Source organism: Perca flavescens, chromosome 2 (genome assembly GCF_004354835.1).
Source record: "Perca flavescens isolate YP-PL-M2 chromosome 2, PFLA_1.0, whole genome shotgun sequence".
Classification (NCBI taxonomy): domain Eukaryota; kingdom Metazoa; phylum Chordata; class Actinopteri; order Perciformes; family Percidae; genus Perca; species Perca flavescens.
The window spans coordinates 37,599,211-37,716,704 of NC_041332.1; the positions used below are offsets into that span (position 1 = coordinate 37,599,211).

Below are 117,494 nucleotides of genomic sequence, written 5' to 3' on the forward strand. Positions count from 1 at the left end.
CAAACGTGAAAAGAAAAAAACAATAGGGGCATTGCTAAAAGGGATGACTTGAGACAGTAGGAGTGATGATCATCAAATGATGAAATGTTTCCGCCAAAACCCCCACACACACATCAGCAGCCTATTTGTGTCACTTAGGGCATGCAGTGCAAACACATAAAATATGGCTTTTCAAACACATTAAGTACACCCACTGCAGTACTGGGGCAGGGTGCAAACACATTCAATCTCCGTCTGTGTCACACACACTGCCTCCTCCACGCCTTACTGCTCCGGTAACGCCAAGCAGGAATGGACATATATAAACTCTATTTAACATCAACCTGGGGAAGAGCAGCATAAAAAAATAAACGTATGATGCTGTAGAGGGGAAGAACGATTTAAAAGCATCAATACAGATGAGATATATATATAAATATATATATACCTGACTGCAAATTGCAGCATTTGCTTTTTTTCTGTTTTCTGAGTTTCAGTTAACAAAACGCTTTACACAAAATGCTGTGTTATTAGTTCTACCCTCAAAAGCACACACAATTAATTACTGTAATTATTTACACAAATGTATTACTGTATTGATCATGCATGGTACAGCATGATTCAGTAAGTGTATCAGAGCCTCACAATATATTTACTTATTTCAGTGGATTTTAATCATGGTTGAAATATTAAATAGAATATCAAAAAATAGTGTTAAACAATAACAGGACAGAAACAGTATTAAGTAGTAACTCACAAAAACAGTATGCAGTGGTCATTTTCTTGTGTGATACCACAAGACAACTATTATTTGAAATGATGTAGAGTAAGAATGATCTTTGAAAATCTCCATTTCATTAATTGAATATGCATTGTTGTAAATTTAATGAAATCTAGAGTCTGACTTTACACCACAGAAAAATCATAAATTTACAAAAGTCGAATTGTGATTGTACTTCAATGCATCACTTGACTTTTTCTGTTCTGTATTTACCACAACGTAGAAGGACAACCCAATGTAATGGATATTTCAGTCGCTTGTGATACTGGAAATCATCATTACTGTAAACCACAATTCACACTGTTATAACAGACAATAGATAGAACATGTTGACAGAAATTGCATTTTTACAGTCCTTTTTTCTTTCGCAGTGCTGAGAAAGTAATTAGTAATTATATATGCTGCACCAAGGTAATAATAAATATTAATGGCATAAGTAAAATAAGAAGAAATGCTTGATACCACATCGCATTGATTCACATTGTATGTAAGGCAAGCTTTTGGGGTTTATTGGTAAGAACTTAGCAAGATATTTTGGCTCTTTGTATTATGGGTTTTGTACACTGAAACTTGTAAAAAACTGTTATCATGTAAAATTCTAATATGGTTAAATAAAATAGTTACGTGTGGTTTATACATCATGAAGCTGAAAGGGGAAAAAATTAGTCATGACAAGTTTGACCAATGTTTGACCAACTTTTTTCTGAGCTTTTAACTGATTTCCCATTTACACTCATTCACTTTCGCGCTACCTGTGTCTATGTCCTTCACTGACTGTCCCACAGTGCACTTTGGTTATTAGACTAACTTACTCTGTTTTTTAGCAGGATTGGAATTTTCAGCAGAGACAATTGTGTTACTGGTTATGCAAAGGCTTCCCTAAAGCTGTAAATGGTGATGAGTTGTCGGGCTTTGCAGGGGCTTTTAAGTACACATCAGGACATGTCCGCTCAAAGGTGAAACCTTTATCATTTATTTATCTCACCTTCATACAGATTTAATCACAGACAGTGAAAACTGACAGATTTGACTTGCTGCACCTGAAAGTTTCTGCACTAAAAACAAATCCTGCATAATCCAGTTTAATTCAGTCAACTAGTGCATACACAGTGACTGCACAAATTACTTCACACATGCATGGCTTTGTATCAACAAAGCAACATTCACTGACCTCCTAACCTCCTTTTTTAACCATCATTCTCCTGACCTCCTCCAATCCAATCATTTTATCAATCAAGATTATGCACTATGAATAACTGTGCATGTACTGTACTGCTGTTACATGAGGAGTCTTGATGAAGAGGGAGGGAAAGGATCGGAGGAGTAAATGAAATTGTATGCCCCAGTCACTCTAAAACCAGATTAACAATGTATTATCATCACAAAAACACACACAAACACACACAAATACTTCCGGATGGATTAAGTCAAGAGGGAAGAGAACATGGCTAATGTTTGAAACAGATGGGTCTAAAAAAAATGGGGGGAAGAAAAGGAGGCAAAGAGATTAAAAAAAATGTGTAAAGCAAATAGATTGTTCAGTTTCATCAGTTGATGAAAACAGCTCTAGGACAATGAGGACAGCTGTTAACCTGAATATTTGGTAACTAATTAATAGTGGCCTTGTACTCTCACTGGAGTGATTTGTAATCATGACAAACAGACATTTAAGTTATTCAATGCTGATGATTTATTTCAAAGTTCTGTGGAGAGAGGTCTGTGAGACTATCACAATAGTGACTTTTTGGCTAATGAGAATATCGAAACCACCCTTGTGTCTGAGAGAGTGGTATCAATCTTCTCATCTATGTCTTGGCAAGAAAGTGAAGAAGACCTAAATCATTTTTAATAATGGCTTCTGGATTATTTTATAGTAATATTCCAAAACATTCCAGTGTTTCTGACTACAGAAGAATTAGGTTCCATGGTGCTCTATTTAGATGTAATGATTTAGAATCATATTCCGGTTTTGTGTGCAGAACAAGAAACTAAATGATAAGACTGAGCTTACAATATACAGTTCAGAGTGAACAGTAACGAGGCTGTGACCGTGCAAAGGCTTTCCACCTCAGTCATGCAGAGGTATAATAGTGCATTCCATTTACCTCGGAAGCCGAAGCTGGGAATGATGTCACACCCGAGTTGAATGCATACCATTTACAAGTCAGATTATTATTGTATTGCTTTGTATTCTACAAAGCAAACAGCAATATAGATCTCACAGAAGGGGCATGTGTGTGGCCTTTACATTACACTAACTTCACAAAGTCTGCAGAGATCTATTCCAGCTGACCTGGCACCAACAGTGCCAACAAACAGAGCAAACTATATACACCGGGATTGCATAACTCCCCCCACCTACCACTCATGTGGTCTCTTCCACCTCAGGACCAGAAAAAGCGGAGCAGCTCTGGGACAGTCTGCAGGGGGAAGGGGTGAGGACTGGGGGCAATGTGGGGACACTGTCTTTGTCAGATTGGCCTGTTGACAAATGGAAGGTGTGAGTGTGTGTGTGTGTGTGTGTGTGTGATGCAGTGTGGTACAATTACAGCCACCAACAGCTGTGTGTAGTGAAGCCTGAGATTAGATTTGACAATTTGAACATGTCATCACTCTGCTGAGTGCATGTGTGATTATGTTTGTGTGTGTGAACTGCATGAACGTCTTAACTAATATCGTTATGAGATTGGATCCCTCTTGACTTGGCTCACAGTATCTCAGTCATCCATTCCTGCTGGGAAATGAAGTTTTCTGAGCCCTGCTGTGGACTCACTCTTACATTTTCTCATCTGAGCTCATGTTCACCTATCAGCTATGGGTGCAGAGAATCTTAAAAACTTGGTGCAGTAGTCTAAAACTTGTCCTTAAAATGTAATACCACTATATTTAGCCACATGCAACTACACCTAAAAAGGAAATCAATGATGGAACATACACACACACACACACACACACACACACCTTTTAAAAAATGCTGTTCCCAAGACACAGGGAACCCCCTGAATGTTTCGATTTAGTGTATATGAAATGTAAATATAGCCTGGGAAAACCCTGACAAACTTCTGGCCAATTTGAGATTTGCTCTGCAAATCATCTGGCCGAGAGCCCATTCAAACCCATTTCCAATTTTTCCAAATCGAGGCACCAATCACAACCGTTGAGGCGGGCTTTACACGATGACGATAGCGCAGCGACGATCCGTCGACAATCCGTCGATGCCGCTGTCGCTGCTACGTCACCCAGATTGTTGGTCTGATTGGTTGAAGGACTATCCAATTGCGCCCAGAGGCATTTGAGCGCCGTCCGTTGGTGACGCCCCTTTGGAAATGGGCTGTGAAAATGGGCCTTCCCCAGACCCACTCTCAGTTACAACTGAGAGTGGGTCTGGTGTCAACCAGGCTAATGTACAGTAAATATTTAGCTAGAACCAAATGTTTAGTTAGTAGTATACTTCCCTTTAAATAAGAATGAGACAGTGTCGAAAATGGGAAAATATGTCAGTCATTGTTTCTCAATCCAAAAAAAGGAACAAAATATTGATTAATACAGAGAGCCTGGTATTATAAATCAACAGATGATGGGCTCAGTTGCTGATGTTTATATCTCACTCAATGTGTCATTTTGCAACAAACTATTGTGGATGGCCTAGGGGAGGGGAGGTCATTCTGTCAGGCAGGAAACTTCTATCAGGATGGCCCAGTCCCTCTGGGGTTAAGGGGAAGATAGCTTATTCAGTAATTATCACATTTCTCCTTTATTTTACACCTTTTAAAAAATGCTGTTCCCAAGACACAGGGAACCCCCTGAATATTTCGATTTAGTGTATATGAAATGTAAATACAGTATAGCCTGGGAAAACCCTGACGAACTTCTGGCCAATTTGAGATTTGCTCTGCAAATCATCTGGCCGAGAGCCCATTCAAACCCCTTTCCAATTTTTCCAAATCGAGGCACCAATCACAACCGTTGAGGCGGGCTTTACACGATGACGATAGCGCAGCGACGGCAAGCAGCTTTTTGTTTACATTCAACCTAACGGCAACCGAAGCGCAGCAATTTTTTTATTTTTTTATTTGCAAAACTTTACAAAACAAGTTACACACTTTCTGAACAATAGCATAAATCTTTGATAAAAAAAATAAATATCAATAAAATAAAATATAAAAATAAAAGCTATGTATATATAATATCGAGATGGTCACTTAATACATAATGAGAAGAAAAAACAAATATAGATATAAACATAGAAAACAATATAATGGCAATATGAAGAGGAATCAAGGCTATAGATCACATTTCCTTGAAAAAGTCTTGCAGTAGATCAGCTATATAAATAGTTTTCTTATTATTAATAATTTGGATAGACTCAAAAAAGTTCCGGTATTCAATTCTGAAGTGAGCAAAAGCTGGTCGAGATTTAGAAAATTTTGATTTATGGATATGAAATTTACCTTGTAGAATCAAAAGGTTGACAATTCTGTGTATTGTTTTGTTTCTGTTGTCATAATTAAAAATAACATCTTTTGCTTCCAATTTAATTTCATGGTTCTGTTGAATATTTAAATAGTTTTCAACTTTTTTCCAGAACACCACAGAATATTGACACTCCCAGAATAGATGTATAATAGTTTCTTCTTCAATTTTACAAAATTCACATTTATTATCCACAGCCACAAATCTTGAAACAAATTTGTTTGTGGGATAAATATTATGCAGTATTTTAAAATGTAATTCTTTCATTTTATTGGGGATAACAAATTTATACGGTAGAAGCCATGTTGATTCCCATTGAATGTTAGAATATAAAGAGTTCCAAACAAATTTCCCACTTGGAGTGATTTTCCTTTTGCTATAAAAGTAATTCCTTATATGTTTATTTGTACATTTATGACTTTTAATATTTATTCCATTAACAAAGAGGATCGGATCCAATTCTTGCAATTCTTGTCTCTCAGAATGACATTTCATTAGTTGAAGAATTTCACTAGGTATAGCATTTATTACCATTTGGTATTCTTTGTGGGTGATAGGAAAAATTTTAGATCTAAGAAATTCCTCATAACTAAGAAGTTGAGCTTCATCATTTTGTAAGTCTGCAAGAAAAATTATATTCCTATCAACCCAATGTTGTAGATATAAAGACTTATTCTTTCTGGTTATGAACTCATTGTTCCATATAATAGTTCTGTGTGGAGAAAAGTTGTGTATGAAACATAATTTTGCAGCGTTAAGCACCTGTTGATGAAATTTAGATAACTTTTGTGATAACTTAATTTCATTATAACTGCATTGTAATATAAATTGGAGGCCTCCCATTTTTCCAAAAATGGTTTGTGGAATAAAGAACCAAAGAGATTTTGAAGCTTTTAAACATGCTTTTATCCATTTAATTCTTAAGGTATTGATCATATCCATAAAGTCTATTACTTCCATGCCACCTGCATTTCTCGGGGCTGCTAAAATCTCCTTTTTTAAATGATGGCATTTGTTTTTCCAAATAAAATTTATTAAAATGTTATTTATTTCTTTACAGAGGGATAGATGGATAAACAAAGATTGGATAGGGTAAATAAATCTAGAGATACCGTTCGCTTTACTCTACCTAACATGGACAGATCTCTCTGAAGCCACATATTGAATATATTTTTAGTTTTTTGGGCTTGAAATTCTTTTCTTGTCGTTCCTTTAGGTCTTTAGAGATCTGAATTCCAAGGTATTTAATACTAGACTTCACTGGTATATCATACATAAGAGTTTCATCATTGTTATACAGACATAAAATTTCACACTTCCAAACATTTAGTCTTAAACCCGATGCCAGAGAAAAGGACTGTATTTCTTTAAGTGAGTTTCCAATTTGTTGTTTATCCTTTAAAAAGAGAACTGTGTCATCTGCTAATTGAGAAATTTTGATCTCTCTTTCAAAAATCCTTAATCCTTGTAAATCATTACAGTGTAAAATATGTATTGAAAGCATTTCAACAACAATAAGAAACAGAAATGGAGAACAAAGGCAGCCTTGGCGGACTGATCTATAAACTGAGAAACTTTGGGTGGTATTCGGATATAGCATGACACAGCTACTGATGTTTTTATAAAGCATTTTAACACCGGAGGTAACATTTTCCCCAAAACCAAAAGATTGAAGTGAACTAAATAAGAATTGGTGCTCTACTGTGTCAAATGCCTTATAAAAATCCAACGATAATATCACAGCATCAGATTCTACATATTCAGAATAATCTATTAAGTCAAGAATCAGCCTAATGTTACAACTTATATGCCGATTAGCCATAAAGCCAGTTTGAGTTTCATTTATGATTTGACTTAAACCTTTTTTTAAACATCTGGCAAAAATTAGTGAAAGTATTTTATAATCTACATTTAGCAACGTTATAGGTCTCCAATTTTCTAACAGAAGATGATCTTTATCTGGTTTCGGAAGCAATGTTATTACACCTTGCTTCATAGTAGTAGTCATATCCTCACTATCAATACAATCTTTTAACATGTTAAAAAATGGAGTTTCAATTATGTTCCAAAAACATATATAAAATTCAACAGGAAGACCATCCATTCCTGGAGATTTACCTTTTTTCATTTTATTTACAGCTTCAAGAATTTCAGTTTTTGAGATAGGTTTATCACAATCTGCTTTAAATTCATTCGAAATTTGAGGGATACATTTTCTAATTTTGTTGATCAATTTCTCATCCTCTGTTTGGTTATAGTGGGAGCAATATAGATCAGAATAGAAACTAGAGGTATAATTTGCTATATCAGACGGATTGGAATTTATAGAGTTATTTATCTTTAAAGAAGTAATATTATTTCTCTAATAATTTCTTTTTTCCAGTGCAAAGAAATAGCTTGTATTTCTCTCACCTTCCTCCAACCATTTTGCTCTAGAGCGTATAAAGGCTCCTTTGGTCATATTTCTGTACAATTGGTCAACCTCTTCCTTCAGACTTGACAGTTTTAAATCTTCCTCTTCAGTAAGAGTTCCTTTATTTAATAAGGAGTTCAGTTCTGCCATAGTTTTGAGTTCTCTAATAGTGTTACGTTTTTTCATTTCCTTACTATATGTAATGGTCATTTCTCTGATTTTAAATTTAAAAAACTCCCATTTTTGAACATTATTAAGGTCATTGCAAGAAAATATATCAGATGCAATAGCTTCCACTGACTTACAAAAGACTTCATCATTCAATAGATTACAGTTACATTTCCAGAAACCACGAGATTTCCTGGTTTGTTCTTGTGGATTAGCAAAAGTGACAGCTATCACTTTGTGATCTGAAAAAGGGGCGTAACTATGTAATGTTTCCGAAACAAATTGTAAAGTAAAGGAGGATAATAACCATAGATCAATTCGAGATTGTAGAGTACCACTAACATTGCTCCATGTATATTCTTTTTGATGAGGATACAAATAACACCAGACATCAATAACATTAAGTTGTTCACACAAATGAGATATAGGTTTAAATTTTGAGTTAGGGGAAATCCTTGCTGGTAATCTATCCATTTGATCATCTGCTGTATCATTTAAATCACCACCAATAATTGATCCCCCCATTGACTTCTCCAGAATTTCCTATCATCATCACATGAGTGAGTCTCTTGTAGAAAAATTAAATCTGCATTAGAGCGTCTACAGAATAGAAAAATAGCCTTCCTTTTGGAAATGTTTCGTATGCCTTTGACATTTAAAGAAATAACTTTAAGGTTAATAAAAGTAGTGTTTGCCATACAACCAGTAACGTATGTATAAATAAATAAAAAAAAAGGTTTGATGCCTACAAACAAAGTAAACAGAAGATAAGAGCTAATAGGAACCCTTAACCTTTGGTAGTTATTAGAAATACCCTGAACACTGGGAGTACCAAAAAAACAAGATACTGACCTGTCTTAAGGCCTTATTAACGTCATATTATTTAATTGTCCACTTGTCAAACATTGACTTGCCTGGTTATCATATCTAGACGACTACACTTGGTGAAGATTTTATGCAACAAATTTCACCCCATCGATGAAGGCGACTGGTCCTTGCCATCTGGTTTTCTTTCCGTCCTTACGAGCTTGCTCGACCAGGGACCACAGTTTGTTTCTGCATTCTCTCTCAGAGCGGGTCAGATCCTCGGCGATACGGAGATTCAGATTCTTCATAATTTCAGCATTGCGCGTGTCCTTCCAAAACCTTGTACCTAAAGGTGCGCATGTTGAACTGGATAATAATTGGACGCGGTGTCTTATCATCTCTGGGGCACCCAACTCTGTGTACTGTGTCGATCAAGAAACCGAGCTTGCTTTTGTCATCAGGTGTGATCTGACTCAGTATCTTCATAACTTCCTCTCTTACATTTTCCTTCACCTTTTCAGGAAGGTTGAGGAGTCGCAGATTCCATCTTCTGCTGTAGCGCTCGCCTTCTTCAGTTTTCTCTTTTAGTTCTTTAATGCTCTTATCTAGCTTTTTCACTTTGTCTTCCATCTCCTTTACTTGAAAACCCAGGCCTTTCACCTCTTCTTTTAACAGGAGATGTCGGCAGAGTTGTTATTTATCCATTGTTCAAAGGCGGAAAAGCGCTCCTTCAGCTCAAAAATGGCTTTAAGAATGTCGGCGTTAGAGACCTCGTTCTTGCTGGCACATACTTTCTTTGGGTTTGGACTATTAATCGGAGAGTCTGGAAGAGGCGAACACAAACCTAAAAAGGTGTCTTCCGGTTCCACATCTATTATCAGACCTCCTTTTATGCCTTTTTTTGCGTCTCTCTTTGCCATTGTGGTTCACAAGTCCTGTGTTATTAGCTTGATATGCTATATCGGTTTTTGCACTTGTCGTCAATAAAGGGTTGTTTCTGGTCGTCAAAGTTCTTATATTGGTAGCTAACCCTTACTTGTCGGTTCGTCGTCTTTCAAAATCTGATAGTTCAGCAAGTTGCAAAATAATTAGCCTTATCATAAAGCATAAGTACTCAGCTGGTGTTGCAGAGCTTAGCACATGTCAACCACCATGGTCGCTATCTTGCGCAACCCCTCCCGAAGCGCAGCAATCCGGATCGTTGGTCTGATTGGTTGAAGGACTATCCAATTGCGCCCAGAGGCATTTGAGTGCCGTCCGTTGGTGACGCCCCTTTGGAAATGGGCTGTGAAAATGGGCCTTCCCCAGACCCACTCTCAGTTACAACTGAGAGTGGGTCTGGTGTCAACCAGGCTAATGTACAGTAAATATTTAGCTAGAATCAAATGTTTAGTTAGTAGTATACTTCCCTTTAAATAAGAATGAGACAGTGTCAAAAATGGGAAAATATGTCAGTCATTGTTTCTCAATCCAAAAAAAGGAACAAAAAATTGATTAATAAAGAGAGCCTGGTATTATAAATCAACAGATGATGGGCTCAGTTGCTGATGTTTATATCTCACTCAATGTGTCATTTTGCAACAAACTATTGTGGATGGCCTAGGGGAGGGGAGGTCATTCTGTCAGGCAGGAAACTTCTATCAGGATGGCCCAGTCCCTCTGGGGTTAAGGGGAGGATAGCTTATTCAGTAATTATCACATTTCTCCTTTATTTTACACACAACTATTTTTTCTGTAGATTTATAGGAATAGTTTGAAATTTGGAAAACGTGATCATTTGCTTTCTTCCCAATGGTTATATGTTCCTTTAAATCTGAAATTTTATAGTAAGAAAAATGGACATTTCCTGTTTGTATGGGAACAATATTATGGCAATCACATACTGAGACAAGCTGCCATTACACTGTCTGTCCAGTTAGACTGACAACAGCAACTCTGTCATAATCCAGTCGCTTCAAGAAAGGAATGAGGATGGTCTGACAACTTTGGTGAGTGAAAGCATTTTTAAATGTATGATTTAGTGAATGTGTTAAATGTCGGTCACTCAAATGCCAGTAATTATCACATTTCTCCTTTATTTTACACACAACTATTTTTGCTGTAGATTTAAAGGAATAGTTTGACATTTGGGAAACATGCTCATTTGCTTTCTTGCCAATGGTTATATGTTCCTTTTAAAATCTGAAATTTTATAGTAAGAAAAATGGACATTTCCTGTTTTGTGTCGGTTTTATTCTTTCAAGCTGCATGTCACATTTTATATAACTACGTTGTATGGGAACAATATTATGGCAATCACATGCTGTGACAAGCTGCCAGTACACTGTTTGTCCAGTTAGATTGACAACAGCAACTCTGTCATAATCCAGTCGCTTCAAGAAAGGAATGAGGATTGTCTGACAACTTTGGTGACAACATTTTTAAATGTATGATTTAGTGAATGTGTTAAATGTTAGTCACTCAAATGCCAGTAATTATCACATTTCTCCTTTATTTTTCACAAAATAGTCATGTACAGTGAATTTATGTAAGGTACAGTATATCCTTCAAAGGAGAATGAATCATACTGAGCAGAGAGGCACAGACCATAAAGAAAAAGCCACTCAAGTTGACCCAAAATACAACACTGGTGATTAAAAAAAATTCCTGTGATAGCATGGCCAAAGCAGACGGTCACACCCTCATTTCAAATATCAGTCAACAGTTTCACATTTTGCAACATTGCTATTTGAGACAGTGGTATGGTTGCAGCTTTAATATAGCTTTGACTTGTCAATTTCAAAATGTCTTCTAGCCAGAATAACTAATTCACTTTTCATATTTTTAGTACAGTCAAATTAACATTTCCATCATTCTTCATTTGACAGACTTTGAACATTTTCCATGCCATAAATCCTTCTCACATGAAACACATATGCTGAATACAAATCAACATGAGTGAGTAACAATAGAAGTATGTAAGGTTATCCCACAAAGTATCCACATAAGTCAGTCCAAATTACATGTAGGCTATGTAGAAGACACGGTCCCCTTCCACATCTCATATGAGTCAATATATCTCCACTATTCATATTCTCCATTATGAGTCAGTGATCAAGGTCTTGTAATTTTCCTCTACCTATTATGTAAGACCCTCTTCCCATCTATGTCCACATGACCTTTGACAGGCAAAATAACAAAAAAAAAAAAATTGTTCTCTCAGATTATCAGTGCCCTGCTTTCAGTCTTCATCTGCAGTAACCCCTCCAACATATAATCTACCATCTACACAATGTGCAATGACAAGCGGACCAATATTAGAGAAATACTACATTTTGGGAAATACACTTTCTTGCCAAGAGTTAGACGAGAAGATTTATACCACTTTCATGTCTGTCCATTAAATATGAAGCTACGGCCAGCTGCCTGTTAGAAACAGGGGGAAACAACTGAAAGATAAGAAAATCCACTTTCCAGCACCTCTAAAGCTCACTAATTAGAGTTAAACTATAGGGAAATACTAATTAACACTTTTATTTTTGTTTTTACACTTCTGATTTTGTATGGATTAAACGAAAGAAATATAACATGTTATTTAATGAGCACAGCAATGAAGCTTCAGCCAGAAGCTTGTCAGCATAGAGAGTTTAGATGTTAACTGGCTGCTGGCTGAAGCTTCATATGCCATTCAGACATGAGAGTGGTATCAATCAGTCTCCTCATCTTACTCTAAACAAGAAACCCAAAACGTTGAGCTATTCCTTTAACAATACAACAATGGCACCTCTAATACCATTACATAAAAAAAAAACATATTATTAATGGTTAAACTAAATATGTCATTCCTAGTTAGACTTAAAAAAGGAGTGTAACATTTTTTGAATCTTGATTGAATCTTAAAACTACATAGATACAAATGAGGGAACACAAAGAGTACTGCAAAGATGCCAAAAATTGGCGTCATCCGTTCCTGTCAGTCTATTTTAAGTGGATATGACATATACATGCTTTACAGTCTTGGAGTCATAGAGTCATCAATGGGTGGCAGCTGCCTACACTTGGCCCAGTGATTAACTGTAACAGCATGAATTCCATGTCTGCAGCAGTCACACAATGTACTTTTCTTCCTAAAAACCCACTTAAAATGCAAGTGCTAAGTTGGAGAAGAGTTCATTTGCGTGCATAAAAGTGGGAATTCACGCATGTCTTGTACAACTGAGGATCAGAGAGACGCTCGGATGGTGAGAAGGTTGAACACAAATCTGTTACATAAGCTCACCCAGTAATCCTTGTTGCATGTTGTTGCTAGAGATTAGAGAAGAATGTGTTTGCCTTTCGCTGAGTATTAGAAAGTAAAAACACAGAGCACTCAGCCACACAATACCAGAGATTAGTTCCAAATGCATCTCTACTGGGGTGATTTTCCTTCAGAATCCATTAAAAAATCCTGCAGAAGAACAAATATTGTCTTTCAGTCACTACTTTCTTCTTTTTTAATTGTGTTTTTCGCAGAAACAGCAACATTAGCACACAAGTCAGATAAACATTAAATTGATCTCAAAAGAAAAATACATTGTGTATTAATGTGATTGACTTACAAATAGCCAGAGTGTATCAACTGCTAACTAAATATATTGTTTAGCACAAGGGATGGAGGCAAGAAGAAATGACTTCACGCTTTAATAAACTTGAAAAGAGCAAAATGGTAAATGTCTCTGATGTCACAGTTAAGTATGATTTTTATACTGACAACAGTAAAACTTTATCTATTTACATTTATAGATATATAACCTGGGTGTAAACTATGCAAGAAAGAAATGAGAAGATTGGTGCAAGGGTATAATGAGGATGACTTAAAAGACAAGAAAGAGGCGAGTAAGGACAAATCCAATACTTACAACGGATTAGTCACTCAAGAGAAAGTTAACCGGCAACCACTTTGATTATTATATAACCGTTTTAGTAATTTTTCTAGCAAAAATGCCAAACATTTGCTGTTTCCAGCTCCTCAAAAGTGAGGAATTGATGCTTTTCTTTCTCATATATTATTGTAAATTAATAATTTCCTTGAGTTTTGAACTTTTGATTAGATAAAATAAGCAATCTGAATACGTCACCTTGGGGTCATACAAATTATTTTCACTATTTTCTGACCTTTTATATACAAAATGCGAAATCGAATAATCAAGAAAATTATTGGCTTATCATCTAAAATTAAAATTATTATTGGCAGCCTTAGTTAAAACAGAAGTGACATGAACAATGCTACAAGTCAACGTGTCAGTATCTCTCAGTGAATCCTACAACTTAAGAAAGATTGAATCTCTTTCTTTTCCTTTCTTTAATCTTTATAAAGTATGATGTACGATTTATTTACAAAATACAAATGAAATAGCATTCTTAGAAGCCTGAGCCCAAGCCTATAAAAAACTGTTCCTAAAACTGTTTATTGAACTCTATTGACTGTACTGTATGTAACTGCTGAAGACATTAAGACATTTGTAGAAGATGAGAAGCGCTACAGTTGGGAAAAGAAGTGGACAAAAGTAGCAGAAAAGAAAGAGGGGGAAAATGTTAAAAACAATATATTCTGATGAGGCTTGAAGCCCAGGTGGTGGCAACGAGGTAAAATGATTTGGTACAGCAGGGATACAGATGAAAAGTGCATTAGTGTGAGTTTCTACATCATTACCTACTGCATGTAGCCTCAACCTCCTATGTGGCATACTGTAGGTACAGTGTTAGCGAGGAGAGCCACCTTGAAAAGGAAAAATCACATCATCTACTGACTGAAATGTGTAAAGATAGAGGAAAAGGTTTGCTTCTGGTGTACTGTGACTGGTAACAACACTTTTGAAATAACAAACGTGTGGGGCTTCACATCGTTGTAGCAGGGAGGCTTTTGTGGTACAGTTCTAATTGTGTCAGGATTTTTTATGTTCGCATTTCCTCTTTTTTTCCTCTCAGAAAGGGAGGAAATCAGCCTTATGTGAAGTCTTTGGACACAGCCTCAATGAAATTGGGAGCTGCCATGAGGATCGTGAAGGTGCAAATGATGGAGAAGAGTGAGAAAGCCACCAGGCATAACCGATCCACCACCGCCGCCGCAAACTTCCACTCGCTGCAGATCGCCTCGCCCTCGTCCTGCTCTCGGAAGCGACTGGCAATGTAGTGCACTTCCTCCAGGATCCGGGAAATTTCTGGAACCTGCTCCAGCAGCAAAGTCCGCGCCTGTTCTGAGTGGATGTCATGTGGAGAGGAGCCGTTAGGATGGCTGCCTCCCCCACCGCCGCACACCACCACACCTGAATCAGTGCTCGGTGGGAAAGCAGGGTTGTCTGTGCCCATCGAGTGGTAGCCAAAGTACAGGTTCATGTTTCCATTGGTCGTGGTTGACTGGGTGGATGCCTGCCCTGGTATAGTGCTCATCTGAATGCTATTGGTGCTGGTATGGTGAGGAGGAGCAGGGTTGGAGTACTTGTAGTTTGGGAGGCTAGTGGAGCTCACAGCTGTTTTTCTTTCCTCACCAGGTTTCTTCATGCGTAGAAACCAAGCACACCAGTTTAGCAGGATAACTCGGACCTGGATGAAGCGATGAGATAAGGCACAGAGATGATTGACAGAGGAAGGACGGGGAGGAGAGATCAGTGAGTCATAAACCGAGAAATGCAGAGGACAAATATAACTGTTACTCCCTTTCTTACTTATTCTTATTCTTATGATGAACAATGTGCCATGGGATTACACAATAATAATATATGTATGAGGGTTTCCTTACATAGAGTGCATTATTATTTGATAACTGTATGATTCAAAGTGGATAATCTTTTGGGGGAAACCCACATTTAATCAAGAGCTTTATTAACCGTAAAATAAATAAAACTATATATATATATATAACTGCCCGGTTATCACAACAATAACGACGAATGTTTGTGGACACTCCTGATTAAAAAACTTCCAATACACTTCACTGTATTACTCCAACAAATGGGAGCCATAGCCTAGATGAACAGTAGAGTTCACCAAATGTATAAGTTGTGTGGTTATTTGAAAATAATGCACTGCCTGGCTAGGGAAATCAGAATTGGCATATGAATAACTATTGGGTTTGAAAATGAATAATTGTTAACCTACCCATTTAGGCATCTTCCCTCCATGGGGGTCATGGTGGTGGAACTGTAGTACCAGCACTGTTACCACCACAGACAAGCCCACAATCATCATGGTGCTAGCAAAGTACTGAGCTAAAGAGGAAAAGAGCACATAAGTATAGCACAGCAATTTCTAATTTGAATTAGAGAACAATTAATACAGTGTAAAAGTAATATTCTCAATCAAAAGCTCATGTATCTACATACAGTACAAGAAGAAACGTGAGTTAAGTATAGTATTTTGGCAGGACTATATCGGGGAGTTTACCCCTGTCAACAAACCCGAGGTTATAACACTGCAGGGGCTGGTGGGAGGATGACTAACATTTGACCAACCAAAACAGCCACCGAAACATGGAAATGCATAACATATGAATGTAGACAAGCACACGACCTTCACAAAAATGAGAATATATTCCCCTCTAAAAGAGTCTTTTTTTATTTGATTTTATTTGTATCCGGCTGTTATGTCAACGACCTCACAGAAAAGGTTGACCAATCAAATGCCTCCGTTTAAATTTCCATGTCAAAGTATAATGGGGGCTGTATAATGGGGGGCTGTACGAAAAGCTTGTGTTGAGTTAAAGTTGAGGAGTATTATATTTGTCTTCAATCTATTTGTTCTGCTCCACCTACAATGTGTTAATAGGTCTATTCCAATAAAGGTGATTTTTGCTAATGGCTTCGTTTTACATCACTGAGCAGCATCTCTGCCTGCAGCTTCCCCTCCCATCTCACGGCCGGCTGACCTGTCTCTTCTGGTCAGTATCAGTATGGTCTTACACAATGCAACTATTGTTGCTATTGGTCTTCTAGTCTGAGAATAATCTTCACATTCTGTATCAGCATCGCCCCACGTCCAGCCGCTACAGGCTGCTCTGCAGTGAATATGGGGGTGTGAATATCTCGGCAGTAAGTCATTCAGCTGTTTTATGACACCTAATCTATAGTTAATGACGAACAATGTCCACCAGCCTTGCTGTACTGTGTAGACTGTGCCTACAGCTCCCTGATGAAAGTCAGATTCCGTTGCAAGGTGAACACTTCCCCATATTCTGTATGGTCTCATTCTAATTTACCAAACTGGTTTGCAACCTTAAAGGAATCCTTTAACATTTTGGGAAATATACATCTTCACATTCTTGCAGGAAATTAGATGAAGAGATCAATATTACTCTGAAGTTGTGTTCAGACAGAACACAACTTCAGTGTTTATCCCGGGGCTTCATGTCTCATAAATATACAGAAACGAGGAAAAAAAGAAAAGACACTGGAGGAAAATAACAGAAAGATCTGAAGGTTCTGGTGAGTTGAACACACACACACACACACACACACACACACACACACACACACACACACACACACACACACACACACACACACACACACACACCCCCCCGCTACATTAGGTGTCTCCAGGGGTACATTTTTGCCATGATTACACACGCACGCACGCACACACACACACACACACACACACACACACACACACACACACACACACACACACACACACACACACACACACACACACACACACACACAGACACAGACACAGAAGGTGAAATCAATACCAGCTTCGCTGTCATGGCTGGTAACAATGAGCAATAATGACAGTAGAAAAGTATCTTACCAATCAAGGGAACAGAGTCTGAAGTGGCAGGCATGATCTCTGCTACCAGTAACATGAACACTGTTAGAGACAGCAGCACTGTGATGCCTGGAGAAAGACAGTAGAGCAGAAGCACAGAGGATACATTCTTTCATCACAGCGTTGTTTTCTTTTAAATAGTAGCTTGAGAGTACTCAAAATAAATGCAGCTGGTTGCTTCAAAATAGGTGTGAACAGCTGTGAAAATATTTTTGAAATATTCACTCTCTTTGCTACCCTCGAGGGATTATGTGCGGTCATATATTTACTCCGACCCTGTCTCACTGAATGGCATTTTGAAACGAGCTGACATTTTCAGGTCCAGGTGATTATCCTTGCTGTGTTTATAATGGAGCTTTTCTTCAATTGCTAATAAGTCAAATCCAACTGAAATGCTAATTCACTGCCTAATGTCAGCATTTGCATGAAGCAATGACAATTAAATGGGTTAGCAAAAGTGTTTGGCCCTGGTGGGCTGATATCACCAAGGCAGGGGAGAGAAATACATTATTGTCAGCATGTATGATTATAATCAAGAATCATTGTGTGTGTGTGTGTGTGTGTGTGTGTGTGTGTGTGTGTGTGTGTGTGTGTGTGTGTGTGTGTGTGTGTGTGTGTGCGTGTGCGTGCAGGGATGTACTGATGTGTGTGTGTCCTGCCCTGTACCGAGTGAGATCTTCTCTCCAGAGTCAGCAGGGAGCAGGAAGACCAGCAATGCCAGACCAGAGATGAGCACGCAGGGGATGAGCAGGTTGAGGCCGTAGTAAAGTGTCCTGCGGCGCATGGTGACTGTGAATGTCACATCGGGGTAGGGCTCCTTACAGCAGTCGTAGTACAGCTCATTACGCTTAGCAGGCACACCTGCGGGAGAAATGAAGAGGTGCGAAGTCAATTAGATGTCAAACACACAGAACTATAAAACAGAATAAAGGTTCGTTCTTAGTTCTGCTTGGCTGAATACGATCCTGTAAAAAGAGCCGTTAATGCGCAGCTACCGGTTGAGTGCTTGGCAGAGAGGATCAATTAACAATCATTTTTAGTACATTTTTATTGGGATCATTTAAATTTGAAAGTGTAGATTTGTAGTCAGAAGATCACTAGTTTGAATCCTTGGTCAAAAAGGAAAAACCGTGAGTCAAGAATTCAAAACATTTTATGATTAATGCTCAACCGTCCCATGGTCAATGTGGGTTTAACCCTTGTGTTGTCAGATTTGACCCATTTTCAAAATTTCTATATCCGAAATATAGGTTTCTTTTTAACTACCCAGTTTTACAACAAGCTTCGCAAGTACAACAAAAGATCGGATCTCTACTTTCGTTCACAATTTTGGGTGTTTTGTTCAGTTTTTTAACATTTAAAAAAAATACAAAATTAAATGTTTCAAAACGGAACCCGACTGAACGTTGACATATACCCTTCTTTGATTATCCTTCCTTTAATATTAGTCTAAATATTTCATAATTCCTGCTTTTTTAACTAAAGAATTGGGTACAATTTCCTAAAAAGGAGGTTTATTGACCATGAATTCCAAAAATAAGTGTAAAACTATATAAGGTGGTGATGGTGTTCATACATGGTAGTGAAAATAAGAGTTATATGTTAAAAAACAAAAAACAATCTGCCAAAAACATTGAAAAAAGAGATAAAGATCTGGGAGGATGATGCATGGTCAAATGGAAGACAACACAAGGGTTAAGCAAGGAAACATGTAATTGTATCATACAGGTCAGTAAGTTATAGACTTATTGTCCGTTTCTCCCAAATCACTAAACAAAGATGTCACTAAATCCACAAAATGCTAATCTAAACGTCCAGACTTTAACCAAGCACATATATAGCAGATGTTCATATAGCGTATATATGACGTCATGTTATAATCTTTTAGATAAACTAATAATACTCTCAACATGGTTTTCACCTTGTGTATAACACATTCAAAATTCTAAAATCACTATGTAGCACTGCTTGTTGTGATTTGTTGTCCAAACAGACAGTAGACAGACAGGTCCTGGGTCAAGTGGTTTAATTCATAAATAAATAAATGTGCATTGGCTTTATATTCCATGCATTCTTCCTCCTTGTCAAAACATGGTGCCTATATTACCCAGTGAAAAAATGCACCCCATATTTTGTGTTTATCTGACAAACAATTAGTACACTTGAGGCACAAGACCTAAATGCTTGTATGTGGAATGAGCATTGGTTGGGCAGGAGAAACTTTCAAGATCTGTCATCAAACTCTGTGTCAACTTCAAATTACCCCACTAACCCTAAAAAAAATTATACTTAATCATTTATTAATCCCTAAAGCTCATCGCCGTGGCCTTATCTGTCCTGTTGGCAAGTTAACATTTACACAATTAATCTGCCTTGTTCATCAAATCAACAGAAAACAACTTCACCTTGGTCAGGTCAGACTACAGAGAGGTGTATAAGAGCCATTGTGTAATTAGTGTGATTTCATATGCATATACATTTCAAATCGGACTTGATTCAGTCTGGGATCTGTGTGTGTGTGTGTGTGTGTGTGTGTGTGTGTGTGTGTGTGTGTGTACCATATAGTACATGTATAGAAGTGACATATAGATGGAGGCATTATTGTACAGCTGTGTCAATCCCTTATACCTTTAAGTGTACAATGTAGTCAGCAACATATTCACAATCTACAAATCATTTTGTGATCACAAAGTTACAAAGTTACAAAGTTACCACCCCACCCCAAAGAACTTGGTGTGTGTCTGTGTGTGGAAACAGAAATGCTATTTAAATGAATTGCACGGATTTCATTTCATTTCATTTAAACTGTCACCTAAACGCTGAAGAAAAATAGCCTTTGTTAGCCATCTATTAATTTGATGGATTGCAGATCTGCAGATGCATCCACCACACCCTGTGTGTGTGTGTGTGTGTGTGTGTGTGTGTGTGTGTGTGTGTGTGTGTGTGTGTGTGTGTGTGTGTGCGTGCGTGCGTGCCTGCGTGCGTGTGCGTGCGCGTGTGTGCCAGTGTGTGTGCATGGGAATGTTCTGAGGCACCAGGACAGAGTGTGTTCCTGGCCAGCTTGCTGCCTGGCTGTGCCTGAATTAAGTGAACCATCGTAAGGCCAGCTGTCATCACACACACCCATGCCCCCCTTTATACCCCCAGACAGCTGGGTACACTCACTTTGCATTTAAGTATGTTTGTGTTTGTGTGTGTGGATGTGTGTTTGTGTGTGTGTGTGTGTGTGTGTGTGTGTGTGTGTGTGTGTGTGTGTGTGTGTGTGTGTGTGTGTGTGTGTGTATTATTCTGTTGGCCTCTGATTAACACCCAAGCTTGAGTTAGAGATGATGTGGGCTCTTCATTTCCACTCCAAAAGGGGAGGAAAAAAGGAGAAGAACTATTTTTTTCCCTTCCTTTGTTTCTTTGGAAGAGAGAGACAGACTAACCAAGAACCAAGGTACTGTAACAGACACAAATAAATAGAGGAAAATCCTGGTTTGTAAAGCTGTAATATTAAATTAATTATTTCACACTTTGGTAAATATGCTTGTTTGCTCTCTTGCAGAAATAAATGAGAAAATGAATTTGATACCACTCTATCTGTGCTGTAAATATGATGCTGGAGCCAGAAGACAGTCAGCTAAGATAAGCAGGAAGACTGGCTCTGTCCAAATCTGCTTACCAGCACCTCAACACAATTAATACATATCTTGTTTGTTCAATTTGTACAAAAAACAAAGTTGTGTTGTGTTTTAATAGGGGGATTATGTGCCAGACTATTTATTTCCTTTGATCAATGACTTCCCGGACAACCAGAAAAAACTTTAGGAAGTTACTGAGGCTGACCCCATAAAAACAGGAATTGACGTTTTCACTTCAGCCAGGGCAATTCAGTTCAGTTCAGTTATATATATGTATATATATACAGTATCTCACAAAAGTAAATATTTCATTATATCTTTTAATGGGACAACACTGAAGAAATTACACTTTGCTACAATTGAAAGTATTAAGTGTACAGCTTGTATAACTTGTAAATGTGCTGTCCCCTCAAAATAACTCAACACACAGCCATTAATGTCTAAACTGCTGGCAACAAAAGTGAGTACACCATCCATCCATCTTCGTCCGCTTATCCGGTATCGGGTCGCGGGGGGAGCAGCTCTAGCAGGGGACCCCAAACTTCCCTTTCCCGAGCAACATTAACCAGCTCCGACTGGGGGATCCCGAGGCGTTCCCAGGCCAGGTTGGAGATATAATCCCTCCACCTAGTCCTGGGTCTTCCCCGAGGCCTCCTCCCAGATGGACGTGCCTGGAACACCTCCCTGGGGAGGCGCCCAGGGGGCATCCTTACCAGATGCCCGAACCACCTCAACTGGCTCCTTTCGACGCGAAGGAGCAGCGGGTCTACTCCGAGCTCCTCACGGATGACTGAGCTTCTCACCCTATCTCTAAGGGAGACGCCAGCCACCCTCCTGAGGAAACCCATTTCGGCCGCTTGTACCCTGGATCTCGTTCTTTCGGTCATGACCCAGCCTTCATGACCATAGGTGAGGGTAGGAACAAAAACTGACCGGTGACCAGAGCTTTGCCTTCTGGCTCAGCTCTCTTTTCGTCACAACGGTGCGATAAATTGAATGTAATACCGCACCCGCTGCGCTGATTCTCCGACCAATCTCCCGCTCCATTGTCCCCTCCCTCGCGAACAAAACCCCAAGGACTCATTCCCTACCTGGAGTAGGCACTCCATCGGTTTCCTGCTGAGAACCATGGCCTCAGATTTAGAGGTGCTGATCCTCATCCCAACCGCTTCACACTCGGCTGCAAACCGATCTAGTGAGTGCTGAAGGTCACAGGCCGATGATGCCATCAGGACCACATCATCTGCAAAGAGCAGCGATGAGATCCCTAGCCCACCAAACTGCAACCCCTCTCCAAGACTACGCCTTGATATCCTGTCCATAAATGTTACAAACAGGATTGGTGACAAAGCGCAGCCCTGGCGGAGGCCAACCCTCACCTGAAACGAGTCCGACTTACTGCCGAGAACCCGGACACAGCTCTCGCTTTGGTTGTACAGAGATTGGATGGCCCTGAGAAGAGACCCCCTCACCCCATACTCCCGCAGCATCTCCCACAGTATCTCCCGGGGGACCCGGTCATACGCCTTTTCCAGATCCACAAAACACATGTAGACCGGTTGGGCATACTCCCAGGCTCCCTCCAGGATCCTTGCGAGAGTAAAGATCTGGTCCATTGTTCCACGACCAAGACGGAATCCGCATTGTTCTTCCTCAACCCGAGGTTCGACTATCGGCCGAAGCCTCCTTTCCAGCACCTTGGAGTAGACTTTACCAGGGAGGCTGAGAAGTGTGATACCCCTGTAATTGGTACACACCCTCTGGTCTCCCTTTTTAAAAAGGGGAACCACCACCCCGGTCTGCCACTCCTTTGGCACCGTCCCAGACTTCCACGCAATGTTGAAGAGGCGTGTCAACCAGGACAGCCCCTCCACACCCAGAGCCTTGAGCATTTCTGGACGGATCTCATCAATCCCTGTGGCTTTGCCACTGTGGAGTTGTTTGACTACATCAGTGACCTCCGCCTGGGAAATTGACAATGATCCCCCATCATCCTCCAGCTCTGCCTCTAACATAGAGGGCGTATTAGTCAGATTCAGGAGTTCCTCAAAGTGCTCCTTCCACCGCCCTATTACCTCCTCAGTTGAGGTCAACAGTGGCCCATCCTTACTGTACACAGCTTGGATGGTTCACCGCTTCCCCCTCCTGAGGTGGCGAACAGTTTTCCAGAAGCACCTTGGTGCCGACCGTCCTTCTCCATGTCTTCTCCAAACTTCTCCCACACCCGCTGCTTTGCCTCTTTCACGGCAGAGGCTGCAGCCCTTCGGGCCCTTTGGTACCCTGCAACCGCCTCCGGAGTCCTCTGGGATAACATATCCCGGAAAGACTCCTTCTTCAGTCGGACGGCTTCCCTGACCACCGTTGTCCACCACTGTGTTCGTGGATTACCGCCCCTTGAGGCACCTAAGACCCTAAGACCACAGCTCCTCGCCGCAGCTTCAGCAAGGGAAACTTTGAACATTGTCCACTCGGGTTCAAAGCCCCCAGCCTCCACAGGGATGCACGAAAAGCTCCGCCTGAGGTGTGAGTTGAAAGTCTGTCGGACAGGGGCCTCCTCCAAACGTTCCCAATTTACCCGCACTACCCGTTTGGGCTTACCAGGTCTGTCCAGAGTCTTCCCCCACCCCCTGACCCAACTCACCACCAGATGGTGATCAGTTGACAGCTCCGCCCCTCTCTTCACCCGAGTGTCCAAAACACACGGCCTCAGATCAGATGAAACAACATCGATCATTGACCTTTGGCCTAGGGTGCTCTGGTACCAAGTACACTTATGAGTATCCCTATGTTCGAACATGGTGTTTGTTATAGACAATCCATGACTAGCACAGAAGTCCAACAACAAACAACCACTCTGGTTTAGATCAGGGAGGCCGTTCCTCCCAATCAGGCCTCTCCATGTGTCTCCATCATTGCCCACGTGCGCGTTGACGTCCCCCAGCAGAACAATGGAGTTCCCCACTAGAGCCCCATGCAGGACTCCAGTCAAGGTCTCCAAGAAGGCTGAATACTCTGAACTCCTGTTTGGTGCATATGCACAAACAACAGTCAGAGTTTTCCCCCCCACAACCCGCAGGCGTAGGGAGGCGACCCTCTCGTCCACAGGGGTAAACTCCAACGTAGCGGCGCTCAGCCGGGGGCTTGTGAGTATCCCCACACCCGCCCGGCGCCTCACACCCTGGGCAACTCCGGAGAAGAAAAGAGTCCAACCCCTATCCAGGAGTATGGTTCCAGAACCGAGACTATGCGTAGAGGTAAGCCCCACCAGATCTAACCGGTAGCGCTCCACCTCCCGCACCAGTTCCGGCTCCTCCCCCCACAGAGAGGTGACGTTCCACGTCCCCAAAGCCAGCGTCTGCTGCCCGGGTCTGGTCCGTTGAGGCCCCTGACCTTCACTCCCACCCGTGTGACAACGCACCCGACCCCAGCGGTTCCTCCCACAGGTGGTGGGCCCATGGGCTGGAGAGATGGGAGCCACGTAGCTTTTTCGGGCTGTGCCCGGCCGGGCTCCGTGGCAAACCCGGCCACCAGGCGCTCGCCGACGAGCACGCCATCTGGGCATGGCTCCAGACGGGGGCCCCGGGCTTCCTCCGGGCAGGGTCACTCCATCTCTACCTCGTTTATTCACCACTATGTTAAATTCCCATAGAGGCAGGCAGATTCTTTATTTTTAAAGGCCAGTTATTTCATGGATCCAGGATACTATGCATCCTGATAAAGTTCCCTTGGCCTTTGGAATTAAAATAGCCCCCCCACATCACATACCCTTCACCATACCTAGAGATTGGCATGGGGTACTTTCCATAAAATCATCTCTCAGTGCAAATCAAACCAGCTATTAGCCTAACCTAACATAAAACCATGCCAATCTCTAGGTATGGTGAAGGGTATGTAATGATGTGGGGCTGTCTGTTGAGTTATTTTGAGGGGACAGCACATTTACACTGTTATACAAGCTGTACACTTAATACTTTACATTGTAGCAAAGTGTAATTTCTTCAGTGTTGTCCCATTGATGAGATATAATGAAATATTTACTAAAATGTGAGGGGTGTACTCACTTTTGTGAGATACTGTGTATATATATATATATATATATATATATATATATATATATATATATATATATATATATATATAAATAAAATAAATAAATACTGCTGTGCTTAACATCTGCAATATTCTCCATGTTTTCTGCAGTGTGGCACTCTTTAACCAGGACTCATAGACAGGAAAATGTCGGTGAGAAAGGGATCTCACAAGAAAGTCGACAAAAACACCTGCTGTCAGAGCGGTGTCATTATGACTGCTGTCTAACTCCGTGGAATATGACATAAAGGCCCTAGTGGATGTTGAACATCTGTTTCTGTCAGAGTCTTTCAGAGTCCCTGAAAGAGTCTACAATGTACTACCTAAACATATCCCACAGATGTTGGGAGTGCTGTCAGTCAATCATGTCAGTTCTCATAACTCATCTTTACCCCTCTTATGTTACAAAGCAAGTTCTTATATTTTTTAATTTATTTTAATTTATTTTTGTATTCAGAGTTTCAGGTTTATTCATACCAAATGATCACCAAAATAGTGAATGATTGACAACACTTAATTGAGGTCTACTGTAATAAAAAACATGCTACAAGCTCTTTTCATTTAGCAGGTGATAAATTGTTCTCAATGAATCCTGTCAGAAAACATTTTGAGAAAAGCAATGTAAGTAAATGTTTTCTTATAGCCATACAGAAATGTGAGGAACATCTCAGATTTCCTTTTATCTAGTTTTGGTAACACTTTACTTGAAGATATCGACATAATTGTGACATGACACTGTCATAACTATGACATGACACTCTCATAAACGTGTTATAAACAACTCATAAACGTTTATGACTTCTGACATTTGTTTTTTCTCATGACAAGTTGACATAATGTCATCCTGTTTAATGTCAAGTTGTCTTAATAAGGACAATCTAAAGAAATTGAATGTCAAGTTGTCATAACCAAGACAACTTCTGGTAATGTCACTTTGATTAATGTCAACTTGTCATAATCAAAGACAACCCAAACAATGTCAACTTGTCATGACAAAAACCGAATGACACTTAATGACAGAAGTCATAAACTTGTCATGTCACGATTATGTCGATACCTTCAAGTAAAGTGTTACCCTAGTTTTACTGTTGTTATTCACCTGAAAGTGTGCTTGTCTGTTTTTCTTCTTACCTACGAGATCCCATTCCCCGTTGGGTATGTAGGTGGAGATGTCCACGTCCATCATCTGGAGGTCCAGCAGCCAGCCGTTGTGGGTCCAGGAGCCAAACTTTAGGTCACACTTCTGCACATCGAATGGGAACCACCGCACATCGATGTAGCAGGTACTTTTCAGGATCCCTGCAAAGAAGTGTTTGAGGAAAGTTACTTTTGGCACTAAACACTTACATTATTTTGTTATGTGATTAGCATAATTTGTTTAAAATCTAAAGTAACTACTGCATTTCAATATTTCCAAGTCATTTCACTCTTTCAAGCCTCAGTTTGGAGGAAAACATGCCAACCACCCTCATACGAAAGGGTTTGTGATGCAAAATACTATAACAGTCCCGGGATAAGTGTAAGTTCTGTTGATCAAGAAACACTTCAATGTCATGTAATGCCAAATTATACACCAAAATAACTTTTTTTCTACTTTTAGTTTTTAGTAACAAAACTCACCATTTCAAAAGTAAAAAAAAAAAAAGATTAAAAAGTTGCTTAGTAAGGTGCTCCTTCAGAACGTTAGCATGTACGAGATTTACTGTCCCTCTCGCTCCCACAGATTTCTTCCTCATATATCCATATGCACAAACAGAATAGTTTGTCTTGTCTGGCTTAGTACGACCCACTTTGTTTATTTCCCATTTACAGAGCCTGTGCTGTGTATGAAAAATCAGATTTCTTTTTTAGCACACACAGAACAGACAGCTAGCGGACCATGAGGAGATATTCACTGAATTTTACAAAAAGTGTATTAGATTAGAATTACAGACTCCACCTTTAAATGAACTGAAAAATGAAAACATTAATATACGCATTTCCAAAAAAAAAAAATCATCTGAGGAAGCAGCGATGTATAGGTCACTTAACTGTTGTTTCAATAGTGTTCACCTTGTGGCAGATCCTACAATAAGAGACGCATTCAAGTTGACACGCTGCTAAAGTGGTTGTATCTAACCTTGGTGTCTAAAAACCTTTTACTTTTACTCAATATTTTGCCTGGTTTTAACTTTGGCTTTGTCTTTACACCAGCTAAACATCAAAACTGTAATGTCTCTTAAGATGATGATTATCTCAACAGTTTTGATGTGAAACGATACTGTACAGAACAAGAACATGAATGAAACATGAATAGTGGCAATGCAGTGACAAGATATAGTTGACAAAATTAAATTGAAAAGTGGGTTATTTTATGATGTTTTATTTTTTTATTGTTATTATGGGTGAAATGTGACACAGTTAGAAAGAGAATATTTTGAATGTCTCACCTGGTGGGATGTACTGGCAGGATCCTGAAGCATTTACCAGCACATTTGTATGGAATGTAGCATCAAACCTCTCATCAGCACTAAAGGGAAAGAAGTGTGGATACTGTAACAACAGTATTTAAAGAAAATGTCCTCAAAACAAGGACAATAGTAAGACTTCGACATTAAAAACCAGATGGGGAATGAAAGGGCCAGAGGTAATAATGGTAATTGGGAGCTAAGTACAAATACAAAGAAAAACCCAGACAATAAACAATAAGTGAGAATGAAGGTGACAGAGTAGGTCGAGACAAGAGGGATTAGAGACAGACAGTTTTTAATTTTACTGATCATCTTAAACAAACATTGTTGCCCCCTATCAAGACGTCCTTCAAACAGACAGGGATTATGTACAACCAAAAAAACAGACATAATAACAAAATCACACATTTCACACAAGAACTGATGAAAAACACATGACACATGAAAAATCATCCCTGGAACATAACAATGATTATATTTTTCTTTCAGATAGTAAAACTAAAGGACTCTACATATCTGAAAACATTGTCATTCTTAGACTATGATTATAAATCTTGGGGACTTTTTTTTCTTAGATATAAAGTGTCTGTCTGCATTTATTGCAGTCAAAAGCCTGTATTAGCTAACTTAATACCTTGAAGAAGAGTTTTTAATTGCGTAGTATTTGTTAACTATAAAGCACTCAGAGAGCACATCTCTTCATCAAGGCTAAAAAGCACTCAGAGAGCACATATCTCCATCGAGGCTACAAATCTACATTTGCCACACCTCCAAGAATTTGGCAACCGAACCATTACAAAAACATAATAACACTGTATGTATGATGCCAGAAACAAATCAAAATTTCACTAAAATATGTGTTGTACTTTTTAGCCATGCAAGTGGCATTGGTCTAAGGACGGCATTGTACGTATGTATATAATGTATGTATAATGTATGTCAGCCTGGTCTCACAGAATTCCGTGAAATGATCACGAACTGTTAACACTGCATTACGTGGTGGTGGTGGCACGGAATGTGTGAAAATTCTGTGTGGCCACCACGGAAAACAATGCCAAAGTAAAGTCAATGAGAAGATGATGTAGCATTAGGAGCGACTACGGTAGCGAGTAGTATGAAAGCCCGAAAATCCGCGTAGGGAGGTTGGTTGGGGTGTTGGATGGGTCAAACAACACAGGACTTTCACCCAGGAGACCGGGATTGTGTCCCGCATGTCACGTTTCCTAAACCCAACCATAACCATCCCGTTCTTCTTTTCCTAAACCCAACCGCCCCGTTGTTGGCCCGCCTGTCATGGAAACGTAAGCCCAACCACAACTTTTTCCTTAACTTAAGGGTCCATGTTCATTTCACAGAATTCTTCCGTGGGCCCATCACGGAATTTTTGGCGATCCATGTTCATTTCACGGAATTCTTCCGTGGGCCCATCACAGATTTTTTTGCAATTCCGTGAAACTGCCACAGATTTTGAGTTAATGGGCCGTGTTCATTTCACGGAATTCTGTGAGATCAGGTTGATACATGTATGTCTTTTAAAGGGGTGATATAATGATTATATATGGTATTTCACACTGTTCCTTAGGGTCTCCTAATAGGGTATGTAACATTGGTTGGGCTGAAAATGGCCCGGGTGCTGTTCTATGCTCCCTAATGCAACCCTGTGAAATAGCCCTAGAAAGAAAGGAGAGGTTTTCTCCATTATATGGTATGCTCATGAATATTTAGATGAGCTGCGCGCTGATTAGTTGGTTTACAACAAGTAAAGCGCGCACACGCACGCACACGCACGCACACACACACACACACACACACACACACACACACACACACACACACACACACACACACACACACACACACACACACACACACACACACACACACACACACACACACACACACACACACAGCCCCTCCCGTCCGTGCACACCGCATCTCGCCCCCACAAGTCCGTTGTACAGTCTGGAACACTGCATTTACGACCGTGGTTCATTTTCAATATCCCTGAAAAACTTCCAAGCTTTCTTCTTTCTAAAGTACACAGCGCAGCTCACAGCTAAACTCTCTCTAGATCTATGTGACCTACATTCAGAACACCAGCTGGTCTCAGACCACTGGTCTGTAGCTTTGTACATTTTGGGGCGTGACAAAGGTACAGACCAGAGCCAATTAAGGTACAGCCACCGAGTTGACGTCAACTATTAGCTTCATTGGGTTTTGCCCGTTTTCAGAGGCAGTTTCAAATTGTGAGATTTGCATAGGAAAGAGGTGTCAATGGGACTTTGAGGTTCTATGTATGCCTATTTTACCCACCAAACTGTTGTTATTCAACTATGACAAGGTAAACTCGGTTTTCCATTCTATCACCCCTTTAATTCACCACTTTTAATTCACCAGACTGAAATATCTCAACAACTATTAAATGTATTGCAATGGCATTTTGTACAGACATTTGTGGTCCTCATGCACAGGATGAATCCCCCTCACTTTGGAGATCCCCTGACTTTTCCTCTTGCGCCACCAGCAGGTTGACATTTGTAGTTTTAAGTTGAATTTATTGTCTACTATTGGATGGATTTCTACAGACATTCATGTTTTACTATAATAATAATAATAATAATATATTAATAACTGTTGATCCCTAACCTTTCCTCTATCGTAATCAACAGTGTAGCTTAAAGCACAGCTGTACCTCAGTACAACCTTACAGTTGCTGGAATGGCAGACAACAGCAAACCAACAAATGGACATAAAAATTAAACAGGACTATAAATATAACCTCCTTTACATTATTAATGAAGCAGTAAAATGTTTCCTGTGATGGCAACAAAGCATTTATCGATTTATTCATAACTAGTATAAAATGTAGTTATACCTTTCAGTATGCTGAGCTCCCCATAAGTCTCTGACAGACAGACTGAATGAAACTCATTTTAAACAATAAATGAGTGCTCATCCAGAGCCAGACAAAACAGTGTGACTCATACCATCATCTATCATTGTCCTTTACATTTCTACCACTTACAGTATGAGATTGGGAGCAGTGAGAGAATGTGAGGGGCATGCCTAAACTCTTCCTGAAGGCTTTTTGTGGGACAAGTATTACATAAATTTTAGCTAAGTGTGCTGGGAACGAGTCCAGGAGGCCTAAAACAGGACAAGGCAGATTTATGGCCACCTACATCAATTATCTAAATCTCTTTTTACTTAGCAGAGGGTAGAAAAACAAAGAGTCTGAGAGAATACTTTGGAACAGCTGTAATCACTCTTATTCATTGCCGATAATAAATTAGCTAAATTAGCATTTAGCCTTGTAATGGTATTTGGAATACATCTACCTAACATATAAATTAATTGGCAGCATAAGCATTTTGGGGAACATTATAGAAATGTGGCGACTTATACTATACCTAAACATGGTAGCACACATGAGCATCACAAGAGATTATTTGATGCATAATCTTTATCACATTTTAATTAGATCACTACGTAATTGAAACATGTTTTAAAAAGGTCATGACATGAAAAAGATAAGGCCATGATAAAGGTGTTGAATCCCAATGGAGTCCGTTTGCCTGCAATGGGATTCTTCAAAAATGTAATATTTTTTTATTAGCCCTTGAATGGAGAAACAAAAGATACATTTGAAATAAAATGGCTTGCTATTTAATTACCCTAGTTACCCTTTAAACATCATCATCAAGATATACGGCTAAGGAAAGAACATTGTACTGTTTAGATTCACAAGTGAAATCATCTTTACATTTAAAGAAAACATCTCAACAGCGAAATGGCTTACATCATTTACACAAAAAAATGAAATGAAAGCTCAAAACTCAGTACCTTTGTATCCCAGCTTCCCAAGTGTCTATAGATAGTGAAATATACAAAATCCTGTCTGGAATGGGACACATTGTTCATAAATTATTCATCTGAAATGGGTTTAGGTTTGTTGCAGTGCTGACACGGGAACATACGAAACATACAGCTGTCTGCCTTTTAGATCCTCCACCAGTCTGGCTTTACAGCGCTTCACTTTTAGATAAACAAAGAACAGCATATAAGACTCTAAATCAGTGGTGGAAGAAGTATTAAGATCCTTTATTTAAGTAAAAGAACTAGTACCACACTGTAAAAATACTCTGTTACAAGTAACACCACCACAGCCACACATTCAAATGTTGCTTCAAATTAAATTAAATTTTATTTTGTATTGAGCTACAATGTAAGTTAATGGGGGCAATTGTGCAGCTTGTATTAACGTTCACAAAAGTGCTTGTTTTGACATTGTCAGGCTCAGATTATTATTTAACTCCGCATTTCCACTTGATGCAGAAAGTCTGCGGACCAGCTCCGCTGCGTGCCGGCTGCTTGCTCCGCTGTCCGTCAATACCCACCAGGTCTGGATTTGTTGCAGCATGGCTGCGGCCATGACTGACAGCTGTAGTCACGAGGACCAACAAGATCTCGCGAATTCACGTAGAATAGAACCACAAAACCAACAACGGTTAGTTTCCATCCAGGGGAGTAGAGGGGAAACAACTCTGTGCTGTGTTTTCAAGGTGTAGCTTGAAATAGAAGCTCTGCGTATCTGCTCCGGAGGGCTGCGGATCGCCGGAGCTGGGATGGAGTCGGAATGCAGCCGTTCTGCAGTCAGTGGAAATACACACATTGACTTTAATGGAAACCTAATGACTCCGCCGTTGTTCCGCAGCCGGTGGAAAGTGTCTGACAACTGACGATTTGCCCCATAGGTTTACATTGCAGCCTGCTCTGTGGCTGCCGGTTACAGCGTTCATACTTGATACTGGACCAACTTACACACAAAAACAGGAAAATAGGGTCCAGGGGAAAAAAAAGCGGTAGATACCCTTTAATAAAGTCTATCTATCTATCTACACTATACTTTCAATAAAACATTTGTTTCTCATAGTATGTACACACTCGCCAATTGCAAATATATAAAGAAAGCTTGTACAGAAAAAAAGATACAACAGCTAAATAACCAGGAACCACTATACAATATGTGAAAGAAAGAAGAAAAAAATTCTACACTCAATTGTGCCTCCCTTGCAATGCAACAGAAAAATATTTTGCCAAAATCTGCTGAGATATCCAAGGGGGTAAGCGAGCCTCCACAAAGCGTAGCTCCTATGGAGCCATTTTGATGCTATCAAGCCATAACCTGCCATTAGCATTCCACTGACAATGACAATGTATAAAAGGCTCCATTACCTTGTATCTCACAATATGGCTCCGTAGCGGCCGTTTTTGTAAAAATAGGCTAACGATTGTGTCATAACCACACGACTTTCTGTCGATTAGTAGACAAATTACCGTACAGGCAGGAGAAGCTTTTAGGCAGTTTTGACTTACTTATTAGCGGTTTCAGTTAATTGTTAATTTTCCGATTGGACTTATCTCATATAGTTTTAATCTCTTTTCTTGCTTGCTTCCTTGCTTCATAAAAATAGAAATGTATGATTGTACTCATGATTTATACTGCATGCATAAGGAGTGTCAGCTTCAATCAGGCTCTGTGTCAGGACTATAAATGGCTGTTATCATTAGCGATCGCTGATCCCCACCGTAAGCTGCTTAATGTTCTGTATCATCCCTGTTAGATAGCAAAACCTCTCCCTTCTTACTCTCCGTCTCTCATGCACACACTACGTGGGAAATCTGTCACAAGATTACACCCTCCATAAAAGAATCCTCAATCACCTTGAAGGTACAGCTCAAAAGCCACCACCATCAATCAACTCTGCCATGGATCGTGTTGTCTTTCCTCGGAACAAGTCTGATTCTTTGAGTGTGTATATGTGTGATTCTAAGGAGGCGCGAAAAGTATTGATGCATTAAAAACATGTTAATCCCCTGTTAAATACCCTCTCTCGGAGCTTGACAGTTTAATAATGGTCAACAATCACATAACCTTTCTCCCTTGGTACCTTTTACATTAAGCAAAACACACTATGAAAAAAGCTGTATTTCCTCAAAGGGCTCATTAATATGATTTATGTTTGAGAGGTCCTCATTCAAGTAAGAATAATCTTCCATAACTCTATTTACTGTGTGAAACTGTATATAATTGCTTGCTATTGCAATAACCTGATAACAAACGCAGAATCTGATTTTCCTGCCCGTTACTGAATTTTATCTAATGAAATCTTTCTATCTATCTGTTTATCTTGGTGTTGCAGGCACACACATAAATACAAATGGAATCTTCTACAGCCAAAATAACTTCAAGATAAAAACACAGAACTTCTGCGTAAGGTAAGCATATTTATTTATTTAAAAAAAAAACATTTCCCTCTGATTGTCCTTTTGGACACAGTGTTCCATAAAGACAGTCCTCATATTAATTTTTCAGCTAAATGAACAGTACTGAATTGCTCATATGTGCCAGACAAAGTGATCCCACTGGATGTACCACATTAGAGGAACATTGGGTGTTTGTTGTTGTTTTTTCAGTATGTCACAGCTGTTTAGCAAGAGGTTAACTGTTCCGGATGTTTTTTCTTTACCATGTATGCGGCTGTAGTAATAAATGTCTAAAGTTTGCTTTTTAAGAACAAAATTGGACATTCTTTTAATGTGCACAACAGCCTGAAACACAAAAAACAATGGACAATGATCAGTCGGCTCATTGGCAAACTTGAGCTTACAATGAAAGGTTTGAAAAAGAAATGAGCTCAGCCAGAAGAATGTTTCCAATAAGACCTGTAGAGTTTGATATGAAGGTGAACCATGTCTACAAGCATGCAGACATGATAAGATGAAGTCTAAAATAAAGGACCAAAAGTATTGTATAAATAATAATAATACTATATAAAGTATTGCATACAAATTAAGGTACATTACAGAAATCTATTCACATTTCCAGCCACTTGGCACAGTGTTTTTCAGTGGTCTTATTCATACTGCCCATTACAGGCAACAGATGCAAAGCCCCATGGGAGTTACGGTTTATGTCCTCCCTAGAGGGAATCGGCTCAATCACTCATTAAACGAGGCTGTAACCAAGAGTGAAATTTCATCTGGGGAATATTTCTATCCACTGTGTAAACTGAGCCCAAGCAATCTTGAGTATCCGTCTATGTATTATAGAAAATAAATACAGAGGAAGAAAAGAAAAAGAGAGGATAACAGAAAAAAGTAGATAAAAATAAGGAGAGGATGCAAAATAGAATGAAACCTCTAGAGCAGTGACAAACTAACCATTGCGCTGAACATGCCAGTGGCCTATGGCTGATATATAACTGATATAATTACCAGCAAAAATGAGATTTCATCATTTTAGCTGCCTTTCTTCATCTCTTAAATGCAGTGTGGTGATCTGATAAATTACGCTGTCAGTACAAAAGTAGAGGGATTCTGAGGGCGTGTGTAGTAGGCATTATATATAAAATTATTATAACAATACTGACATGACATTATGAACCCGGCTAGCTTAAGATGTAGAAAAGCAGATTTAATTAATAAAACTCACAAGTAGCTGCTGGAAGAATGCAGCGATTGGGGTAGTATTAAGTGGGAGAGAAGACAAGACTAGATGACAGAGAAAAAAAAGTAAATACCCTACCTGTTGTAGAGGAGAATATCTGGGACCCATACCAAATTGGAAGGAAAACGCAGGTTTTGAACGCCGGGGTAGCTCTCTGGGTTCCATGACAGGTAAATGTCTGTCCAATACTGAAACAAACAGTAGAGAGAGTAATTGAGCGAGAGACGATGAGGTCAGGACATAAAAACGAGGACAAAACACATGACAATAATAGTTAAGTGAAGAAATGACAGAACAGGTGAGAAATAAACAGAAGTTTAACAAAAATGAGATGAATGCAAAATGTAAGGCTCTTAATTGTCTGTTTTTGGTTTATATATCCCAGTCAGGTGACCCAATGTGTTGTTTTGGTTGTTGATACTATTAAATATCAATGTTCACAGCTCTGACAGCAACACACACTCTATAGCTTAAAGGGAAATTTCACCGCTGGAAAGCTGAATATATCTTTAAATTGGGTCACTTATGTAGTAGAAATGTGAAAAGAAAATTGAAATTGGGGCCTTCTAGGCCAAGATAAGCCAGAAGATGTGTTTTTGGCTCATATGGATGAAAGACACCAAATTCCAGAATGCACTTGCTTTGCTGCTTTATGAGGCCACTCCCAAGCCACGCCTACCCTTTACAGACAGACACTGAGACGATCAACTCAACAAGTGTGTTTTATTGTCATTTCAACCACATACACGAAAAAACGTTTCACCGTGGCTCAAGTGGTGTTACACATTTAAAACATGCTTTTTTTTTGCCACAGCTGATACATTATCCGGACTTCTTTCGGCGGATTGATTGATAGCTCCAGAGTGAACAGAACTGTGTCCATGGCAACGCTCTGCTACACATGGCAACGGTGTGTTATCCTTGGCAACGGTGTGTTATCCTTAGCAGCGGTCTGTTATCAAGAAATAACAGACCGCATTCTACATTAGAATTCAACCAAGCCATGTAATAAAAGAAGGCTAACACATAGCTACTAGCATTAGCTCTTGGTGGGCTGTGGTATAAACATTGAGGATAAACACAGCCGTACATTTGCGTGGGATGTAGCTAGAATTGTCGGCATTTTACAGTCACAAACTCCACCAGCAGTTAGCAGTTAGTTGGATACAAATCACCCCATTTCTGCAACAGGCAGTCCGGGGTAACACAGCCCACCTCCACTAGTAGTCTTACCCGGTGACAGCAGGCTGGATTGTCCACAGCAATATTTCCACAACAACAAAAACACAGCACAGCAGTCTCTGAACTCGCGTTGGGAGTTTCGTTGAAGTTGGATGTAGTCCAGTTTGTTTAATGAGCGGACACTTGCAAGCAGGATTGGTGAACAGGTGGCTGGCTAGCGTTAGCTTTCCACCGGCACACTCGTTCAACGCTCTCCGCTGATGAGGTCTCCTCACCGGCCAGAGGAATCGAGCACCACCGCTGGTCTCCGTGCAGGCAAAGCTTGCGTAGTGTGTTGAGTATTGCGTCCGTAATAAAGTGTCCTGCATATTCTCCGATGTGTTCCAATGTATCCCAGTGGTACACGTGTGTGGTAGTTTGAATGCACATAATTGTTGTTTTAAAATTTCCGTCCGGGATGAACAGTTTCTGCTCCTCCTGAGAAGCTAAGCGAGGATTCAAGATGGCTGACACTCGTTTTTCCTCGGCAATCGCCGGAAAAAGCCGACAGTCCAACCCCCTTTGGGCTATGCGGAAGTGGCTCCTAATACAGGCTGTAGTCTTTTGCCTCTGGGCAAAAAAGCCTCAGATGACGCAAAAATCGTCATTTTGCGTCATCTGAGGTTTGTTTCCAGACCCACAATACAGAGATCTCCCCTCTCAGGGGGACATGAGGGAGGGAAGCATGGTCATTCAAAAATACTACCAGGTTTCTACTGATACAAAACTTAATGCTAATCGGTGAAGTTTCCCTTTAAATAGTGTTGGTGCCACGCAAACTCATCTGTGCATCATAGCATCTTTCCTAAAATATCAAACCTGGCATACAACATAAATTCAGAATTTTCTTTACAATTAGCTAAAAGCCATCAGAAGTGAAACATTAGCCCTTTAGCCAGGCTATTATTCTAACAACTGCTGGCTCTGACACTTTGTCTCCAGCTCTGCTAATGAAGCCTGGCAATGCAACCTTGCCAAGCTAACAGTTGTTGGCTTTGACTCCTATTTGAGCCTGGGTAAGTATTCAGCATGGGGCTAACTGAGCCAAGCATCAAAGCGTTTAAAGGCACAAAGAGTGTGTGTGTGTGTGTGTGTGTGTGTGTGTGTGTGTGTGTGTGTGTGTGTGTCTGCCTCTTTTCATGACTAACAATATGTAGCAAGTGATCTGTAGAATAGTATACATATTAGTGTTTTGACATGTAAGTACATTCACTGTGTGTGTGTGTGTGTGTGTGTGTGTGTGTGTGTGTGTGTATATATACACACAGTATAGTACATGTATAGAAGTCACATATAGATGGGGCAATCAGATGTTGTAGTTAAAGGGCACATTCTCTATGGAGCAAACACAGTCCCATTGCTAATGTGGCCACACTGGGCACATCTGTTTGTGCCTACGTACATGTGTGTATGTCTTTGTGCATGCATGGACATACACATATGGATATTGTGAGATGTGTATTTTTGTGTTTGCATGAATGTGCTCTTCAGACTGACAAATGTGTGCATATTTCCGTGCACATGCAAATCTGTCTGTGCCATATGTGCCTCCATCTATATAAGTGACTTTAAAATTGGCACAAAATCCTATACAGAGGCTGTCTGAGTTGAACCATTTCAAAGAAATGCCATCCTTCTAAAGTGGGCCTGTCGACATATGTTACCACTCACGCAGCTAATGGCTTAATCACGACACTTGTCATCTGTGGGCCTTGGCAGTTTGGTGCTACCGAGCCTTTCTTTCATCTTGCTCACATTGGCTGGGAAAACACAACTAACAGCCAACAGAACAAATTACAGCTCAGTAACTTCGTAATATGTCAGAAATAGACGAGGAGGACACTAGGCTTCATAAGGTAACAGCTGTCTAAGAATAGGTTTCAGAGTTGCATGACAGAATTCTAAGATAGCGTCACTGATTTGAAACAACTAGGTTCTCATTAAAGAAATGTGAGACTGCATGATATGTTTTAGGGTGTAGGATGCAATTATATATATATATATATATATATATATATATATATATATATATATATATATATATATATGTGTGTTGCCTGTTAATATCACACTTCCAAGAGAATTAACAGGCAAAATAGTTGGGCAGATAATTACATTTTTTGCACTTTTGTGCATCTCTTTAGTGTGCATGTAACCTCTCAATAAATCGGCTGCCACTGCAAAGTCTCCTTAGTCAACACAGAGATATAATTGGATAATAAAGTGTGTATAGATGATTACATGTGTGTTTTCCATGTAAATTAAAAGAAATATATATATACTGTATATATATACTGTATATATATATATATATATATATATATATATATATATATATATATATATATATATATATATATATATATACAGTATATTTACAACACTCGATTACAAACTAAATCACATCTAAATCACCCCTGGATTTAAGCCAGCTATCTAATAAAGCAAGACGTATCTGTATGCGTGTGTGTCCGTGTTTGGGGGAAAGGAAACCTGCATGTCATACGCAGACGCCACATGCAGAACGCTTTACAACAGCAGGGGGTGTTACAGCCTTTGACTCTTTTCCTGTTTCCAAAGTTAGCTATATGATTGCTAGATATACCAAACTTACTTTTCTTCCCTTTCCTGGAGCACGAGCGGATAGCTGAAAGGAACGTTGCGACTGTTGTTTGGAATAAGTGAAAAAAAAGTGAAAAAAAGGCCCCACGCTTTTCAGTGTCTATGGGTGGGTCGAGTTAATTAAGTCTGCTGCTAACTTACAACACTAATACATTAGTGTAAGTAATTTTGGGGGACAATTTGGTTTTGAAGAATTCTACAAGCAGCAATACCATAGGCCAAGCAATTGGCTCGTTCCAAACAGGCACATTTTCAACGGGCACTGTACTAGTACTAATAATTGTTAAGCTCATTACAATTCTCACAGTAAAAATCCCATGAAATCCTATCCATTTCAATGTGGGACATTCATTGACTGATAAACGTGTAATCCGAAGGTGAGCCTGCCTCTTCTCCATCTATTCAGCTATTAATGTACTTCTCGAGTCTCCTTCAAAATCTGCTGCATCTGCAAAGACCCTCAAGCCATTACACCAAAGTGGATGCCCGTATTAAATAGGTGGCTTCCTGAATATAGATTAATTCATAACTTCAAAGCCAGTCAGCAGCCAACTCAACCTTGATGGGCTATTCTGACTGGGGCTGCTATGGTAATGAGAATGGTATACCTGACTGGCCTGATATAACATTCCCTAAGCATGGTAATGCAATACTTCTTTTCATAATAGGGTAGATGTGCTGTAGCTGAGCTAAGTAACTTAGTTAATATTCAATTAGGCTATACGATACTTACCCGTTTTGTTCAGCAACATAATCTTTACATTTGTACACCCCTTTTATGATTTTTTTTTTAAGTGTAAATGCAATCACCATAAGTAAAAACCTGACGCTAGGCTATAATCAAACTACACCACGGTCGCATGACTACGTCACCAACGCTAGCTGCGAAAACTGAAGATCTGAACAAGTACGTAAGCTAAGCAGCCGAACAGGGCTATGTTATAAATGAATAACTACCATACTTATAGCACTAGCTAGCTCTGCACTGCAATAAAAGAACAAGCCATGTCTGGGACATGGAGTTTTAGCCTTTGTGTCGCTTTTAAGCACTTCTAATCTAATCATTTATGTGGTGATCAAGTGCATATTATTTAATAAGACCCCTTTATGGCGTTCTTGCTTTAAAATGAGTCAGCTGTAAAGATTAAGAAATCAGCCGGGGACAGCGTTGTCATCAACTCATGGAGCTAATGTTGACTAGCAAAGTACTGCTGATAAAATCTGCAAGCATTACTTGTCATTTCAGCCAGCAAAATCAATGGTTGCCAGGTAGAAATATTAAAATAAAAATTGGAGTAATCAATCTGCACCGCTATCATTGTGCTAGAACGGAACGCATACAGGCGTAATAGCAACTATGCTTAAAAAGGCAGTTAGGTAACCCAGTGTTAGGCAGAGAAATGTCTTGAATTAATATCTTTGATTTGCTGGCTTATTAAGATATATTTATCCTCATTATCCTGTGACACAGCCTTATGCTGACAATAAATATTTATCATGCTATTATTAAGTATCATAAAAGAATAAATAACCCACAAAGTATCATTTTTGACAACCTAATGTCTACTGGCTTTTTATTTTGTAGGAATAGAATACTTGCCATTTGACACTACTTTTAGGCTTATATTTTATATTGTCACATGAGGCCCTGGATTGTCACTGAAATGTGAAAAAAAAGCTTTTTTTGGTCACGGAAAAAGTTTCTGTTCAAAACTAAAGGTTATTGCTTGCTGCTCTAGTCTGACTCTATGTGTTCAACAGTTACATGTGAACCCTTTTTGAAAATATGAATGGCAGAGCCCACAGGACACAAACATCACACACATACACTTTCCAAAAATATACCAAATGACAATTATAACACTGATAACATGAAAAGTGCTTGGAGAGGAGACATACCAGCTGCAGCCAGGCATTTGTGATCATCACCTGGTTCTTTTCATCCTGGAGGGGGAACAGGGGAGGAGAGAGAGAATAATCAGCAGTGAGTAGACAGCTGTAGACAGATAGAAAAGGAAATTATTCCGCAGGGTGAGAGAGAACAAAAATACTGCATTTAAACATAAAGTGAGATTATAAAACAGATTGGCAATGAAGTCAAACTGCAACCCAGATAACTTAGAGCTGGCGTGCTCTCTGAATGACAATGATGCACTCAGCTTTTTTTCTTTTTACAAGATTCTTGTAATGTAAGAAAACATGTCATGTTTTGACATAAAAAAAAATGAATAATAAGGAAAAAAAAGAAATAAAATAGGACAAACTGCAATTTGCACAGGAAATTGACGGTGACACTGAGCAGAAAGGATGTGGCTCTTCTTCTAAAGACATGACTTAACAGAAATTTCTATCTACGTCATGAAAACAGAAATAAACCGACTCAGTGGCTCCAGCTGCATTTTACAGTATATTACCGGGAGTCAGTTCATCATGGTCAAATGGCCAGAGAGAGAAAAAAAAGGGGGGAGCGTAGATATAAGGATGGAAAAATAGTAAAGAAAAGGAATCAAGAGTGACAGAGAGAGAATCAGAAGAGACAGAGGCTGAGATAATTCATGAGACGGCAAAGAGAAAAAAAGATAGAAAGAGGTCAGAAGTAAAGCCACAAGGATAAGAGCAAAAAAAAATCTGAGCTGGGAATGGAGTCTGTTTTGTACAATCCTACATGACAGCGACAAGTTTTGCTTCTTGTAACACACTGGTACTCTGTGTCTGACGTATTTCCTTTCCTCTTACCCCTGAAAAGTCTGTTTCTTCACAGATTAGTCCTTTTTTTACTTTGATTCATCACACTATCTTCTACCCATGACTCAAGCTTTAAAGTGGTCATATTATGCTCATCTTCAGGTTCATAATCCTATTTTGAGGTTGTATTCGAATAGGTTTACATGGTTTAATTTTCAAAAAACACCATATTTTTGTTTTACTGCACATTGCTGCAGCTCCTCTTTTCACCCTTCGTTCAGGTCTCTGTTTTAGCTACAGAGTGAGACATCTCACTGCTGTAACAACCCAGTCTCACGTCAGTTCGTGATGGCATTACGAAATTAAATCTATTAGAACGTGATACCATTACGTTATTGTGAAGATTTATGTGTTGGGGTCACGTTTTTTAAACTAATGTATTTCAATGAGAAGCATCTTACGTAATCACATCACGAAACTTTCTGCCACTCGGCTGCAGCAGAGAAGCTGGATACAGCTTTGATATTTTTTTTGGGATGGGGAACACACTGGTGTTATTACGATGCATAACTTACTGGAACAAAACTGAGCAACGTGTTGTTGCTGGTGACAAAACTACTAATTATATATATTTATTACATGGCTTTTTTTTTATATTTTAACCCTTGTGTTGTCCTTCAACAACACAAGGGTTATGTACTTCCGTTTATTTTGTTGAGAATTGCTCTCTAAACCCTGTCTCTTGTAAAGTAAATAAGAAAGTTTGTTTCTACAGCACATTTAAACACAGTTTAAGCTGGCCAAAATGTTGTACAAACAAGCACTAAGGTGCTGTATTAACCCTTGTTTTGTCCTTTGGGTCACAAGGACCCGAAGGACCACACAAGGGCTAATGTACAATGCGGTCTGCTATTTTCTTGATAACAGACCGTTGCTAAGTATAACTCACCGTTGCCATGCATAGCAGAGCGTTGCCATGGACGCAGTTCTGTTCCCTCCGGAGGAGAGCTATCAATAAATCCGCTAGAAGAAGATTGGCATCGGGGTCCTGATCCCCCCGTCGTTGTTGTATTCGCTATAACAACGCTCTACATTATCCCTTACGTACATTGAAGCGATACTGCCGTTATAGAGTTTCGTGATGTGATTACCTAAGATGCTTCTCATTGAAATACATTAGTTTAAAAAACGTGACCCCAACACGTAAATCTTCACAATAACGTAATGGTATCACGTTCTAATAGATTTAATTTCGTAATGCCATCACGAACTGACGTGAGACTGGGTTGCACATGCGCAGTAGCTAGGTAAGGACCACATCAGCTATCTGTTTCTTTCTACAACTTCAGTAGTACAAGGCAGGATTAGCCGGGAGACTTCCAGCACTTCCAACTTTGCGAGAACAGAGACATGTAAGTAGTTCTTTTGTAGATTATGGTGAACTAGTGTGTGTTGTAGCCAGTGGTTAAATTGACTTTTGTAAGGAGCCCTTACTTACGGGGAATGGTCGTTATTCAAAATCGCGCTGTAAAATGACTTAATGTGTTTTTACACCAAAGGGGCTCTTTTTCCAGTATCAATATAGGTAGGGTTGATTAATTATTCAAACAAAGAGAAATACTTTACAATTCACTTACTTTATTATTATTTTTTACCTTTTATAGGCTAATGTTAACGGCAGGCAACGGATTTCACCCTCAGAAAATGTATCAAATCGAACATGTTTGAAAATATTGGTATGCAAATATGTAAACATCTTTTTAAACAAGAAAATTATGTTGATTTAAGAGAATCAGAAACCACTATTATAGCCTTTTTAACAGTGATTGGCTTGCCCAGCTTGTTAATAGCCAGTGTATGTTCATTTTAGCTACCAGTTTTTTAGATGGCACCAACATTTGGTCTAATCATAACTGGCCTGGCAACCCAAAGGCCAAGGTTTTGCTTCCAGATTTGTGTTCTGACTTATGATGTGGGGGTCTGGGGGTCCACCCCCAAACATTTTTTTTAGCATTAAACACTTCATTTCCTGCATTTTGTGAATTTTATGCACCTATTTCTACCTTTTTCTGAATAAATATGCCTGAAATATCTTTATGTAAAGGGAAACATTACAATCCAAATATAAAAACATAATGGAAAATATTGCAGTAAGGCTGTCAGGCATTCTGTATTGCTTTCATCTATTTATTCTCCTTTAGATCGACTTTTCTAATTATGAGTCAGCACACATGTAGCTTAGGCATCATTTATTCTTCCCTCTTTTGCATCTTTTGTTAGGGAAGTAGCCTAACCTCCGTAAATAAGATGACAATTATTCACCTCAGTGATGCATTATTCATTTAATAAATCCCTCGACTGTAATATTTGAGATGTTTGAGCAAGATTTCTACTCATGTCCAAAACTTTGTGCACATTCAAAATATAACTCATCCCATCTGTGTTCTCTGAGTCATGATATTTTGAGAAAAATAAAGTTATAATAGGCTATTACAAGAATAAAGTCACTATATTTCAGAAAATAATCTATACCTGCACCGTAGTCGTAGTGTGCATTACGTGATTGCTCTGCTGATACGGTAGATCTCAGACCTTCTGACAGACACAGAGCCCCGTTTGAGACGTTTAGGAAGTGGCTGTACGCGCTCTACATCGGAGGTGGAAACCCGAAACTTCTGGCAGAAATGCACGGAGCACAAACGCGACATCTGCCGCAGCATGTCCACAGCAGAGCGCATCCATAAACCTGAAGCTGCACAGCTTTTTACAGTGAAAGTGGACACAAAGCGACGTCAGGTTTCATATTTGTCAGTCAACTTTTCAAAATACATTTGGGGCTACACTCAAAACATTCGGGGCTGAAGCCCGGCAAAATGTTTGATGCTGAAGGAGACGGAGCTGAGCTCCGGCAGGGTGTGTTGTGGACCTGAGGAGGCAGAGTTTTCTTTCTTATCACACACTTTCATTCAGTTCTCCCTTGTTTCATGCTGCTTTGTAATTCCTATAGGGACACAATTTCAGAGGTGGAACCTGAAAAATGAAACGTGTTCTCATTTTGAGAGACAGTCACAGAGGAGTGTGCTTAGATTGCACCTTAAGGTAGTTGTAGCGGGACGGGCCATATCAATGCTTTTTCAAATGCTTGGCAGTAATGTAAACAATGCACAATTTGTAGTTAATGGGTTAAAAACACCAGTATGGTCTATCTGTGAATAGAAAAGGTGTTCCTGATTAAAGGACAATTCCGCTGCAAAATGAACCTAGGGGTTAATAACATATGTGTACTGAGTTGACCGTTCTCTGGGATATGTTTTCATGCTAATCAAGTGTGTCTCTAGCTTGAAATGAGCTAGCGCAAACCGGTGATTAGCTTATAACGCTAGTCTTCAGGGCAGAGGGTAAAGTAAAAAGAAATCTCTATTTCTACACCACTAACAAGGCTCCAAATAGCACCACACTTCCATGGTAGCATAATTAGGGTCCCTACATGTAAACCGAAGCATTGAGAACTTTGTAAGTGTACAGACAGTTTATTACAAAGATAGATTATAAAGACAGTAGCGTTCACATATGTTATTAACCCGTAGGTTCATTTTGCGCCAGAATTGCCCTTTAAGGTAACACAGTGTATCGTATTTTCAGCTGCCATTACATGAAATCAGATTAAAGTGCATAAGCCTTTCTTGAACTGCACTTGTTTATAGGTCATATCACAGAGTGAGTGTTGAGTCTGATGATCTCATTTTTCATTCAGCCACCTCCGTTTTATAATCTCATATGGGGCGGCTGTGGCTCAGTGGTAGAGCGGTTGCCTGCCAATCGGAAGGTTGGTGGTTCGATCCTTGGCCCTGCAGTCCCATGTCGAAGTGTCCTTGGGCAAGACACTGAACCCAGAGTTGCCCCCGATGCTGTGCAAGAAAAGCGCTATATAAGAACAGTCCATTTACATTTACATGGAGGATTTGTAAATCCTTATTAAAGTGATTCATAACTGCTTGTTCTAGAAATTAAGGTGACACGAATGGAGACTGGAAACCGTCATCAGCACTCACCCCCATTGCCAGTTTATAGCTAAAACTAATGCAGGCTAATTCAAAAGTCCTGCAAAAAAATAAATTCTAAGAAGGTTATGTTGTCTTTGCTACAGGCAACTGTAGCAACTGCAGCTATTCAACTAGCTAAACTCTTTCTGAAAATGACGAGTTGAGTCGTAGTAAGCTTCTCAAGCTGTTTACTGTGGCTCTTTAAATCATGTCACAGACAGAAGAATGAAAACTGTAACAAAACAAGATACAAATTGTTTAATCTTATGTAAATATATGTAAATAAAACGTTTTTAATTACAGTCATCAAATCCCCTTTTACTGTAAATATACATCTTAACATTTACATTATAATTAAAGAAATGAAATTATCAACTTACGACATTGCCTCTGCAGCATTTACGATGTGGATTGCAATGGATGACGAAAGCATGTTGGCTGATTCTACCATCTTTCTCTAACCACTAACAGGAAACTAACCCCTGACCCTGGAACTCCTTAGGCATTAAACCATTTCAAAATAAAAGCCTATACAATATAATGCCTCATGCCTAAAAGGCGACACACTCTCCGCCTGGCCTCAGTGAGGTCACTAGTACTACTAAACTAGGAAATGAGTGTGTTTTAGTACATCAGTCCTTAACTAAAAGTAAAATGACTTCCGAAACTGGCTTGAGGAAAGTCTTTGAAGATCCCTGAACTGTGGTCCTTAATTCCACCTTCCTCACTCTTCCATCTTTTCCAGGAAAGGTCTTTTATAGCCGTTGGCCAGTGGTTACGGGCTACTTGAGTGTCTTTAAGAAGGACAATGTCTCCCTCAGGAAGGTTTTGGTAGGACTTGTGCCATTTCCTCCTGCAAAGCAAGGTGGGCAAATACTCACGACTCCAACGATTCCAGAATCTGTTGGCCAGAGATTGAACTTGTCTCCACTGCTTTGTGAGGAGGTCCTTGTCTGTGAAATCCCTAGGTGGGGAAGGGACTCCCACTTTCTGAGTTAGGAGCATTGATGGCGACAAGATGAATGGATCCTCGGGATCATTGGAAACTGGGATTAGTGGCCTCGCATTTAAGATTGCTGTGACTTCTGCCATTAGGGTACACAGGACATCGTGGGTTAAGCAAGTGTACTGTTCAAGAAGCATTGAGTCCAGAATTCTTCCATCCCTTACATTTGTCATTCCAGTTGGATGGTTTTTGACACCTTGCAATATGTATTAGGAGTGCAATGGCTCGAACAAGGGTCTTGAAGCTGGAGAACCTTTGAAAGTGTTCTGAACTGAGTCCTTTTTCTTTGAGCTGTGTGGCATAGCTCCTTACTTCTGGACGGATCTCTACATCCATATCTGGTTTAATGAGATTGAATGACTTGACTAGTTCTGGTTTGTTGGAAGTTTTGCAGAGGAAGTTGGGCCCTGTAAACCACGTTTCTGGCAGACGTGAAGCAGGAACTGACCGCAATGCATGGTCAGCAGGATTTTCCTCTGTGTGCACATAGTGCCATTGTTCAGGTTTTGTGGATTGGCGAATACGCTGAACTCTATTATGCACGTAGACATGGAAACGTTTGTTTTCGTTGTAGATATAGCCAAGAACAACCTTGCGGTCACTGTAGAACTTAGTTGAAACCAGCTTAACATCCAGTTCATCATGAATTAGCTCTGCCATTTCCACGGCCAAGACAGCTGCACATAGCTCGAGTCTTGGGATGGTTGGTTCAGACTGAGGTGCCAGTTTTGACTTTCCCATAACAAATCCAATTTTAATTTGTTCGTCTTCTTGTATGGTCTTCAAGAATGCCACAGCACCGATGGCTTTAGTGGACGCATCAGAGAACACGCAGAGCTCAGTTTTCACCGCTTTAGCTAGAGAGGCTGCTGTGTATGTCCTTGGTATGTGAAGGAGCTTGAGGTCCTGGAGTGAGTCTCTCCAGGCCTCCCACTTACTCAATTTGTCTGCGGGGAGCGGTGTATCCCAATCAGAAAGCTCGACTGTGAGTTCCCTGAGAAGGGCTCTTCTTTGGATAGTGACCGGGGCCACAAACCTAAAGGGGTCAAAAACACTGTTTACCGTGGAGAGGACTCCACGGCGAGTAAACTGCTTCATATCAGTTGAAACAGAGAAGGTGAACGTGTCCCTTGTTATCTCCCATAGGAGACCCAGACTCCGTTGAGTGTGTGCAGCTTCTCCACTGAGGTCTACATCGGTTATGGCCCCTGTACAGTCTTCTGGTGGGAAAACTTGCAAGACTTCTTTACTGTTTGAGGCAAACTTGTGTAGACGGAGGTTAGACTTGGCAAGTGAAATCTGAGTTCGGCGTAGTAAGTCGATGGCTTCCGCATCCGTTGGCATAGAACAAAGGCCATCATCGACGTAGAAGTGACGCTTAACAAAGTTGACTGTGTCTTCCCCATGTTCCTGGGAACCCTCTCGGATAGCTCTTCTAAGCCCATAAATGGCAATGGCAGGAGACGGGCTGTTGCCAAAAACATGAACCTTCATTCTGAAGTCTATGATGTCTTTGGTCACATCATTGTCCCTATACCACAGAAATATGAGGTAGTTTCTGTGATCTTCTCGTACCACAAAGCAGTGAAACATCTGCTGTATGTCCGCTAGGACAGCAACCTTTTCCTTCCAAAACCGCAACAGAACTCCCAGAAGTGAGTTGTTCAGGTCTGGGCCTGTGAGGAGCACATCATTGAGAGAAACCCCTGCATGTTTAGCGCTTGAGTCGAACACCACCCTGATTTGACCTGGCTTTTGTGGATGGAACACACCAAAGGTTGGCAGGTACCAACATTCTTCGTCTTCTGCCAGCGGTGGTGCGACCTCGGCATGGTTGTTCTCCAATATTTTTCCCATGAAGGCTACAAACTGCTGTTGCGTATCTGGCTTCCTACTCAGGCTTCGTTGGAGTGATGCAAAGCGCTGCACTGCTTGTTCCCGGTTGTTAGGTAAGTATTGTCTTGGTTGTCGGAATGGGAGTGGAGCTACCCAACTTTGTGACTCATCTCTGAAGACTTCCTTGTCCATAAGCTTCAAAAAAACCTTGTCTTCAAATGAGGATGCCAACCTGTTGTCGTTTTCTGTGTGATTGAAAACAGTTTGTCCCAACATCTCTCCTGTAACCTTGCTGGAGAGGTGTCTTGTCTCCCTGCTACAAGGAACCATTTCTTTGACTTGTAGGAAACTGGTGCAAGGTTGAAGGAGCGATGGGCAGCCATTGTCAAGCACAGCTGTCTTGAAGGTGCTGACTGTAGGCTTGTGTGCTTTCCCCAAGCAGACTTCTCCAACTAGCACCCAGCCAAGATCTAGGCGTTGGGCAAATGGGGCATTGTGTGGACCATTGATTTGTTCCCGTACCTTGTGAACTCTAATGATATCTCTGCCGAGTAACAGGAGAATCTTTGCTGTAGGGTCGACTTCTGGAATGTGTTCCGCTACCTTGCGAAGGTGAGGGTGACATAGGGCTGCATTTGGCGTTGGGATTTCTGACCGATTGTCAAGAATGTCATTGCACTCGATGAGGGGTGGTAGAGGGATTGTTACCCTGCCGTCGAGTGACTCCACCACAAACTCTTCAGCCCTACGTCCAGATGTTCCATTGTGCCAGAACATGTCCTCAAAAAATAGGAATATGGTTCACATTTGATGTCAAAAAGCTCGAAGAAAGTTGACCTTGCTAACGATCGGTTACTTTGGTCGTCCAATATGGTGTAGGCCTTGATGGCTTTGTCTGGTTGACATTTGTGATATACCTTCACTAAGCAAATCTTGGAACATGATCTGCTGACTTGTCCTCCACAAACTTCGGTACAGCTTGCGCTGACGAAGGCTTTGGTGTCACTGCTCTCTTCTCCCTCCCCGCCGTTGTGTGGTGAGGTTGGGGCAGCCCTGTCTTGAGGTGCAGGACCCGGATGCATAGCAGCGTCGTGGTAGGTGCTATCACACTCAATCATACTTAATCGTAGTTGGACAATCTTTTGCTAAGTGAGTAGTTGAACCACAGCATTTGAAGCAGATTCCTTTAGCCTTGAGAAAGGTTTTCCTTTCTTCTAGGTGTTTGGCTCTGAAGGCTTTGCATCGCCTGAGTGGGTGAGGTTTAGCATGTATTGGACAGGTTTTGTTTGGATCACTGGTACCTTTTAGATTGTTTGTGTTTGAGTGTTTTGAGACGATATCTGTCTTGTGAACTGAAATAGGGGTTTGGTTGCTTTTAAAGGAAGGCTTTTCAGGCCTTGCGGGTAAGCCACTAGTACCTTGAAAAGCAAAGCTAGGGTCATTCCTTTTCCATGCCTCGTAGTGTATAAAACTTGCGAAGAAGTCGAATGGAGGAAATCGTCCATTATTTTCATCCTTGTGCTTTGAACCGGCAGATACCCACTTTTCTTGAAGACCATAAGGCAGTTTTGCCACTATGGGTTCAATCCCTCTTGCAGTGTCCAGGTAAGACAGGCCTGGGAGGAAGCCATCCTCCTTGGCTCCCTGCACTTCCATTAACAGGTCGGCCAGATCACGTAGCTTTGTGTGTTCTTTTCCTGAAAGCCTTGGGAAATGATCAAGCCGATTGAAAAGTGACTTTTCGATAACTTCAGGTGCTGCAAAACATTCCTGGAGACGTTCCCAGGCCTTTCTGAGTGCTACGACAGAATTCGTCATGTGCACTGAACGGAGACGTTTGACTTGGTCACTGGATTCTCTACCGAGCCACTTAGTCATTAAGTCTAGCTCCTCCGTAGCTGTGAGGCCAAGCCCTTGAGTGGCGTTTATGTATGACGAATGCCAAGCTCGATAGTTTTCTGGTTTATCATCAAATTTATATAAACTTGAACTCACCAGGTCGCGACGAGTATTGTGCCAGATGTTCAGCTACGGGTGCACCATGGTTAGCTGCTGCCATGTAGTGTGGAAGGAAAGGCTGAGCAGGGTTGTTTGAGTAAGTGTTACGCATGTTTGTGTTTGCCTGATGGTCAGTCTCCTTTTGTGGGACCTGACTTTCCACTTTAATAGCTGAAGGCGATTGCACATTTTCCGAGCCATAGTTTTTTAATGCAGGGTTGGTAGTGTTATTAGCATATGACGGTTCTTTGGGACGAACAGGCGGCTACCATGTTGGAAGGAAAGGATTGCAAGAATATTCTTGAAGCGTTTCATTTGCAGGGAGCTGAGATACTTGGGAGCTAGCATTCATGGCTGCTTGCTTTAGGGATTTGGTACGTGGATGGGTTTCACCTGAGTGTAGGTTGTATTGAGACTGGACATATTCACTTGTATGCTCCAGTTTGTCTTTCTCTGATGGGCCTGCCTCATCCAATACAACAAAGTTGTCCATTGCATCTTCCCACACAGCAGCTTCAGCAGCTGCTGCCTCACGATAACTAGCAAGCGCTTCTAGCTCAGCATCTTTTCTTGCCTTCTCCAGCTGCAATTCAAACTCAATAGCTGCTTTCTCTTTGTGATATTCTGCTTCTCTTTCTGCTTTTTCTTTCTGTAGCTTAGCCTCTTTTGCAGCTCTTTCTAACTTAGCTTTAGCTTCTTGGTCCGCAAATGTAGCACGTGCTTTAGTTGCCTCCGCTTTAGCATGAGCACGTGTTAATGAGCCAGCTGATGAAGTTGAAGACCGTGAACTTCTTTTACTAGCCACTGAATACCTGTCACTTTGTTTACCATCCATCTTACCATGATATACAACACTAGCCTTCTTTGTCTTTTCACTATGTTGTCTTCGCTACAGTGTAGCAACTGCAGCTATTCAACTAGCTAAACTCTTTCTGAAAATGACGAGTTGAGTCGTAGTAAGCTTCTCAAGCTGTTTACTGTGGCTCTTTACATCATGTCACAGACAGAAGAATGAAAACTGTAACAAAACAAGATACAAATTGTTTAATCCTATGTAAATATATGTAAATAAAACGTTTTTAATTACAGTCATCAAATCCCTTTTACTGTAAATATACATCTTAACATTTACATTATAATTAAAGAAATGAAATTATCAACTTACGACATTGCCTCTGCAGCATTTACGATGTGGATTGCAATGGATGACGAAAGCATGTTGGCTGATTCTACCATCTTTCTCTAACCACTAACAGGAAACTAACCCCTGACCCTGGAACTCCTTAGGCATGAAACCATTTCAAAATAAAAGCCTATACAATATAATGCCTCATGCCTAAAAGGTGACACAAAGGTTATAATGGACAATATTTGTTGGATATATTTTAAAGAAGTGTTGATTTAACTTCATGCTCATTTTGGAGGCTGCAGTTTGTGACGATGTTGATCTGTATTGCATTGTATGCATTATACTGAGGTGTGTCATGTTTTTATTTCACCTTCATTGACGGAACAAACATTTCTGGACAAATGAATGCCTGCAAAAACATTCCAGTGCACAAGTGAAAAATCTAAAGCCAACTATTAGTCTACTACAAACATTTGTGCACATTTGGATCATTTCAGCTTTGTAAAAAGCATAGATTTTTATTTAATTGCATTTCTATTTAATATTTATTGTTTACATGGCTGTAGTTATTCAACCAAACCTGAATCTTTCAAAGACTAAACGATCCCGGTGATTTCTCAGCTCATGTTCATGAAGTGTAAGAGCACTGCTCCGTCTGTGCCTCTCAGGAAAGCAGGAGTCGTTCACATCTGAACATGAGTTCTTAAACGTTATGAACCTAAACAGGCCTGAGATGATCCAGTTAAAGGTATCCTTTGCAACAAAGTTATGTTTACATTCAGTGTTTCTCACCACATCACATTGTGGGTGTCATGACGTCCAGTAGTGGAAAGTAACTAAGTTCATTTACTCAAGTGCCGTATTTTAAAAAAATATATTATTTAATATTAAAATTATACTTCTACTCCACTACATTTCGGAGGCAACTATTTTACTTTTTAGTGCACTTTATTTTCACAGTTGTAGTTAGTAGTTCTTTTCAGATTTTACATTAAAAAAAAATTATAACGGGTAAAGATGATAAGATGAGATCAAATATATTACTATTGATTAAACCAATGGTTTCTAACCCCTCCCAAAAATGAATTTCAGATGTCCAAGAGTTGCTAGCAGTTCCACCAAAGAGTCATTTGCTCTGTTAATGTTTGAGGCCCAAAGATGCCTTTGCCGGCACAGTGCTACATGTGTAGCATGTTGTCGCTACCAGCTGTTGATCAGTGGATAGGGTGAAACCCAACGCAGGATAAATCACGCTTACTCACCTGCTTGCTCAGTGTGGACAAAACAGGGACCCACTCATAACATTGCTCCATAGTGCTACTAGTGGTCAAAATCTTCCCAGGGTACCTTTAACCCTCCTGTTGTCCTCGAGGTCAAATTGGACTCGTTATCAAAATGTCTATATTTAAAAAAAAAAATATGGGTTTCTTTTCCAACCAAATTACCGAGAAAATAACATGGATGGTTCCAGGTTCGCAAGTACAGTTAATGATCACTACTTTCATTGAATTTTGAGTTGTTTTATTCAATTTTATAGCATTTTGAAAAAAAAGAGTTTCTAAACAGTGTTCTGACTCAACTTTGGCATACACAAGTCTTTGATTATCCATCAACATACATTCCTCTAATATTCTAACATTCATAATTTCAGCTTTTTTGACTAAAAAATTAGGTATAATTTAAAAATCCAACGAGGTTTATTGACCATAATTTCCGTTTCCCACTATAGTGTAACACTATGGTGGTAATAAGTTGGTGTCTGTGGCGTGTATACAGTACTGGTGGTAGTCAGCAGTAAAAATAAAAAGCGACAAAAACATTGGAAAAGGGTTAAAAAAAAAGGGGACAAAATTGTCAGAAAAAGTGTTAAAATCACAGGGGAAAAAAAGAGTCACAAAAGTGTTAATTTTCAATTTTGAACCAAGAGGTCAAGTGCATGGTCGGCGGGGGAAGACAACACAAGGGTTAACTTTTGCAGATTTGAGCTTAATGACTTGTTGCTCCAGATAAATTTAAAGCCTGACAAACTGACAAACCTAGGTTGTGGTAGGTAAGTGTTTGTGTGTGCGATCCAGCTTGCAATCGCAGAGATTTCGAGGTTGTTGTGTTTTTGCTCTATTTTGTGCCTGACCTCGCTTTTGTGTTGTTATGTGGGATTTCGCTCAGCTACAATAGGGTGTATTACCAGCCCTGTCACACCCACTATGAACACTTTAATCTCCTCATAAATCTGCTCTGATTGGTTTTGGATAAACTGGCAATGGATTGATGGACACTGGCATTCAATAAAAGATTTCCAACTGTATTTTATTGTAATTCATCTGACATCCTATTTCCAAGAACAAAAACATGTGCTTTACTTTAAATCTCCATGTTCATTGTTCCAGAAATGGCTTTTCATCCATGCTTTATCCCCAGTAGGGAACAACAGGATCCCTACATCTTTTCTTTCAGTCTCGTTCAGAGGATCAACGATTCAGATCTCAGAAGATACTCATTAGACAAACATGAAGAAAAGAAATCAAGAATCATATTTCTAAATCCTTTATAGGCTTTCTCTAATAGGTTGCACTTCCTGAGAAACAGACCCTTAACAGCGCATTGTGGATATGCAGGATGAACAGGATGCCGTCATGTTTAAATGGTTCAACGGATGCGGTTGAATCTTCTGCTGCACCACAACAGAGAGTGGAGGCAACACAGCGTGTTTTAGCAAGCGCACAAGGAGAATGTCTCTCTACATTTACTTTCTCTCTCAAGGCTGAAAGAATCAAATGTAAACACAACCAGAAAACTGCCAACTACGTTATGCAAAGCAAAATTGATTTGGAGGAAAGTTTCTGACTGTGTGAAGTTTGTTTCTTTAATCCTTTCTCTCTTTGTTTCTAGACTTGCGTGTTTTGTTAGTAAAAAAAACAAACTTTATTATAACTCGTCACATACGCACATTACAATGTAGTGAAATTCTATTTCTGCATTTTAACCTATACTAGGTATTAGGAGCAGTGGACAGCTGAAAGCCTCCAGGGAGCAACTTGGGGTTCAGTGTCTTGCTCAGGGACACTTTGACATGATGCCGGAGGAGCCTGGGATTAAACCGCCAACCTTGTGGTTATGGGGTGACCACTCTACCGCCGAGCCACAAGCCACGCATGCCCTATGTGTAACCTTGGAAGTGATGCAGGATGTATTCAGGTCCTTTACTTAAAGCAAACATTTTGGGAAATAGGCTTTTTCACTTTCTGGCATTGAGTTAAAGAGGAGCTATGCAGTTTTGGCCATTTCTTCGCTATTTTCTCACTTTTTGCTGGCAGGCTTCTCTATAGAGCTCCCCCTCCAGCTTCGGAATAGATATTTAGCAGCTCCTATGTTCCTTGTGTCTGACTCCTCACTCGGTCAGTCTGCCGTTTCCTCTTTCTCTGTTCCTTCGACAATGCTCTCCTAGCTTTCTGTTTCTTTTTTGCCGGCTCAGCCGTGACGATAGTGTGAAAAACTCCATCGCTACCTTGTTCTTATAGCTAGCCAGTTCCTGGATGTGTGCAGTGCTGTGAAGCAATTTGTTACATCGCAAGACCTGATATCACGCAATACTTCCTGTCGCTGAGGCTGGTGGCTCGCCAGCTGAAAGTTGCAAGGGTGGTTTTTCCGCTAACAGGCGCTAGGGGGAAGCAAGACAACCACCATTCAACCCGAAAAAAAGTCATATAAACCATTCCAATGACTCCAAAGCTGTTCAGTTAAGGTAAATTAAGTTATAAAAACTGCATAGTTCCCCTTTAAGCCTCATTTGAACTGGATTTATTTCTCTAGAAGAAGTGGGGTGACTTTAACATTACCTGTGCTGGTCAGTAATTTTAATCTCATCCAGAGAACATATGGAGGTAATTTCAAACCCCCACCCCAGTAATAATTACAGCTGCAGTTACCTACTGAGTTTTTCTGCGAGATGAGCAGCCTTCCATCTTCCGCTATTTATCAGCTCAGTTTGAAATTTCACTTTTGTGTGAAAATGGAGGAAATGTTTCTGATACACAGAAACATCATATACTTGGGAACCAATAAAATGCTGGGGGAGGGGAATGAAGCAGCAGAGCAAGACCCTATAAGCTTATCAAACAGGCAGTGTTGTAGTTGAGTCACCAACGTTCAAGTCTCGAGTCCCCAGTGTGTTGAGTCCGATTCCAGTCACCATAACCTGAATGCGAGTCAAGTCACTAGTCAAGAGAATAGCAAATCGAGTCTGAGTCCAGGACTCAAGTACTTCATCGCTGTGAAATACTCAAGTAAAGCAAACGTACCTCAAATTTGTATTAAAGTACAGTGCTTGAGTACTGACATGTGATTAATTACTGAACCTTGGTTTCTTTGTAAGCTACATAAGGCACATGGTGGCCCTTCCCATACTGGATGGTGACCAGTCCTGCGCTTGTCTGTCGTTATCTGTGGGCATCGACCTGCCCCAGTTCCCCCGTTAGAGAGTTATCCAGAGCAGATGGAGGAATCAAAGGCCACATTACACACACACACACACACACACACAAAAACAACCAGCTTTACATTATTTACAACTGCAAAGTAAACAATGAATATGGTCTTGCCGGCTTATCCATTATGTATTGAGTTAGCGAACAATGTAGTTAGCAACACAACGCATTCTCATGAACGAGTTTGTATACTGTATGAAAAATCATGCACAGTTTGTATATCATACCAACTTACAACAATAATAACAACTAGCGATACAATAATAGCAAACACACACACACTTATCAATCATATTCAACATGTTTTCAACAAATAAATGTTTGTTTTTGGTCTCTATAGATTTATGGCTAATGTATGAAATTGCTTTACAAATGCAAGAGACCAGTTAAATTTTAAAAGACCGACAATGTCAGGCTACAATGGCGGACCCAAATGCACGACTCAGGAAACAAGGATAAAGGTGATCGGTTTATTGCTCCCAGAACAATGCAAGCAACGGTACAGATCCAACAGGCAGGCAAACGTGGTCGAAGAGACAGGCAATGGGTCAGGGTACACGGGGAAACAAAACAAGGGAACGCTGGAAAGTGAGTCAACATGGAGCTACAACAATCTGGCAGAGAACAAGTGAACACAGGTGAGTATATATACACGGGGGAAGGGAAAACAACCAGACACAGGTGAATAACATTAGGGCGGAGACAGGTAATCAAAAACGGCGGGAAACAAACAAAGGCAGGAAGACAAGTGAAGTGAATGAAGACACACAGTGGATGCAAAATAAAACAGGAAGTTCATGAAAACAAACAGAAAACACAATAAGAGCGGAGGCAGACGTGACAGACAATATCAGCCATAACTTAAGCAAAACACACTATTTGTAACTTCTCACCAAATTAACATTTTAAATGAAAATAAAGCACTAAAGGGGCCTCGTCACATTGTGTTACAAAAGCGCCATATGTTCTCTCTGAAGATCGCCTCGCCTCTTGTCTCTTTGTGTCCAGTCTGTTGTTTGCTAGCTCTAAGAATACATTCAAATGTAGTTTCATATGTGCTGCAGGAGACTTGCCCATATTAATAATAAAATGGGAATCCTTTATTACAGTCCTGCGTACGGCTCTTACCACCATATAGTTGTCTTGAGAAGACATACATGTCTTATGACAGGGCTGGCTCAGGGATGTGACTGGGTGTCGGCTTGTGTTTTTTGGATGAGTGCTCCGGCTGTGTGGTGGGGCTAACAGACAGGAGGTTATGTGTGGGTTGGAGAGAGGATAGGTGCATGAGATGGAGAACAGGAGAAAACACACAATGAAGCACATGGCGAACGCAGAAGGAAGAATCCATACAATGAAATGTGACAGAAACTCTACCCAAACCACAAAAATGTGGTTTTAAGAGCCGAGGCTTTGACATGAAAACGAGTGAAGAGCGACAGAGATAGGGAGGATTGTGGCCACGTTGAGCTAAATGGGGTTTCTGGGTATCTCTTTGTCGGTGTTTGTGGGTGTAAAATGTAGGACACGCGAATAAGAATAAGAACTGATTTTTAAACAAAGCTTTTCTCTTAAGAAACAACTTCAAATGTTTAAAATGAAAATGAAGAAGAAGAAACATTGGTAGTGTGTTTTGGCTTGGAGGGAGTACAGAAAGCGTTTAAAGAGATAGTGAATAGTGAATAGAGAGTTAGAGGCGAATATTATATCATATCTGTATGGGAAATATAAAGGCTGCAGCAGCAGCCAGTTAACAGAAAGACTGGAAACAGCTAGTCGGGTTCTGTCCAAATGTTTAAAAAAAGCTCCTACCAACTCTTCTAAAGCTAACTTAGTTAAGTGTATTTCATTTTAATAAAAACATCATGTCAGTTAGTCAGTAGTTATGCACCTGACTATTTCTTGGCTGAGTGCAATGACTTCTCAGAGGTTAAAGATATGTTCAGACAAAAAAGTGAATTTTTGTCTTGCAGGAATTTGACGTTTTTGCGCTTCGGTCTTTCTGCTAAGCTAAGCTAACTGTATTGATCTTCTCATCAAACTCTCAGCAGGAAGGAAAATAATCTAATCTAATTTTTTTCTTTCTTGACTTTAAGTCTGTTGTCTGTTGTCGCTATTTCTATATCCACGAAGTTCCACTTCTGGGATTGCTCCGGTGCCGCTGGAAATTCCGCCAGATGTCACTCTTTTTGGCCGGATTCTTCTTTCTTTGTGTTGGAATTCTAAACTCCAGTGGATTTCTGAGGACTCTGGTTAACTGCTCCTCAGATCTCCAGGGTAAATGCAGACAGCTAGACTATCTGACCAATCTGAGTTTTCTGTTGCACGACTAAAACAACTTTTGAATGTACACATGTTCCACCAAAACAAGTTTATTTAGCAGGGTCACAGTGGCTCCGTCCAGTGCTTAGCGCCTCCCAAGACGATTGTGATTGTTTTAAAGATATGCCAATAAACCAGAGCACGTTTTTCTCCCATCCCGGAATGCTGTGTGGATTAGCCAGACAGCGCCGCGGAGGAAGGTCTGGCAATGTGAGACTATGTCTAAGGTAAAGCACTTTGAATTACCGCTATATATTAAATGTGCTGTACACATAAAGTTGCCTTGTGTTACCTTGTAGGAAACATAAAAAAGTAAGGAAAATAAGCATTTTTTCCCAAATCCTTAACTATTCATAGTGATGAGAATGGAAAAAAAAACCAAAGACTGACTGAGTGAGGAGCAGCTCAGAAAGAAAATGGGCAAAAATGCGAAAAGGACATATTTCAACACTGAGATAGAATTTTCTTGTTGAATGAAAGAAAAGACTGAGGGCCTGTGGTGCAATTGAATAAAAAAGGATGGAAGGGAGAAACAAAGAAGTTGCTCTTTCAAAGATGTAAAGTCTCACTTGGTTGGATGCTGCTACTGGTAGAAAAACAGTTTTTAGTTCAGAGGAAGATAAAGTGTAGTAAGCATGAGGTGTGTGCATTTGCATACTCCACATTTGCTGTGGATAAATCAGATGAAATACCTTTAACACACACAAAATGAAAAATCCTGAAAAACATCCAATAGGCAAAAAGTTTGACAAAAGAGTTCAACTTAACTTTCTCTTAACTCAGTCTTTGTGCTGGTTTCCAAACGAAATTCCACACCCGTCCTCGTTTTTTCTTCAAACATACTCCATACCTTAGCCTTGCCAAAACACACACAGGCACACACACTCACCACATCAATGATTTGTAGCAGCGTGAGGCCGAGTTCCACAACAATGGGTGCAGAGTCGTTTTGCACGGGTCTTTCCAGACGACTGTAGTTTACCATTAGGTCTCGGTACAGCTTCCTCTGGTACACACCGCCATGGCAAACTGGAGCGAAAAGAGGATAAACAATGTAAATGGCAGAAGGATGATGCATAGAAGAAAAGCATCAGTTAGACGGATTAAAGAGAGGCAGGAGGTAAAGGATAGAACTCGTTGTGGGGTGTAAGAGATATGAAGAATAAATAATAGCCTTACAGGTTTATATGGAAGAGTAACAGGTGAGAGAGAAGAAAATGGAAGATAGACATGTTAAGTATAAAAAGAGAAATTGGAGCAATTGTGGAAGAACTAACACATTTAAATGCTAATGTCAACATCATCAACAGACACTCAATCAACCCATTAGTTTTAATAAAACATACTCAAAATATTCTGCCACACATTAATGCCTGTGATCTAATCAATGCTATTATTTCCAACATTGTTCCTGGCTTACCAAATCCCACAAGAAATCATGATAAAGTCACGCTATGTTAATGTAATGAGCACATTATGGACTAAGTGAACATTAATTGTGTTTTTGTCTCCCCTGTATTTATTAGGTCTCACACTGAACAACGAGGTATCCATCTTTAATAGGAAGGAATATTACAGCGCATTCCCTGATGCAAAAGTTAAAACCCAGTCGTCGTGAAGGTAGCATTTCTTCTCTTTGGCACAACACCGCTAGCATTGTTTGTCTTTCACCAATGCCTCTGTAAAAACACTTAAAATTAAGTCCACATCTTCAACCTCCTGAAACATGATTTGGTATTGTAACCTATTCTTATTATTTCAAAGCCCAAATAAAATGATTTTGCATCCCTAAATCCTACTCAATTCCTTTAGGGGCCCTATTAGCTTCATCAAAACAGATTCTTCCTGGTGTCCACACACACACCTCATTAATAGACACCCCCCGTGTTAGTAAAATGACCAAAATGCATGTCCCTTGTTAACCCTCCATCCCCCATCTCCATCCCCTAGTAGTAGAGATAGTGCAGGGGCAGAGGGGTTGTTTAATTGAATATGTTAGTCTAGTCTGCCTGACTCATTGATCCTTTATCTGACTGAGGTCTGTGCAAGTTAGAGTCTATGGCCCCGACCATGGCTCTGAAACATTAGTAGACTGTGTATTGATAAATCCATGGCGCTGTCCGTGGTTCGTCTGGGATCTATAATATAGTCTTGCTTTATAATAATAATAATAATAAATTTAATTTATATAGCGCTTTACATGGTACTCAACCACACAGTAAAACCAGCACATTAAAAACAGTGTTATACACTGTTAAACACTATAATGTATATTACATTAGTTCAATGCAGTTGTTTGCAGTTATGGTAAAATACATTTACCACCACTAGATTGTCTATCAGAAACTGTCCTCACAAGAAGAACAAATGCATTAATCATTACAGCAAGTGCCACAACACAACATTGAAGTGGCAAAGCCCACTAATGGCCATAGTAATGATGGGAGCAGAAGAGGAAAGATGGATGAAGGGGTGGATGGAGCATTGGATTTTAACATGGGAGGCTGCTGTTGGTTTACCATTTCCAACCACCATTCCCAAATCGTACCCAATCCACTGAACAGGAGTTCAGATGTGATAAGACTAATGACCACCTAGAAACTTCTTAGTCACAAACATGTCAATGTGCTTAAAACATGATCATTCATATATAAATATATTTATAATCCAGTGATTATAGAGAAGTGTAATTTGTTGAGCTTGCTTTAGTTTTGATGGTAACACTACCCAACATTTATAAGCAGTCTATAAACATTTAATACCTGTAAATGATTTATAATACACTATAATGTAGTAAGCAATTATAAGCATTTATTGATATGCCTTTTAAAAACTTCCTCTGTGGGCTCACATAAGTGAAGGATGGTGTATAAACAGATGATAAGTGACATTGTAGTAAAACACAGTTGTAATTATTTTAACTTATGTCTTCATAGAAGAACCTTCAATTGTTAAAAAGCACTGTAAATTGACTTTCACTTAAAAATGTCCTTGTATCAGCTTACAGCTACATTATAGTGTGTTAGTTTTGCTTATACATGCTAAATAGGAGGGATAATTTGAAAGATGCTATAATCACATACAAATTCTAAACACAGTCTTTGAATTACCCACCCACACCCTCTGAAATTTGGGAGGAACAGCTTCTTCGCTCATGTCATGGATGCCAACAGCCCCACATTTACAAAACCTCCAGACTCCCTCATCCTTCAGTGTCTCATCTCAGCCAGAACTGAAAAGGTCTCAGACTGCATCTCCCCAGTGACCCTTGTCCAAATTAGATGTTGTCTCAACACATTCCAGCAATCACAGAGTGACAGCTAAGACGTGATTGCATCCAAAGTGACTGAGTGGATGACTAATTAGCTAATGAGGCAAAAATAAACAAATACAGCTCGTTGTATTTGTGTGTGAGGTTGTTGGCGAGTGTCAGGATGGGGCACCCCTAAATCTTGGCGTGACAGCGAATCTGCACAATGGTTGAGGGTGGCAGCCAGCAAAAGTGCTGAAAGTCGATGGAGTGGAGCCAGCAGAGCCAAAACAAGCTGAACAGAGTTGGGCTTAACAGTAAAGAGCCTGTCACAGAGTCACTCTAAGAATAAACACTGATCCCTGAATTGGTAGCAACCTGGGACATAGCTGCAACTAACGATTATTTTCATAGCCTATTAATCTGTCGATTATTTTCTCGATTCATCAGTGGTCTATGAAATGTCAGGAAATGTTGACAAATGTCTATCAGTGTTTCCCAAAGCCCAAGATGACGCCCTTAACTGTCTTGTTTTGTCCAAAACTCAAATATATTAAAGGAGTGAATATTCACATTTAAGAATCTGGAATCCGAGAATTCTTCCTTTTTTCATAAAACATTAATAAAGCTGCTTAATCGATTATCAAAATAGTTGGCGATTAATTTAATAGTTGATTAACTAACAAACTGATTAATGGATTATTCTTTGCATTTCTACTGGGATACACAGTTAATCTATAATAGTAGCCTACATTTAATTAAGTCAATCCCCTATTCCTACCTAAGTGTTTCGCAGATCTATCACTTTTCTACAATAAATTTTCTTGTCTTTTAAGTAGCAAAACTCAACAGAAAACATTCTGTACCTCCTGCCCATGAGACAGAAGATGGTACAGTCAAGTACAGTAAGTTCTGAACAATTTGTTTTGTAGGGTTCAAGCAGAGAAGCAGAGTTCTTCCTTCTTTCTGAAGAATCACATCAGTTATTATCATGTCAGAAATCAAATGCTCAATCTCCCTTTTTCTTCAGCTGAATGAAACAAATCTGAAAAAAGTATTTGTGGTTCTCCAGTTTTTCAATAACATCTTGGCTTCCTTTCTACAAATGTCAAACCTGCAGACAGAAACATGTTGCAATATTTGACAATCGTGTTTTTATCAGCTGAGGGAGCATCGGGTCTTTTCTCTCTTGACCTCTCGAAAAGGTGATTCATGCTTTTATATCATCTTGGTTACATTCTTGCAATGCACTGTATTCAGGGTTAAGCCAAACAAAGATATCACGCCTTTAGCTGGTACAAAGCACAGCTGCTCAGCTTTACACTAGAAGACAAAATCATGTCAGCTGTGTTTTGACCTCTTTTCACTTACAGACTGATCTCATGAAATGGCGTATGTATGACACGGCAATTCGTATGCCATTATTGGCGTGTTATAAAGATGCATACTGGCTTTTTAGCGTGTTTATCAACGCCGTTTGGCCTCCATTGACTTGCATTACCTTGCGATTGCATGTGAATTTACGCCGTAGTGAGTATTATGAAAGGGCGAAAATCCGCATAGGGAGGTTTGTCGGGGTGGAGGATGGGTCAAACACAGGACTTTCACCCAGGAGAGCGGGGATCGTGTCCCGCATGTCAAGTTTCCTAAACTCAACTGTTGCGTTCTTCTTTTCCTTAGCCCAACCCCCTTCTTTTCCTAAACCAAACCCGCATGTGACGTTTGCTAAATTCAATCGTCGCTTTCTTTTCTTGCGCTAACACGCCACGTGGCATGTATGTTTAGAGCGTAGACATCCACGCTGATAGCTCAAAATGCATACAGTTAACATGCTACATGGCTTAAGAAATGTTTGTTTATGTTTAGGCAAAGTCATGATGCCATGTTGTCACTTACCAGTAAGTTTTAGGTTTAAAGATTACCTATAAAAAATGTAATCTACCAAATGGGGGCTCTGCAGAAAGGTTTCAGAACCACTGGCTTAGCTGTTGTTTCAAGACCACTGTTAGTTGTGTTAGGAGGTACATGCACACACACACAAAATGATAAAAAAAAGCTGGAAGAACATTTACTGTAGATCAACAACTAATGTTAACAAATCCCCTGTGAGAGAGCTGCAAGCCACAAACTGCTGTTATACGCACCTCCCCCTGCTGCTTTTGACAGAGAATCTTTAAGTGCAAAAACATTTGTGGTGCTACGTTCTTATGTGAGTGCTCTAATTAATTGTTCTTTGATTTTGAAACAGGAGCCTTATGTTATTGTTGTTTTTAAGTCTTCATGAGGCTATTGCAAATCAATTAATTTTATTTTTTTATATTTCCCCCTCACAATTTATAACAGCCCCCTCAGTCACTTCATTCTGACGCCTAGTCTGGCCACAGTGCAGCCTCAGATCCTCAGGCCGGGCTCTGCTGGCTTTTCCTAAGTCCCCGCTCAAGAATAAATGTGAATGGCTTTTGCAGTCAGGGCCCCCTCAGCTCTGGAACTCCCTGCCTGAACAGCTAAGGCTGCAGAATCACTGCCATCTTTTAAATCACTTTAAAAAAAATATCTTTAAAACAAGCTTGTGTATTAATGCAAGCCCACTGTTATTGTTTTTCATCTTATTATTATTGGGTATTCAATTCCATTTTATTTTTGCATTGTTTTAATTATCTGATTTAATTTCCCTCATTGCAGTCCTGAAATGTTTTAATTCTGGCTCAACAAAATAAAGCACTTTGTTTTGAAAAGTTCTGTATAAATAAAAATTATTATTATTATTATTATTATTATTATTATTATTATTATTATTATTATTATTACTTCCGGAAGAGAGACAACATCTCTTAAACCTCCTTGGACAGACTGAGCCACTAACAGGTACAGTAGACTGCACAGGTACATACAGCATGTTGTTAGTTAGTTGTGATGGCTTATCCAGTACCTCCTCAGGCACTGTGTCTGTGCATCTGTGTTATTAGACTGGGCTGCATCTGGGCTGCTCCCTGAGGGCTGCATGTTTACCATACAGTGTCCAATATGTGATGCTTTATGTGAGTAGTTCAGTAGTGTGTAATGTAGTGTCTCTCTTACTTATTCTCTCTGTTTGCCCCCTTCTTTTGAATATATGCTGTATGTTTGTATTTACACTGGCTTATTAAGGTCTTAATAGTGCATTCCTTTGCATGTACTGTACGGTATATATATGGGAATGATAGGCCCTTTATTTAAAATTTCGATGAAAAGAAATGGCACTCAGTGCCTTTTAATGTAGACAAAATATATGTTGACACTTTGAAATTTAAAATGTATCTTAACACCCCATGAACATCTTGTTATTGCTGACCTTCAGTGGTTTGACTTCTCACCTTGCTAGCACTTATAGCTGCTTCTATATTTTTTCCAAGGTCAAGCCATATATTGTGGTGTGTCTCTAAAATAAAAAAAACAATGCCATTTTAAAATGGCAGCGCTTTAATCTGAAAAGCCTTTAACCAGCCCTATACCTTGTGAAAACATTAGTAGGGGGAACTTGTCACAGTCTGTCATGACTAGCTAGAACTTATTCATCAAAGGTGTTGAAAGGGGTTACAAATTCTAGCTGTATTTTTCAAATTGGGTGTTATTTAAATTGTGACTTGGACTCAGTTAGATATGATTCATGTAACAGTTATGTTTATTGGTAACCCTAACCCCTCGACAGGGTTTTGTGCCTGACTCTGTATGTTCTAAATCTCCACGATGGAGTTGGCAAGTGCAAAATTAGCTATTTCCTAACCCGGTTTTTGTTAAAATGAGAGCATATGATAGCATACGGATGAATCGAGGGACAGACAGATTGACAGTCAATTAGATGATCCCTTGAAATGAATAAAGAGAAAGCCTCAACATTTCTGTTTTCATGAAAGACTGCTAGAAAAAGTGCTGTTACAAGATTGCTGTGAGGGATAAGCCAGTCTACTACACTTGGCTGACAGTGTGACCCGTTAGCTCACAAGAGTCTTAAGGAAGACTAGATTACTGTTGCATTATGTTGTGTGGCTCTGAGGGCACGACTGCAGTGTAGAGAATGTTAACAGGAAAAAAAGTCTCTTACTCCTTCACTCCTGCTTTCACACCTCCTCTCCTTTGAGTCTATTGATATGTGTGTATAGCAGCCCCTAATGGCTCAATCAATGAACTAAATTCTCCACTCCTACCTAGTCCAAATGTATAGATTCTCAGATTTCATTGATGTACTCACTTTTCCATGATTGTTAAGCTGTGATTTTAGAGGATGGTTTGAATACCAATAATATGGCCTGTGGAGTTGCACTATTTGAGTATAAGCATTGGAATGTATTGTATATAATGTATATTGGCTTTTAAATGTTTTCTTAATTTCTTATTTTGTTAAATATATTCATTTTAAATACATTTGTATCTGTTTCCTTACTCTTAAGACTATTTATTGTGCTGCTGAATGTGGATTTCCCCTCTGGGAATCTATAAACTCTTATTTTATCTTATCTTAACTGTTCTAAAGGAGGATGCGGGTGTCAAGAGCAGGACTGTGCTAAAAATCAACATAATGCTCAAAGCACCAAAGGGTGTTATTAACGGCTGTAGACCCTTAATAACACCAGATAAGATATGCCTTCAACCAATTAGAGCAACGAAAATGTGATGCAGACCGATGGACAAATGTTGATGTAGAATCAACACCAGTGGCAGATTTAGTACTTTGGGGGCCCAAGACAAACAAAGGCATGCTACTTCACTAGTAGGGGGTTTGCTGATGGCATTTGGTCTTAATACATCCATGCATTTTAGCATATGGATTTTTAGAATGACATTATTATTAGTTGAAGTAAGAAACAAGCTTAACCATAAGTTTAATAGGTGTTAATGGGGCCCCTGGTAGTTTGGGGCCCAAGGCAATCGGCGACCTTTGCCTAATGGAAATGATCAACACGTTTGTGAATGAATGTTTTTGCCATCAGAATTTAAAAAAAATAGTCAGCCATCTTGGTTGTTTTTCAAAAATGCATCAGCAGCTTCCCTCTTTCCAAAGCTGGGTTTATGCTTGCCATCATCACATATTTTCCATAAAGCATGAAGGCTCCACAAGTTGTCAGTCATCGTATTAAATCCACCGCATATGAAATAAATGGTTGTGGTTGGCTGAATGGGAGGGGGACTAGATGCATCTATCAGTCAACTTTTTGTGGCAAAACGTAACCGTCACGGCCACAGTCACAGTGACCTGTACCCGGCTCGAAGTCACCTTTTTTCGGCTACACTTAACTGCATCAATCGCACATACTTATTTTAACCCAAACTCTCATCTTTTTCCAAACCTAACCAAATAGTTTTGTTTCAATTCACCATGTGTTCAAAACAGTGACTGTTTCACAATGTGCGCCGGAAAATACATTTCCCTTGAAACGTAATCTAGAATGCAGTTTTGTTGTATGGGAACAGGATTTTTTAGGGTTGACCTCTGACATGAAGAAATCCTGCTCCAGTCTTCCACGGCCAACCCATAATACCACTTCAATCCTATGTTGAATCTCCCAGAATAGCAAATGTTCTTTCAATTTTCTGCAATACACCCAGCGCTTACTGATTTGTTTCATGATCCAGGACATCAATAGATACACTGAACATACTAACAGAGATGTAGCCTGAAGGGATCTATCAATTTCAAATGGCTACCATATCTCTCTCTCATTACATTAGAGACCTCTCATATGTCCAGTTCAGAGCCCACTGGGGGCCTTATTCAATCCTCAATCATTAAAGCTCAGTTTTGTTGTACAGAAATAAAAAGGGTGTTTATTGCTGCAGCAATAGACACACAGGCAATTCACTTTGACTCATTCAGCCTTGAAAGGATTTGCTGCCTTTAAAATAATTTTTACAGACGTAGTGTCCATGGTGTGCTCATTTTTCATGTCACAGGCAATGACACATAACAATTCATTGAGACAAAACCTGCCACAGGTTTGACCTGTAGTATTCCCAGGCATAAATCCAAATCTCATGGGAACAGTTCACAGAAATTCAAAGGTGCCCTTTTTGCTTTGTGGATCTTATACTATTGGAAAGCCTGTTTAGATCCCTTTCAAATGGTGCCCCATTTGTAGGGAACATGCATTTGTGGGATGAGCAGCAGCGCTGAGTATGTGGGTTGCGCCCATGAAAAATTTTCAAAATCTTATCTGCCAATGCCAAACAGCTTAGTCTGCCATTGACCCGTTTGGTGTTTGGTGGATTGGATGATTGAAGTTTGAAGAAACAAGACATATTGGCAATTTAACAATTTATTAATTTCACAAACAGGAGCCTCAGTAGCGTGTGGAAGAACCATACACAGCCACAACAGCCTGGCACCTCCTCCACATGCTGGTCACCAGCATGGTCACACACTGTTGTGGGATGGCATCCCATACTTCAACCAGCATTTGTCGCAAGTCAGCCAACGTGGTTGTGTTGGTCACTCTGGCACCAACAGCACGACCAAGCTGATCCCACAAGTGTTCAATGGGGTTGAGGTCAGGACTGCTCCCACATTCTGGAGGTAGTCTCTGATAAACCCCACCCTGTCGGGGCAAGCGTTGTCATCTTGGAGGATAGAGTTCGGTCCCAGACTGTGAAGATATGGGATTGCCACTGGTTGCAGAATCTCATCTCTAAATCAGGCACCTGATTGGCAGCACCTGGGGGTACCAGAAGCTCAAAACAAGTGCCACTAGCAACAGCAAAATAACCTGTTTGGCAATCCCCCAAACGGGTCAATGGCAGACTAAGCTGTTTGGCATTGGCAGAGAAGATTTGGCAAATTCTTCATGGGCGCAACCCACATACTCAGCGCTGTTGCTCATTCCACAAATGCATGTTCCTTACAAATGGTGCACCATTTGAAAGGGAACTAAACAGGCTTTCCAACGGTATAAGATTTATTGCCAAAAAGCATTGTTACCACAGAGAAATAATCTACCAAACACAAATTTCCTTACTTTTTGTGCTAAGTTTATTATAAATTCCATCACTTCATCAGTTATATTCTCCAGAGACATTGACCCTCATTTACGAAACGTGCATACGACCTAAAACAGGTGTAGGACGGGAGTATGCCGATTCCTACGCAAAGCTCGCCATTTATCAATTTGAACGTGAGCGTAGGCTGCGATAAAATCTCACGTCGCAAGTTTTCGAGTCAGTGTGGCCTTGCGGCGCAGCATATAATCAGTTTAACAGGAGAAGGTGAAGTCATCAGTTGATCACTTATCAGCAAAGGCAGATCTGGCTCTCTATTCCTTGCTTTTAATAGTTATAGTGTTATGTTTGGCAATGATACTCAATACAGGAACCATGACGACGCACAACATTTTTATTTATTCTTCAGGTTTTCGTTTCTCTTTTAAAGTGTCATTAATGGCCACAAGTGGAAGACATATTTCTGCCATTGACCGAGTTATTTCGGCTTGTTTTTCCAGCCCCTCTGCTGTCAGGAGACAGGGTCAGGGCGGTGGTCCAGCACGGGGTGGGGGGGGAGCTGTTGCCTCATTCTGACTCATAAAAAAAACGTGAGTAAAATAAAAGACAATGCATAAACTTTATTTAAATAGAAGTACACCTACATGTAGGCCTAAGAGATTGCAATATAACCCTGTATATTACTATTACGACTATAGCATACATATGTCAAGGATGTATAAATTAAATAAACTTCAGCTGAGTCTGATTTACTATGGCAACAATGTTGACCGCATCAGTGATCTCTTTTCATCCCGCATTCTTTGTACAGCCTTTAATACCAGTTTTCAGGCTGCCAAAAAGTACACACGTTAGTACAAATGAACCTGAGGTATCAGGGTTTCAATCTCCACCTCTGAAAAGTGCCGCTTCTTAGCTGGATTACATCTTGCCATGTCGTAAATTGTAGGGGTGAGGCCTCAAAACCGAGAATATATTGGGGCGTGATATTTAAATTACGATCGTTTCTAGCCGCTGCATTTATCAATGTACGACCATTCTTACGCTCTGATTGGAGTGATACGAACGTTTCATGAATCACACGTGAAGCCTGTCATGAGATGCTTTCTGCGCTCATATCTGCGCTGGTTTCTACGTTAGGTTGATAAATGAGGGCCATTATGTATACTGTAGTGTACTGTTTTCACAGGCCGAGTGGTACTAACCATGACCAGTACCAACTGATGTTAGAAATGGATGTAGTGCTTCTTTGGTTCATTTTCAGAGTAAAATAAAAACAAACATTTAAATTGGAAAAAGGTCCACAATCTCTAAATATGTGATGTAATATGTATATGTGATATTTATATCTGATACATATCCTGTTTATACATACTGTAATTTTTTATTCACAAGAGATACAGTGCTTATTTATTACTTATTTACACAATGTCTCTGTTTCTAGAGGAATGACTTATTTGCATCAATGATGTTCCCTATAGGCTAAAAGCAATTAGTGTATTTAGTGTAGTAACGCATCGACAAGTTAACAATGTACACTGCCAGTAGGAGAACCATGGAGCCAGTAAATCCTGGAGCACTAAGACACTGCTGTAAGACAAACACTTCACACTTTACCAACATTAAATATTAGTACACATGAACTATTTTGATTGGCTGACCACAGCTTACACACACACACACACACACACACACACACACACACACACACACACACACACACACACATTGCATGATCTAAAGTCATAAAATGTATTATCCTTATCTGGGCTTTTCCCATTTTAGTGTGCACCATATTGGAGCTTTCAAGGGCCAGAAGGAAACCCCTAACAGCTTGCTGCTCGCAGCAATATTAACTTTACACTATAGACATTAGAAGGACAGTGCCAGAGTAGAGTCAATGTTTAATGTCCCCAAGAGGCAGTTTGGTTTCCAGACAGTTAGTCAAAATGAATAGCACATGAAGAAAAGTACTGTAAATACACAATAAATAAATGACAATTTAATAATACACGATCACCCATTGTCACCACGACCATTCGAGCGAACGCAATGAAAACGAGAGACAACTTGCTGTCAATATTTACTATGGGTTAATACCAGGCTAGCAGCTGATGGATGAAACACAAAACCCTTGACACAGTTTTCATTTTATACATCTTGTAAAGTGTATTTGCAGTATGCAGTGCATTTTACAGTGCTTTTAACATATTGTTGTCTTAGCTCTGCATATCTACATGTTGGCTTATGCATAATTGAATTTTGCTTGACGGATGTTTCTGTCATTTTTCACATTAATGTTGCTGGTGCAACTATATATTGTTCATATTCTATATCATATTAGATGTGTTATTATAGTGTTCATCTTGAATGTTTCTTCTTCCAATGCATAGCTATAGGAATGTAACTGTAGAGTCTAAGCTGCAATCTGATAAAGGAATTTACCAGAAACAAGATAACTTTCAACTCAAGAACACTCACAACAACTATCCCTCCACAGAGACATATTAAATATTGATTAACAGACAGTCTGAACATTGAGGAAACTTTGTCAAGTTTAAAATCGATCACATTAAAGCAGCTGGTTCACAGATATCTGTATGAGATCAATACATATCCAGAATCTGAGATGCAAAGAAGAATATTATTGGGTTGACTTATTTTCCTCAAGAATATCAAACAAGGTCACTTTGATTACATGTGGAATGTCTGTTTCCATAATTTCAGTGTACACGTAAACATCATCCTTAAATGCAGAATAGTCTCATGCACGGTGCAAGTTTTCCTGCCTACAAATTTACCTCAGATATACACTAATTATCTATTTATGCTGTGGTACAGCATTATTTGTTTTTTGAAAAAAGCTCCCTTAGCTGTTGCAAAACACATCCAGCAGGCACAGAGCAACATTATCATTCATTTGAAGTCACATTTCTGGCCACTTGATGAGTTCAGTATTCACTCTCCTTTTATCTCTGTTTTAGGTCTCCACCAACTCCTGAAGGAAATATCTGACTCGTTAGCTCCTAAATGCTCGACTGTTTTCACTAGCTTTGTCTGTATCCCGTTTGGTGCTGAGGAGGTAATGTACCTGAGGGGGTGTCACAATTTTCCAAATCTACAATTTGATTTCACTTTTGATTTTAAGGTCACGATTCAATTCAATTTTCCGTTAAAACCTTTTTCAGCAGTTTTCAGAGTGTACGAGGTGGACTTGAATGCACCAAGCAGCATTGCATAACATTGTTTTGTTTTTTGTGATGTTTCACCCCTACAATTTTGTGCATTTTACTTATACAATGCTGTTTGTGATTTTTTTTTAAAGTAGCGATTCGACAACGTTGCTAACACAGCCAAACATCAAGCAAGTGCAACGACAAGACATAGCAGCTAATATTACTTACTAGTCCAAAAGCAAGAAGGCCAGATCGGCGTCTTACAGCCTTCTATTGCATCCTTTTATAGCAGCCCTTTATTTGCGAAGCTTTCGCCAACGACTAAAAGTCATTCCAAAATTTGCTCTTTTGCCTTTCTCAGTCACTCTCTCCATTCTACACCAGTATTCCCCTCTGCCACGGCCTGAAAACCTCCTCTTACCAGTGGTCCAAAGCTCCTGTACGAGCGGTGTGAATAGTAAAAACTCTCATTTAGCAACCACTGTTGAAAACATCTGCAAGCCAACAACAGATTTATATAATCACATGTTCAGTGAGCAACTGCCAAACTGTATCCAGACTGCATTTGACGCACAGGGAATGTGCCACCTTGTACTTATGGAAGAACTGAAGTCCTCCACTTGGTACTTTGCACTCCAGTCGTAAATATGTTGACAGATGATGATTAGAGATCTTATGAGGACTTTAATCGGACATTAATTTTGGTGTCTGTGCAACTGCTCTTGAATTTATTTAGCAAAGTGACATGTTGTCAAGGAACCACTACGCAGGCTACTCCACCGTATGCTAGGCACCTGTTTACTGAGTTACTTCTATTGGGAGAATATGTGAGGCCAGACCACATATTCAGAGAGGAGCCTCCTCCTTACTTATATCCTCACCGGTGTGCATGTTGGAGCTTAAAGGTAAAGAAAAAAAGGATATGTGATGTGCCTTTGTGTCAAAAACGTCTTTGTTTTACACTTCCTCTACTAAGCGAAGGTGCCGAAAAAGCAGGTCCAATCATGAAAAAGAAGATTGCATGATTAAGACGTGTAGCCTATTAAAGAAAAAATATCCATCTACAGAATAGGTCAGTAAACCAGGGATTCAAACATATTACAGAGGTTTAAACTCCTCTGGGGGGTCCTGTGGCTCTGCTCCAATATAGTCACGCAGTTAACAATCCTTTAGCTGCAGATTACACTGAGGGGGATGAACGCCCCGATGGGTTTCGTGCATCATCGCCGGGACGCCCTCCTTATTCTGGGCCAGATGTTGTCGGACTATTAAAGAAGGCTCACTCCGCGTGCTTGCTCGAACACACGCTGATGCACGCGGTACACGCTTGCAAATGTAGCAATACAGCAATGTATTAAACTGGGGTGGTCTTAATGGATTCAGCAGCCTTACCATACTCTAACTCAAATATAAACTGTTAGCTCATTAGGTCGGTTTGAGCTCTCCTTTAAATTGCCTTTCTGAATAAATAATATAATATATTTTTCTATATAATATTTCTAACAAAAGGATTTATTTTACGGACAACTCTTTTTCAGTGGATATATGCTCATGTCACGCCAGATGTGCAGTGAACAGCCGAACTAAGACGAAATGAAAAATGACGCTCAAATGACAAAAAATAAGGTGCCTGGCTGCGTCTTTTCTTTCTTTTTTTTGTTGCATCTTTTGAAAGACAGAAAACAGACTGAAGGCTCCATCAGTGTACCCACCTTGACAGCAGAATGTCGCCCACAGGTAAACTCCAATCAATACAGATCCAGTGCACTTCCGAGGCTCCATGGCAGCGGCGGAGCACAACTCCGTCTGTAGCCCGCTGGGGATGTCAAACTTCGAGGGAACGTGCAGCTTTGTCAGACTGCTGGTGATTTCTCTCTCTCGCTCTCTCTCTCTCTCTCTCTCTCTCTTGCACGCGCACACACTCGATGTGTCTGTCTCCTTGTGTTCGAGTCGACTGTCACCTCAAAAGTCACTTTGGATGCCACTCTCTTCTCCCCCCTCTCTGCGCTCAGCTGTATTCTTATACCAAACATCTCGCGCGTGTCCTCTGCGTGTTCCCTGTCCTATCCGTGCGCGGTGATGATGACAGCCACCTGTGTATGGTGAGTGGCCAGTGCGTAATGCCGTCAACTTCGTGTCCCCTCCAGTCATTTCGGGCTCTGCCTCATCTGCTTTATGGGTGATGATGACTACAGGAAAGATGAACACGCACGCAGGAATTCCAAACAGAGGTCGCCATGCCGCTCCCCCCACACTTCTGAAAACTTTTTTGTTTTACTCATGCAATTGTTTCATTACACATTTGTTTAAGCCTTGTTTGGCGCATGCTCATCCGGGCACTTGATCAGCAGGTGTAATTAACATGATCTCGCTTCCAACCTTAAAAATAGATACAGGGGTCATCTGTCCATCTCTACCTCATCAGTGTCCTCTTTTCCTCATAAAGGTGGGAAGTCTAATGCATCTAAGCAACAACGAAGAACGTCCTTTAAAAAGTGCACAAATTAATTTCAGGTATGACCCTGATCTTTCTATACTTCAAATTCAATTTAAAATTTTCCTTTTTTGCAAGCAGTGTCAGCCACTTTTACACAGTTAGCACAGTACTCTCTCGCTCTCCTGTTTTTCCTCATATTGCTGTTCTGCTCTCTGTCCTCTTTCCTCATCCTCCCATTCTGTTCCCCTGTAATATATGCGGCTTTTTACAATTATTTTTAAACACCTTGGAATTCTGCTCAAACCTTATTTTAGTATTACTAACCCTAACTCTCAGCCTACTGTACATTTATAAAGAGAACATCATATGTTGCTATTTTGAGTTACAAGCATTTCTGTGCAGCAGCTGTGCTGCAAATGATGCCATGTTAGCATGCACCACTGAGCGCATCTTTATTCAGCATGGCAGCAGTCCAATGTGGTAAATTTTGGTGCATTTGGCCAGTTGTTAAAGCATATTATTTCCCATAATTACCGCTAACGAGACAGCCCGAGCTTCAGTGTTGTGCTGTCAGTGGGAAGAGAAACATCTTCAGGGCTGCACACTTTACACCGCCATGACATGTGATGGAGTATTATTATGTGTGTGTGTGTGTGTGTGTGTGTGTGAGAGAGAGAGTCAGTGTGTAGCCTCATTAGCTTGTACTAGTGCAGTGCCCGTTTGGAGCGTGTGCCTGTTCGGAACGGGACGGTTGCGTCCCAGTATTTTTGTTTTTTTTCACAACTTTATTGTGTAAATTCTCACAAACAACATGTTAAACAAAATGCAGTTATAAATGCTTGGTTCCCAGTATTGCTGCTTGCATCATTTTAATGTGGCGTGCCCGTTCAAAGTGTTCTTGAGAACCACTCATAAGGGCTTTACGATTGGCCTCTCATTCACCCATTCACATACACAGATGGCGGCGAAGCTGCTGCACTTTCAGTCAGAAGTGACAGAGAGAGTTGACTGTGCTGGCCGCAAGAGAAAAAGACCTCGCATTTGCTGTACAAAACTGGTGTTGCTCTTCTATAGTTGCTTTTTTTTAAGTCGCTATTTGGGTTTTGAAAAGTCTAGCAACAAAGTCACTAAATTGGTAGTCTATATTGATGACGTTTCATTTCCGGGATTGTTCAGGTGCTGCTGGGTATTCCGCCAGATGTCCATCATTTCGACCAGATGTCCGTCACCTTCTCCTTTCTTTGTGTTGGCATTTTCAACTCTGGTAGATTTCTGAGGACTATGGTTAACTGTTCCTCAGATCTCTGCAGGGTAAATCCAGACAGCTAGCTAGACTATCTGTCCAATCAGAGTTTTCTGTTGCACGACTAAAACTACTTTTGACACATTCCACCAAAACAAGTTCCTTCCCGAGGCTTTTTTGCAGGGGCACCACTGCTCCATCCGATGCTTGGCCCCACTCAAAACGATTGTGATTGTTTTTAAGAAATGCCAATAAACCAGAGCACATTTTTCTTCTATACTGGAATGCTATGTGGACTAGCCAGATCCTCCTCCGCAGCGCTGTGGAGGAAGGTCTGGCAAAGCGACACAACTAAATTGGTAACACTGCCCCGCCACCGCTGCTTTACAGAGGCTCGTACAACAGCGTGCTATGTGTGACGTATTTTGTGTATTTTGTGTATGCTGTATGATTGTTTGAAAGACACACACACACACACACACACACACACACACACACACACACACACACACACACACTCACACACAGAGAGGGTCCTAGATTTATAGTTAGATGTAGATGCTTCAAGTTGTTGGTTGGTGTGATGCAGCAATGATCCGTGCCCTGATCTGTTAATTAGCTTATATATCTTTCTCTTCCTCTAGTTTTTCTCCTTTCTTCAACATCTACCCATCTGCCATCATTCATTGTTGATATTCCTTTCTGTCCTCTCTCCTCCCCCTCAACCTTCCATCTCTCATCCCTTTCCTGTGTTTCCTCTCTTCCACTTCTCTGTTCTGATACTCTTGCAGTTCTGACTGTGAGCATCAGATGCAGTGATGTCCTCAGACCGTTACGAGAGCGCCCGAAGCGCTTCTCTAGCCCTCACTATCTATCACTCTGATATGTAAACCCCCGCCTCCCCTCCCTGTCTTTCTGTCTCCCTCTGGCTTCAGTCTGGACATAGTCTTGTACATGTATGTGGTCTGCCATCAGCTCACATTAAATAAATGTCCTTTTGGCCTAGCCTGCAGGGATTGGAGTTGGTAGAGTGTGTGCATTTTTGAGAGTACAGGCTTATGTGTTTATTCACGTGCTTTTGTCTGTTTATTTAAAGTGCAGTCCTGTAGCTTATATGTGTGTTGTATCATGTAGTCCAACTGAAAGGACCCCCCCTCCCCACTTGCTTTACTACACATATATTAACATATACATACATAGTAGCTCCGAGCCCATTCCATAAACATCTCGGGCATGATCTTCAAGCATGGCTGGAGATGTGGTTTAGGATTAAGCTTTTGCCATTGCATATGTCTCAGAATACTCCCCCATGTTGAATCAAAATGTACTGTACGTGTGTGGGAAAATAAACAACTTGAAAGCAGACCTTACTGCAATTTGCACACTAGTATGCATGCACGTGGTTAAAAGGGCATACTTTTGTGCGTCAGGACTTGCGTTTGACAATTTTCCACCGCGAAAGGCACAAACGGCTTTTTGGAGAACATCCACCAGACCAGCGGGCGCTTGTTGGATCGTTGTCCGCCGCGGCAAGCGAGTAGGGCGGGGAGGAAACAGAAGCAGGGACGCCGGCCGGGCCTGCTAGCCCGGCTACGGAAACTAACACACAGATTGCCACTGCCAATACTCCTACTCACCAACACCAGATGGATCACACACAAAATGGATATATATGCTACAAATACACACGGAACTGCTGCGAGCTAGCAACCGGCAGGAAGTATGACTTGAAATCGCATCTTGTTGTCACGTAAGAGCCCTGTTCATGTTGCACAAACATTTTAATTGCATTTTGTGTCTGTTAAGAGGCACAAAGGCACTCTTTATGTTATGCCCCCAAAACTACCGTTATTGCTAACTGGGAGCTATTGGCATTAGCTGCAGCAACTCCAGTTTGCTAAGACCGATTCTGTTCGGGTTTTTTTTGCTATCGACTGTACTCACTATTTATAGCGATCAAGATTAACGTAAAAATTGCCCGGAGTTCTCCTTTAAGTTATGGGAAACTAATACAATAATACAATGGTAGGACAAACAGAAACCAAACTCATATGGGCACCAATGTTGAACATCTCTGAACTCTTGTCATCAAAGAACAATTGAGCTCATAGAACTGAAAAGGGTTTCTTTTATGTGCACACTTTATTATTTTAGTTGTACAAACTGTGTAGTGTACACTCCCTGAATGTGGCTCAGCATGAGCTGTTATTGTGAATTTCAAGCCTTGCCGTGACTTTAAATTGCAATACCTGACACAGGGCAGGTTGGATTCAGACTGTATAGGATTAGGCATATTAAATAATGTTCACTCAGATTGGCATATGGCATAAGGTAAATACTAAAATTGAGTCGAAATCCCTATGAATATAAAAATAGTGTATGTAGATTTCATACAAAGTATTACTTGGCCCCAAGTGTTAATTGACAGTTTCCATTACATCCGATAAACATTTCTTGTTTTTACCTTCCTCACCAAAGAAACTAGCCTAGAAATGTAGACGCACCCTAGCGGCAGCAAATGTAATTTGCAGCCAGGGTCAGTCTACCAACTCTCCGTTGGCTTGCAAGCTGGAAAAACCAAACTTTGGTCAGGCCAATCACATCGTGTATAGAGTCGGTGGGCGGGTTTAACATATTGATGGCAGAGTTGCAACGGTTGCGCATGAATTCCCTGCTACTTGAAAACAAAGAAGATGGCTGCTGCTGCTGGCAAACAGCGGTCTTTCAAATCTAATTTGGCCGCGACTCTGGAAGACTTGGAGGAACAAAGAACGGCACTGAAGTCATTCTTAAAAAAGGAAGATGTGTTCGGAGTTTTGCCGACCGGATACGGCAAACGTTTAATCTATCAACTAGCATTGCTCTGGTTGGTTGTAGAGCTATCCTATTGCGTGCAGAGGGAATTTGAAAGACAACCGTTTATCCCGCCCCTCGGATTGAGCCCTGCCATTGGTGAGTTCCCAGACCCAACATCTTGATGTGGGTCTGGCTTGTCAGGCTACAAAAAAATGTCTGTAGAGGCAGATTGTACAAGCAGCTCATTACGACCCATATTTACGTTTGTTGTTATTTGTACATATTACAAAGACTATAAAGAGCACCATAGTCCAGGTAGGGAGAAGGTTGGGGTGGTGGATAGGTAAAAAAAACACATGACTTTCAGCCAGGAGACCACTGTTCATGTCCCGTGTAAAATGAAAAGTCAACATAGACTTATTTTAAGTTAACTAACGTAGGTTGATTTTAGGTTGAATTGTAAGCCCTGAGGCCGAAACGTTGTCAATAAATACAGACATGCATATGGAGCCAGATGGTGCAACACTGTTTTCTTACTTTCAAGTCTACTTCCAGTGATCAGCACCTCATAACAGCCCTTGGTGTGTGTTACTCTTCTATATTAGAATTTAACTAATGTATCCATGTCACGAACGTAACTATGTCATGGACTTGTGCCCATATCAAAAGTATTCATGTGAACACAAACCATGATCTTTTCCTAAACCTACACCATACAAGTAGTTTTATTACCTAAACTTAACCAAGTAGTTCCCTTTAACAATGTTTGCCACGTGTTTAAAACTGCGACTGTTTCACAACAATAACAATAAATAGAACGGTCATATGTCGTTTGGTGAGTCATTGGCAAACAACCTAGTCTTTTGTTTATGTATTAGGACGTGTTGCATTTTTATTATATGCCATGCTAGCTGCATGGCTCTCGGCAGAGTATTGTTGGTCTGCCTGTCAGTGTTGTTCAGTCAATTGGATGAATTGCCAGGAAAGTTTGTACAGAGATGTATGGTCCCCCAGAGGATGAATCCTACTGACTTCTGTGATCCTCCTTTTCATCCAGCGTCACAAGCAAGTCAGAATTTTATTTATCTCAGCATCTACTAGATTGATTGGCACAACATTTTGTACATGGTTTCCAGATGATGAATCCTACATAAATTGGTAATCCGTTGACAGTTCCACTTGTGACAACATGAGATTTGTGGTTTTTTAAATGAAATGTCTTAACAACTATTAAATGGATTTCCATGAAATTTGGTACAGACATTCATGTTCCTCTCACGATCTCTTAACTTTTCATCTATTGAAGTCAAGATTTTGATGTTCAACTACTTTGGTATTTTGAACAAATACCTGCAAAACTAATAAAATTCCCCTCACCCTTAGCTGTACTTTTTATTTACTGCTTATTAGTAAATGTTGATATGCTAAACTAAGTTAAATGTAGAACATGTGTAACAGTTTCACTTTTTGCTCTTTTAGTACAAATAACTTATTTTGCATATAATTCAGTACTTTTAAATTATGAATTTCCAAGCATCACTAGAAAATGCAAGTACATGAAATATGTTTTTGCTGGTCATGTCTCACATACAGTCACACTTTTTTTCCCCATCCAAAGACCTGAAAGCTTGTTTATTTGAATGGAATCCTGAGGGCTTCACACCCTACTCTCTGTCACAGTCTGTCAGTCTGTCTGTCTGTCACAAATGTGCACACACAAGCATACACACACACTCTCACACACTCACACACACACAAACACACACACACACACACACACACACACACACACACACACACACACACACACACCTGTCTGCCAGAGTCAGATCCGTAGCTGTGAATAATAGAACAGTGGGCTGAGGTCAGACTGCTCAAGTGCAGTGGAAACAGGGGAGAGGCTTTCACTTAAGCATGCCAGCCATTTTTAATAAGTCAGAGAACCAAGTCATGTCTCCCAAACTAGGCCAAAGCACACAGCGCTTTGTTATCACCAGGGACTGCCACTTGTAACAATATTGGTTGGGTGACAAAAGCCTGAAAGTTACAGCAGCTAATAACCGGAAGGTTGCCAGTCGTTCGGATAGACAAACTCAGTCGGCTGGGAAAAAAGTGGGGGGAAATGATGAGCCACTGTCTCCTGTTGTAATTACTATTGATGATAGTGACCCTTTAATAAAGCAGACAAGTCAGGGAAGCTTGATCAGAAGGGAGGTGACAGTATAATGCAATATAACATACAATACCTCACCACTACAAAATATGTGCTCAAATTAACATAAATCATAACAGAAAATGTGACCTTATAAGCCTTATAGAAATAGTATGTGTTGTATCTAATTTCATTGTACAGGTTTTTATTTCTTCCTGCATGTCTGCACTGCTCTATTATATTAATGATATTAATGATTGCAACCTTTTCCCATCCGAAGATACAGATCATTAGTGTAACAAGATGGCCACAAATTGTCAAATTGTCCAGATATTGATCTGTACCACCATGGCATCCTGATAGGTAATGTGTGTTACTTCTCATTTGTTTGATCATATTTGAAATACTATTTATCAGGGGCGATTCTAGGATCTGACCTTTGGGGGTGCTCAGCCCCTAATGAAAAGTTGATAGCAGTTAAGCTAGGGGGGTTTGGGGGCATGCTCCCATAAGATTTTTTTTTTTTTTAAACCCTTAAATCATGACTTCTTGTGAGTTTTGGGAAAAGAAATAGACATATTGAGATATGCAATTATGACAAACTATCAACAGATTCAAGGCATCTGCTGTGAAAAAAAGATGGAAACTACAAAGCATGATTATTGCAGCACACATACCCAGGGGTGTTGGACTGGGGGGGGAAGGGGACTGAGTGCCCAGGGCCCTCATGTGAGGAGGGCCCAAAAATATGCTAGAATTCATAGCTTTGGCTGCAGGGAGGGGCCCATAGAAAATGCCTTTCACAGGGCCCAGAATTTGGAGCTACACCCCTGCACATACCTTGAATGGTAAAATAAGCCTTAACATATTTTTAGAAAAGATTATTCAGGTTTTTTTCTGCTATTGATTTCCAACTTTTTCATCTAATCTAATAATGCCTCTGAACCAGATGGAGAAAACACAACATTTCTTTTTCTTAAGAGCCTAGTTCTCCATTAAATGCATATGTAAATATAATGTGAATGGAATATTTTAAGTATTTTTGCCCGTATATGTCCACTTTCTCACCTGGTTCTTCCAGGTCCCTCTCTTTGTCCACTCTCTCTCCATCCTTCTCTCTCTCTCCCCATCCTCCTCTCTCCCTCTATCTCCTTCCCTCCGTCCTATCACTGACAATCACATTTTGTAATCAACTAGAAAATAATCTTCAAATAAAAGAGAAAATAAAACACAGTAGTCTTACCATATACATGTCTTATAGGCTACCTAGCCATTTTCTCACCTTGTTCATCTTGCTCTCTCTGCCCTTCTCCCTCTCTATTCTCCTCGCTCCTTTGTGCTGTCAACCAGAAGGCAAATGTAATCAACTAATCAACAGCGAATGCATTGTGTAGGCTACCAAAGTAGAGCTGATGAAGGTCCTGCTACTCCCGAAAACATGTCTTTTCGCTTTTTTCTTTTATTTGAGCCGCTTGGGTAACTTTTTTTCATTTTGGCGTTTAGACCATTGACATAACAGAAAGGTTTAGACCGTTTAGACTCGTCTTTCTCCGTCTCTGTGTACTTCCCATTTCTCCAGTGACCGTTTGTTTATCTTTGGCGGCGCACTGTGGGACGGACTAGTCCATTTCATTGTGAAAGTAGGGGGTGCTGACCTCTCTCAGCAAGCAGGGCGCCTGCAGCTGCTGGGGGCGCTGATCTGCCAATTCCCCACACAGTGAAATGATAGAAAACAGAAAAACGCTTCGCAGCACAGAGGATTATTTATATATTTTTTTAAGTTAAGTGGCTGCCCGGTTCGCCCGTGCCAAAAACCGCCACTACTTTGAGCACTAAACGATCTCACATTATCACAATAAGGACTTTATTTTCAGGGGTGCTGAGATGATATTTAGGGGTGCTTCAGCACCCCTAAAAATAGCCTAGCGCCGCCTATGCTATTTATCACATTATTATTTCTGTCAAGCAGGTTGTGAAGCAAAACCAGCTGTCTTTGTGGCAAAAAAGACGTTTGCTGCCGTTAAGTGGTGATACTGCGTCATTACACCCAAAAACACAATCAAATTGGTCGCCTCCACCTGGTCTTCTGTAGTCCATTCTCTAATTCACGGTGCTTGCATACAGAAACAGGGCCAGATTAACCCTGGTGCAAAAATAAGATGTGGGTCCCTATTAACCTCTGTTTCTTCCACTGTCTTTGCATGCATATTACTCATTAATTAGCAAGTAGAATGGAGGCAAATTCATTAAGAAATATGCACCCTGTAACTCTGTAGAAAAAGGGTTTATGTAATAATGCAGATGTCATCTTAAAGTCCCAAACACTTAATTTGTTGATGATTTTGTGTTGAAAACAAATTTGCAGTTAATCAAGTTAACACAAACAACCTACAGTCCTCCCCAGGGTAGTTGCCCACTTTGCCTGGTTGTAAGCATAAAGGTAGCCTTAGTCTCGCATTGCAAGACCTATCGCCACAATGCTGTGGTCTGGGTTGTTTGCATTTCTTTAAACACACCGTTAAATAAACACATCACAATTGCCTTGGGTGGTGTTAAGCTCCGATGCAAAAATGGTGGCTCTGCAAAATGGTTTCGGGAAGGAACTTGTTTTGGTGGAACATAATATAATAAATAAAGTTAAAGGGGCAATATGTAATACTGACAGCTAGTATTTAAAATAGTTACTGCAGTACAAATTCAAAATACTGGAGAGAGTCGTCTGTCCTCTCCACCCGACAGACAGACACACTTCCTAGGCTTAGAATTACGGTGAGAATTGCTAAAAACACAACAACCTTGCTGTCCTCTCCACTCGACGGACAGACACACTTCCTCGGCTTAGAACTACAGTTAGAACTGCTAAAAGTAACACTACCTTGCCATCCTCTCCACCCGACTGAACGCACTTTATTGGCTTAGAATTACAGCAACAATCGCTTAACACACTGCAAACTCACGGTTGTATCTTCCAGATTTACAGCCCCGCTCTATTGGCTTAAAATAACTCACCGTTGTCGGCTACGGCCACCGAACAGGCTACACGTTGTAAACAGCCGTGGCCCGCTTGCCTGGTCCTCCGGTAACATTAGCAGTTAGCAGGGTTAGCATGGTGGCGTCAGCCAGGACCAGTCGGGATCACTTTACTGGCTGTCTCAATTGTTTTTGCGTGTAACCAACTTGAGTACTCTAGCTATATAATTCAGTGGGAGTACACAAATGTTGAAATTACATAAAATGTTAGCAGAATTGATCTATACCCATCTAAAAATCTACATATGAATTTTTCTATATGTACATGGAAATTGACATGTCTAATTAATTGACTTTGATGAGGTAAGAACACTCGGGCGACGCTCGGGCGATGCTCAGGTGACAATATTTCCCTCTAAACAGTTTCTTTTTTACTGTACTGGAAATTAAGGAGCTTTTATTGCATAATTCTGAGTTGTTGAAGCATGTCATTTTATTGTGAAGGACGGAAGTACGATCTGGTAGTTTTGACAGCTTTGATGGGACTTAATACCCCCGATAAACCAGCCAAGGCCAGTGTTTACAGCGAGGAGATAGGGGTGTCCGGTTATGGCCAAGGTAGCGCACAGCTAACTCACCGGTGATAGCGTACTTTAGCCGGCTCTTGTAAAGTAAAAGCTAAAGTAATAAATAGTTAAAACGATATACTGTTTGAAAGGTAAGAAGTTAAACTTTAGTTTTTCACCATTAAATTAACTAAAACCATTAATAGATCATTTATATTCTTATTTCAACAGATATTTTGATAGAACGTTAGACAAAATGACTATAGTATTTCAACTTAGCATGTATATCTGATGACGCATTGGGGTCATTTTGGGATTTATTACAGTAAATATATTAAATATTGGATCTTTAACAATACAGTAACATGAGCTATTTAAATTAGCTAAATACATGGTTAAATGTAATTTGCTCTTACCAGCATAAGCAATCCCCACCAATCTGTCCCAAAAAGAGATACAACAAAAATATTTATGAATTTAATGATAAATTGCTGCCGGTAGCAGTAGTAGCAGAGAGCAGAAGCCAACAGGCAAGTGTTATTTAAATAAACTCCTGGTGTACTTACAAACTTTCCAATCCATCGTTTTATGAGTGCATAACCTATTTGTACTAGTGTAGAATTTTGGTATCATTTTGGGCATTATTAGTGGGGTCATTTACGAGATACACAGATGGATCCATTAGCTCCTGCACTAAGCTATTCAGCTGATAACACTAACTCTCCCAATGTTCGACCCAGCTGAAAAAAGCGTCTGGAGGGTTGTTTGGCTCGAGGTCAAGGTGCAAAGGACCCTGGGGTGAAATTACTCTGAACCATCACTTTACGTTTGTTATTGTTTCCTGAAGCGAACAGAATTTAAGCAACACACAGAAAGCAGAAGGTGAGGGACATTGGGCATGTGAGCCACGCACAGGATGTCAGGCAAATCCTGGAAATGTAATTCCGTTGATCCAGACTAAGATAGCCTGAAAAACAGGGCTGGAAAATGTATTTAGTACATTAATTAAATTTCTTTTAATCATCATCATCATTACAGTACTTACAGCTGGCTGGACAACATGGTGCATGTGACACAAAACAACTCATTATGCATGGAGTGATAGTGTGCATGTTGTTGCATGTATAATTACAATGTTACATTTATACAAACATGAATACTCAAATAATACACGCTACGATAACCTGCTTATTGCTTTCATTCCCTTGGACTCCTGTGCATGCACCTTACAACGAATGACAAGTTGCATCTAGAATACTGCTGTTTGCAGTACTCATTGCAGGTTGCAAACCATACTGTAGTGCAAAAGTTTGTAGCTCGAGCTTGTTTCTACAAAAGAAGTATACAGTGTGAATGTTTTATTGACCTTTATCAATAAGTAACAGTCAGACCGGACAAACTGGAAAACAAGAATGTGCTGTTGGAGAGTATTTGTGAGTTTGTGTGTGCATCAAGGTGTGCTGAAGTACATCTGCAGAGCAGGGGTGAAGATCAGGACTGTTCCAAGTATTGCCACTGTAAGAAAAGCCCACAGGAAAATCCTGTCCAACACCTGAGCAACGAACTTCCAGTCTTGAACAACCTGAATGAGACAGAGAGAGAGAAAGAGAGACCGAGACCGAGACAAAAAAGAAAGGTGCACAGCTGTGAATCTGTGTCAGCCTCAAGCACTTTTCACAGGGAAATCATCCCTCATTCAGGACCCAATAACTACTTTGTGTCATTTTTATAGCAATTATAGAGCAAATGAGACCAATTTAACAAACAATAAGCTGTAACAGTATAAAAAAATATGCAAGCAAACACTTTTATCCCATGTCTGCTCACACACCTCCCGTATGAAGTGCTCCTTTTTGATGTGACGGCTGATGTAGCGAACTGAACTGGTTGCTTTCTCCAGCATGGCCAGCCAGGCTTGGTTCTCATCCTCTTTCCCTGCAAGGGGGCCTCTCTGCTGGCCAGGAGCCCCCCTCCTCCCCAGACCTTTACGGGCCTTCAGCTCCGGGCTGCGCATCTCCATATCTGGAAAGTGGTATCTGAGGATAATGGACACTAACTGTTTCATTCATTTTTACATATTTATCTTCTAATATGTACTGGCAGATAACAATTGAATAGTTGATATTTTGGGAAATACACTTACTTTTTCTTTTCTTGCTGGGAGTTAGATGGGAAGATGTCTGTATGTCTGTACACTTAATATGAAGCTACCACCACGAGAGTTAGCTTAGCCTGGCTTAAAGACTGGAAACAGAGGGAAACTGCTAGCCTGGCTCTGTCCAAAGTAGGGATGGGCATGATTAATCGACGATTGATAATTGATTATTAAGAATTTCGTCAATGACGTTAATTTGTCATTGATTAAAATAATACTGGTTGCGTTGCGTAGTGTGAGTCTTGAAGCAATTAAATTAATTTCACAGTGTGGCAGCAATTAAACATTTTACCACTCGGGGGCAATATTTGACTCCATACTCAGTTACCTGGCTGCGAGTTTCCGTTTTGATTTCAAAAGTAATCATGAAGAGGACACAGCGAAGTGTGGCGTGGAACCATTTTTTTTTTTTTTTTTTTTTTTTAAATGACTTAGTTCACTGCAAACACTGAGATGCCGTGTATAAGTACAACACAGCCACGACTCAAATGATGTAGCCTACCACTAAACAAAGTGCATCCGAGCCTGTTAATGTTGGTCGCGGCCGCGTCTCAACCTAGCATAAACTGGGTGTTAGCATGGAGGAGCTGCGATGCACAACAAGCAGAGAAAATTACCCAAGGGACCTGCAAGTTCATTGACATGGATATTGGAACCAGCATATCACATTTCGTCACAACGTACCATCACCAGACTGGTAGAAACTCACTACGAAGAACGGAATAAGGTTCCCCGGGCTGGCCAAGTTAGCGCGGAGGTACCTGTGCATCCCGGCAACGCGGCTGTCTTCAGCGGCTGGACTGACAGTAACCAGGTAGCGGTCGCGTCTCACCCCAAATCATGTCAACATGCTTATCTTTCTCAACACACATCAGTAGGCTGGTGCAGAAGTTGTATCTGAGTTAGCCTACTGGTTATTTTTAATTAGGCTTTGTCCCGTGCCTTGGATAGTTTTGAGTTACATTCTGTTTAAGAATGCCGGCTCGCAGCTGCAGCTCCAGTTTAACTGCCACAAGTTGTTCTTCTTGTAATTAAGATCTCATCGAGGAAAAACACGCTGTATTTTTGTATTTTCATTGCATTTTTAATTTATAAAAAGTTAAATAAATAATGAATTTTAATATAAAAATATTCATGATTAATCGATAGTCGATCGTTAATTCTCCCGACGATTGACAAAGAAAATGTAATTGAATGCCCATCCCTAGTCCAAAGGTAACAAAATCTGCCTACCAGCTTGTCTGATTAACACGTTATATCTTGTTTGTTTAATCCATACGAAAAACCAAAGTGTAAAAACGACAATTGTCCGTTTCACGAGGGTTATGTGTCAGACTATTTCTTGGCCAGGACCAGTTACTTCCAATGATCTCAGCTAATTGCCTGACAACTTCTTAGCTAGTTAAAAGCTAATTTTTATGCTAAACTACGCTAATCTTCTCCTCTAACTCTTGGAAAAAAAAGCGAACAAGCATTTTTCAACTCAATTCAATTTCCAACCATTCCTTAAACTAAAGTTAATCCTATATTACCTGTCAGTGTGCCCTCTCATACACAGCAGTCTGGGCAGTCTCTGAAGGAAGAGGCTCTTTACCCAGGGGGCCATGGGGTGGTAAGAAGCAGAGGAACGGTGGTGGACGTTGATGACAAAGACGGTGACGATGATGGAGAAAGTGACAAAGATCATGATGAAGAGGAGGTATTCTCCGATCAGTGGGATCACCTGGAGATAGAGAAATGTAGTGGTTACTGAATCAGTTAAACATTTGACTCTAATGTTTGACATATGTTTTTTCCCAACATTTAGTGTACTGCTAAGCTTAAAAATTAGAACGTTTGTGACCCAGGAACCTTTTTGAAAACAATTGAGCCAAAACCAAGCACTGCCCACCAGCCATAGTATCACCGGAGTAGTTTTGCAGGTATTTGGAAAGAATTTTGACCTGAAGATGGTGCTAGATAAAAGGTTAAGGCATTGCTAAAATTTTACTGCAATCCATCGAATGGTTGTCAAAATGTTTCACTCACCAAACAAAAATGTCAACTTTATGGTGACACTACCAGAGAAAGAATTTAGGAGATCACCAAGTGATTATGATTCATCATTTGGGACCATGAATGCCTGTACAAACGTTTGCCCCAGTAAATCTAGTAGATGTCCAGCTATTTCACTGAATGAGTGAAAACTGTGGTGGTGCTAGATGAAATGTCAGAGGATCACCAAAGTCATTAGAATTAACCCACAATGCATGATGGTAGTTGAAGCTTTATTAATGTATGTGTGGTACGTTTTAATTTGCATTGTGGGATGATTTGATATAAAATAATCCTCAAAAAAGAATATGGAATAGTGTAGTATACAGTATAGTGAAAAGTAAGTGATTTTGGATGCAGTCATTGTCTTTTTGAGCTCTGTAGTCTTTGTATTGAACTGAGATGTAAAGATCTAAAGTCAATAGCTTCTTAATTGAGTTGACATGCAGTTTAAGCTGCAGTTAATTGAGAGGTCTGTAGTTGTGATCTGGGCATGCTGCAATTAAGATTCCAATTAAGATAACTGAACACAGGAAAAAATAGTATATATTTCAATATTATAGCCCAGTACCAACTTTTTAAATGGAAATTGCCCTCTACCATCTTAGGAAACCCACCTTCGAGGATGAAGGGATGATTTCTTCTATGACCAAGAGGAACACAGTGAGCGACACCAGCACTGACGTGGAAAGTGACAGTTTCTCTCCTTCGTCTGACGGCAAATAAAACACCAACACAGTCAGAAAGGAGAGGCCGAGGCATGGGATGATGAGGAAGAGGGTGTAGAACAAGGGCAATCTCTTGAGGATGAAGGAGTAGGTGACAAATGGGTACCAGTACACTCCATCTATCCTGCTTCCCCTTACTCCTGTGGCATTAAGGATCTCCCACTCGCCGTTATCGAAGAAGTCTTTACGGTCCACGTAGTGATCCACCAGGACCAGGTCCACCATGTTTCCATCATAAGTCCAGGAGCCAAACTTCATGGAGCAGTTCTGTCGGTCGAAGGGGAAGAAGGTGACATCCATGGTGCAGGAGGACTTGTAGCTGGCGGGGGGAGTCCATGTTATGGTACCATCCCAGCGCACAATGGCTTTGGTCATCAGGGAACCCTCGAAGCGACCGTCCGCACTGGGAGAAGATGAGAAAGAAAGGGGAATAATAAGTCATTAAGACCAGGCAACGTAAGATGATCAATAAGGAAAGGAAAATGGATGGATGTGCCTCAGAATGTGTTACTGACGTGTGCAGAGTGCTGCCTAACTCACTTTTCATACAGGACGATGTCAGGTAGCCATATAGTCTCTGAAGGCACTCTGATGGAGGTAATACCTCCATAGTCATCTGGGTTCCACTTCAGCTTCACGTCAATCCACTCCTTTAAATAAATCAATAATAATGTATTTTAAGAAACATAATAAGACACTAGACTAAGCTTAGTGTCACTTTGCCAGGCCTTCCTCCACAGCGCTGCGGAGGAGGGTCTGGCTAGTCCACACAGATGGGAGAAAAACACACTCTGGTTTATTGGCAATCATAAATTCCAACATAAAGAAAGCAGAAGGTAACGGATATCTGGGCAAAAAGAGCGTGATCCTGCGGAATTTCCGGCAGCCCCGGAGCAATCTTCTAACTGCATCTTTTCCATTTCAGCACCATGGACAGAAACAGAGTGCTAACTGCACAAAGCAAATGGAAAATGTCTCTTCTTATTGCACTTTTTGAAATATGTGAATATAAAACATATTTACATTACATTTGTGAGAACTTGAATAGTCCATTAAAATCATAGACCATTATATGTGACATGTTTTATAGGCTACAATAGCACATTAAGCTAATAAACTGATTATAAACATTCTATATCCTAAACATTCCAGCCATGGAGAACCCAAATTGTTGCACACTTTAACAATCCCTAGATGTTAAAATAGCACCCCACAATTTAATAATCCAGCATTTTTAAATCATTTTTACCTGCCAGAGCCAGACATTTGTAGTCATCAGTTGGTTCTTTTCATCCTGCAGGAAGACAGGAAAGAAATTAGTTCACCATTTATACATATTAGTGGTGCTTACTGTGAACAATAAAAGAGGCTAATGACGTGTTGATGAGCAAACCAGAAACTGGAGACAAAAAGTTGAGTGGGATGAAAGACTTAAAGTAGTGAAGTACTTAAACCTAGTTAAAAAGGAAGATTTTTTCCCAGAATGTGTTAATTGCTTCTCTTGCTTGCCACTAAGAAAGCACACTGGAACAGCTGAGGGGTTAAGTGCCTTGCTTCAGGGTACATCTACAGTACTGAGCGAGAGAAGCACAAGTTACTCTCCAATATCACTGGCAATACTAATATATGTTCCGCTTCCTCATTTGCTCAATACGAAGTATCGACATATACAATACGAGGACAAAAGAGAGAGGGTGATGGAGAGGAGTAAGAGGAGGACAAAGACAGTAATGAATTTCTGGTATTCAGAAAGGTTTTTGTGTGTAAATTGTCGAGTTTCTTTGCAGGAAATGCTTCACAGGAACATAAAGAGTTAAACTAGAGAAGAGAGAAAATCTATGGGATAGATTTGTCTGCTCTCGAGAGGCACTGAGGCACACCTGATTGCATGACCATCCTCTCTGAAAACAAACATTGATCTGAGGTGGGGGTTTTATCACTGTCATTTAGCTAAAATACCACAAGATGGCACTCTTCTAAATGTTATTTCTATGTGGCAGAAAAACGAACATCAAAGCCTGATGTAGTCAAATGTGTCCCTCTGTGGAGTTGTGGGAGCAGCTTTGTGTGTGTGTGTGTGTGTGTGTGTGTGTGTGTCTGTCTGTGTGTGTGTGTGTAAATAATAAATGCGATCTAGTTCCTCTCAGCCTGATGGCCTGATTACTTCCTCTGCATGAAAGACCTCTTTGGACCTCTCTTGTAACCTTTCTTCTTCTCTCTTCTTTATACTCTTTCTATCTGTGCCCTTTTAAATCCCACCGCTCCTTGCCCTCCTCCTCGATTATCCTCACAATTCTAGCGTCAGTGTTGCTTCTATACTATACCTCCTTTAATAGCCAACCATTTCCATCTCTTATACTCCAAACCTGCCTTTCTTTGTCTTTGTATTGGCTTTTCTTTGCCCTGGTTATATTTTATCATTGCTTCTTAACATTAAATAGTAACCTCCTGTCCCTTCCTAAACAGATGATGAGCCATCTCTGAACAATCTCTACAAAATGTTTAGACTTATTTCTATTTCCTTCCTTGCCTCTTGCCTCTTTCTTCTTTCAAAATAATCATCTGTCCTCTTTGTAGGCTATATTCTTATTTGATCAGTGATGGCGACTTTCACTTCCTTCTTTCATTTTCTTTCGTTCCTCTTCTGTTCCAAAACATAACCCTCTGACGTCAAAAGACTGTTACCAGTTTTATTAACCATGTTAAAAAAGCAATTTTAATGTCTGCAGAGAGCTTCCTTAACTTAACAGCATTAGAAGCATTAGAGCCTCTATGTCTGGTTCCACTTTACTCAAGGGCGCTCAGGATGTGATCACTGCAGAGACAGTTTAAAATACCCTCATCTATCTAATATTAATATAATACATAATGTATGGCATGGACAGAGCCAGAGCTGCCATGTAGGACACTGAGGTCATGTCCTCACGATTTGATTTTATTAGTGGGCTTTATCTATTGGCTTTTCAAAGGTCAGCCTTCTTCCCTTCTGCCTCTTTCAATATAACTAAAATGCAAAGTAATCTCACAAGCTCCATACGAATCAAATGCAGATGCTTAAATCAAAATCTGTTAAACGTTTTACATAAATAAGAACAACTTATTTATTTTGCTGAGAATTATGACAAAAATGGCCTAATCACTTTCATTCACATACACTATGATATCCATTTTATATACAGTAAACCTATTCCCTTTCCCATCTAACACAATTACAGGAACCACAACAGCACAAACTGGCCTTAAAGATCACCATAGAGTTGAAAACAAAGAACAAAGAACCAGGATGAATATCACAAGGTAGTATTCATGCAGGTTAACAATACATTAGGATCGAGCATGAGCCTTGCTTTGCATGTGCTGCTAGACTCAGCCCAGAAGGCCCATTTTAAAACTTAAAATAACTTGACAGTTCTCTATGCTAAATGCCTCCCGTGTGTTTGTTGTTTCCTCACCACATCAACCAGTTGTGAGATCTTGAGTCCAAAGCATACAGTGATAGTGTCGTTGGAGTGCTGGACGGGCCGCACCCACTTCTGGTAACCCCTGAAAAGGTTCCTCAACAAGGAGTCCTCCATCTCGGCCAGCGACACAAAGTCTTCCTGAGCTGGAAGGAGCCAGAGAAGAAAGTAGTGATGAGGACAAAATTGACAAGAAGCAAGCTTGGGAGAAAAATTTGTTATAGTGTTTGTGAGAAAATAGCTATGGATATGATTATAAGTAGTGCTGAAATTCGAGAATAGTCTAAAGCTGAGGCTACAGCTCTGCTAACGTGCTGCTTTTGCTACGCGGGCTGTGTAGACATTGTGTTACACTCAATACTGTGCACATCTTGTGCACATAGTGACGTAGGACTGATATCGCTGCTGCTTGTGACTTTAGATGTCATTGTCACCCTTTTCCAACTCTTACTTATGTTTAAGAACATACAAAGACACAGTCATGCATTAACAAAGTGAACCACCTCCCCAAAGTCTCAAAAGCAAGTGGAGGGAAAAATTAAGTCAGGGCCTTAGAGTCACACACACACACACACACACACACACACACACACACACACAGTCAGTCAGTCAACCCTGGACAGCCGGTCATGGCCGAGCGAATGCATCTAAGCTCCCAAGGCTGACAAAATGATCACGCTGACATGATCACCTCAGACAGAACAACTGCCAGGGGAGACAAGTTGAGCTCAGAGCACTTTGTGCAGCCAGGCACAAGACATAATAGTCAGTTATAGAGTGACGTTCACGCTGAGCAGGAGGCGATGCGATGAAGGAACAGTGCGTTCACTGCATCAGCCATCCGTTCAAGTGCAGACAGCTGGGAGATGTGAGGAAGACAATTCCAGAAAACACACTGTAACTCAGTTTAGTTCGACTTAGTTAAAAATACACCGCCAGACTGTTCCAAGACTCGTCAGTGGCTTAAAGTTTGCATACTTGATTTAACTGACAGCCAGCTTGTTCATCAAGAGCTACGTATACTGTTTATGTCCTGTCAAATTGTCCTTGAGCAAGACACTGAACCTCCTGTTACTCATTGTAACTCACTCTGAAAGATGCAGATGACAGTGGCATTTGCTGGATGCTCCGAGCATTGTGTGGTATTTGAGCTGCACAACAGAGCCTCCCTCAGTAACTCTAACAACTCTGAGCATTTGACTACATAAGAGGAAGATATTTGGCATTGCCAATGGTGGTGTTGCAACAGAGGCAGAGGCTGATAGACAGTATACAGAAGTTTGAATCAACAGCCTCTCAAACAAGGGGAATGGAGCAGAGGAATGGAGAGAGCTGATAAGGGAAGGAGTGATACAGAGTGACCCAGAGCAATTCCCTTCAGTGTCTGAGAGAGACAGAACAAGAGGGCAGGGTAGAGGTTGGTACAGAAGGGAAAGTGAACTGGGGCAAGGGGAATGAGAACAGACAACAAAACAGATAGCAAGGAGAAACAAATTCCCATTCCAGCTTGTTTCTTAACACAAGGTTCTGAACCACGCAAACGAATCCCTCTCAACCGACATGCAACACTTTATATTCTGCTACTATAATTCACACTGGAGAGATAAGATTTTGTTTTGGGGTTGATTTAAACTGAATTTCCGCTGTACAAAGACATTAAGAATAGTAAAAGAAAGTATGCAATAGCTGTACCATTATCTTTCTGTGTGTATGTGTTATGTTGTCACTTGAAAGGGGCTATGTCAAGGTTGAAACTCTGGTTTAAGGTTGCAGTTATTTTTTTATTTATTCTAAGAAAAGCACAAAAGTTTGTATTTTAACCTGATACCCATATGTTTTCTAGCAATACTATGAAACAGTGTTCATTTTGGTACCTGGTTTTAAATTAAGTGTATTAGTTTAGTCAAATTTTAGTCTTAGTTTTAGTCTCATTTTTGTCATGCATTTTAAATTTTATAAGCATTTTGAGGCTACAGCTATCGCCATCTTTATTTTTGCAAGGGTAGTGAAAGGCACTGTTCTCTGCAGTAATACAACAGAATCAGTATATCCCATTATCATCTCCATCTCTGGCTGTATGAACAGGTTCCTGCTCACCAGCTTGCATCACTGCAGTTTTTTTAGTTTTTCTCAGCTATTTTGTTGCTGCTACTTGTCCAGTTCTCAGTGAGTGTAGATAAATTTAGTCCATAAATCTGTGTAGTCCAAGAACCGGTAACACCAGATAACATTACTGACTGAGACATAGGGCCCTATCTTGCACTCAGTGCAATTGCCTTTGTACTGACGCATGTATCATTCCTATTTTGCACCCGACGCACAGCGGATTTTTCCCTCCACAGACGCACGTCGGTAAATTAGGGAATGTATTTGCGCTGCTGGGGGCGGTTCAGCGAAAAGAGGAGGCGTGTTCAGGCGCAAACGTTCCCTGGTGCTATTTTGCAGTTTCAGAAAACAAATCCGCCACTGACCAGGAAAAACCTGGTCTAAAGTCAGTGGCGCAGTTATTCAAATGCTATTTTAGTGGCGCATGCTTGACCATAATGTAGCGTGTGCACAACGCTTATACACTTTGCTTCTCTCATCTACACGGACGCAGCAGTTCCCATTTTTGCAAACCATACATAATTACAAGGAAAAATATTACTGAAAATGGCTTCAGGTGTTTGGATAGGTCAGGAGGCACTTTACAGTACAGTCCTCAAAAAGTCGCAGCATTCTTTGTGGCTTGTTGTGTTTTACACAACATTTCCATGAATCATGGATGTGCTGATGACATAAATGAGGAAATATTAGAGGACTTAAGGAGAATCTGGTCTGGGAGTGGCAATGCGCGATGCGCTCCTGGTGGAGCGGGTGGTAGGAGATGGAGTGGGGGGAGGAGGAAGGGACACCACAGGAGCAGGAGGCCCACGCTCCATGGCTGCAGCAATCCTCTCCAGACTTGAGGAGATTCGCCCAAGAGGCTGCAGCAACATCGCCACCCGGTCAAGACGGTATTTATTACTTTGCCGCATCTCGGACAGCTCCCACTAGCGTGCGCCAGGCAAATCCGCCGTCCTAATAGCAATCCGTCATGAAACAAGCGCGCCTGATCTTAAAGGGAATGTGAGATGACGCTCTGATTGGTTTATTGCACGTTACGCCCAAACCACACCTAGCTACTTCAGACCAACCCATTTTAGATTTGCGTCGGGCGCAAGAGACATTTATCCCGCCGGTATCATAGCAACAGCGGCCGAGATCCGCCCACAAAGCTACTTGCGTTTCACGTTTGATACTTGCGTTTCAGATCTTTAAAATAGGGCCCATAATGTTATTGAATGCTAGGCTGTCTGACGGCTTCAGCAGCATCAGGCCAACACAGAACATGCAGGTGAATGGTGATTTGTAGAATCACAGCGTGTTTACAAAAAAACAGTATAACATGAGACACAGCCATCTTCTAACCGTAAACAAACCGGGAACTATAATATAATACTAATATATTTCCCGGTTTGTTTACAGATAGAAGATGAGAAAGGTTTGTATTGGCTTGTCTAACTCTTGGGGTTATGGTGAGTAAGCTAAATTCCCAATAAGTCGGCGTGTTCCTTTAACAATAAGCTAAATCAAATTCTGAACAAATTATATTTTGTTGAGGGCAAAGGACACTTTTTTACTAATCAGGAGTGACAGTGTTTGATTCTGCAGATGCATGCAAGTTGTTGAAAAAGACTGCATTAGAAGAGTAGTTCATTTGTCCATTTTTCTGTCTTTCACATACAAATTTAATTTCAAATTTTTTTGTCATTGAAACGTTACTTTTTCATTAGTTTTCATCTGTTTTTCGTAACAGAAAAAAGACCATTACTAATGAAAAGGTTTCATCATAGTTAATATTATAGTTGATGATATTACTGTATTTTTGGATCCAACAAAACCATGGCACATGTTTGGTTGAGTATTGGATTTGTTTCAATGAGTTAGTTAATTATATTTCTTGGTTTTTTTTCTGTTGTTTTCTGTTGTGGGCTGTCTTTAAATTAATTTATTTTTACTAGTTTAAGGATTAGGCTTATTGTAACCAAATCCCATTACAGTTTTTTCCGATTGCTAAACAACAGTTGGCACAACTGGAGTCACATGTGCAAAACTCAAACTACAGTCTGCACTACCAACAGTCACCTGAGCTAAACAGTTCACATCACCAGCAAAACAGGCTCAGTGCAGCCAAACACTATGCACAAGCCTCACTGAGATAACACACACTGTCACTCAGAACACACTGAGGGTAAAAACAGTAGCGTCAAACACCAATACAGAAATTAAAAACTTTTTCATCTTTACAGTTTGAACAATTTGAGTGACTTGACACTACTCAATAGTTTATTTAAGGAAAAAATATAGATTGTATAGCATACCAATTTTTACATAATGTAAAAAAGAAGGAATGAAAATCAGCAGTCTTCTTCAATAAAGTATTTTGTCTCTAGTAATTTATGGAAATTACTGGGGAAAAAACTAAAGGTACATACATACCAAAGAATAGTGTGACTAATCCTGCCTCTCTCCAGCATCATGTGGCAAGTGTTCTTCATCACATTGGATGTCTGCATCATCTCTAAATACAAATGAATGTGGTGTTTCTATTGCTTTCACCGCCATTACTTTCTGGAAAAACAGTAAGAACACAGTTTTACTATTGTAAAGATATAGTGTTTTTCACTTTTTTTTTATAGCTGTGTACATAACCTCAGCCTTCTTACCTGGACATGTTGGTATCTTTGCTCTTTTACCTGTTTCTCTCAAACAGTACAGTGTATAATTGTTTCATTCTTATTTGGTGTTTGTATACAAAAAAAGGCTTTCTGATCTTTCTCTATATAAATACCGTATATGTTCACTAACTAGTCTAAAATAAAACACCTACTTAGGCTTTCAGCTAAAATTCCAATCAGCAGTGTTTCATAGGCACCAGACTGAAATCTATTCTATTTCTAATGTGTGGTTAACAGTTTTGACAGCAGTGTGTTAGCATTTGAACAAAGTGCTGTAAATCTACAGTGTTGTGCACGTTGTGGTTAAAGTCATGGGATAAGTGTGTAGAGTTTTGAAAACTGTGTTCAAGCAATGAAAAACGAACTAGAGTTTGGTCCACATGAACTGCTGCTGTGCAGACTGGAGATAAAGAGAGAAAAAAACTGTAAAATACCAGAAGCAGTAATGTTTTAGTCCATCTCGGAGTACTTGACTCTGACCTTATCTGTCTGTGGCCAAACCAAGTCCATCTGTTCCAATTGGTCACAAATATATTTTTTAATCATATTTCAGAGGGTGCCAGTGCCACCCTGTGCCCCTCTTCTAGCCCCCCCCCCCGTGTTCAGACTCAGACAGATTACCTCTCATTGCATCAGATCCCCTGTAAAGCACTCCGTTTGTAAAGGCTTGAAAAGGGCCATCAGTACACTCAGTCAGCTGAATCCTATCTACCATCTCTACAGGAAGCAACTTTTTTCTCAAGATCCCCATCAACAAAAACACAGGAGCCAAACTAGTCAAACCCCACAGGAATGGATTCATCTACAAGAGCCCACTCTCTCCCTCAGATGGGAAACTGTGTGTGTGCGTGCGTGCGTGCGTGCGTGCGTGCGTGCGTGCGTGCATGTTCGGTTGATTTAGCCTAGGTGAAGGGGATAGTATTGATTAGAACGTATGTCGCCGTCTGATGGCTGGGGGGATGGGGATTACATAGTTCAGCATATGCATACACTGTGTGTGTGTGTGTGTGTGTGTGTGTGTGTGTGTGTGTGCATGCGTGTGTGCGTGTGTAAGAGAGAGAGAGTTTCCAGTTTGCTGATGATTGATACAGACACAGGGGTGACACAGCATTCAGGCAAACACCCCATGGAGGACACAGTTGTACGATCCCCTTCTCCCTTCCACCATGGAACCACAGCAGGATGTACCACTGAGAGGGTTAGAAGGATGAGAAGAAAAACCTGGGGGAACCCGTTTTATTCTTCACACACTAGTGCAAATGACAGGCAGTTAAACTTTGTGTTTTTGCCTTTTATGATTAGATAAGATCAACTTATTTATCCTCCATCCATCTCCATCCATCTTCGTCTGCTTATCCGGTGTCGGGTCGCGGGGGGAGCAGCTCCAGCAGGGGACCCCAAACTTCCCTTTCCCGAGCAACATTAACCAGCTCCGACTGGGGGATCCCGAGGCGTTCCCAGGCCAGGTTGGAGATATAATCCCTCCACCTAGTCCTGGGTCTTCCCCGAGGCCTCCTCCCAGCTGGACGTGCCTGGAACACCTCCCTAGGGAGGCGCCCAGGGGGCATCCTTACCAGATGCCCGAACCACCTCAACTGGCTCCTTTCGGACGCAAAGGAGAGCAGCTCTACTCCGAGCTCCTCACGGATGAGTGAGCTTCTCACCCTATCTCTAAGGGAGACGCCAGCCACCCTCCTGAGGAAACCCATTTCAGCCGCTTGTACCCTGGATCTCGTTCTTTCGGTCATGACCCAGCCTTCATGACCATAGGTGAGGGTAGGAACGAAAACTGACCGGTAGATCGAGAGCTTTGCCTTCTGGCTAAGCTCTCTTTTCGTCACAACGGTGCGATAGATTGAATGCAATACCGCACCCGCTGCGCCGATTCTCCGACCAATCTCCCGCTCCATTGTCCCCTCACTCGCGAACACAACCCCAAGGTACTTGAACTCCTTCACTTGGGGTAAGGACTCATTCCCTACCTGGAGAAGGCATTCCATCGGTTTCCTGCTGAGAATTATTTATCCTACACTCTGGAAATGAAATTACTACAGCAGGTCAAGAGTAAAAAAAGTAGAGGAAATGTGATTGAGCGATAAAAATGCAACATGACACAAAACGGTATGAGGTGTCTTGCTGCCGGTTAAATCATTGGCCACCGCAGGGTAATGTCAGGTTGCGTTTCTCCAAATGTTCAAATCTTTCTCAAATTTTTGCCACAGGACACTTTGGGTTTTTTCGGCTCCACCCTGCGGCCCCCATCGCAAAAGCCTTAACACACTACCCCTATTCAAAATGAATGGGAAGACATTTTTTCCAGACTATCTAGACTGCCTGAGTGTGTGTGAACGCAGCCTTACACTGTTTCTCAATGCAGTCATCACTGATTTCTAATGGACTTTTGGAGAATGAGACATTTTTGAAGACAAGAATCATAAAGAAAGAGAGAGGGATCCAATCTTTACAATCTAAGCTGCAGCCCTGCTCTTTTTTTACCCACAATGCAACAAGACAGGTATATCTCGAGGGTAACCAAGACTTTTCATAACGGTTTACCTCATCAGTGAAAAGGCCTTTGAGGCATGTACTGTACTGTATGTGAGCACACACGTGTTGATTCACACATAGTCATTGGACGTCAAAGACACTGAGCATGACATGACCCGAGGTGACTGCATGTGTGCAATATTATTGTACACACACCTGCCACACCTGCCGTTTTCATTGGAACTATGGCAAGGTACAAGGTACAGTATATCTGGATTATCCAAAGTAACTGTGACATTTCTTTTCTGGAAAGACATGTTGTGGTTGTTCTTTTAAAGGCAATGTTTTAAAAGCTGTGAATGCTACAATTAAAAGTTCCATTCATGCTTATTTAGTTGGCGGCATATACAGTACGTCGAAGGCGAATATCAAAACAAAAGCCAATATATCTGCGCTAGAGTGGAAGTGAGTTTTTTTTGTAATTCTGGTGAACTGAACCTTTAAAATCCAAGCATGACAATGCATGCCAACCTGCTGACACAATTCCTTTAGTGTCACTTTAAAATGTGATTCCACATTAACTTGCTACATATATATATATATAACTCGCTGAAGATGGATTAATAATTTTCATCAATTTGTCATCACTTCTTCCTCCAGCTCTCTCTCTCTCACACAAGCACACCCACCCACACACACACACACACACACACACACACACACACAAACATGCAGCATGAATATACAGCAAGAGAGACGTACAGCATGTGCTGCCAGGAGCCCCTCCATCTCAAGATTAGAGTAAATGCTTTACAGTAAGCTGAGAGCAACACACACACACACACACACACACACACACACACACACACACAGTAGGAAAAAGAGAGCACACAGCAGTTGGAAGTGTCTGCTTTTCTGAAGCTCAACACCCATTGACATTCATGATTTCATAACAAAGCCATACCTGATTTACGTTTATAATATTTAAGGGAATAATTTCCCCATTAATTTCATTGTTTTAATTGTGCCATATTGTTCTCCTGCACCGTGATTTACAGCCATGCTCAGCCATCCATCCCCAGGGGGCGCTGCGCTCCCATGTTTCAATAAATCATGAACGTGCTCCTCTCACCTGACCCCAACATTCTCTGCTCTCTACTGATTTCCACACGACTAAAACTGCAATCACATCAGAATTATAGCCTACAATATGTCCAATTTTTTTTATTTTTTTCAAACTCTTTCACCACTTAAGAAGCATTGGGCAGGACGCAGCACATTGGCAAATTAGCCTACCCTGTTGATGAAGCCTGCTGGGATGCTGTGTTTTGATCGCGCAACACAACCCCAAATCCTCACCAGGGTTAAAATGCTTGTGCGTCCTAAGTCAAAACCCTTTGTTTGGATAAATAAGATGCTAGTAGCGCAGCTTCAACTGACAAACGTGGTTCCCGATTCTTACCTTGCATAGTAGCCTTCCCGAGAACCAGGGAGAACCACAACACCGCAACCGCAAACTTCATGCTCCCCCTTATCATCAACAACAGCGATCGGATGTATCCACAGCGAAGATCAAACCATTTTACAGTTCACACGGTCCTGCTGGGCGCATCACTCAAACAGCCGAGTAGGACCTCCGGAGTATCACCGCTGTGGTGTCTACTTTAAATAATGAAGGACACACGGTTGTCGGTGGCGTTGTTTAACACGCACCGCCTTCACAATGTGGGGCAGCAGCAGCTTGTGTGATTTTCCCCCAACTTCCTACTGTTCTGTCGCCTGTCCTCTTTCCCCGCAGCCTCTTTCCGTGTGTGTTTGTGTGCGTCCCGGTGCAGAGATGGATGCTGAAGCGGAGCAGGGCTGAGGGCGGGACGGAGGAGGGCTGGCCCGTCAGAGGATGAAGGCAGGACGCGGACTGGGGAGGACAGATCTGGTACCCATCCTAAGCGAAATTTAGTTAGATAGATAGATAGATAGATAGATAGATAGATAGATAGATAGATAGATAGATAGATAGATAGATAGATAGATAGATGGTAACCACAGTTTTGATGTAAAATAATAGTAGGCCTACATAATGTACAAGGCCTCATATTATACAATATTGCACAATTGTACAGTGCAGGTGGATGCTGGTCAAATGAAAGGCAATGCAAAATAATCAAAAGTGAAAAAAGGCTTTTCCACACATTGACCTAAGACTACATTTCAGATCTGTTGCACTTCTGATTTAGCATCATTAAAGGTTTAGGCACACCAGAAGTGATGATTGTTGCCCCTAATCACACCCACACAACAGTGATGTCACTGTACATTTCTTCATCACTGCAGAAAAATAAGTTTGGGGCATACCAGATTTGCTTTAAGATAGACAAAAATGTGAAGCTATCCCTTGTCCCAGAACAACAAAAAGTGGAGCTCAAAACTTCACACCTTAACATCAATCACGAACATGACTTCATCAGGGGTCCAACTCAAGTTACTGCACAAATGAGCAAACGATAACGCTGAACTGCAGGGCTTTCCACTTTCTGATAAATGGCTTAAGATCATCTTTCAGTAAGTAGTGACCTATAAGATTCCTCTCAGAAACCCATCACACTTTTATAGGCAGTGAGTCTGCACATTATCGTAAATCATCAAGAGAGTGCAGTTTGATGTTTCATTTATTCAGCTACACACATACATACATGCCATGCCACGGCATGCCTTGCCATGTCACAGCATACACCATACATGGTATGCCATAATGTCTTTATTGTCAGAGAGAGACTATGGGTGAGGCTGTGAGCACAAAGAATGTTTCAAGCTAAACTCAATCCATGCTAATGATATAAGGACACTGTGCAATGGAGTGAAAACAGGATCCCAGTTGACTGGAACAATGCACTCTGCCACATCACATCCTGACATCAAATCTGATTAGAGCCCTTAATGTATGTGGGCATCATGGACCCTGGTTAGAGCCTGATTCCAGTACAAGTGAGCCCACAAGACTGGAGGTGGTTATGCTTTTATTTGACGTATGTATGTTATTCCAAAGCTATCACCTTTCGCTGTTAAAAGGCAGAGTGGCGAGGATGAGCACTTACTGTAGCACAATCTATCTAATTACATGCTGTACAAGCTGAGCAGATGAGGTGATCTAGTTATCGATCTCAGAGAGAGTTTCCACACACTGTTGGGAAATTGAGAAATATGCATCTCCTCCGGATTCAATTTGTTTCTGTTATGAGTGAATGGTGGTGGAACCGAGAGAAAATTAGACCTACATGAATATATTCAGGCTTTACAATAGGCGTATAGCGGTTTTTTTTTTCTCGCATGTAATATAAAATACATCATTGTGAAATGATAGAGTGGCCACGATGGGAGTGGATTTATGGAGTCGCAAAGGTCCGACGGCCAGAGCTTCTGACAGAGAGCAGAGAGTGTGAATTAATTTGCTTTGTGTCATTTATTCAAGCAATCAAATAAGCAGTTAGTTGACTCGTAAAAAACTTGTCGCGGGCTAGTGAAGGAGATGGACACTCTCTCTCTCTCTCTCTCTCGTAATTAATTTAACAGCAGCTGGGAGATGAACTGCAAGGTGAATCATTCTGCACCCACGCACAAACACGCAAACAAATGCATGGCATTTGATGGGTCATTCATTATCAACATAAACACACTTCTTTGCTACACACATGCAAATGCATGACATGGCACCTGACTGCTATAGTTGGCTTTGTGTATCCCATTAAATGCTGTCTTACTAAGGCACCTGATCACCGCTCAGCAATTGCCAAGTCTCGCCCACAGGGGAAACCCAGACACACACACACACGCACACACACGCACACACGCAAACATGTATCAAGTAGGCACAACCTCTCTGCTTATCTAACACCCAAACAAATTCTGTGCCACTTCTGTGTCAGTGCACACAAACTGACAGCGAGTGCTTCAGTCTTGTTATCCAACGCTGGAGGTAAGTGTAGATTCTGGATGGTCTTTAAATTGCAGACTACTTCAGTAAGTAGTCCCATTCCATGTTAATTAAGAAAATGAGTTCACATTCAGGTCATCAGAGCTGAGGGGAGGTGGGGAGAGCAATCTGTGCTTTAATTATAAAAGAAATATGAAAAGCCCCATCTTTTTGACAGAAAAGGCAAAACTCTTGAGTATATTGGAACAAAAGACATGAGTCTTTCTTTCTTTTTACCTATACATTGGATCACCTTTACTTTTGAAGAGGGAAGGAGTAATTGAGTGTAGCAGAAAGCAATGGGATCCACTTTTTCCACTTTCCACATTTGTGTGGAATGTATTTGTCCCTTATTGCAATGCATTGAAAAAATGCCACAAAGAATATATACAGTATGTATGTAACATGATGCAATGTTTCAAGTTGTTGGAAGACTAGGTCACTGTAGAATCGCAGCTGCCCTTTACCTTACCTTAACAGACCAATGCTTAATGCAACAACATAAAGGCATGTACACCTGGCTACACACACACACACACACACACACACACACACACACACACACACGAACACACACCCACGCAAGCGCACATGTTCACGCACGCACGCGCACACACACACACACACACTACCATGTAACAGTCCTGCTCCTGTGTGTGTTCAGTGACCTTTTCAATCCAAACTGAAAGGTAAACTATAATCGAAATAGGAGCGTTTGCCCGTGGCTGTGTACACATGCGTATGTTCCTGTACATCCATCTTTATGAGAACCAACTTCAGTTTAAGCCCCTCAAAGCAAGACAGAGAGGATTACTGTAAGTAAAGGGGGATTTTACATAGCAAGATTGGTTTACTCATCATGAAGACTGTATGTGAAAACAGAGCTGTCTAAATAAAATGAGCTTGACGTGAACATGATGTCATCAGGGCTATTTCAGTTTAAAGGTGCCCTGCCACACATATTGCATTACTTTGTGGTAATGTCTGAAGTTCTACCATGGACTCTGTTACATTCTGTGTGGAAAAAGTGCCTTGGTTACCTTGTTTCAAGCCATTCTAGCATGGTATAGAAAGCCTACAGGAAGACTCAGCTAGATTTCTGCCAGTTCTCATTAATATTCAACAAGCTAAGCTGTTTGAATCTGATTGTTTAACAGCTTGCCAATGAGAGCCTGGCTGTCAGAATCCTTTACCCAGCCCAACTGGGCGAGCTCATGAATAGTAATGAGCTCAGGCAATATGATGTCAGACTGACCAGCCTTTGTAATTGGCCTGATTTCTCTGCTTTTTTCTTTTCAGTGGCTAGAGCTGACAGAGGAGGTAGCAGTTCATGTTCACATTCACTACATAACACGAACATATATGGACCTAACATATTTAAAAAATATGCAAGTAAAAACGGTTTTGTATGGCAGGGCACCTTTAAGCTGGGAGACTACACATTTATAACAGAAAGCTTGCATTACAAGCTGGAGGTGTCAAACACGGAGGGTCTAATGAAGGATGCTGTTGAGTTGCATTGTGGGAAATGTAGGATCCCGGGGTTCTGGATATTTAATATATTGTATTTTATACACTTTAGTAGTGTATAAAATACAGGATATTTGAGACTGCTGAGTTCGAATTTCATTAAAGTCATTCGCAAGTCCCATGTTATTTGTCCTTTATGGAAGTAACAATACTTTTTTGAGGGGGGTGGCATTTTAGGTCTTTATTTGATTGGACACCTGAAGACAAGACAGGTGAGAGAGAGGAGGAAGACTTAGAGAAAGTTGAGATGATTCAGACTACAAATCCCTACTGCAAGAGCTGGGACGTCAGCTGCTGGCATTTGTCACACTGATGTTATGTCACGTTATTATCCTTCCCTACCCCCCTCCCACTGTCCCTCCTTTTTATATCAGTACTTCTTTATTTATATTTCATAAAACTGTAATTTTCATTGGGATGAACAAACAAATCTAATTGTAATGCTTGTGTGCAGGATGTGTGTTTTAATTCAGGTTAAAAGCAAGATACTTAGACAGGAAACATAACCCACAATGAGAAAATATGGACCTCAAAATATGAACAAAAATCACTTTTTTGTCTGGAGTTCACATTGTCTTGCTAGACTGTACAGGCTAGAACTGGTATGTGAAAAAGCATGCTCTCAAACATGCAGCCAACTGGTTCTCTATGCTGTTGTTAGACTCCCAGGAGAATGTGCTTTCAAAGTTTGCACGTATGTTTGCGCACACACACAACCCCCCCCCCCCCCCCCCCCCACACACACACACACACACACACACACACACACACACACACACACACAAACAGCATGGCTCAGATGCTTAAGAGGCTGGAAAGCGAGTGAGGAGAAAACTGGAGAGTTTAACAGACATGTCAAGATCATACCTGAGAAAGCTAAAAACATGAAATGAAAATCAGAACATAAAAGAAGCGGCAGACGAAAAAGAAAGCCTGCAGAAAGACACGAGGGGTCGGGGAGATCGGAAAACCGCGATCCGTTGCTGATTATGACAAAGCGATAAGTCTGATTTTCTGCCCCAGTTGCCGTGGCAGCCAGGAGCAGCTGCAGTGGCAGGGTAACGTTCGCTCTGCAATTCCATTTCTCCATTCCTCGAGCCGGTCGATTATCAATGATACGGAAAAGCAAAGTAGATCCTGTCGGGCCCGCTACCCAGCAAATGCTGGGGCCACAGGAAGGGGGAGGAGGGGGAAGAGGGAAGAGGGGGAAGAAGACACTGAGATAAATGGTTAGGGAGAGAAAAGAGAACATGTTGTTGGCTTCGTTAGTACACCAGTTCATGCTTAAAGGCATGATGGACGGATAGAAAAGGGAAGGGAAGACAATCACATAAACATATGCGCACACAGAAACTTGTTTTTATCCATTAGGGAGGTAATGTGGGTGTTGATGGCGCAGTGGATGTGACACATGCCTTTGGTGTGAGAGATCTGGGTTTAATTCCCACTGTCCCTGAGCAAAACACTGGTGTGTGACCCCTGACTTATAGCATATATAGCACATATAGCAATTGTAAGGCGCTTTGGATACAACTGTCAGCTAAATGACATGTAATGTAATCTTATCTACTTACAATAATTCCCCTGAGACTCAACATTAATCATATGTGTAATGCCACATCACCTTGTATGAGATGGATGGTAGATATCGCTCAGAATCCCAAGTTAATGCCTTGCGGGTGCTCATGTCAAATGTCTCATTACAAAGTTGGTCATGTAAGCGTGACCAACTGTAATTACATTGAGTGTTCATGTTTGTTTGCTTTTCAGACACTTCCAAATTATTAAGCACCAAGTCAGAGATATTAAAACATCTTGAATGTTGACTGCTGCTATTTAATAGCCAAGTTACCGTTAATAGCTCTTTTTTTTTTTTTTACTTGACCCAGATTTTATGAAATGGCAACCTGCAAAACTACGACGTACAATTGAATAAGTGCAGACATTCCACTGTTCGGTTGCCGATTAAAGGATTCAGTGAGTGTCACGTTGAAGACAATGATGAATAACACATACACTGAGGGGGCTCTATCCGCAGTGGAATTGGAAAAGAGAAAAGTACCGGTATAAAAAAAGTGAGCAGAGCCGTACCATGCAGTGGAAACACGGCTTTTAAAATACTTGTACAAGCCAGACCTCAAGGATGAGGTTGGATTAGCAAATGTTTGTCTGGTTATCTGTCACATCTCTGATAAAGAGAAGTGCATAGCTGCTTGCCTAACATTTCAATGGGAAACATCTGGTGCTGTGTTTAATCCAATGGATGAAACAGACCCAAACAACTCCAAGCCTTACCCTATCCTTGACCTAACCTTAACCCTAAACCCTAACCAAAAGTTAAAAAAGTATTTTACATTTACCTTGTGGGGACCAGCCTTTTTCACCAAATAGGAGGTGAGTCCCTTCAATGTGAGTGTGTGAACAAATCTATCTATCCATGTGCGTGATTAATACAAGGAGATGTTGTTGTTGGCTGATGCAGTGTAGAAGTTAAAGTCATTCATTCATTGTCAGTCATGTAACATCAGCTCTGTTGTGTGCAGTAACACATCTAGAGCTGACATTTTGTTTGTCGAACATTTTGTTTGTTGTCTGAAGACAAGGGCCTTTCAGCGAAAAACCAAGTCAGAACACACACACACACACACACACACACACACACACACACACACACACACACACACACACACACACACACACACACACACACACACACACACACACACACACACCAGAGGAACAGGAGTTGGCATTAAGTAAAACCAAGTCTGTCATTTCCACTCTACCTCTCTGCCTCTTTCCTACTGAAGCTGTCACAAAAATATTCTGATAGAGAAACAGACTCTGTGTGACACACTGTCTTCACTTGTGGATCCTGCGTACCTTAATACATGCACTCATGCACCATCTGTACACACACATAAAGATGTACACACTCCTCCTGCTCCTCTACCATAGAGATTGTCACAAAAATGTTCTGGACTGAAAGTTAAAGGTATGACTCAATCAGACTCTTTCTCTCTTCCTTATTTTACTGCCTCCACTTTCTGCATCAAACACACACACACACACACACACACACACACACACACACACACACACACACACACACACACACACACACACACACTTTGGCACACATAAGCAACAATCTTGAAGTTAAGCTGTCAAAAGATGCAGAGACATTTAGATCTGACTCATTGAGACCGTAGTGTTTCTCTGTCACCATACAACCCTTTTCCATCTCTTCCTCTGTCACACAAGGGATATTCATCAACATGAACACACTTCTTTGCTGCACACATGCAAGTGCAAGACATGGCATGACTGCTTTAGTTGGCTTTGTGTATCCCAATTAAATGCTGTCTTACTAAGGCACCTGATCACCGCTCACACACACACACACACACACACACACACACACACACACACACACACACACACACACACACACACACACACACACACACACAAACACACATACAAAACACCCTGTGATCTACTGTATAATACCACCCTGAAACAGACCATATCTGAAGCCTTTGCAGTATCCTGGGGGTATAGCTGTGGCAGCTATCAAAGAATAATGATTCACCCAGCCTGCCTTAATATGGAATATGCTTACACACACACACACACACACACACACACGGAGAGAGAGAGAGCCGCATTGTACTTGTCATATAACTGTATGCACACTGAAAATAGAAACTAGTGCTCTGATTTGTGAGGATTCTTAAAACCCTGTGTGATTTATGATGAATTTATGTCACTAGATCTTCAAATGTCTACAAACTGGTTCATATCATAAAAGTTTATTATCTATAACACGTTCTGCCACGTTGGGAGTTAAAGTTAAATATGTAGCATTAACAATCTTTGTTCTGATAAGCTAACAGACTGTGATGAATGCTTTTGGGAAATTTAGACCTTGCTCTCTTTAAGAGTGCTTGGTAAATCTCAGCGGAGGAGATGATTGAAGCTAAAACTGTGTGGAGGAGATGCTAGTGAGGGCTGCTTTTTGTGCAGCACTTGTTCTCAAGTATAAAAAAGGAAGAGTTGATACTCAAAGAGCGATCATTGTGTTGTGCCACCCACTCACCGTTCACCGAAGAGCTCTTAGAGAAGGGTCTTTATCAAGATGTCAATGAATGGGTCATTAAAGATCCATTATGATGTCACAGTGCTCTCAGTTTGTGCCACCACATGAGTCATCATCAAGGACAACAGGCAGGATGAATATGTCATTCCAGTTGTCTTAGTGTGTCAGATCCTAACGTAGATCACGTGACATCCCCAAAATGACCTTTTGATATCAGTGATATGGAGCCTTCTGAGTAAGTACTCAAATAAAAAAGTAGTGTGGGTTGTATATTGATGTTAAACTAATTTTACATGTACTGCACATAGTCCCTGTATGTTCATGTTAGTTGCATGGGCCTATATGGCTTGATTGCTATAATGCTGAACTTTACAAAAGTCCTATATACATGGGGTTGTTTACACACACATTGCAGATATGACACAAACATCCTAGGCAGGTTGTGGGAATACATTCACGAAGCATCAACATTTCCCTGCTGACCCAAAAAGAGCCTTGTGAGTTAGGTATTTGACTGTGATGTTGAGTGAAAACAACCAGGCTCCTAAGTCATCTGATTTGTCTCCCCATCCTTTTGATGTTGTTTGATTCACAGAAAGGGAGGTTTCAGAGGGAGGCGGAGAAAACAAGCAAGCTAAGGTGTAGGGATGGTGCTTGGGTCTGCCGGTGGGACACTCTGACACGAGCACAAGCTTATATTTGATCCCAAGACAGGCAAGGCACTCACATGTCAGAAGGGTTCAACTCAGGGGTTCTGAATGTTTGATGACCTAAGTAAACATACTAAAACCATTATGAGAGCAGTATATAGAGTTAGACAGGCTGACAGGCAGCTAGACACAGCTACTTTAGAAAAGCACAGATAGTAAGAACTAATTCAGTATAACTTTCAATCTTTGAAAAGAAAACATTTCAATGTCAATGTATCCCTTAGTGTTTAGAACAGAGGAGACATGGTTATAATTGGTTGTTGAATAAAGATTCTTGCAGGAAAAAAGGACTGAGATGTTTGAATAATACTTGGTGCCATTTGCAGTCTTTCACTGCAGTTCAAAACTAGAAGACATTATGTTACTTGTTCTCACTTCTGATAGAAAAAGTGGTCTCAGAAATTGAAAGACAATTACACTGCAAAGAAATTACATATCAGTGGTGTGTTCTTTTTAATGTTGGTATAATTATCCCATTTAAAACCTTTTACAGCAGCCATCCTGGTTATGAAAGTTAGGAACTACAACAGGCTCTCAAGCTGAATTGAATGTCTTTTTTCGGCCACTATAATAATATATATCATAATAATTTATAACAAAATTCCATAATAATTCATAATGTTTACTTTTTTTGCCATACTTTGTTATTTTAACAGTTTATTGTTGCACACATTACATTATACCTATTTTATATATTATATCAAATAGTTTACTTTAGGAAATAATGTGTAAACTGTCAATAAACATTATTTTTCTGATATTATTTTAAATAATTGTCACAAACGTGTTCGTTTTTCTTTAACCCCTGATCCGCTTGTCCAAATCTTACTTGAATAGCTTGTGACTAATCCAACCTGGACATATCTGTTCTCTCCAATTTTAAACCTATTTCTTAGACCGCTTTCTTGCAAAATATTTAGAGAATTTTGTAGTCAAGCAATTGCAGTCTTTATTAGACTGAGGTGTTCCAGACTGCTTTTAAAGCCCTTCACAGCACTGAATCTGCATGTTTTCAAGATCATGTATTAGATACTCACTGGGGATTCTGCCATTTTTATGCTTTTAGATACATAAGCTGCTTTTGACACAGTTGACCGTAATATTCGTATCTCTCGCCTGGAGCACTGTGTTGGCGTTAAAGGTAGTGCTCTAGAATGGTGTAGATCTTACGACTTGAATTTAACAGATGTTTGTCTGTTGGCGTTGGTGACTTGCATCTTCATCAGCACCTCTCCCTTGTGGAGTTCCTGAGGGTTCTATTCTCAGGCCAATTCCTCTTTTCACTTTAAACGCTCCCCTTATGGTCTATCCTTAATAGGCATTACCACCAAGTATATCTACAGCTTAAGGTAATTATCTGAGTTCATCACATTATATATAGCCATTTAATCCATTGTTGATGAAAACATATTGATTGGTGATGCTTTAAACAAGCCTGAAATACTCACTCGAATGCTAAATAAAAAACTTTGTCCAACTACTACATGGAGAAAGTTATTTTATCCCTAAAACTGATACTTTGTTTTTCATTATAAATGTACTTGTTTATACGTAGGAATGTTACATTTGGAAGCAGCACCCAGTATAATATATTTTTGCACTGAAATCACAATACCATCGCCAGCATGCAGTGTTGTTGTACATCTCCCTCCCACTGCTCTGTCTGAAGTGTGCCTGTGAGAGTTGCTCAGTTTAACATCGAACAATAAATCTTTTGATTTACTGCCTCCACCAGCCATCAAAGAAACACCTCTCTGCTGCTGTGGACCGCATCTCTGTCTGTCTTCTTCCTCTCTACCTCTTCCTCCTCCAGTATCCCACAAGCAAACACCCTCATAAGTGCAGCTGAAAAAAAAGTAAGGGAAGTATTTCTCCACACATAAAAACACCTTTTATATGTTTTCAGTTATCAAAGTCAGTGCACATGTGTAATACTTGTTTCCTCTAACAGCAATGCAGGTTTGATAAAGGAAAGTTTGGTTTGTATATTTTTATCTTGTATTGTGTAATGCTGTAAAAGACCCAATTTCAGAGGAATTGATAAACTGTGTTGGTTTTTGAGTGGATATGAGTGTTAGATAAACTTGCTGTGTTTCTGGCCCCTTCATAACTTTTAATTCCACTTTACTCAAGTGTATACAAAATTAAACCAACCATTCAAAATTAATTTAAAACTGATGTGCAGCTGTTTCACATTCTCTGTTAGCCACTATATCAGTGTGGGCAATTTCTCTGAGAGCAGCAGAGCTGCAGATAACACAATTTGGGGTCATACATTTGTGTGCTTGTTTTATTGCAATGCTAACATTAGGACGTCTAACACAATTTTCAACATTGTGAATCCTTCTTATTCATTTTGTCAAATGTGCTTTCTTATTCACCCTCTGCGAACTCTTCATCTTCTCATCATAAATCCTTTGCAGCATATAAAACCAATTGTGTATATAAATATCACCAGTCACACTGAACCAAGCTAAAGGTTGTTTTGCTTCATGCATTTGCAATACGTGGCTTTTCACAAAGTCATCTGATGTGATTGAATATGCCAGAGCAGCATAGAAAGGCCATTTTCTAAAGGGACTCAGATGTAAATTTGTATTACATATGATAATGTTTCCTATTAGGATTGAGCTCCGTTCCCTTTTGCAAATCCCATGGGAAACAGAACATGAATCACCCCATACAATGTAATTCCAATTCCGTTTGACATCCCAATTTCATTTGACCTCCGTTACTAACAGCCTTCTATTGTAGATGGCACTCTGTAGTACTGTGTTACGCTGCTCCATTAATGTTTCATTTATCCACGTGTCTTCCGCCTTTATGTGTAGTTCTAATTTAAATCTATATAAAATTGCACACTTTTATACAAATTAGGAAATCATGCATGGATTGTTCTGCCACATGACTCAATATGTACGTCACATAGTATAAAAAGCACCTTGCTTTTGCTAAAATCAACATACACTTAGCTCTTTACAAGTTACAGGTTTACAGTTATTGGCTCCACAAAGATCAAATGTGTTTGTCTGTCAACCACACCCAAGTCATTAAATAGAGTCCCCCCCAAGTTTAGATGAATATTTGTACTGATGTGTGTCTTTGTAGTTGAATTATTCATGTGTTTCAATTTTTAAAGCAAATTGTTTTTTTGTTTTTTTCATGGTTAGGGTTATGTCTGGGTGAGGGTGAGGGTGAGGGTTCTAGGTTATGTTTGGCATTGTCATATCCAGTGCATGGAAGACTATCCCAGATGCTTTCCATTGAAAAACTAACCAGTTAGCCAGGCGTACATTTGCCAAACCAACCACAAAATTGACATTCTCGAAGTCTTGGATATTCTCAGTCTCGATATTGGAAGATTAGAGCAACTGGCAATCCTCAGTGTTATATTTGAAATTGTCTGCATCTAGCTTTCACTTTTACATCAACATGTACGTCGTTGGATTGTTATTTTTAAAATTCTCTCTCTCTCGATTACACTCACACATACTTTTGCATGATTACAAGCCTCAGGGGGGCAGTTCAGGATATTCTGTTTTTATCTTTATCGCCTCAAATGAAGCCATTAGTCTCCTGTGTGACTGTATGAATCATAAGAGACATTTTGCATACTGAATATTTGTTTATTATACAGTAGGTATTTAACAAGGAAGGCTGCTCTTGTTTGATGCAGACTATTGTATTGTGATGAACAATACATTTATTTCAAGAGCACATCTGTTATTTCTATATGCAATTCTTTTGGTTGGTTGACTTATTAAAAAAGCACTGAGTCTGTTTATATGGAATTTGCTTCCTAATGCATCAACCATATTCACGCTCTACACTGTAGACAAAGATTTAAAAAAAATGAACCCCATTGCTTGCAAATAATTACTGACAGCAAGACCACACTGGGTTCTGAAAACACTGCTCTAACAGCCTTGTACCACACAGTTATGTTATTGAGACAATATTACTGTATTGTAACTGTTTGAAGGCTGTTCAGCCAAAAACAGATGGTATCTGTAATATTTCTACATAAACAGTGTCCATATGAAAATAAAAATAAGAAAAACTATTTAATTTTGATGTTTTTTTTTAAGGTTATATCCATTGGGCAACAATTTGTTGTGTAATGTGGCATTTAGTCCCACTCAGCATGTGCACTGTGTTCTCTTCTGGACCAGCCCCCATGTCCCTGTTAGCTGTCCCTGCTCTCTAGCACTGTTACAGTGCTGTATCACTGAGGCCTCTCCAGCCTCTGGGCTACAGCCATGTGTTTCATGCTCCGATGGCACCATAACTTACCATAGAAGAGATTATCCAGTGAGTCAAACTGCTCTCTGATCTCTTCCAAGTCTGTGCGTTTGTATGGGGGACATGCAGCCATGTCTCCCATGAATTAACGTTCATATACAACTATTCTGCATTAGAGATTTATGCTCAATTTTCAAAGCCAATGCAGGAATTCAGTGCACACTTTGTGTTCACAAAGGGATCATCAGTGTGGTGGTGGATGAGCATATACTGTATGTATTTTCAATTTTAATGTTTTATCACCATCTTTATATTATTATCAATCAAGAAGTTTACAGTAAAAAAATGTAAACAAAAAAGCCCCTAAGATATACATGCCAGAAGAATGTGAAGGCCTGAACATTACATGTTTGTTACATTAGCTGTGATTATTGAACATCTCATTCCAAAACCATGGACATTATTCTGCGGTTATAACAGCCTCGCCTCTTTTGGGAAGGTATTCCACAAGAGCATGGAACCTGGCTACAGAGATTTGCTCACAAGAGCATTATAGAGGTCGGAAACGGAAACTGGGGCCTGAAATCTGAAACCTGAAATTTGATTGGCTGATTAGTGGTTTAAAGGTGCTCTAAGCGATGTTGGGTGACGTTACTTCTTGTTGACGTTCGAAGTATTGTCAAACATGCTCGCCCCTCCCTCCTCTTCATCCCGTCCCTTCCCCCTCCCTTCCGCGCACTAATACATCAACTAACCCCCACCCCCAAATCCTTCTTGTCGGTTATTGGCTGGAACACTCTTTGTTATGTTTTGTGGTGCAGGTTGGCCAGTTTGTTTTTGTTGCCCTTTTTGGAGCCTGGTCTGTCTACAGAAACCGCGTTTTTTATGGTGTGTTCAGGGGACAAGTAGCTAGCGGATAGTGAGGAGATGTTTGCTGTATGTGACAAAAAATGTTGTAGCCTAAAGAGCACCTTTAAGGTTCATATCGTCATTGTACAACACAGGGTTACACAAGGAAATGCAGTTGTAGTCCCCTTATACTACACAAGAGAAAAAAAAGTAATGCATTGCTCTAGTGCAATTTTAAAATTTGCATCAGGAGGAATGTAAACAGCTAAAAGAAAAACACTGAGGAATTCTCTGGGCAGATAATGTGGGCGACATCTTAACATTAAAAACTCAACATCAGGGAAACACTGTCAGGTGTTTGACCACATTTGAGCACCAAGCACCACCGATGCAAGAGTCCACCTCCCCTCGTCCCAACAGAGTCCTGTGAGTCGAGTCGGTTCAACACAGTCTCACTCCCAGCGTGTTAAAAACTGACGCTTGTTCAGGTGCCTTTGACGTTAGTTATTGATGCTAAAAGTCTCCTTTAGTCTCCAGGTTTTTTTTCAACTAATTACAATGTAATTACATCCGCGGCAATATTAGATGCTCTGGGTACCCCTTTGGCATAATTTATCAACGTGCTTCGTCTGGACGCTTTAGGTCGGGACCAATTTGGTGTCACGTCAATATCTGCTCTATATAGTGCTCTTTAATTCCTCAAAATGCAAAAAATTACTGTTGTGGAAATTGACAATAATTGTTACTATCCAAAATCTCAATTTAATAGTAGTGAATAAGTGATTTTGGCAAAGAATGACCATAACACATCGGCAAGGATTCAATAGAATTCTGATTAATACCATTGTTATAAAAGTTGCTTCATTAGGTGCTAACTTTCAGTTGCAAAATGCACTAAAAGTTATTTGAATTACACATCAGTCATTGACAAAAGTAGTTTGAGGCCACTCAAGTTATTCCATAACAAACCATTTCTTCATGGGTTTAGCTTTGTGCATGAGGAGTTTGTGATGTCAAAACAGGAAAGCAGCTTCCCCAAACTGTTGCCACAATGTCGGGAGAATATGTATTGTTCTCTTAATTGAAACTAAGGGGCTTATAGCAAACCATGGGCTCTGCCCAAAAGTACACAAAAACATGTGGATGTCTTCAGCCATGTGTATTTTTTGCATACTGTAAAATTGTAATTTGTAGATAAGAAGAGAGAGCTTAGAGATACTATATTACTAAATATATATATATATATATATATATATATATATATATATATATATATATATACCGTATAACCTATACTACTTGCACATGTAGTCCAAATATAAATATTCTGAAACAAAAGCCAGAAGTGCAACTGTAAATATAAATCGTATGTTCTAAAATATGCATATTTACAGACACAACCTGCAACAACTGACTCTCAACATGTACTCTACATCTGATATCTGATATCTCTGATAGATATTTGTGATTGTGTGGCAATGTCATGCATAATACTGCATTTTATCTTAACACCAAAATTATGTCTGAATAGCAATAACATGTCTGAATTTTAATTAGACTTTGCAACTGGAGGCTTAATTATACCTCTGGTGGCTGTTTTTGTGCATAATAGCAACAAAAATAACAAAGCAATCCTCCTGTGTCTATGTGTACCTATGTGCATGCAAAATGTTTATGTTTTATATTATGTCCTTTACAAGGCAGTTATTGATTTTTTTCAGTTGCACATTTTAAAACCTTTACAAGCAAATGCTATTCACTTTATTTGAACAAATATTTATTTATTAAGTTCAAAGACAAAAGAAAGGCAAAAATCATTTTTACAAACACGTTTGCTCCCTTCAGCATGAGTTATGCATTTCTTCATTATATAACCAAAAAGTATTGGGATAAAATAAAATGGAATAATTTAAGCAGTACCTTTATAGTACTGTAATCAAACAACAACATTTGTGGTCAAAGCAATTAAACTGTCTGACATGCATGTTCCTTGCGTTGTATGTTTGCTCTTAATTATAAACTTAATCAGAAGTGACAAAAAGAAAAAATTTAATTATAATAGCCATGAAATTTGATGATAGAATCCTCTCATGAATTAAAAGATGTAATGCTATTTTAGGAGCAACTAATCAAGTAGCATTTAATCCAGTATTTACCAGGCTAACCAATTACCTCTTGGAACATTAATCAGAGAGACATTTATAAACACATGGTTTCTAATTACAAAAAACAAGAACAGCCTGCCCTTATTTGTTATAAGCGCTGCCAAGTGTGCCAGAAATCAGAACTTTGATTGCAAATGACACAAAAAATCAGTGAGCGCAATTGGCTCTGACAGTGAGCAGCTTGTTGAATCGGACTGGGGAGCGGGTATGACAGTCATCAGTCAGCTCAAGGGGGGAGAGAGTTAACTGGCTGCTGCAGAATTGAGTTCAGAATGGTAGAGAGTTTGTGTCAAGTCTACTGGATGTGGAAAGTTCCCAGTTCACT

At 40.3% G+C, this 117,494-nt stretch overlaps 2 protein-coding genes across 2 annotated transcripts; both read right to left on the minus strand.

The window, feature by feature from the left end:
- Nucleotides 1-13,814: 13,814 nt before the first annotated feature.
- On the minus strand, nt 13,815-73,873 carry chrna8 (cholinergic receptor, nicotinic, alpha 8). Its single transcript, XM_028603890.1, has 10 exons — nt 73,531-73,873; nt 59,316-59,455; nt 40,823-40,867; nt 35,159-35,268; nt 27,550-27,629; nt 26,252-26,419; nt 18,075-18,269; nt 17,391-17,477; nt 15,738-15,847; nt 13,815-15,182 (listed from the first exon to the last, which is right to left on the minus strand). Exons 1-10 carry the CDS (start codon nt 73,598-73,600, stop codon nt 14,586-14,588), a joined length of 1,602 nt encoding a protein of 533 aa, XP_028459691.1. The 5' UTR covers nt 73,601-73,873; the 3' UTR covers nt 13,815-14,585.
- Nucleotides 73,874-84,974: 11,101 nt separating this feature from the next.
- On the minus strand, nt 84,975-101,458 carry chrnb3a (cholinergic receptor nicotinic beta 3 subunit a). Its single transcript, XM_028603876.1, has 8 exons — nt 101,067-101,458; nt 92,352-92,503; nt 90,149-90,193; nt 89,440-89,549; nt 88,789-89,302; nt 87,670-87,860; nt 85,814-86,018; nt 84,975-85,564 (listed from the first exon to the last, which is right to left on the minus strand). The coding sequence occupies exons 1-8, from the start codon at nt 101,140-101,142 to the stop codon at nt 85,433-85,435; spliced, it is 1,425 nt and encodes a 474-aa protein (XP_028459677.1). The 5' UTR covers nt 101,143-101,458; the 3' UTR covers nt 84,975-85,432.
- Between the last annotated feature and the right edge of the window lie 16,036 nt (nt 101,459-117,494).

What these genes read in the sequence shown, in the direction of transcription:
- chrnb3a (XM_028603876.1), bottom strand. Translation starts at nt 101,142, where the DNA reads ATGATAAGGGGGAGCATGAAGTTTGCGGTTGCGGTGTTGTGGTTCTCC. An exon ending in GACATCGTCCTGTATGAAAA is followed by an intron (nt 89,303 to 89,439) that starts GTGAGTTAGGCA and finishes ATCTTCTCCCAG; the next exon opens with TGCGGACGGTCGCTTCGAGG. An exon ending in ATGAGAGGGCACACTGACAG is followed by an intron (nt 86,019 to 87,669) that starts GTAATATAGGAT and finishes CATTATCCTCAG; the next exon opens with ATACCACTTTCCAGATATGG.
- chrna8 (XM_028603890.1), bottom strand. Translation starts at nt 73,600, where the DNA reads ATGGAGCCTCGGAAGTGCACTGGATCTGTATTGATTGGAGTTTACCTG. An exon ending in CTGCCAGTACATCCCACCAG is followed by an intron (nt 26,420 to 27,549) that starts GTGAGACATTCA and finishes ACTTCTTTGCAG; the next exon opens with GGATCCTGAAAAGTACCTGC. An exon ending in AGACTCTGTTCCCTTGATTG is followed by an intron (nt 15,848 to 17,390) that starts GTAAGATACTTT and finishes TTTCCTCTTTAG; the next exon opens with CTCAGTACTTTGCTAGCACC.